General features: G+C 47.7%; 1 protein-coding gene and 1 non-coding gene across 2 annotated transcripts; one reads left to right on the top strand and one right to left on the bottom strand.

The window, feature by feature from the left end:
* Positions 1–7,848: 7,848 nt before the first annotated feature.
* Positions 7,849–7,921, bottom strand: TRNAA-AGC (transfer RNA alanine (anticodon AGC)). The gene has a single exon. It is a non-coding gene; the product is annotated as a tRNA-Ala (tRNA).
* Positions 7,922–29,552: 21,631 nt separating this feature from the next.
* Positions 29,553–107,306, top strand: LOC119170738 (uncharacterized). The gene is made up of 2 exons (XM_037421988.2): positions 29,553–30,044; positions 103,043–107,306. The coding sequence occupies exons 1-2, from the start codon at positions 29,606–29,608 to the stop codon at positions 103,393–103,395; spliced, it is 792 nt and encodes a 263-aa protein (XP_037277885.2). The 5' UTR covers positions 29,553–29,605; the 3' UTR covers positions 103,396–107,306.
* The last annotated feature ends 36,873 nt before the right edge of the window (positions 107,307–144,179 follow it).

The raw sequence follows: 144,179 nt of genomic DNA, 5'->3' as shown, positions 1-144,179 counted from the left end.
GGTATGAGAAGGAAGGCACTTTTGATTATATATAAAATGTATGTCGGACCTGTGTTAGAGTTTGGCTGCGTTCTTTTTTCTGGTGCGCCAGCCTACAAACTTCAGCCGCTTGTTCTATTGGAAAGAGAGGCTTTACGGCTCTGCTTAGGACTTCCAAAGTATATTGCAAATGCAGTGTTATACCTTGAAGCACGAATACCAACCTTATTATGTTCGCTTTAAAATTCTTACTTTGCAGACCTTTTTACGACTATATGAAGCACCGTTTAAAGCTGAACAAATTATTTTTATTTCCAATCCTGACCTATTCTTCTCCGTGCATTGGCCCAGATTTCACAAACCACAAATAGTATTTGTTAAATCGTTACTTGAGCCCCTAAATGTACAAGTTCGTGATCTCATTCCTTTATTTGAGCAACAAATTTCTCCAGAAATTGTTTACCAAGATATCTTCCCAACTCAGGCTAAACTATTACCTACAGGCATTTTAAATGGTTTATTGCAGGACCATTTAAGTACTCTGCCAACAAATGTCATTATAGCAGCGGACTATATATTATATATAATATATTACCCCGTACTTAATTGGTAATTTTCACTTCGCTTACCAGATTTTCTTCCTGTCTTTCTGGCTGAATTCATGGCAATAATATTAGCTTTGCGAAAGGTAAATATTTCCATTCCAGTCGTAGCAGTCACAACTGATTCATTATCAGTGTGCTCTTCTCTGTCCGCATCTGGTCACTTACCTATAGTGAAACTTTTTAAATCGTTGATCCCCTGTCATCTCCGAAGCATTCATTTAATCTGGACACCAGGGCACAAGGGTTTGTTGTTAAACGAAATAGCTGATTCTCTAGCGAAGGCATCGCTTTCGACACACATCATTCCTATTTTCCCTCATACAGTACACATTACGGTGGCGCGATTTCCCACACTTAAAATCGGGCAAAAATTATCAGACTGCACTGATGGCTTCTCCGGAGTACAACCACTTGTTACTTCCCTGGCGCAGTGAACTGTCTAATTCAAGAATGATGGAAGTTGTCATCACGAAATTTCGTTGCCGCGTTACCTCCCTCAATTTTACTTGCATAGATCAGGTATATTTAATTCCCCTATGTGCATTTACTGTAATCAAGAGGAAACGATCAGTCATTTTTTATTACATTGTCGCCGTTTCGATTCATCCAGGCAAAGCATACGAGCACCACCTTTCGAAAGACTGGGCTTGCAATTATCACAACCTGATCTTTTTTCATTTGGAGCCTCTAGACTGGGTTTCAGCCACAGGGATGTTTTTTTCGCCGTTCAGGCATACATCACTGCGACTAAACGATTTTCTTGCTAAATTACAGTCTCACTATTTTTCTTTATTTTTTCTGCAAACTTGATATCGGCATATCAAAAAATTAAATTACAAAACTTATGAAGGAATGACGACGTATTTCTGCACAAAGCGATACATTCCTCGCCAGTAACATCGTTGGCGCAGCCTTTCGTAGGTTTTCAGGACACCTGCGTGAACACTTTGGGAATTTGCATGGAAATTCATGCAGATGTCAGAGCGCATATGAGTTGGGACCGCAAGGAGCCACTTCCGACCACCAGGCATGTAGTTGCGGCGGTACAGAATGTTGTCTCGTAAGGAAAAGTGGGCTGCTTGCCGGCGTAGCGCTCTCGTGGAAGGGACAGCAGACGGATCAGTAAGGTAGTCGACTAACAAGGCAAGGTATGGGTCTTTACGCTGCTCCGAAAGCATGTCAGTGGTGTCGAGTGGTGACAAGGTGCTAAAAGGGGGTGACAGAGAAGCCACATCTGGTGTTAATGGCGATCGGGAAAGTGCATCGGCGTCCGCATGCTTGCGACCGGAACGATATACGACACGGATGTCGTATTCCTGCAATCCAAGTGCCCAACGCCCCAGACGTCCGGACGGGTTTTTCAAGGTGGACAGCCAACATAGAGCGTGGTGGACTGTGACCACGTCGAAAGGACGGCCGTAAAGGTACGGGCGAAACTTCGTAAGCGCCCAGATTATGGCCAAACACTCCTTCTCTGTCACGGAGTAATTCAATTCAACCTTCTTAAGAGCGCGACTTGCATAAGGGACTACGTATTCGGTTTGGGTGCCTTTCCGTTGTGCCAAAACTGCGCCAAGACCAACGCCACTTGCATCAGTGTGAACTTCTGTGGCAGCAGTGGGGTCGTAGTGGCGAAGAATAGGTGGCGAGGTCAGCAGGCGGCGCAGCTGGTGAAATGCGTCGTCACATGCAGGTGACCATGCAGATATACCTTTGCTGTTGGAAAGCAGACTAGTCAGAGGTACAATGATGGAGGCGAAGTTGCGCACGAAGCGACGAAAGTAAGAGCAAAGACCAACGAAACTTCTTAGGGCTTTCAGTGATGTGGGCATTGGGAAGTCAGCGACAGCTCGAAGCTTATCGGGGTCCGGAAGAACACCGTCTCTTGTGATGACGTGTCCCAAGATGGTTAGTTTTCGGGCTGCGAAGTGGCACTTCTTGGTGTTAAGTTGTAGGCCTGCAGAAGCTAGACACGTCAGAATCTCGTGGAGACGACGAAGATGTGTCGGGAAATCAGCTGAAAAGGCTACGATGTCATCTAGGTAACACAAGCAAGTTTTCCACTTGTGGGCCCGCAATATGGCATCTATCATGCGCTCAAACGTTGCAGGCGCGTTGCAGAGCCTAAATGGCATGACTTTGAACTCATATAGGCCATCCGGCGTTACAAATGCTGTTTTAGGGCGATCACATTCAGCCATTGGCACCTGCCAATACCCAGAACGCAGATCCAAGGATGTGAAGTACTCGGCGCCTTGTAAACAGTCAAGAGCATCGTCTATTCGTGGTAGCGGGTAGACGTCTTTCTTTGTAATCTTGTTTAAGCGGCGATAGTCCACGCAAAATCGAACGGTGCCATCTTTTTTCTTTACCAGAACCACGGGTGACGACCAAGCGCTTTGAGAAGGCTGTATTATTCCACGTTTAGGCATGTCATCTACTTGCTCCGTAATGACGCGGCGCTCTTCAGCAGAAACGCGGTAAGGACGCTGTCGCAGAGGTGAATGTGAGCCGGTGTCAATAGTATGAGTGACAGTCGTGGTGCGGCCCAAAGCAGGTTTCTGAAAGTCGAAAGAAGAGCGAAACTTGTTAAGGAGAGCAAAAAGTTGGCTGCGATGCGAGGGGGGAAGGTCTGCGTCAATAGCATCGTCGAAAGCTGGCGAGCTTGATGGCTCAGATGACTGAGTGATTGCGGCAATGTGACATGGCGTTTCGTCGGGAAGAATAATATCATTGATATGGTCGACAGGTTGCACATATCCTAACGTTTCACCACGAAGCAAGCCAATGGGGTAGTTGCAGTGGTTGGTAACCAGCATTACGGTTAAACCAGAGGCAATCGTAAGAACGGCATATGGGAGCACGATGCCCTTGCGTTCAGTAAAAACAGGGGATGGCGTAAACACCACCGTGGCGTCAGGTTGCGCCACACATAAAAGGCTAATAGGGACTGAAGCTTCCGGAGGCAAGGTGATGTCGTCGTCAGTGATGAGTTTGCAGAGCAGTGGTGAATGGTCGGGCGATGGAAATTCACAACGTGGCACTAGGGACACTTCCGCACGGCAACAATCGATGGTAGCTTCATGACCTGATAAGAAATCCCAACCCAGGATGAGGTCATGAAAGCAAGACGGTAGTACAACAAATTGGACGATGTACAAAACGTCTTGGATGACGACGCGCGCCGTACACACAGCCGAGGGCTGAATGCGTTGCGCGCTAGCCGTGGACAGCACGCGGCCACAGAGAGATGTGGTCACTTTCTTCAGTTTGCGACAAAATTTTGCGTTCATCACAGAAACGGCGGCCCCAGTATCAATTAACGCTTGTGTGGCGACTCCCTCAACATTGACATCAACAACATTTTGCGGCGAAAATGGAGGCCTTGATAATTGCGCAGAAGTTGCAGTTTTTGCCTCTGGAACTGCACTGATTAGTTTCCCTCCTCAGGAGGTGGTCTACGTCGCATAGGAGATGGCGATCGGCGACGAGGAGATGGGAAACGAGAAGTTGATGGGCGACGATCCGAGTCAGAGTGCCTCTGTTCGTATGCAGACGTGGTGGCCTGCTGCGACGCATAGGTAGGAGTTCCAAAGGAGGCGTACGTTGGCGAACGTTGGCGAACTTTCTTGGCGAACGTTGGCATTCGCGAGTGCGACAGCCGAGATCGAATCTGGTGGTGAGACACTCTGTCGGGCGATGGAACGCTGACGACGTAATTCATCGAAGCTCTGGCACAGGCTTACAAAAAATTGCCACCGAGGTCGGGCTTTTCGCTAGCAACATCTGGAATGCGCCATCCTCAATGCCCTTGAGAATCTGCCGAATTTTCTCTTCTTCGGGCATAGATGGGTTAACACGCCTGCGGAGGTCGAGCACATCCTCAATGTAACTCGTAAACGTTTCGCCAGGCTGCTCGGCTCTGTGGCGCAGACGCTGGTCAGCGCGGAGCTTGCGGACCTCTGGTCGGCCGAACGCTTCAGTTACGAGGGTCTTAAAGGAGGACCAGTTGGCGATGGTGGTTTCGCAGTTGGTAAACCAAAGCTTAGCTACGTCTGCCAAGTAAAAGATAACGTAGGCAAGTTTAGAGTCGTCGTCCTACTTGTTGCTGGCGCTTACGCGCTCGTACAAGGAGAACCAGTCTTCAACGTCTTGCTCACCACTTCCGCTAAAGACTGGTGGATCCCGCTGGCGAGTAGCGCCGGGGCAGGTAGACGGGGCAGCTGATGGTGCTGGCTGGGCTGGGACGGGCTGGTTGGTGACTGCATCAGTCATGTTTCGCGGTAGTCTTTCAGGCAACTTGCGAGAGCGGAGCTCCAGGTCTGCTTGGGGATCTCAGCAGCCTCCACCAAATGTGATGACGTTTATTCGAGCAGAGAAGTCGCAACGAGGTCGCAACGGAAAGTGGGCGTATGGCCAGTCTGGCAAATGCGGCACAAACTCTCGCGCAAGCAGAGCACGGGCTTTTTGTTGTCTTCCGAAGGCGCATACGCGTTGGTGCGTATGCTCCACTACAACAACAACAAGTAAATTTGCAATTGCTGGCTGACTTTCGCTACTGCGCAGGCACTAAAGGTTTTGATAAGCATTTACCATATCAAATGTTTTATCCACCTTAACAAAGATCCCACGTACAGAGGGAATCGATGATATATGAAGCACCAATGAGAAAGGTTGATATGTGGCGTTTAACGTCCCAAAACCACTACATGATTATGAGAGACGCCGTAGTGGAGGGCTCCGGAAATTTAGACCACCTGGGGTTCTTTAACGTGCACCCAAATCTGAGCACACGGGCCTACAACATTTCCGCCTCCATCGGCAATGAGAAAGGTTGATATGTCACTTTAAAATCACTACAACGTTACGAGGTGGAGGTAAATTATGTCGTACACGACTTCCGTGTCATGATAATTATGTTTGGACGTGTCGTTTACCTTCGTCTACTATCCACGTCACTTGATGCCAAATTTAGTATATATGAACCTAGCGAAACGGCCGCGAGCACTCTATGAACGTGGTATGTTGACATGTTCTTACCTGACACGCGGGGCATGATTATCATGTTTGCACAAGTCATATACCTTCGTCATCCATTGACGTCACGTAACACCAAATTTGGTACATGCGGAGCTAGCAAAACGGCCACGAGTGCATCATGAAGGGCCCAATATACTGCAACGTAACGTCGACGCGCGTGCACGCTGGGCACAGCAACGCTATACGTTAGCAAAACGTGAGAACTCTACAGTATGACGCCAGGTGCGACCAGCGCGACCAGACTTCCTCGGCGCGGCGTGACGCCAACCGGCACGAAATGCGACATGCTACATTTCACACCCATTACGTTAACCAGACAGCACTGCGTCGGCCTCTTTTTGCGACGGAGGGACGCCGGACGCGCTGAAACGCGCATGCGTGAAAGCAACGCAGCGCGGTGCGCGCCTGCGAGTATATATGGCAGGACCGGCGACTATATATGGCAACGCCGGCGTGACGTCACGAAACGAACGCTGGTGCGCACGCGCGCCGTGTAACGTCAAGGTGTATCGGCGCCTTTACTGTGGCATATAGTCATGTCGTCACATGACAAACAGCTCATGATTTTCATGTCTGCACCAGTCACATACCTTCGTCATCCATTGACGTCACGTAGTGCCAAATTTTGCATGTGTGAAGATAGCAAAACGGCTGCTATCGCGTCATGAGTGTGATGTGTAACCGTGTTGTTACATGACACGCAAGTCGTGACTATCACGTTTGAATGTGTCATTTACCTTCGTCATCCATTCACGTACCGCAAGACCAAATTTCGTATATGTGACGCTAACGAAATGGCCACGAGTGCATCATGAGCGTGGCATGTAGTCATGTTGTTACATGACACGCATGTCATTGTTTTCATGTTACGATCTGTCGCTTGTGTTCGCCATGCAATCATGTCATACCATACCAGTTTTGCAACATGTCATGTGAACGAAACCACTGCAAGAGCAGCAAGATCATGAAATGTAAATCATCACATTCATGACATATATGTCATGATTTTCATCTCATGACTACGAAATATGGTCGTCATACAGTCATGTTATGCCATACCAAGTTTGGTATCGATACCATTATCCAAACAGCCAGGAAAGCTCAAAGTCGTATGCCCCTAGATAGATAGATACACTCAAAGTAGCCGAAATTCGCCAAGAAATCCTTCGCATTAAAAAAAAAACATTGCGGTTGAAATGGTGTTCTTCTTGCAGGTCGTGGTTCGCCCTGCGTTGAAACGCTCAACTTCAGACCGTGAGGTCTTTGGTTCGAATATCATCACGGGCAGCGTTTTTCTTTATTAGCTTCTAAATTTGAACATGCTCCAGAAACTGACAGGAATCTTGTCCTGTACGTTACTTTCTTTTTGGGCTCATGTTTGAAACTTTCTGGACCCCTTCACAGCTAGTGTAAGCCGTCCTACGTCTCGTGAGAAGCGGCGAGGGGGTGGGGGGCTTTGTGTCTTTTGAAACAGGTCATTCGATTCATTCATGCGTAACAACTCTTGCGACCTTTTTGCATTATTCAAATAATAATAATAGTGTTTTTGCTTTTAAGTTAATAACAAATAAAAAATAAATTATTTTGGCCACATCAAACAGCGAAATGTATGAGAAGAACAAGCTCGCCGTATTTCGAGGAATGTCACCGTTCAGCTGCATGCCACGAATAACCACCGACAATGATATAACGTTAGACAGTTTTATGGTTGAATTCTTCTATTGCTTTCCTGAGTAAACCGAATCCACATGACTGGCTCCTAATCGTGGAGCAGGATAAGCTCATAGAACACTCGAGCAACACGGGACCGTTTACGTATGATAGCTCTTGCTGAGCAAGTATGCCAGTGTATTTCGGTGGTCCGGTTCGTGTTCAATGGTGAGGAGCCAAAGACCGTGCGACAGACGAAGGATGCATGCTCCCATTTTCACAATTACTCTGCATACGGTAGAGGCGCCATGATTCCCCGTGATAGGATCGGCCCCGTGAGCCTCATATTTGTGACATGAAAAGAAATCGTCCAACTCCGAATGTCACTAGAGTCAACGTTTCCTCAAGGAGATGCGCAACTATGTCGGCACTTTAGCCGAGTCTTTTTCAATTTTCTTTTAGAAATTTTGGAAATTCATTTGACAAGTTCTGATAGCACATTTTCTGTAATATGGGATCATGTTCTTTGTATGTTGAAAAGGTGAAATAAAAAATAAGGATTAAAACATTGTCTTGGAGGTGCTGGGTATCGATCCCAGTACCTCTCGCATGCTAAGCGAGCGCTCTACCATCTGAGCTACACCCCCGGACGTTGCCGTGCAGTAGTAAGAGTGGTCTCAAGCACGCACTACGTGCCCTCTGGCAGGCCGTCCTTTTCATCGACCTATTTAGGATCCGGTTGTGCGCCCGCGCGATGTTTCACAACATGCAGCAGCGAGCGGCGATTAATCTACTCAATGACCGAGGTCTGTCGTCTCTTGCAAATGCGTTTGTCTCAGATACTGTCTTATGTACGCTGGGCGTATGTTACATACGCCTAGTGTTATATATGATGTCGGATGACGTGGTAATGAAGATAACGTTAATGACCATGATAGTGATAAACATCTATGACATCGACAACAGTTGCACCTACTCATCTAGAAGTACAGCTAGTAATTCAATATACGTAGTTTTAAACAGCACTAATACAGTTGAACCCCTTAGTGCTGAAAGCCCCCTGGAAGGAAATCCTGGCGGCAGCGAAAAAATCTGGCGTCCCCTGCGAACGTCTAACGCATTTGCCCGCTCTCTACAGCGAAGATATGTAAAAAAGCCGATCGATCCCACTCATTGTGGGAAACAATTTAATACAAAGCAGTCAGCAAGAAAAAAAAATCATGCTGTTACCACCTGCTTATGTTACCCCCTGCTCTTTACGTTCGTCTTACATTGACATTACGCAACATCCATTTTCGGTGTGTATCAGGCTAGAAAAATGGATGCGAGCTCGTCATGAGTATAGCATGCAAGTCATGTAGCGCATGTTATGAATTTTATCTTACCACTTGTCATTCGCGTATGTCATACGGTAACGTCATGCAATACCGAACTTGTATATAAACCTAGCGAAACGGCCATGCGCCCACCATGACCTTGACATGTCAATCATCTTGCACCTGACATGTCATTATTTTCATACTACCATCTGCCGCTTATGTTTGCCATGCATTCACGACACGCAATATCAACCTAGCAAAACGTCCGCGAGCATGCCATGAAAGTCATGTTGCGCATGATGTCACGATTTCCATATTATCACTTGTCATTTATTTTTTTTCATATGGTCACATCACGCAATATCAAATTTGGTGTATATGAAGCTAGCGAAATAGTCGCGAGCTCACCGTGAGCATGACACGTAAATGACGTTGTACATGACATGCATGTCATGATTTTCATGTTGATTGATATGTGGCGTTTAACGTCCCAAAGCCACCATATGATGGTGAGAGACGTCATAGTGGTGGGATCCAAAAATTTCGACCACCTGGGGCTCATTAACGTGTGTCCGAATTGGAGCACACGGCCGTATACAGCATTTTCGCCTACATCGAGAATGCATCCGCCGCAGCCAGCATTCGATCCCGTGACCTGCGGGTCAGCAGCAGAGTACCTTAGCCACTAGACCACCACGGCAGGGCACCATTTTCATGTTACCACGTGTCACTTATGTTCTTGATACAGTCATATCACGCAATACCGATTTTGATGTAGATCAAGCTAACCAACCGGCGGCGAGCACGCCATGAGTGTAACATGCAAGTCATGGCGTTCATGACATGCCGCGACATTTATATTGCCACTTGTCATTTATTTTTCCTATACGGTCACGTCATGCAATGCCAAACTTTCTGCATATCAAGCTAGTGAAACGGCCGTGAGTGTACCATTAGCGTGGCATGTAAACTATGTTGTACATCATACGAAATTTCATGACTTTCTTTTGACGCTCTGTAATTTGTGTTCGCAATACAGACACGTCACGCAGTAACATTATTGTACATCAATTTGGCTAACTGCCGCAAGCAGGCCATGAGCGTGGCATGCAAGTCACACTGCATGTAACATGTGATGATTTCCATATTGCCATGCGTCATTTATGTTCACAACACAGACACGTCAAGCAATACCTAATTTGGTGTAAATCAACCTTGCGAAACGGCCGCGAGCGTGCCATGAGCGTTTCATGCAAGGCATGTTGTACATGACATAACGTCATGACTACCACCTACTATTTATGTCGTTCATGCAGAAGTGTCTCTTCCTACTAATTTTCGGATATATAAATTTATGGAAACGGACGCAGGTGATGGCATGTATACACCGTACCGTTCATGACAATTCAGTCATAATTTTCATGATAGGACCAATCATTGATGTTGGTAATACAGTAACGTTACGTCATATCTATTTTGGTATAAATCCAATTAGCGATACAGTCTGGAGAGCACAAAGGCGTAGCTGCCTTGATAGATAGATAGATAGATAGATAGATAGATAGATAGATAGATAGATAGATAGATAGATAGATAGATAGATAGATAGATAGATAGATAGATAGATAGATAGATAGATAGATAGATAGATAGATAGATAGATAGATAGATAGATAGATAGATAGATAGATAGATAGATAGATAGATAGATAGATAGATAGATAGATAGATAGATAGATAGATAGATAGATAGATAGATAGATAGATAGATAGATAGATAGATAGATAGATAGATAGATAGATAGATAGATAGATAGATAGATAGATAGATAGATAGATAGATAGATAGATAGATAGATAGATAGATAGATAGATAGATAGATAGATAGATAGATAGATAGATATGCTCTAACTCGCCCAACTTCACTATTTTCAAAGCACATCCTGTAATAACTGAAGTTCACGGTAATGATCTCCTTCGTATTTTTTTTCAACACATGAGCCAGTTCAACCCAGAAGCTCTGGCACATATATTTGAGCATACACGTTTCCGCTAAGAAGTATCGGAGCGACACATAGAATTTCACACAATAATACCTAGAGAGGAAGCTGGCACTTCGATCATGTACCCCATGGAAATTATGGGAAGTACAGACTTCGGATTGAATAGGGTTAGTTAGCAAACTGTCTACAGACTTTTTTTCTGCAGTTTCAGTTTCGTTTTTCACCCAGCGCGGGTAGTGGGGTTCATTTAAAAGCACGGAAGCAGTGCCTTTGTTGTCCAAAAAGGCTAAGTCCACTAAAACTGAAATGTGCTGTGACGTTGGAGCTTTACGAGTGGTATTGGACAGTTTAAACGAAGCGTGGTTCACTCACCGCTGCGCCTAGATGTAGCGTCTCATGCCAGTGCAGGATATTCCATCGGGTTGATGTTTTTTTACGAGTGCGTCTTGCCTAAACTAGTTTAAATCGACTGCAAAATGATGACCAAACTAAGCTAAATAGACGCACCATCACGTTCCGCTAACTCGACTTCACAACATACCAGAAGTGCGTTGGGGGCAGGCCACTTGGGCGGATGCAGCTAGCATCGCAGAAGACGGAATGTGTTTCTTACTTCATACTGCATTGTTATTTTCATATACAGATAATGCGTACTTTCGAGAGAGAAACGAGCATGTTTGTTTTCTAGTGTTGTAAAAAGTATATAATTAAATTTTGATGCCAATCTGGAACGTAATGGCAGAGCAATGCATACCCTGGTGGTTAAACTTGCCCAGCCTTTCACTTTTGCCGCCTCGTCACGTGAACGTCTTGCAATAAAGTTTGCGTAGAAATAAATGAAGCAAAGAAATAAATATAAGTTCATATCACTTTGTTTTACACTCGGAAAAAAAAAATGTCGTGAATCTCGAGAATGTAGTCCATCTGAAGTGGACCTGAAGCAGATCCGATGCCTGTACTTCCCATAATTCCCATGGGGGTACAAGCGCCACGGAAAGGGGTTCTGCAACACTTTTTTGAGCACGGTCAGAAAACCCTTCCGATTGGTATCAGGGGCCTGGAATTCATAATAAATTATCAAAGTCAGCCGAAATTGCTTTCTCTTCTCTCGACAAATGACGGAAGATGCTCAAACATCACTTGTAAAAGCCCAACTACCAGCCATTGGCTGATTTGAACATTGCGCGCTTAGTCGTTACAGAGATCACCGCGAGAGGCCGCTACTTGTCCACGCGTGCGCGCGCGAGCATTAAGAAAGCCGTGTATGCGAAGACCAGAAAAAGAAAAATGTGCTCATGGTCAGGAAGCACGCATGTCGTTGTTGTTTTTGTTGTTGTTGTTGTTGTTGTTGTTGTTGTTGTTGTTGTTGTTGTTGTTGTTGTTGTTGTTGTTGTTGTTGTTGTTGTTGTTGTTGTTGTTGTTGTTGTTGTTGTTGTTGTTGTTGTTTTCCCCTTCGATGCCCCTCTGCTGAGCTTCTAGCGCTTTCGAACGAAAGAAGAGAGAATGCGATTGCGGCGTCTGACAAATCTTTATAACTCCGCTCGTACTGAGCGGATTCTTATAATTTTGGCGGCGTTGAATATGTGAGGCAATAAGCTTTTCCAGTGAATTCATTCCATGGTCACTCAAAAAAAGCAACAAAAAAAAAACGCCAGGCCAGCACGGAAGGCACAGCACAGTGACAGCGAATGCTAGAAGAACGGCTTTTCGGAGCCTTCTGAAAACGCTCATTGTGTAACTACTGCAAGCACACTTGTTGATACTCACTATGACATTAATAATTCAAATTTTAGTGTAGTAGGCTGGCATTCGCTATGCTATTTTTCGTCATTCTGAGAAACGTGGGTATCCGCTAAACACTTACAAGAAATGTTGTCCCAATTGTTCATGCAGTGGCTGACGACGATGAGGAATTATGACTGAAGTGGGTGTGTGCCACAATTAATAGCTGAACAAGAACAAGCTTTTGTGATGGGTTGGAGCATTGGACGGCCCACTCGTTACGCTATTCATATTGTGCGACGACTGGCTGTTCTTTCGCTGTTTTAAAACCCGTTACGAGTTGGTGATACGTGTCCGTATTGTCCCACTCCTGCGATGCAAGCAGATACATACCACTTTTTATGGACATGTAAAGGGTTGCAGCCAGAACGCTCCCGTCACCTCGCTCAAGCCGGCCTTCGCTAGAGCGACACAACCAGTTACAACCACTGGATACATGAAAACAGATTCCACAAGACACTACTTCACTTCATACACAATACCGGCCTAACAGCACACATTTAACACGAAACATTATGCCTTAAAGGCAAGTCTTTGTCGCAGTAAAAGAATAAAATAAAACGCTTTATAAGTCGTATTAACGTGATTGCTTTCCTGACATCAAGCCTGCCTAAGGCAAGTGTGCCAGCAAATCACAAGCACCAGCATAGCTCAGTAATAGAAAACTGGGCTGACACCCAGCGGACCTGCGCTCGAGCCCCACTGTGTTATTGGCGCTAGGTTTCTTCTCTAATTTCGCGCGATCTGCTTATGCACCCCGGCGGCGGCAGCGTACAACTGCGCGTGACCCGAGTGGTGAGCTCATAACTGCCTTCGCTGTAAAATGTGTTTCAGGGCCGTTTGAAGAAGCCCACGTTGACACTAGCGTCAGATTCCCCTTTAGGTAGTATTGTATGAAACTGTATGGTGCGAGCATTGTTTGTTTGTTTGTTTGTTTGTTTGTTTGTTTGTTTGTTTGTCCCTTTTCATCCTGGCGCAACCCACCATGGGGGATCGGCTTGAAACAAACGGTGTCTTGTTATTTAAAAGGAAATGTTCATAACTTCGAAATGTTAACTTTTTAATGAATTTGCTTGATTTTGATATTTTTTAACGATGAACTTAGCATGCAATTCTTCTAGTCTCCCGAAGGAAATCGCAAACGGCTTGGCAAACGCCCCTGTGGCTAAAAGCCAGCACGGTAGCCCCAAAGGGAAGAAGAACCAAAAGGGATAAATTTAATCTCAATTTTCTAAGCGGTTCATCTAGAAGTCTTTTCCTCTGATTGGTCAATAATCTGCACGTTAGAAAGAAATGATCCAGAGATTCACACTGTTACTTAAGTTCAGTTAGGTGATGATGATAGCATGAAGAGTTTTCTTTTTTTACTGGCTGAGAACAGTTATTCGCTAACGACCCAATTGGCAACTAATTCAGCACAATACATTTCACGTGACGACACCCACGAAAGTGACGTCACGCAGACACGCTTCAGCATAAGTATAGGATCAACACCAAAACTGCGAAAGGCAGATAGAAGGCGGATATTGCAGAGGTCTCCACCACGCCGAGCAGCTCGGTTTTTATGATTCTCAAATAGAAAGACCGCATATATTAGCGGCAAACAGAGCATTACAAGCGACTTCTTTTCGTAACTTTTGGTTGGGCGAAGTAACTGGTGTGCGTGCATTCCAGTTTGCGCGATAAAAAAGACTCTCACGCGAACGAACAAAAATTGCTTCTTCGGTTATTTCGTAATTGGGGTGTTCGACTGTATTCGACATGGCTACATGGATATTTTGTTTTGAACAGCCATTTTGGTAAAACAATGAAACATTGTGGAATAGAAAGAAGAGAAAGTTGTTAGCGAGACCTCGAGTGTATGCATGGACGCCCTAACAGAAAACGTTTTAATTTAAAAAATGACTACGTTTAGGCGGTGCTTGAAAAGCTGTCTGAGCATTCGCCTTCGTGGTTCAACTGTGTTAACACGTGCATAATGAAAGATGGATCATGGGCCTGAATATTTTATTCCTAAAGGCTACCACGATCGGGTTATATGCAAGCATTGTGAGGATTTCCGGAATTCATATTGATCCCATATGCTTCCTTAATGTGCACAAACATCCCGTGTTCTCAGATTTGGGTGCACGTTAAAGAACCCCAGGTGGTCGAAATTTCCGGAGCCCTCCACTACGGCGTCTCTCATAATCAAATGGTGGTTTTGGGACGTTAAACCCCACATATCAATGTGCACAAACATGGATGAGCGTCCTTCACGTTCGAATTGAATCTAAATACGAGAGCCACAGTTTCAACTGATCCTAGACTTACCACCCATCAGAACTGCAACTGCAACATTGTGGAAATTCATTGAGCTGCTTAAAGCAATGGAACGTGGTAATTGTACTCGTACCTTGCATACTGATAAATAACTGTATACAAGAATATAGACAAGATCTGATCAAAATATATGTGAAATTTTTGAGCCAGATGACAAAAATCAGTGATATCGTCTTTGTTTGCGTCTTTTCTCGAGACGACTGATATTGGGATCACCAACGAGAGTGCGTTATTTAATTCTAAATAATCGGAAAAAGGCGCATAGAAATAGTGCCCACCGGGCAATTCAAGCACTTCTGGCCTAATTTTGTTAAAGAAGTTGTAGCGAGCAAGAAGTAAGAATTCATTCAGGAAATGCGTAGGCAATACAAACTCTCAGAAATTAACGACGTGTCTTAAAAATGTCGAGATAAACTTTAGTACAAAAAACAAAGAAACAAAGAATTCATAAACCCTTATCCTATTGGAGAAATGGGAGCAAGCGAAGCTTTGAGTATGCGTGCTTCTCTTTAAATATTTAGGTTAATATCATTTATTTCGGTAAATAATAAATAAATATTACTTTTATAGGAGGGATCATTGCATTGCGCAATGCTCCCTATTATAAGTATTTCGGAATCGGAGCTTCATGCGCGTGTTTAGCAACGCAACACTTCATTTTCAACAGGCAGTATTTGGAATTAAAAAAAAAAGTTGTAACAAGCAACAAAGACGTTCATGCGTTCATTTATAGACAAAAGGAAATGTGACAACCTGAAATTACAAGTGAAATCCGTAAAAATCGAACATTTCAAGTCCTTCTTGTCCATAAGAAAGATTCAAGTGGTGTTTACTGATTGATCATGTCTGTCTATCAGATCACCTTATAAGCATCTGCTGGCCTCTCGCTATATGATATAGCAGTTGTCAAACATTTCAAACCAACGCATCGAGAGCATTTGAGGAACCGCATTGCACTGTTAATACTTTTTTTTTCAATGTAACTTGTGCTCAGACAATCTCTAGGATCGTGGTAACTGCCCCTTTGTCCTGTGTAAACATTGCCGCAAAACGCAAGTGAGCAGCACGCAAATTTCACTGGGTACTGTGCAGACTGTGCCCATACGCATAGTTTTAGAGCCTTCTTGAAACCAGTGACCGCCCCAACTACAAAACTACAAAAAGTAATTCACAATTTTAATTGCAGGAACGCATTTACCCAGTGCACAATGAGTGGTGTGTATCATGTATGTTTGTCTTGCGGTAATATGTGAGGTTCATTCATTCTAGAGTGTCTGACACGAAGGGGTACAAACGAGGCAATTTGGCTCGTCACTGCCCTCGATACGGGTGCCCTTCGGATATTTCACAAATGCTTTGACGTCGCGAAGGGCGAGGAACTTATTATGAAAGAGAAGAATATGGAAGCCGAGTCGATAGACGGGCTTGATGATTAATGTATGGCGACCCCTTCAATCTATTGTGTTGAAGGTGAAGGAGTTTCCGCGCATTCTGCGAAGTGGGTGATTATTATTATTATTTTTTGTCACTGTTGCAGTGACACAAAGATGCGCCATCTGACGAATAGAGTAGAACCAGTTAGAAGTCAGCGCTTATGTATGTGTCAGCTAATTTCAACATCCATTGTATGTCTTCCGCTCTAGACAATTATTATTTTATTTACATTTATTTCTTTATTTGAACATGCACCTACTGCGCCCTATTAGGGGAATGTTTGGAGGGGGGGGGGGGGGAGGTTTTAAATAAAGTGGCTGGGAGGATAGCCGCTGCGATAGCTTAGTAGCAGAGCATCGAACGCGTTGTCCGAAGGCGTAGGTTCGAATCCTCCTCACGGCAAGTTATTTTTTCACCAACTTTTCTTTCTTCTTATTTACAATACATTGGTTGTAATAACTTCCCCTACACATTCCTTGGTATTATTGTCTGTTAGATCTCATGCATATATATATATATATATATATATATATATATATATATATATATATATATATATATATATATATATATATATATATATATATATATGTGTGTGTGTGTGTGTGTGTGTGTGTGTGTGTGTGTGTGTGTGTGTGTTCTCAAAATTTAAGACTGACCAGTGCGACACTCAACGGCTCGAACACAGACCTGAATTATTCAAGGTTGTAAACTCTGACCTCTATTATTTGTTCTAATAATTTACATGTGACGGTGATATGCGACTGAATTGTCGGCCAGTCTAAACTCAGTGTTCCTTTTCAATGTTCATTGTTCTGATAGGAGTGAAAACATTTTGCTCCTGTGCCCGTTTATGTGATAGAAACAAATGAATGATTGTCGACGTCAACGTTAAATTTCAGCCACTGAGCCACCTCGCAGAGCAGCGGCTTGCACTATGACTTTCCTTTCAGCCCCACGAAGCTACAGCGGCCACGGACCCGCGGGAATGTGGTAATGTACAGTCCTTTCTTCATGATGGCTTATTTTTTTATCTGTGGTTTGCTTGTCATAGAATATAATATACATGGGCTGTTTTTATTTGCACTTTCATCATTTTACTGTAGGGAAGCATCTACAAAAAAACGTGAAATAGACCAGAATATCTTCCGGCTCGTGCAGGCAGCCAGTGGGGCCAGATGGGCACACTGAGAAACCGTTTCCAGCTGGCACGCGAAGGGAGTTGAATTCTAAGCCGAAAGTGGAGGGCATGGAGGTGGCGGGGGTGTAGGGGATGCACAGCACGGGGGGGGGGGGGGGGGGGGCGTGCCGCTGGGTGAGGAGACTGCGTCTTTCGATCACCCTCTGATCAAGGGTGGAGTGCAGTTCTTTCTATGCAGTTCAGGAAGAAAGCGAGGAAGGCGGGGGGGGGAGTTGTTCAAGCTGGGTTTCCACCTCCGTTTCTTCGCGTTCCCGTAAAACGAGAGAAAACCCGCGTCCATGCACAATGCAGAGTTGGGGCCAATGCGTATCCCGTTTCTCTTCTATCGGGCCGGAAACCGCGATTTCCTGCAGGTCGGCTGACACGACGGCATTGCGCTCTGTCTATGCAAACGGAGTGGCAGTATGCGCGTCCCATCGCTGCTCCCTTCCGTTTGTCCCTTGTTTGGGTGCACGTTAAAGAACCCCAGGTGGTCGAAATTTCCGGAGCCCTCCACTATGGCGTCTCTCATAATAATATGGTGGTTTTGGGACGTTAAACCCCACATATCAATCAATCAATTCCGTTTGTCCGGCGGCACGTTTATCGTGTCATGAAAAATTATCGTAATACGATAAACGACTGCAGTTTCTAGCGCATTGTTGAGATAAAAACAAGTAGCACCGATGAATACACTTGTTTTCCTCTCGTGTATATTCTACTCCATATGCTACCTAAAGGTAGCATATACAGTATTTCTAGTATAACCTATAGAAACTCTAATGAAATACCAACATTAGTAGTACTCGTTGTTGGACTGGTTGCTGCATGTCTGAATTGAATAGTCAATTTCGCGTCAAGAACAGGGCCACACACAGAATTACACGACCACAAGTACTGTCTATGTGTTTTCTTTCTTTGCAGTGTGGTCGTGGTTTTGGCGGGAAGTTGAGTATTATTAATGCCTGGGATCATCATCATCATCATAATCATATTCATAATCATCATCATCATCATCAGTCTGACTACGTCCACTGCAGGACAAAGGCCTCTCCCATTTTCCGCCAGTCAACTCGGTCCTGTGCTTGCTGCTGCCAGGCCCACAAACTTCATAATCTCATCTGCCCACCTAACCTTCTGTCTCCCCCTAACCCGCTTGTCTTCTCTAGGAATCCAGTTAGTCACCCTTAATGACCAGCGATTATCCTGTCTACGTGCTACATGCCCGGGCCGCAGCCATTTGCTCTTCGTGATCTCAACTATGATATCCTTAACCACCGTTTGTTCCCTAATCCACTCTGCTATCTTCTTGTCTTTTAAGGTTACACCTACCACTTTTCTTTCCTTTGCTCACTGCGTCGTCCTCAATTTAAGCTAAACCCTTTTTGTAAATCTCCAGGTTTCTACTCCATAGCTAAGTATCGGCAAGATGCAGCTGTTATATACCTTCCTCTTGAGGGATCATTGGCAATCTACCTGTCATGATTTGAGAGTGCTTGCCAAATGTGGTCCACCCCATTCTTATTCTTCTAGTTACTTCAATCTCATGGTTAGGCTCCGCGGTTATTACCTGCCCTAAGTAGACATATTCTTTTACAATTTGAAGTGCACTATTATCTCGAAGCGCTGCTCTTTTCCGAGATTGATGTAACCTGCAGAAAACGAAAGTAATGTATACATTACTTTCGTTTTCTGCAGATTAATATCAAGACTCACCTTTCTGCTCTCCTTGTCTAACTCCGTAATTATGAGTTGCAATTCGTCCCCTGAGTTACTCAGCAATGCAATGTCATCGGCGAAGCGCAGGTTACTAAGGTACACTCCATTAACTCTTATCCCTAACTGGTCCCATTCTAGGCTTCTCAAAACCTCCTGTAAGTACGCGGTAAATAGCATTGGGGAGATTGTGTCCCCCTGCCTTACACCCTTCTTGATTGGTATTCTGTTGCTTTCTTTAAGAAGCACTATGCTAGCAGTTGATCCCCTGTAGATTTCTTCCAGGATGTTTATATATACTTCATCGATGCCCTGATTCCGCAGTGTCTGCATGACGGCTGATATTTCTACTGAATCAAACGCCTTCTCGTAATGTATGAAGGATATGTATAGTGGTTGGCTGTATTCTGAGCATTTCTTTAATACCTGATTGATGGTATGAATGTGGTAGATTGTTGAGTAGCCTGTTCGAAATCCTGATTGTTCCCTTGGTTGATTGAATTCTAGTGTTTTCTTAACTCTGTTAGCAATTACATTTGTAAATAGCTTGTATACTACGGAGAGCAAGCTGATCGGCCTGTTATTCTTCAAGTCCTTGTCATCTCGTTTCTTATGTCTTAAGATGATGTTAGCATTCTTCCAAGGCTCTGGTACTCTTTCCGTCAGGAGGCACCTCGTAAACAGGGTGGCTAGTTTTTCTAACACAATCTGTCCTCAATCTTCCAGCAGATCTGATGTTACCTGGTCCTCACCAGCAGCTTTACCTCTTTGCATGTTCTCCAAGACTTTTCTGACTTCGTCTATCATTACTGGTGCGGTGTCATCTGGGTTAGTGCTAGTTCTTATAGTATTAAGGTCGGGGTTGTCTCGGCTACTGTGCAGGTCCCTGTAAAACTCCTCGGCTTTTTTAACTATCCTATAGATATTGGTAGTTATTTTGCCTTCTTTGTGCCTTAGTGCATACATCCGACTTCTTCCTATTCCAAGTTTCCTCTTCACTGCTTTGGCGCTTCCTCTGTTTTTCAGAACGTGTTCAATTCTCTCCATCCTTCTTACATCGAATACCTTACGCTTATTAATCAACTTATGTAGAAAGCTCTGCCAGTTCAATTTTGTTGGTTTTACTTTGATACTGTGAAGCTTTTTAATGGGGTTCTTCTTCTGTTGGGACAGCTTGCCAGTATCCTGTCTAAGTACCGTACCTCCAACTTCTACTGCACACTCCGTAATAATACTCGCCAGATTATCATTCATTGCGTCAACGTTAAGGCTGGTTTCCTCGATAAGAGCCTAGTACATCTTCTGAAGTGAGACTCTTAATTCCTGTATTTTCCCTCTCAGTGCTAGCTCATTGATTCGCTTCGTGCGTATCAATTTCTGCCATTCCTTCTTCAAGTCTAGGCGAATTCGAGACCATACCATTCTATGGTCACTGTATTGTACCTTGCCAAGCGCTTCCACATCCTGCACGATGGCTGGGTGTGCACTCATTATAAAGTCTATTTCGTTCTTACTTTTGTCATTAGGGCTCATCTATGTCCACTTATAGATTCCTCGTTTTCGGTAGAAGGTATTCGAAATCCGTAAATTATTGCGTTCTGCAAATTCTACTAGTAGCTCTCCTCTGGCATTTCTAGTACCGATGCCATAATCTCCCACTGCCTGGTGTCCAGCCTGCTACTTCCCTACCTTTGCATTAAAGTCTCCCATTAGTATAGTATACTGTGTTTTTACTTTACTCATTGCCGATTCCACGTCCTCATAGAAGCTTTAAACTGAAGCGTCATCATGGCTGGATGTAGGCGCGTAAGCCTGTACCATCTTCATCTTGTATCTTTTATTGAGTTTAATTACGATACCTACCACCCTTTTATTATTGCTATAGTATTCCTCTATGTTGCCGGCTATGTTTCTGTAAATAAGGAACCCCACTCCCAGTTCTCTTCTGTCAGCCAAGCCGCGATAGCAAAGGACGTGCCCATTCTGTAGCACCGTATAGGCCTCATCTGTCCTGCACTGAGCCCTATTATATCTCATTTGACACCCTCTAGCTCCTCGAATAGTACAGCTAGATTTGCCTCGCTAGATAAGGTTCTAGTGTTGATCGTTGCCAAGTCAGAACCAGGATCGACATGAGGAGCCAGAATCGGATCGGAATGACGAGCGAGAATCGGCATGAGATGAACCTTCTTCACTTTAAACTGCCCCCATCAGAAGCGCGCAGGCAATGGCAACCATCACCTGTAGAAGTGTTTGTGCATTGCAACGAGGGCATGGCAATAACAACTATTTTTGTGATTTGTGGAGATCAAGTGATGAAATTTGGCATGCAATTGTCATTTGTTGCGCTGATACTATAACTGCATTCAGCTTCGAGCTAGTAATCTAGTTTTTGAGTTGTAACACTCGATAAGCCTGCCAAACTTTTTGCATAAGGATCTTCACAAGGGCTCATTCTTTGTGGTAATGTTATTCGTTTATTTTTTAATATACAAGTAATCACATAAAAAAGTTTTTTATGTATCCGGGGAGTAATGTCTTACTAATTACTTCTACTAAAAGCCAATAATAAAAATCTGCATCGTGCGCACACAAATATAGAAAACTTTTGCAGCACTCACAATTGTCTCAGAATATAAGTGCTGAAAACAAAATGTCTATATCTCCATTAGTTGTGAAATGGCGCTCGGATGACTGACAGCTACTTCTCGAAAACTAAATGTGAAAAATGGAGCTCCAAGAAATTGGAGCTAGAAGATAAGAAAATGTAACTCAGAGCTGGCTTATTTTTCCGTTGGATAAACGTAGCTTTGTAGCTATCTTTAGCTCCGACCGGTCCTGTTTACGATGGTGCCTATATGGTGGCACTGTGCCAAAGGAAAGCTGCAGATTTGCATTTTCTAAAGCCTAATTTTCTCATAGCTGTTGATGACAGCCCACCAGTAAAATGCTTTCTTCTCAATTCCTACTACTTATCTTGGTCTAATATTTCGCCGTGATGTTAAATGTGGTCCTCGGATTGAGAAATAAAGTTAATTGAAAAATTGAACAAATTTGCATTCTCATTAGGCAATGGGAATCGTAAATTTGTTGAATTCCCCCCCCCCCCTTAAAGCACGCCCTCCACGCCATTCGCGACACCTCACTAGTGATAACAAGAACATGATGATGCCATCGAGCTCTGAATACTGCCAATTTTAAATGGTGTATATAAATAGCTTGCGGTTATTAAGCTGAGCTGCCTGCACCCTGTGGCTGAGTCTATTTGTGCCACGCGCTGCGGAGCAAGGAGTCATAGGTTCGGCTCCCGACAACTCAGTTATTCAACTTTTTTCTGTGCAATTGGTTCATGTGTATTTTACTACATCAAATAATGATGTAATATTCCTTGAAAATGAATGAATGAACTTCTAAACTTCATAGCTTTTGTTGTAGGAAAACTAGAGCCATGAAACTGGCTTTTTGCACTGTTTGCTAATTGTAGAATGCAATGACATTTATGTCAGCAAGATCTGTGCAGCCAATTTACTGAAAAGGGGATCAAAAGAACTTTTGAATGATGACTAATTAAAAACAAAATGATAAAAGGTGCATAAAAACTGAGTTCATATTTGACATCTGCACATGTAAATGCCTGAGGTATAACGCCCCAAAACCGCCGTATGATTATTAGAGACGCCGTACTGAAGGGCTCCGAAAGTTTCAACCACCTGTGGTTCTTTAACGTGCACCCAAATCTGAACACGCGGGCCTACAGCATTTTCACTTGCCGCCGCCCCCGGGATTCGATCCCGCGACCTGCGGGACAGCAGTCGAGTACCTTAGCCATTAGAGCACCACGGTGCGGTCTGAAATCGCCTATTTAATTAAAAAACCGATAAGCCCAAACCTACCTGATATCACGATAAACGAGGTTGGCAGACAGGGCGGATCACAATTATGGCATTTATTGGCTTCCCACTGGAAACAGGGTGGATGGGCCAAAACTACGGTGTTAGTACGAGCGACACCATAGTGTGTGACTCCGCATTGATTGTGATTACGCGTTTTTATTTAACGTGCCCTTAAATCGAAGTGCATGGGCGTTTTTATACTTTATCGGTATGGAAATGTGGCACTGGGAGTCGAATACACGATATGGCACTTAGATGCCGGGCACAAAACCACCGTAGTAGGTGGGTGGTAATCAATAATCTCTTAGCCTGTTTTACCTTATAGTAAGATTCTGCTATGTTAATTTGAGTCCAGATTTTCAACTATTCGTTTGCAATCATTTCTTCTTAAGAGTGAGTCTTCCAAGCAACTCTTTCCTTGTGAGTAGATTGCAGAAAACTATGTCACAGAAATAGGGCGAATCTCGCTACTCAACGCTGGTTCACTCGAAATGAAGAAGTCAAGAGTGAGCCCAAGAACAAACAATGGCTGCGAAGCGACGAGCCGAAGACGCTGAGTAGGTACAATGAGAGAACAGGAGAGAAGGGCAACGGCGGTTGCGGGAAGACCCCTGAAGCGATGGAAGGCTTTCAACGACGACGTGGTCGTAGATCTATGAGGAGTGCGAACGCTTCTTTCAGCGTCAGTTCCCGTTTCAGGAGTTCGGAGAACCATGCCGTGCCTGCTAATGCCTACGGATTAACTCGAATCTTTCTGTACTGGATGAACGTTGAAACAACCTGACCAAGCATCCACTATTGCTTAAGCCTAGCAGTAACCAAGAACCTGCATTATTTATATTAGGCCCAGGAACTACATATCATTTATAGATACAAGTGGACTAGTCTTAGCCCCGCCACGGTGGTCTAGTGGCTAAGGTACTCGGCTGCTGACCCGCAGGTCGCGGGATCAAATCCCGGCTGTGGCGGCTGCATTTCCGATGGAGGCGGAAATGTTGTAGGCCCGTGTACTCAGATTTGGGTGCACGTTAAAGAACCCCAAGTGGTCCAATTTTCCGGAGCCCTCCCCTACGGCGTCTCTCATATTCAAATAGTGGTTTTGGGACGTCAAACCCCACAAATCAATCTATCATCGGACTAGTCTTAGGCCTAAAACAACATTTTATTTATAGGAGCAACCGGACTGGTCTTTATAGAATCATGCAGCATTACTACTTTAAGCGTCGCACAGCCCTTTTCGCCTATCTTTAGGAGTGAAGCTTCTTAGGCTCTCGCAATGTCCATTGACGCCTTCGTTGCCATAGCTTCCCGTCTGACCAAAAAAAACGGATGTTACATATACCGTACGTTGAGCCTTTAGGACGCGCATAAAGGTTTAAAGTAGACCGCACTCTGGCCGCACGTTCATCCAATTGACATCCATTAAAATGGCTGGACGACGCATCCCCGCTCTCCCATGCGGGCGCTTGTGAAGCCACAGGAAGGTCCCTTCAGTCAATTTTACATGACACAGGAAGGTCCCTTTAGTCAATTTTACATGAAACGATTGCCACACGAAGGGACCTGTGCCAGCTTCCCACCTGTGCCACCTTCCCGGAACCTGTGCCAGCTTCCCGGACGACGCCAGCTTCCCGGACGACGCCAGCTTCCGGGACACCTTCGGTGTCCCGGAAGCTGGCGTCTTCAGGTCGTTTTAGACACATTCAAATATTATCGAGTGGCAGTTGCTTTGTTTTTGCGTTTTCTTTTTATATTATAACATTCTCGTGGTGATTTAACGCTACACGCAAAATGACAGACACCGTAGCGACGCCGTCGGAATACGGCGGGCTGATGCAATCTACAATTAGTGTGTGCGATGAACCCTGCATACGATTAGACATCACTTGGAACACCGACTAACGCTACACAAAAATGACAGACGCCGTAGCAACGCCGTCCGAATGCGGCACAGTGCTGTTACGTACAACGTTTCAATCACTCCTTAGTCTGGCAAAAAGAAAAAAAAATAATGTCATGGCATGTTTTTTTTTCAAAAAAAAAAAAGAAATGAACGCAGTGTTAGCCAGGAACGATAAGGTTTCTCTTTTTTTCAGTGATTCGGTAAAGAAAACAACGTTGCGATGGCATCGTTTCGAACATGATTTTTCCGAACCAAGGGTGGTGCAGGACATGGCCCGGCCAAATGGTCATTGCAATGTTTGCTTTCTGGATATGGCGTTAAATTGTTCCTCTTGAAGTTACTGACCCATTTCTCGTATATTTGGTGCCACGAGCGTGAGAAACTGCATATTAACAAAAATTGACAGATCCCACATACAGTGGGAATCAATGATATGTGAAGCACGAATGGGGAATTTGATATGTCACTTTAAAATCAGCACAACGCTACGAGGCGGAGGTAAATTATGCCGTACATGACTTCCATGTTATAGATGATTATCATATTTGAACGTGTCATTTACCTTCGTCATCTATTCACGTCACTTTATACCGAATTTTGTATATGTAGTGCTAGCGAAACGGCCGCGAGTGGGCTATAAGCGTATCATGTAGTCAATTTTACATGACACGATTGCCATGATTATCATGTTAAGACATGTCATTTACCTCCGTCGTTCATTCACGTCACGTAATAACAAAATTGGTGCATGTGGAACTAGTGAAATGGCCGCGAGCACGCTGAGCGTAGCATGTAGTCGTGCTTGACATCACACTCATATCATGATTGTAATGTTTGGACGTCTCATTTACCTTCGTCGTGTCTTCAAGTCACGTGAAACCAAATTTGGTATATAAAAATTGGCAGATCCCACGTACAGTGGGAATCGACGATATGCGAAGCACGAATGCAGAAGGTTGATATTGTCACTTTAAAATCAGCATAACGTGGAGGCTGAAACGCTCTATAGGCCGTGTGCTCAGATTTGGGTGCACGTTTAAGAACCCCAGGTGGTCGAGATTTCCGGAGCCCTCCCCTACGGCGTCCCTCATAATCATATGGTGCTTTTGGGACGTTAAGCGTCCCATATCAATCAACTTACAGCCTCAACCGCCTGACTCATTTGTCCGTTGCTCTACACAGGTAATAAGGGAAGGGGGAAGGAAAGATAGATGAAGGATGATGATGGGGACACAACACAAAAGTGCCTCAGTGCTGCCGATTGCGACTCTGTTTACGCAGATACACCATCTGATAGTAACACAGTCTGCCGTGGTGGCATAGCCGTTACTGTGCTCTGCTGCTGACCCGCAGCTCACGGGCTCGATCGCGGCCAGATTTCGGTGAAGGCGAAGTGGTAGAGGCCCGTGCGATGTTAGTGCACGTCAAAGAACACCAGGTGGTCAAAACTTCCGGAGCCCACCAACTACGGCGTCTCTCGTAATTATATCGTGATTTTGAGACGTAAAAACCGCGATGTTTATTATTATTATTATTATTATTATTATTATTATTATTATTATTATTATTATTATTATTATTATTATTATTATTATTATTATTATTATTGATAATATTACAGTTGGTAGCTATACTGTAATGAAATATCCAGCATGGGGGCGATAAACTGCCGCGTGACAAAATGTGCACGCGTCGTTAGCCCGCGTGCTCGTAAACACGTAATTGTGAGAAGTATAAAGGTGTGTTCAATCGGCAGTGTGTTTCATTCAGTCATTCTCTATACCGTTGTTGTCTTCGCGGGGCCTTCATAACTCCCGGATTTCAGCGTCTTACGCGAATAACTGGGCGCGCCAGTGAGCTAACAAGAATGCGGTCCTCGAGTGTGCTTTGGTAACGTGCGTGTTTTGTGTGCACTGTTTTCCAACAATTGGTGCAGCCTTGATTCTGGGTGGCTTGTTGGTCGGTGATCAGCCGCTTCCGATATCGCGATCTGTTCTTTTATCGAGGTGACTAATCATTCCGCGTTACCACATTCCATTGCTTCCTGGATATGAGCGCGGACGTTCGTTAATGCCAGCAGCGAGTGGCGTGTGCTGCTAAGAGCGCTTAGCAGCACACGAGGAAGGAAAAAAATGAAGAAAAGAAAGAATGGAAGAAAGAAAGAAGGAGACAAAAGAAGGAAATGAAGAAATATACAAAGGAAGAAAAAAGGAAAGAAGGGAAGGGGAAGAAGCAAAGAAGGAAAGATGGAAGAAAGGAATAAGTAAACAAAGAAAGGAAGAAAAAAGGGGTCCTTTGGTTGATTGGTCCTTTGGTTGATTGAACTCTGATATCGCCTTAATTCTATTAGCTATTATTTTTCTAAATGGTTTGTAGAGAACGGACAGTAAACTGATCGGCCTGTGATTTTTCAAGTCCTTGACGTCTCCTTTCTAATAGATTAAGAAGATTTAGGCTTTCTTCCAAGATTCTGGTACCTTTACCGTCAAGAGACACTTCCTAGATAAAGTGGCAAATTTTTCTAACTCAATTTCTCCGCCATGTTTCAGGAGCTCCGTTGTTTCTTTATCCTCACTAGTGGCTTTGCCTATCTGCATTCCTTCTAGGGCTTTCCGTACTTCCCCTGTCACTACTGGTAGGATGTCAAATTCCTGTGGTCGTTGACAGTGTAGGAACTCTCAAACATCGAGAAAAAAACCTGACTAGCACACTCATAAGCTTTGTTTTAGGAATGAACAACTTTTCTTGAGTACATCGTGGTTTCCGAAAGAAGTATATGGATATGAAATACTTTGTCTGTTTTGGTATGAAGCAATAACGTATACTAAACTCAATACGAAATTCATATTTTCCTGAGAGTTCGCAGTAACTTCAGTTCCAAAATTACGCCTCTGAATCCACAGGTGCCTACTAATTGGCTTAGTTATCAGCTTAAACTCAGTGATGAATAAAATGGTCGCCAAAAGAACCCTAAACTGATGCGGAGGTCCACCATTGGATATTGCTTTGGAAGGATTGTGCTATACCGTAATACCATCCGCTTTTCTTCAAAGGCTAACTGTTTTCAACTCATGCAAAGCAAGCTTGATACATGTACTGAAAGACACGACATTAGAAGTCGACTGGAGAACCAAGACGCCTTTGCTTTTGATGTCGAGTGTGTGCGGAGTCTGAGAGAGCACATCAGCGGTATGAAACGATCCTTGCAATATGCAGTAGCATGACACGTGGATGCCTTCAGGGAAATAGCGTGACATTGCAGTAGACTGCTAAAAATAGTATAAAGATATGTAGAAACGTAAAGAACTTATCTAATACATTATCAGCCAAGGAACTCCACCTGCTCAAAAAAGTGGAATATTTCATGCAGTGATAGCCAATAGCTTATTTTTCTGTCCATGTCTGCTAACACTCATAGACGTCTTCCCTTCTCCCCACGCCCATTCTGCACTAGCATTTTTTTTTGTCTCTGTTTTGGCTAAAGCTGGCTCCAAGCTATGAGATGCAAGTCATTAGCAAAACAATCTTTCACTGATGATCATTCCTTCCCGCGTCTTTTCAGTGAAGTTGGTCTTTCCCCGTTAACTCTCCTGTTTTCCATCGTACTGATCGTCGGTGAGTTGACGAGGAGCTAGCCAATGGCAATGAACGCAAACTGAGCTTTTTAAAATCTGGTTGTGTAAAACAACGAGTCTCACCAACTTAAATTAGGGAGTTTAGAAGACTTATGCGCGTGCTCGGTGGGACTGCCACTCCAGTGCCACCGTTCCACTTCAAACTCCTGAAAGAAGCTGCTGAGTCATTGGTGCGCTTGGCTTCGAAGCACTTGGCTTGTGGGCTGTGACCCCCTGAGGGAAAAGACATGCCTTGGTGTAGCGAATGCCGTGGGGCTGGGGCGGGTGGTATGTCGGGGATGGGAGAGGGTGGAAACGTCTGTCTTGCCCGTTTCTATTGAGCCGTATTGGGGGAAGTAAGAAACAGGGTTGGGAGAGGCGACCGGCAGCGGACGCAGCTGTTCTCGGTTTCGGGAGAGGAGGGCGTGGGTCGCGGACCTGCTGGCCCGTCTCTGACTCCTTCCTAGGTGACGCACTCTTCTTTGAACCACGCTGCCAACACACGAGAGACATCAGCAGCGCAGTACTGCAGGGATCAACTGATCGCGCCTGCCGTCTTGTCTGCTGACGTATGGCGATTCGACGGTGCGCAAGGCATGGTAAGGCGTATTGTGCCTAAAGGATGCGAAAGTAGACTAACTTGTGTGATCGTTGAGTTGGGCGTCATAGCATTATTCCTCTCTTGTAATGCATTGTCTTCTTATCGCGCATTCTTAGGGCAACGATGTGTCACTCGATTTGTTATCGGGGTCGTGCTGCATTGTGATAGTGTAACTCCGCAAAATGTTTCACTCAGCCGACGGATGTCACGGAGAAGCGATGGTTGGTTGACTGCAAAGCGGAGGCAACACGCGGAGCAAGCGTTCAGCTTTACTGGGAATACAGCGACGCTTGGAATACAGTTGGATATTGTGAAAATCACTGTAATGATGGTATGAGAAGTCAATTCGTGCGGCTCTGGAAGGTGTTCTCTCACGGTCTCGCAGACAGGAATCGAAGCCTTCGTCCATCTCGGCGAGGCAACCATACAGTGTTCAATATGACTGCATGTACCTGAGATCAAGCGAGAACAACGACGGAACCAAATTATCGGACCACGAGCGTGCGTTCGCGAAGTTGTGGTCAAGCGAGATTCATCGCTGTGGACGGTGAAGAGGTCGAAACATGCCGCGATTCGTGCGGGCCACTCAGCGAACTCGACTGCTGCTCGTCGTCGTCGTGGCGTTCACCGTGCTCTTCATATGCGGGGTTGCCGAGGACAACGACCGACGCGCCGCGGTGCGGTCAACGCTGGCAACGGGTGGCGAAGCGAGCAGCGCGGGCGACGCACTCTCCGTCGCGACTGCCGCTGCGGAGGATTTGCGTTCCTCGGCGACTGGAGTGGTGCACGGCGGTGCTGCGTTGGTGCGCGGTGACTCCTCGGCTTCTGTGGCCGCTATTGGTATGGTGCACCAGCAGGAGAGTGTCGAACAGCGGCAGAGTGCCGCTGTCTGGCAGGGCCAGGCCGTCACCGTGGTCGGTTTACTGGGATTGACCGTCTTTGCGGTCATCGTGGCCGTAGTCGGACGGAAACTGTACCGATCTCGCAGGGACCGACACAATGGTGAGTGCACGGACATTTGCCCTACCTTTCCTACAGTTTAGTGTTTTGTAGATAACGGTGACTCGTCCACCTTTGTCGGAGTTGATAAGCTGACGTTTTATTGAATTTGCGGAAGGATTGTTTGCATTCCTCGAACTAGATAAACCCAGTTTCGGATGGTGCCAGGATTCTGTATTTTAAAGAAAAAAGAATATAAAAAGAAATAGGAAAACGACAAAACGTTCCATTTAGCGAAAGAATATCGCACCACTTGTGTCGATACCTAACATTGCTATAAAAAAGTAAACCGAGCGGGCAGTATTTATCGTGTCTGGTAATCGGCGCTCCACTGTATCGCGTATTTACCCACCCGAATAAATTTTCGCGTGAAAAATAAAATAACGTTTACCGACAAGAATCGGTGACGCCGTATGAAGAACGACATGCATGCCGTAATTAGGTGGCGCGTAAAATTCCGCCAGCTCTAGGTCACGTGCTTGGGCAATTAAAGATGACCCCCTCCTCCCCCTGCTTTCATTTCGCATATCGCTTCTTCGTTGGTAGGCAGTTTTGTAGCGTAGGAAACTCTTAAGTTTTGCGACTATTCCCACAGCGCACGCGCCAGATATTTAAACCTGTGGAGCACGCGCGCTGTTTTTCGAGAGAAACGTGCACAGCGTGATAATGCAAAGCCTACGTTCCGAGTTTCGAAACTGCCCGATGATCACGACGTTCTCAAAGTACCCAAACATGACTCCAGTTCTGTGCTGAACCGCGCAACGCACAGGTTTTCTCACAGTTCACTCAACTATTTCTGGTCGTTCCGTGAGGGTGGATAAACTCTTTCGAGCACCCCTCAATCGTTCGCCTCCATGCATTCTTATATGCGATTGCGATAACAATTATCGCATGTTTACGTGGCATAGTTTGCGTGTTTGTGTTATCAGTGAGTTCATACTTATCAACGCGGAAGTTCGTAGTTGTCTTGATGCACGCTTGTGGTCTATGACATCCTTTGTCCTCTGCGTATGCGCCGTCATAATGCTCACAAAACGAGCCTTCAGCAAGAGCGAGGTCAATATCAGAGTGAAATCGCCGCACAATATTCCAGCGGTTTCCTTTAGCCAAGCATCAGCCATATAAGCAGCAAAAAAAGAGACAACCCAGAAACAAGCTATCCTCGAAGGCCGTCTTTTTAGCAAGGCTGCGTAAATGGCAATAAACATTTCCTCTGCCGCAGCTTCCGTGTTGCATCGCTGTTTCGGCATTTTATGGACATCTTATTAAAAGAAGGTTAGAACCCTGTAAACCAAGGAACCACTCTAGCATACGTCACGACGCTCGAACTAATTCACTGCAATCCTAGTTTCTGGGAATCACATAACCGTTTTATTACATTTCGGTGAACCTCCGAGGAATTGAGTTCGTCCTGACGTCAATGTACTCCTCCTCGTTCCTTTCATGCGGTCGCCGCAGGACGGCACCACAGCGCTCTAGTTTCCTTTAATGAGCAAAGCCGTCATACCAAGCATTTTAAAATGCTAAATAACAAATGGCTTGCTCTCTGTCATGTCACGTGGACGCTCACTGTGGTACGCAGAGCTTCAGGTCGCCGGTGCGATTTCTCGTCGCCGAGGTGGTCTCGTTTCGATTAGGACAAAGTTCAAGAAAATCCGTGTTAGATTGACCTTTGATATTCCCAGGGAGTCAAAATTTATCCGGAGGCACCCCACTATGGCAAGTTTTATATATGATGGTTTGGTGGTTTCGATGCGTAAGAACCCAGAATTTAATTTTAGTAGTATCATGCTGGATGTTGATGACGCCCACGTCCAAAACTTTTCGAAACCAATAGTATCGGTTTTGACAGCGCCTCCAGTTGAACTAATCGTCAGACTTAGTTCAAGCGCAGTTAAACGCAACCACTTAGCGTATGGCAGTAATGTGGGCAACTTTCTGTAACTTGGAATAATGAACTGTTGCTCCGATTTGTAATACATAATCATTGAAAACAGCGCGATTAAGCCTGGGACAAGATGACGACAGCCGCAGGACAATCGAATACTAGTACACATTTTTTTTTTTCGCGCTCTTTTCATTCATCCACTTTTTGCGTTGGTTTTCGAGCACGTGTGAGTACTCCATCAACTTTGCTATTTGTTAAGCACCTGAACGCTTGGAGCCCTTTCGACCCGTGTAACTTCTACATTGCATACCTTGCCCCGCCTTTCTCCCTTTAAAGCTATCGTTATTTTCCTGGGAACCGCTCCGTGGTCTGGGCGCGCAATGCAAGCCGCTCCTTCGCGGGAAGGAGATCCGGTTTTTCTTCGCTTTGACGTCCTGCGTCGTTGCCCGCGGCGGCGCCTGCTGAGGCCGTGTGGCGGTGGGAACGGACCCGACTTCCAGCGCGTCGTGTTGCGTGCGTTTCGTTCGTCGAGGCGGGGGGGACCTTCCTCTAAATGGGACGGCTGCTGCACCCTCGCTCCCCTTGGAACAATAAACTCGCGTGTCGCGATAACGCCGTGCACGCCGCCGCAAAGGGCTGAATAATAATCGCGCGCTGGATAAAACGCACGAAGGAAGAACGCCCGACTAATCAGCGCACTCTGCGATTCTCTCCTCCGCTCCGGATCGCCCCGGCTTTTTCCACTGGCGTGCGGCTCGGTTAAAATCGCGCGCCGCTGAGCAAACTGTTAAACAACGCTTTTTTTTTTATTTTCCGGGTTCAGTCGTACATTATTCCCTCAGGTGTTCTATTCCCCCCTCGAAGCCTCGCGGACTTTCCCCAGTACGTACACTATACGTCTACCTGTCGCGTGTGCGTACGGCATACGAGTCACGTTCTACAAAGCGATATCGGGGCCGCTGTTCGTTTGTGTGTGTGCTATTTCAGATTGCGGACAGTCGTATATTGTCAAAACCTTCGGGTTATATAAATCCTGATGTGGAAGTCTTCGCAGATGGCCTGGTGTGCAGGCTTTGTGTCTTGTATGCCCTGTTGGGGGGAACGGCATGGTAGTATAGAATGCTGTGTATATCGGCATGTCAACAGCGGTTCGTTTAATTTTTCGTTTTTTTATTGTTTGCAAAACCATAGTTAACCAGCCTATCGCTGCTAATAAATGAACGCGATGGTGCAATGTATTCACGTGTTGATCGCGGGATGCCACCTTAATGTTATTAGGACATCACAAGAAGGTTACTTCGTTATTCATGCCCAGAGTACAATAAGCTTCCGGCCGCGTCGTTATCACATTGATGCTGGGCTGGCTAACCACAGTAGAATTACGTTGATTTGATTGATATGCGGAGTTTAACGTCCCAAAACCACCATATGATTATGAGAGACGCCGTAGTGGAGGGCTCCGGAAATTTAGACCACCTGGCGTTCTCTAACGTGCGCCCAAATCTGACCACACGGGCCTACAACATTACCGCCTCCATCGGAAATGAAATGCAGCCGTCGCAGCCGGGATTCATTCCCGCGACCTGTGGGTCAGCAGCTGAGTACCTTAGCCGCTAGACCACCGCGGCGGGGCAGTAGAATTACGTTGTGTGGGTATCATTATGATCATCATCATCATAATCATCATCATAGCAGACGCGTTAGAGGGCCAGTATTTTTAGATGTTGTGTTCGTAACGTCACCACTATCGACAGAGTGGCGGTGGCTATAGTGTGAATGTGTTCGCGACATGTCGGAGCTTTGTTTCGGACGCACCGCAGACAACGAACGTGAACTGTTCAAGATCCAGTAATCAGGTTCTTGTAGACGCGGTATCGCTTTCACGACAAAGCGCATGCCGATAAGGTCGAGTGAAGGATTGTGACGAATACAAGAGAATCATGAGATTCGAAAGTCCGTAAATCCACGCTGCGTCGTGCGGATCGTGATGTTTTTAGCGATACACGCATCTGCTGCATTCCGTCACTCATGGCGTAGGCTAGAGAGGGAGAATAAACTGCGGCTTGATCGTGGAGTGTCCGGCAGTGTCGTAGCTCCCATTCTTCCATGCCGCGGCGCGGCCCGTGCCAAGAACAACATCGTTCTAAGATCCTCGCCTTGGGCTCGTCAGAAAGAGGCGCGCCTCAGCTGTCAGTTGCGTCACGCTTCATGTGTATATGCCATGCATAGGCCGTCTCTGTGGAATGCGAGGACCACTGCTGGGAATCTCCGCACTTAGTTTATTTATCCAGGCACCTCGTTTGACCTACAGATGCATTAAAAAATGTGCGTGCGAGGGAAAGAGAGGGGAGTGACGGCCGTGGCTTTTCCCGCTGTGCCGACGGAAACGCTTATACTTAGCGCGCGCCAAATTACTGGCGAGCGCGATCTGGTAAACCAGCCACCGCGAGGCTCGGCAGTCACGTAGGCCCTGTTTAATAATCCCAACCAATACAAATAAAGTGGTTATGAACCCGGCGCTCTGTCTTCTTCACTCTGGATCTTAAGCATGAGGGAAATGTATGGACACGGTAGTAGTCTGTAAACTGTGTACGTCACAAGTGCGCAAGACACACGCAACCCAGCTTAACGCTTAGCAGGAATGAATATATGCCATTGCTGTAGAAAAAAAAAAGGAAGAAAAGAATTCTTTAGGTGCGTCAAATGCACAGGCAGCGTTAAACGTTCATGCAACGGAGGCCCCCCACGGAACCGATCGAGACAAGACTGTCCCTGACTAGTAATTCAGGGCCGACATTAATAAGGTCGTTCTTCATAGTATAAAGAGGAAAACAGTTTGCACGTGCGTGTTTCAGTCTCCTTAGTAGTCTGTTACCATTTCGAAAATTCCACGTAGTAGGATATATGTATGACCTCAGCTGCATGCGTTACCAACAAGCTTTAAACAGAGGCCCTCGAAACTCGTATATAGACAGGCACTTCGTATGGCATCATAGCAGAGAGCCCATACAGACATCGAAAAGCCAGCGTGGCGGTTATATCCTATAGATAATGCCGCTTCGTTTCAAGCGTGTTAGAGCATCGCTCTACGTCACCGTCACTCCGTTTTTGAAGAGAAAACGGGTCGGAAATCCTCTCCACTGACAAAAACCGGTGACGTCACAGTGACGGGATGGGTCGTTTGACGGCTGTGAGAACGAGCCCTTATGTGGTTGTGGTCGGACTGGGTGTCACCGACTCTTCGAAGACTTCGCGGCTGTGTCGTCGCTATACACAAAACAAAGCCACTCCCAGTGAGTCCCACGTTCTTCGAAGCCGTTGTCATACTTATCCCTGATGTCATACTCAACCCGCTGGTAATGCTGGCGTATACATACGAAATGGTTCCTCGAAACGGGTTCCGGCGGTGCGTCGTTCCTTCTTCAGCTTCTGCCTCATCCGCCGTCGTCGTCATCGGCGGATGTTGACACATGCGCACTCGGAAACAAGAGACGGCGCTCGCGTACGTCGTGCCGGGAAATGTCCCATCCTCGGTTACGTCCCGGGTGCCGTGACGACGTCATCAGGCGAGCCGGTAACCTATAGACACCTCAGCGTATCAGCCGCGAGGGAATGCATGGTTTCCGCGTTCGAAAATGAGTTTGCGACGTTCAGTTTGTGCCGTGCCAGCGTGTGTTTTGGAACAGTTTCCGTGTTTGCGCGCAAAGAGAGGGTATGTGCTATTGAAAGTTAACTTATACAGCATGCGTTATTCACAAAGGTTGAACGTGCGTGCCCATCGAAATTGCGAACGTGATACTGCGTTTGTACTGACTTGACAACAACCGCAGCCTTGAATGTTCGCATTCATCATGTACAACATCAGAAAAGTGCGTCAACGGGGAGGATATATAGAGACGCTTGAAATACGCCGAAGGAGTGGGTTTTACTATTTTTGTCAAGGAGAAGGTTAACAAGACGCACTACCCTTTTCCTGTACGAAGACCTTCTTGGCTGAATGTCCGCTCTTCGAACCCCAGAACACGAGGTCACGGCTTAGATTCTCGCCTGCGGCGATTACATTTTGATAGCGCTTAATTCAGTCAAGTCTGGTGTAAAAGCGCACTTCCAATGGACTAACAGTTAAAATATATACGTGGATGGGGAAAAACTATTCCGCGGTCTTTTCACTATAGCTGACGTCGCAAAAGTACTTTAATTGCTGTACTTGTTTTCCATTTCTTTCTTTCTTTCATTCTTTCTTTCTTTTTTTCTTTCTTTCTTTACTGGAATTATGCAACAAATTTAACGCGTTTGCAGTTCCCGGTCCTGCCATGCAGCCTCTTTTTATACGATTGTACACGTGTCCGCGGTTCGCTGCATTTTATCGCCAATGGGATTAGTTAGGAACGTCTCTGGGGGCGTTGAGTGTTCTTATTTTCCGCAAACGCGGTCTAGCGAAAGGCGGCGGCTTGTCGGAAAGAGACGTTGAACCAAGAAAAAGCACGAACTACAAAAGCGTCGCTCTCCATCCCGGCCGCTTCCCGCTCTTCAGTTTCCTCTTTCGTTCGACGGATCAGCGTCCATCGCGCGCTTTGCGCAGCTTTTCACGCCTCCGTTGTATGCATTTTAGTGGAGAAGCTCGCAACCATCTAGAAAAAAAAAAGAGCATAGCGGAGCGCCTCGTTGCTTCGCAAAATGGGAGCACGCAATCAGCTGCCCGACCGTCCACTGGCGAAAGAATAAGAACTCGTTCTCAAAGAGCGCGTGGCGCCCGCCGCGGAATCGTCGGCTTCCCGCTGCGTTCTGCTGGGGACGCCGAGGAACGGAGGCGGCGGCCGCCGCCAGTGAATGGGCGCAAGGCCACAATGTGGGCGAGCTGCTTTCGTCTCTCCGTTGCCCAAAGTGGCACATGCACGCCTCTTGTCCACGAAAACGGCGCTCTCTCTTTCGGGCGTCCATGGCACTGTTTGCCTCCGACCGCTTCTTGACGCCTATGAGTGAGCGCTGGACAACTTTTGTAATTTTGACGTAGGTATGGCGACGTTGTTCACACTAAGATTCCAAACTTTGTGCAACTCAGTTTTGCGATATCTGCGTGGCCAAACGTCACTGTGACGTGATGTCGCGTGGCAACACAAGAAAAACAAAAGTAAGAAAAGTTACGAGCAACCGAAGTTCTTTAACGTGGAAGAAAAGTGAAGCGGGCGCACGAGGGTGCCGGGTACTCGATCACAAGAGAAGGGAACCAGGCGATGACTGCAAACACGATTGCTGTTAACTGTTATGGCACACTAGAGGCAAGGGAAGTATACCGCTTGCCCAGATACATATGGTAGCGTTACTCGCAGTCCGACGTGCGTGTTCACGCTAAAGGTGATTGTTTAGGCATTCCGTTTCATCTTCGTATATCGTAATGGAAAGCTGGCCCACGCTTGCAGTCCTGCTACTAATTTTATTGATTAATTGATTGATTGATATGTGAGGTAACGTCCCAAAACCACCATATGATTATGAGAGATGCCGTTGTGGAGGGCTCCGGAAATTTCGACCTCCTGGAGTTTTTAACGTGCACCCAAATTTAAGCACACGGGCCTACAACATTTGCGCCTCCATCGGAAATGCAGCCGCTGCACCCGGTATTTGAACCGATGACCTGCGAGTCAGCAGCAGAGTGCCTTAGCCACTAGACCACCGCGGCGGGGCTCTGCTACTAATTTACATACTTGCCCCGCCGGGGTGGTTTAGTGGCTAATGTACTCGGCTGCTGACCCGCAGGTCGCAAGATCGAATCCCGGTTGCGGCGGCTGCGTTTTTGATGGAGGCGGAAATGCTGTAGGCCCCTGAGCTCAGATTTGGGTGCACGTGGTCGAAATTTCCGGAGCCCCTCACTACGGCACCTCTCATAACCATATCGTGGTTCTGGGACGTTAACCCTCACATATCAATCAATTTACGTACCAAGCCTCAACGATCAGATTCGCTTGTCTGTTCGTAATTATATCCGTACAACAGTGCGCCTTCATAGAATTTTGTTGTGCATTTAGCGTCTCAACACTGGAGCGAATTAGATTACGCGAGAAATTATTATTGCGATTATAACTGCGTAAATATCTCAAACGATTGCGAGTACCTCGCGAGCACAAAACCGATGATTATGTAGAAAAATACCTGCATTGCGACTCAGCCGCGTGCACTCGAGGTTGCGCGACTAATAGTTGTGTGTTCACTACTGAGAACGGAACCGAAACTATATTACTTTCTCGGCGATGAAACCGCAAAGCCTGTGGAAGCTTCTGAATTTCTATTTTTCAGTAGTTTTAGAATGTTTGCCGCGGTGGACCAGTGGTTACGTTTCTCGGCTGGCGACGCGAAGGCCACGGGGTCGATTCCAGCCGCGAAGGTCGCGTTACGTCGAAATGGTAGAGGTCCGTGTGTTATCTATGCGATGTCATTGCACGCTAAAAGAACTCGGCATGTTCTAAATTTCTGGAGCCGCCCATTATATATGCGGTGTGCCCTATACGCATGCGCAATGTCGTTGCGTGAAATTCCGGATTATATTAGTAATTTCAGATAAGGAAGCAGTGTCTACACTTTGTGTTATCATGTCCGCATTTATGCTTATTTATGGCTGTCCTCGGGTTTCGCTTCTCGTTATCCCTCCCTTAGCCAGGCCGCCTGCATATGTTGCCGCCAGCGTGCTTCTCTCGCCCATTCTGGGATGTTTTGTGCATGTTTACAGTGCGGGCAGGCTGTTTCTGCGCTGTTTAATCTTATCACCTCCCTCTCCTTATGTCGTAGTGCTGAGTCAGGTTGCGTTCGAGAAAAGGCGCGATCGGGCGAGTGACTCACTGAGCAAGTTGTGGTCGAGGTCAACCGCACATCTAGGTCCATAATATCGGCCACTGGTAATCATCACGCGCGATAATTCATTCAATTATGCTAGCTAATGATGCCTGCATACGTTGCCTTCAACAGTTCGCTGGTCACCTGAATTGCCCGTTAGTGACAAAGGCAGTGGAGGTATAGCCATGCTAGATATATTGCTTTTTTAATTTCTTTGTGCGCATATAGAACGTATGCATATGCCTGATTTCAAAGCTTTGTGTGTACAATGGTCTGGCCATCTATTGTATGTTGTGTATCTACATCCCATAGCAAAAATTCTGCACCCGAGAGGCGGGTTCAGGATTCTGCGGTAAACGGGACACGCAAAACGACTGTGACACCCTGTGGGGTCTCGGCGAGGCGAACGAGCGCATCGCCACGCCACGCTCTTGGAGTGAACGGGCAGAGCAGACGCGGTTGGTACAAAGCACACCACATACATAGATTTATTAACTAATTTAGACGACGATATCGTCCGCCGAATGATACACCAATTTCAATTAACACGCTACCATACAAACAACATAACGCATTGACACACTAAACACACAATAACATGATAAACACACACTAACACATACCGAAGGCGGCGTCGCCAACGCCTGACTTTTCACGTGGGACCCCGGCGCGAAGCCCGCGGTGCCGAGCACCGGGGACCCACGCTACAGACTACCGTTCGCGGCAGCCGCCACGCGCAGAAGAGGCTCGCTCAACCTCGCTCACCACCAAGGCCTGCCTTCCGCCAGGGGCCACCGCCGGCGCTACCACTCTACCAACAGTGGCACTCAAAGTGAACACAACGCCATCTATTGCCCGGCGGTGGTCACCACCGAAATAAACCCTTGGGGTGAGACACGTGCGCCACGCGGCGCAGACAACTTTACAGGGGGGGGGGGTGTCAGCACCCCCACAACCCCCATGCTTGTGTGTGCGAGCGTTTTCTTGTCTTTTTGAACCATTCCTTTTTTCTGTTCCCTCCTTACCTTTCTGTTCCCTCCTTACCTTTCTATTCCCCTTTTCTTTTCCCCGGCACAGGGTAGCAAACCAGAGGTTTTTTTTCTGTTTAACCTCCTTATAGCTGTTTTTCGCTCAACCGTATTTTCTCTCTCTCGCTCTCTCTTCAAGAGGCGGAACCATTCAACGAAGTGGTGTTCTCAGGTTGGATCGATAATAAAGACGCTGACAGAAGAGACCGTGCGCTACTGGAAAAAGGAGATTATGCTAATCGAATTTAAAACGTTCCCTTCTCGCGGGTGTACCGTGTTCATCGCTCAGTCTGTCCCAGCATCACTGCTCTGGCTTCGTGTAAGGCAGAGTAGCCAGAAAAGTGCTACAACATTAGGTGCCTAGTCGATTCCCCCCCCCCCCCATAGTACTGTTGCACTGTTTTAAACAACACGCATGTCAACTGGCAATGTACTTAAAAGGCATGTAGCGTGCGTACAGAAGCGGCTTATGCGCGTTTTCTGTCGTCGGCATTGGCCATCCTACTGAGTAAAATTTTCTGAAACACGCTTTGTACCTTTTGTCCACACACAGTGCGACATAGTTAACCTTTAGTGATGAAATACGTAGCATACGCCGCCAAATCTTTTTAATAAGGTCTGTTACGTGACCGTGAGTTGGGTCGGGAACATCAAGGCTGCGTCGCCACCTGCATTTTTCACGTAGGGGCGCTTGTCCGGCTTCCAGCGATGTCCCGGCGCCCGTACTCGTATCAGAATGCGCACCTGCTATACAGCTGTGAAAAACCACCTGCGTTGTCCGTCCGTCCGTTCACCACTTTGTCTGTGCCTGCGTCCGTCCGTCACACCAATCGGTGACTTCAACGTAGACAATATGCGCCTTAGGACCCAGCTTCGCCCACTTGTCATCCACTTCGTGAAGATGCGTATTTTTTTTTTGCCTGTTTTCTGGCTTTGAAGCGTTTTTACGTAATAGGAGTGGTGTATTTCGGCATGTTTTCAATCGGTAACTTCGGAAACAAGACGAGGTTTTTATCCTTTGAAGGGACCCATTACGACACGTTACAGTTATCCGTACCTTTGTATTTATCTGCATTTAAACAAAACCCGGCTTCACGCTGCTCTCCTTCGGCCTGTAGAGCCTAATTAGGCTATGCTGTTTTCTTACAATTCGACCAATATGACTGTCGGCCTTGTTTACGCCCACGCCAGTGCATCGTGACGCATCGGCCTTAGCAATCGCCTTCTCCTCCCGGGCTGAGTCGTTGCTTCCTCCGCACCCTCGGGAGTCGCGCCAACGCGCGCACTTGTCATACGCATTGCACCACTGTCACTTATCGTTCTTCTGCTGCCCCGCACGTATCTTTGGCCCGCGTTGTCTTTTTCGGTTCCGTTCGCCGCTTACAACGGAAACGGGATGCGCGCTCGTTGTTTCGCTTTGAGACGCAATGCGTCAGTGCTGTCCATGCGTGTGTGTAATGCGTGCGTTTGCTGGTCGTTTGTTGTGACAGCTTCAACAATCAGTGGACTATAGCGGTACTTTGCTGGCCAATAATTATGAGGAATTGCGCCATATTGTCCAGACAGCAGCTAGGGTCAATGGATATATCTATAGAGGTGGCTGCGTGTCGAGGGTCAAGAAAATAACTGGCTCTTCAATTAATGAATGTTTGTTTATCTGTTGAGTTCTTGTAATGACGGTATGTTAAGTCAATCAAAAGAGACCGTGGCAGCCGCCTGGATCAATGAGAGCGGCCGGGATGGCAGTAACAATGTATTTCTGTCGAGTTGAAATGTGCAGTTTCGCGTGCCAAAACAACCACATATATGACGGAGGCATGCCGTGGAGAAGACGTCGTGATCAATTTTGACAGCCTGCAGTTGTCTTAGCTTGCACCTAAATTAATGTACACGGATGCTCTTGCGTTTCGTTCCCATCGAAATGCGTGTGCCGTTCTCACGGTAATCGAACCCGCGTCCTCTAGCTGGGCAGTGCAACACCTATCTATGGGACTTTCGTTTTAGGGTTGCCCGTTAATGAATGGTTCCGACAGAGTAACAACGCCACACGTCGGCCTCTTCTCTGAGAATGCAATATGGAATATGCGCTGAGATGGTTTGGTGCGATCTCTCTGAGCACTGTTTAACTGATCGACGCTTTTCAATTCCGCATTGTTAACGTTTCGAACGAAACAGGCAAGTCGAAGCCACCAAGCATGAAGATGGAGGTCCAGAGAGAAGCGGCACATGAAAGATTTCACCCTCCCCCCCCCCCCTTTTTTTTTTTACGAACATAGTTTTAAATATGGCAATCGTAAGTACAACCTCGTCGCAGAATTGGCTGATGGTACCTCCTAGCCGGCGAACGCGCAGAGGTTACGGTAGAAGGGGGAGCGCCTGGCAAGGTATTCAAAGTATGCGAAAGCGCTAGTAAAGGAGCCATCGCTTGCCCACCGCTTGCTCGAATGATCAACCGATCATCGAGGATCTTCTCAAGCTTCAACTCACCCATGGAAGTATGGAAGTTTTTTTTTGCCGAGGCTAGCGATTGACTATGTTTATTTTTCGTTACACCATCCTGTCAGCCCTCAGAAGCCACTCAGGCTGGATTTATCCGGAATAGAATCCGCGGCTTTCTATTCTAGGCACTGTCATGTTCGGCGTCTTGACATGCCTGATTGGCTCTCGGGTGTTGTTCATTTGATGGGCTCAATACGGCCAGTGTGTCGCAGTTTGACGTTGTCAAAAATAACTTCTCTTAAAGAAGAAATGTGCTCCGCACGCAGGTCACGACCTTCGGAGCCTCGACTTTCGGAATGGCTGCACTGGCGTCGTTTCTGTCTATTGGTCGCCGTACGTTGAACCCTGGGTCCGATTAAGCGCACGCCAACCGAATGAAGCCGACATTCCGTTGTCCCAACCCTTGGCATCGCTTCTCTAATTTGTCACGCTGTGTGCCTACGTGATAAGGGAGAACTTCCCTGCGACAACGATGATGGGGTGGAGGGTTGCGAGGAGACGGGCTGTTCAGGCGCGGGTGAAAGTCGCCTAGTTGTGGGGGTTGGCTCGCCCTTCCTCTTCTTGCTCCTGCCGTCTCGCCTGGTCGGGGTGCTGGGAGCGTTGTTGATAGTCTTTCATCTTCACTTGTACGCTTGGAGGGGAGTAGAGAGACCGGTCCCGACGGCGAATTCTTCGCCCCTGTGCTCTTGAGAGCGCAGCTGTCGGGCATCGAGTCGGCGTGCCGGAGCAGAGCCAAGTGGTGAGGGATGGCGCGGCGGCTGCCTCCGCCCGTCTTCCTTCGTCGTGCTCGGCATTTCCGGTGGGCGTGTGATGGAGGGAGAGGAGGACAATGACCGAACACAATGAAGAGAGAGAGTGCTTCTTCACTTCGAAGTTTCGAAGTGCTTGCTCGTCCGGTGGTCATCACTCTCACTACTCCGGGATTACTCCTTCAACCCCGTTTCCCGCCTAGCGTAGAGGAGTGCCTCGTACAAGGCCATTGCCATGCCTGTTATGGATGTGCGACGCTTCGTAAGGGGGAGCATGAAAATTACTTGTGGGACGCTGTCGGGAGAATGAATTGGCGGTTAGTGCTCGGGGTTTTTGTTTTGTTTTGTTTTGCTCGCTGTGACGTATACTGTCCCCTTTGTCTTGCAACAGCCTCGCCAACACTTGTAAAGTAGACATAGGAGTTTTGCGGCACCACTTTTTTTTTTTTTGCGCTAGCAGAAATGAGCACAGTCTTTCTTTAAAGCTGCATGGTGTTGAGCGGTGTATAAGTTAGTGCAACCGATGCCGCTAATCAATACACTGTACCTGAGGTCACAGGTTCCGGTACACGCGAACTTTAAAATTAGTTACAGGGGAGTGAAACGCGCCAGGCTTGGCAACCTAATTGTATTCTCCCGAAAGCGTAATTTCGAACTCCAACGCGATATTTCGCGCTTTGCGAAATAGCCGGTTTATAGGCAGCATAGGTGGAGATAACGCTGGACTCAGTATATTGCGTGACTGCAAGGTTTTTCATGGTCATCATCATTACTTACCCAGCTTATAATATACGCATTCCCAGCCGATTATGTTCACATAAGTCAAATTTTGTTACACTTGTCTTTTAATAAAGGTGAATTGTTAGTACTAATTAGGCTGACTGACACAGGGTGTCAGTTGATGTCAGGCTCGCTGTCACGCGATTACCGGGACGGGATCGGCCGCTTTGCAGCCAGCGTAGGGCACGTCGACGACGCCCAAGGACCCGCGGGGGTTCCTGACCTAATTGAATTAGCGCGCGGCGGTAGCCAGTCCGGCCCGTCACGGTCTTTTGTCTATCATAGAGGGCTGGGCAGTTCCCCTGCTGTAATCCGCTGGCGATGACCGCAAGGCTGCGGATTAGGCAACCAGCGTGGCGTTGTGCCTCGCGTAGTCAGCAGAGCAACGCTCGGGCGAGTACGTAGTCGGGCGCCGGTCGGCCTTTGTTGTCGTTGCAACTAAGCAGCGGTTGCACGCTTGTCGATGTCGTGTGGCTGCAATAGAAAAACGCATTGTTTCTCTTTGACCATCTTTTTTTGTTTGTTCTTATTCGTTCGTTTTTTTTTGTTCTTGCTTTGCGGGAGGCAGGATTATTTACAGAAGATTGGGCGGGGTGTCCCTTGGCGCTCCGATAGTTTCCCTGCCCGGTCCGATTTCGTGATCTCCTAGAATTGAGAAATGGCTCTCAGTCGCGATAGCTACCCTAGCTCTTCGCAATACTGCATTTATGAGCCGTAATCGAAATATGAGAAAGCCTTGAACACGAGGCGTCACTGGAACAGGAGTTTCGATAAGTATACCCTTTTCTGCGGGGAAAACAAGAACGCTAATCGTAACGCCAAATGCAGTGACACCTCGTGTTCAGGATTTTTCAACTCTTAGCTTCTATCTTCCACCGAACTTCCACCACATTCGGAATCACAATGGAACGTGCTTGGGGCGAGATCTTCGGGACCTTCGAAAAAGCACTTTGTTGTGAAAGGGCGCGCACCCTAATTCTTCCGGCAAGTTATAAAAATTCCTGATTGCAGAAGGAATTTCGTTGTAAAGCAGTTTCAGTGTACCACTTTAATTTGGTAACTGTGCCGTTTCGCGGAAACTGCTCTCTGTTGTCATACTTCGTCACCAGGGCTCTTATTATTTTTTTATTTTTTGACGACCTTGCTATTTTTGCTACGACATGAGGTGATACAGCAGAGCAGATCTTCATGTATACAGGCTGGCCCTTTCGCTCATTATGCGGTAGTTCACTCAAGGCAGCCATCGTGCGTGCATCGCTAATCAAGTATTCAAGAAGATCTGGCTCTAGCTTCTGGGTAAAACAGTTGGCGACGAGGATGGGATCCGTGCCGTCTTTTTTTTTTTCTAATTTTTCTTCGTTTTGGTTACTTCCCGCATTTTCCATGCGTTGTCGGGCACGTCGAACAGCTATAGCGACGCGAACGCTGGCAGCACCAATTAGCCCCGTTTCTTCTTCCGCCGTGTAGCGTGCCGCCGATCTTTAAAAAGCAAAATGAAAAAAATCGAAGCCCCAGCCTCTACGTGCAGCCTCTACGGTCTGCTGCTGCAGGCTTGCCCTCCGGGGACGGAGCGTGAAGATTGGGACACGAATTGGGAAGTGTAATTGCTCTACCAACCGGCGTCATTTTCACCCCCACCCACTTGTATAGTGCCTCCCCCTCGCAACTGTGCCCCTCCTTCTTCTAACTGTCCTTCTCCTCCTCATCGTTTTGGCATCCGGGGAGCGTCCGGATGCTGTTCCTGTTGCGTGTTCACCGTCTGGCGTACCCGAGGGGATCGCTGACGCATGCTGGATCTGAACCGTGCGAAGAACAGGAGCCCAGGCCTCCTCCTCTGTACTCCTGAATGGCTGAAGCGGGTGAAGTCCTGCGCGCAGTCTATTTTCGGGGGTTCCCCCCGCCCGCACGCGATCCGCCGCTACCTGATGGTGACGCCGGGGGGTAGGCCTCGTTGGTGGCCGACAACAACGGCGGTTCTCTCGGGCGTGCTTGGAACTGAAACCCCGTGGGGGAGTATTGCACTTCCACAAAGACACTAGTTCGTTCTTAATTTACTCGGCCGTTTAACGGACCTTCTTTGCAGTGAGATGCGCAATAACGTTGCAACGGGTGCGGAAATAGATAAACTTTAAACAAGGGGGGTCTTGTTTTTTTGCGGAGTGGTTGATGAAATCTCGTTTTGATTGACCAAGACACCGATTGCGCGTATGTAATCCGAGCGACCGCGTTGGAAAGGGCGTGCCACATCTTTTACCTATATTTTAGTTGTGCCAGTGACCAAACGAGACTCGCATGGTCTAAGCCACGTGGCACCCTGGATTAAGTCTCACCTTTCAACCCGCATGTTGGGAAGAGGCAAACGTTGAGAGTGAGGGTGGAGGTGCTGCAATTGATGGAACTCGTTTTGAGAAAGTGAGCGCCATTGCTTATTCTTTGGTTTCCCTGTTCGGTGCTTGGTTCTGCGTGTTTCTTTGCCTTGATCGTTGTTTCTCGTGCTAATGAGATACGTATCGTGCCACGAATTCGTCCTATGGTCCAATTCTCATAATATGTAAAACTGGGGGTCAGTGTTTACATAATATGTAAACACTGACCCGCCGTGCGAACGGCGGGTCAGTGTTTAATGCAGGTACTTCGATCAAACTACCGTCTTGTCGCTCATTTGCAACTCCCAGCGGGACAGTTGACACCGGCTGCTGTGTATGCAGTCGCTGCCAGTATGAGTTGCAACATGTCCGAGCTCACAGTGGCGCTAACACTTCAAAGCGGCGCCGACATGGCAAAAATTAGTGAAATGAACGATGTTTCAGTTCCTGTTGTTTTATAAACAACACAGTTAAACATTTGCTCGTGTCACCGTTCAGGCTTGGAGTGCATGCCCCTTCAACTACGAAAACCGCGTCTTGCAACTCCTGCTCAGCCTGACGTTATATACGTTGAGATCTGTTGTCCACGAAAAATATATGGTCCTACAAATGTCCTAAAAAACACAAATAAACCAGCTAGGCTGCAGGGAGGACAACACAAGACTTGATAAGTACGCGGACAGGCGCTGAGGTTATCCACCCCTTCCACACCGGTGTTATACAATGTATGTCGACCAGCTCTCCCAATTTTGGATCCAGTCACAGTGCAGATGTTCCCACATACTCGTTGAACTGCGGCTTTCCTTCTTATTTGATTACAATATCACTATTAGAGGCGAATGCAGACATTATAAATGAGCAAAGGCTGAGTTGATAAGGCGCGACAGCCTGCTTGCTCGAGTTTCACACGCGGCGACCTCGTGTGCCCGAAACGAGGAAAAACAAACGTGTCGCGCTCTACGCGGAACACTCACCGGGCACGCGGCCGTGACACACGGCTTGCGTGCGTTCCGTGGTCCGCCCCACACGGCGTTCACTGCTCTGCTGGATCGGAGCCAGCGGGTCAGCGTGCGACGGTGCAAGGCTGGCTGCTGCTTCAGGCTCCGGCCGTGTCTCGCGTGCTTCGCGAGAGAGTCGGCGACCGCGCCGCCTGCTTTCGTCACTCGTCGCCAATGTTTTGCTTCGCGCGATGCACTTGGTGGCCCCCTGCAGTGGCAACAGCCGTTCTTCATAAAAAAAAAAAAATAGAAGGCGTTTACGCCTCTGATCATGCGTCACTCGCGTGGAGCTACCTTGGAATAGAACGCGTGCAACGTGAGTATGTGTCTGTGAGTAACGACTGTTGCTTGAAGCAAGTGCGATTAGTGTGGCGGACGGGTGATTTACTCCTATACAATGCTCTCAGCTTGCCAAGGCTGAGGTGCTTATGGGCGGGCGCAGCTTGAGAGAAAGCCCTCGCTTACGTCTTTGTCGGCTGGGCTCACGCAACTACATTACGTGGGCGCGGTGATGTTTTACGTATGGCTGATATCGCCCGCGTGGTCACTCACTCACTCACTCACTTTTATGTGCAACAGCACAGATGATGAGCCTATCAGTGGCCTTACCTCTAGCTACTGAGCTGTGGGGCAGCATGATTGACGCCACAGATGCGCTGCAGGGAGACAAAATTGAGATAGAAATTGCGCACTTTGCACTCGAATGCTGGTTTTAATAGCTCTCGGTGCTGAGGTGAAAAATGGTTACCTGCGCGTAGTTGACTTTTGAAACCTCCGCAACGCATCCTAGCCTCGATCGTTCACGCGCTTGAGAAGTCGATCGCCGATACAGGATGGTCCCACCACGGGTAACCTTTCTGACCTCGCTCATCCTCCCCGTGCCGAAGAAGGGCGACGCCCATGTTTTCCGGTGGAGAGGGTCAATGTGTCAGCGGGGTGCTGCAGCGTCGTCGACCGCGCAGTCGTTTAGCTCGGCCTCCCGTCGAGCCATCCATCTCCGAGGATGCCGTGGGGCGTTTTCTTCCTCCGAGCGACGACGACATCGATTTCGGAAACCTTTCAAGTGTCCAAGGGGGCAGGGAAGCCGCGTGTATATCCATCGCTTTGGAAACCCTCGCGAAACCTTTGAAGACCTGTCGTTTCCGCTCACCGCCACCTGCATTTCGCGGTCCCCTCGCGATGCTGAACCTCTGCTGCGCTGCGTTAATCACGTCGATGTATACACGACAGAGATGGAAGAAGCAGGGTCTGTACGTGGGCGGTTTATCTGTAGGGATTCACTGGCTTTTAGAATGACGTCATTCATGCCTTGAACTTTTTGGCCGGTTGGCGCTGCGCAGTTTCAGGTGACCGGCTTGATGACTCGAAAAAGAATGAAAGGAGCGAGCGAACGAGCGAAAGACAGAGAGAAAGAGAAAGAGAGAGAAAGTGGCTAGGAGTCTTCTGGAAGTCTACGGCTTATTATCATGATACCATAAAAATGGCTCATACCCACTCAGGGGATCGGTCAACAATTTAATATTAAGTCATTGAGGCGTATTGAGTATTGAATAATTATGACCAAGAGAAAATTAACGTACGTAAAGCGCAAAGAGTGCAATAATTGTTTTTCTGCCGTGCAGACCAGACATTTTAGTCGTTATTTTGAATGCGAGTGAAGGGGAATAAATAATAATAATAATAATAATAATAATAATAATAATAATAATAATAATAATAATAATAATAATAATAACTGCAGGAATTACATGTCTTCTTCCTTTCCTGAAATCACTCATACATGTGTACCAGCGTAAATTACAAGCTCTATTGCTCTCTGTACTTTGGTTTGCGGTACTGTGTCGTCAGAGTGCCAAACATGTTGGTTCATGCGGGATTGTTTGTTTTTAATTATGTCAATGCTTGTTCATTCAACGAAACAATCCGCGAGCAGCAACGATTGAGATTCATCACAGGCGGCGGCTCCGATTAAGAAAAAAATGACGATGTTTTGATTTTCCCAAAATGTGCGTTAGTAGACGCCTTCCTAATTCGAAATCGGTAAGAGGCGTACAAAAGCAGTCCTGGTTGCTCAGCAGGTAAAGTGTCGCACTTCTAAGCTCAATGGTGCGGGTTTGAATCCCGGCCACCTTGGCTGCATTCTCGTGGGGACGAAATGCAAAGAAACTCGTGTGTGCCTGTAGGTTTACGTGTACAATAAAGAAGCGTTTAGAGAACCGAAATTACCTCCGCCCTCCCCCCCCCCTGCGACGTGCTTCCTAGCCTCTGGTAACGTGAAACCACATAAATACAAGCGATGGAGAAATTGACCGAGCAGCTGATGGCTCGTAAATTATTCTGCATGAACTCACGCATATACGAAAGGCGTACATGTGCATAGCATTTGCGGTAATTTGTTTTGCGCGCAGTATTGGTAAGGGCATCTCTATATACTACCGCAACGCAAGCTGTGGCGTCGACATTGCATTATGCAACGCCTTGGCTCTGCAGCTAAGCAATACATGTCATATTATGCGTTCGTGCGAGTTAATGCGACGTCTGCATATGCGAGGACATCTCGCGCGGTCGAGGGAGGTCGCAGCTGGCGCAAGTGTAAAGAGTTGGCTCGACGCCAAGGCTTCGATACGATATGCGCATGCGATATAATTTCCGCATAGTTTAGTTTTATAAGTTTGGGGATTCAATCGGGTTCTCTGGAATTGATTTCAGTATAGAACTTTTCTGCGTGACAAAACGATATTGCTTTAGCGCAGCTCAGTTTGAGCGTGAAGGAAAGATACCATACAGTCAAGAAGGAAAAAAAAAAAACAGAAGATGGAAAAACAGACGATAGTGCTCACACTGCCGTCTGTTTTTTTTTCCCCTTCTTGACTGTATATAGTATCTTTCCTTTATTTTTAGTGCCGAATCACTGCGCTAAAGCCACATCATTTTATAATGCGCTAATTCGCCCAGTCAGCAGTACTTGTCGATTTCTGCGTGACGTTATGCTTTAGGAAGCCTCCTGTCCGTCTATGAATTAAGATATAGACATATCACTGTGGTCTATTGGTTATGGTTCTCGGCTGCTGACCCGCGCAGGTCGTGAGATCGAATCCCGGTCGCGGCGGCCGCATTTAGATTGAGGCTGACTGCTAGAGGCCGGTGTAATCACATCGAGAACATCGGATGGTCAAAGCATGGCCTCCGAAAATGTGGGCGCGGGGCAAGAACCACGCCGCGCTCTCGCAGTCTCGGAGGCCACGGTCGAAGTTTCTGGGGTGCTCCACGGTGCTTTTAAGTCGCAAGAAACACCAACAATTAGGAACTAACATTTAGAACCTTCAGTCTTTTGGCCAAAAAAAATTAAATATAAACGCAGTTGTAAAAATTATGGTGCACGAGCTAAGTACGTGCACAAATTACTGTCTCACGATTTCATTTGTAAAGATTTAAAAAAAATCAGGAATTGTTCCAGGAAATGAACAACGTCATTTCGGCAGAGTACATATACCGCTTACTACCTAACAGGAAAGCCCACATGTAGGGCACGTGAATGTCAGACTAGTTATGCCGACTGCTCTCCGGCAACGTATTGGGGAGTTGTATAATTGTGGAAAAGTGCGAAGCGAATACAACGCCGATTTTTCGTACTCTTCTCGCGATAAACGACGTTGATTTCGTGCTATAGTGACAAAGTCAAAACACACGGGTCGAATAGCGAAGCGTTTGCGAACATCACAACGTGCCTGGATGAAATATGTGCGAACGAAGGAGAATGCGATGCTTTGCCCTTGGCGCGTGCGCTATCGGCCGACGTGCATCGCGTGTGGCCGTATCGATGCCATCCTGTAACAGGCTTTGCGATTATGCTCAGGCACCGCGCTCCTGCAAGGTCACAGTCAGCCGCTCAATGTTTCTTTGGCGTGCCAGCATTGTTTTAACGGTGCACAGCAAGTCCTCTTTCTTCTTTTCTTTCTTTCTTTCTTTGTTTCTTTCTTTCTTTCTTTGGCTGTTTCCTCACTGCCCTCTCGTTTCAGAGGAAATTACTTTTTCGTCGAATTTCGGGTGTGTGCGAGTTGCAGAGGAAGGCTCGATCGTTAAGTGCACTCTCGCTCGATTGCGACTTCTCTGTGACAGCGCTCGGATGTATTGCAACTTTGCTTTTGCTGGGTAGTAATGCACTTGGCGTATAAGTGTGCGGCTTAGCGTCTGCCCGTACAACGTAGGCGTGTTTTCCTCGAAGCAAACGTGAAGCGGTACTCGACCTTCTTCCTCGAAAAGTCGTTTCTTCGAAACGGCTAATCGAGAACGATAAATTTAGTCTCCCTCTCCCTTGTTTTGCACGAGATATAGCTTTTGTGTCTTTTCGATACTGTTGCACTTTCATCCTCAGGCTCGCCTTTATCAAGTGAAGTCATCGTAGTTCTTTTGAAAGTTTCAAGCTGTTTTTGACGCGCCTGTGGCCTCATTTTATTCGGAAAGTGCACAGCTATAGAAAAAGTGAACCGAAGAAGTAAGTTCAAACAATGTGCTACAAGTAATAATTGTGGGGTTTTGCATGCCGGACCACGATATGATTAAGATACGTCGTGGTTGTGCACACCCAGTACTATAAGGTCGACCAGCTGTAGTTATATGCACTGACATCGCACGGTTTGTACAAGCCTCGCTTGCCACCTCCAGTAAAATTCGACCATCGCGTGTGGGATCAATTCCTCAACCTTCGGGTTCGCAACCGAGCACAATCTTTTATGTACCGCTCCAAGGGGCCAAACTATTACGAGCTCTTCTACGAGATTATGTCCGCCGTATAACGCAGAACAAGCCGACTTATCTGATGATTTTCTGCTGTTGTACACACGTGCTTCTGGTTTGATCTCTCTACCTAAAGTGGAACGGCATGCGAACCCGTTTTCAGGTCTGCATCCTGTCTTTTTTGCACTGTACCAATGCATGAATCAACAAATCGTCCAGGCTTATATATTTAGACACCGAAAGTCTGCCGATGGCGTGGATCGCCTAATTGAGCGTCAGGAACCATGATCTGTATGGACCCATATGCTCAAAAATCCCATCTGTCAATGAAACCGTGTCGAGAGAGTTACAAAGCTCTCACAGGGCCAAGTGCCCGACGAGGAGTTGGGAAGGTAACAACGCATTTACTGGCATTTTATTGAGTCGTAAAAATGTGCCTAACGATGGCGCGTCAAAAAACAAGGCGAGGCAGTGTTTCCGTATGGGGAGTTTGTCTTCGCCGCCCCCTGCATTGTCGTCATCTAGATCCCATGCTTCGTGTTTGACGAGAAACTCGCCACCAGCGTCGGTTCACGCTTGTCAGCGAATCCCTGGCTATCTTTTCCGTCTCGATTTTATACTTCTGTATGCTATCTGATTACTGTTTTTGAAGCTTCACCCGCCTCGGTCATCAACGAACGGGTCACTCGCTGAAAAGTCTCGCCAGCCCAGACATTCTTCTCGCACAGTTCGCTTAGTGCACAACGGACACGTTTTTGACGGAACCGCGTGTGAAAGCGGACTGGCGACGAGCCATTTCTGGATAGCTGGTGCACATCGCCATCGCTTGGGACAATTTTTTCCTTCTCAGTTCTGTTGCCGTTCCGGTGGTGAAAATGACTGCGTGTACGAAGACGAGTGAGGGGAGAGAGTACGATAATGCTTTCTTCCAAAAGTGGCTACTGTGACAATGTAGGATAACTGTACGGGCCCAGATACGGAACGCAATAAGAAAGCACGCGGAGAACGCGTATAGCCGCAACAAACGATCTAGTTGTGCGTCCACGAAGCACGTCCGTTAGCGAAGGGAGCCCCTCTGACTTCCACGTTCGCAGCGCTCTTTAGTAAGCGAGCAAAGAAAGGGGTTTCGACGTTGTAAAGAGCTCGTTCTTCGAACACAACGCGTCGTGACGCTCATAATCGCTGCCTCGGCTCTTTTTCTCGCGGAAGTCGTCCGCGCGTGCGTTCGACGCTCGTGTGGAAGATAGGTTATCTCTAAACACCTAAGACGCGTCTCGCATATCGTGAATGCGCCGGAAGACCCTATTTGCATGATGTGATTGTGTGCCAGAGAGAGACAGACAGAGAGAGAGAGAGAGCAGTGCTCGGAGAGTGCAGTGAGTGAAAGAGGCGTATTTACGACGCGCGCATGCGTAGTGGTGTGCCGTAGCACGTGAATGCGCGCATACATAATACGGGAGCATGCGGCGGCTTCCTTTGCAGGCGAGCGTGACTGACCCGAGGCTCGTCGCGACTTCCTGTTTCGTTCGGAAGGAAACACTTCCGCTCCCATTACGGCCTTCTCATTGCCGTCTTTGTTTTGGTCTCACTTACGTACGCCCATAACGGTCAGTAAGAGCTTCCGGTGCGCGGAAGAGTGGCACCTCGGGAAAAATATAAGGCGCGGCGAGCAGAAACCACGTTTGCGTGAAGTGAGACGTTCAAGGCATGCATGAGTGACCGTATGCAAAAAAAAAAAGGTATTGCTAGCAAAGAACTGGCGAAGCGAGGCTGGAGACATCACTGCAGCCACGATCATTGCAGCTGTGGTATTGCGGTGTGTCACAGGAGGGGGTTACAAGATGGAGTGGTTTGCGTCACAACTATAGGAGCTAGCAGCCGCGGTTTGACGCGACCGCGTCACACTTGACGCTATCCGGTCACGCGAGATGCCTGAAGAGCAAGAGCAGGATCGGGCCAAGCCGTATACTTTCGCAATCGCTCGCTGTCTAGACAGTGTGCGTTTCTGCGGTGCGTATACTGGGGAAGTCGCTGTCCGACCCTTCAGTTTTGTATGAGGCATTCGTTTTGCGAAATTCCACTCGAGTAAACGTGCCGCACATGAGCCGTTCCAGCGCACGTGACCGAAGCGAGAAAAAGCTTGCCTTAGCAGTGTGCGTCTGTGTGTATCTCGGAGCGACTGTTTCGCAGCTCTTTGCGTTGAGCATACTGATGAGTGCATGTTGTACGAGACAAAGTGGAAGTTATAGTACGGTATAGTGAAACTATGTTGATACAAACGTTCCTATGTTTCGTATGTCACGATGCTACAATTTTCGAGGTTTCCTCTGCTCCATTCCGTCTTGAGGGAATACTTTTTTTTTTCATTTGAATTTTGGGACTTCTGTGATTTACGTACTACTCAGCGCACCGGTTTATATCGTTGCTTGTACGAGATATTTTTATATGCTTCAATGGTAATAATGGGCTGAGTTGAATTGCGGGGGCAAAGCGCTGGATACTTCAAATAGTGGCTTGTTTGCTTTTGAAAGTATGGTTGTTCCACTTCCACGGCAGTGGCTATATGTAGGAGCGCTCATCGAGACGTTTCTAATTGCTCTCGCACGATATACGTACAAGCGGCCAGCGACGCGCCTGTGTCCTGCAGCTCTAGTCATCGTATATATTACGCGCGGTCGCTACCGTACGCCGGTGGAGAGCTGTCAGCAAAAATTAAGAATGAAGCTCCCAATGAAGGGTGGGAAAGAGAGAGTACTTGTGGAGGAGAGGGTGAAAGTGGAGAAAAAATATGGGGCAGTGGAAACAAAAGCGACTGGATGAATGAGTGAAGCCGGTGGGCAGCTTGGCAGGAAGCGGGTTCCGCATTTGCTTCGCAGCGGCCAGCAGACTGTGTATACGGCTCGGCAAACGCCCTGGCCGGCCTGAAAGCGAGAGATTCTCGTTTGTGCGCTCGTTTACTTATTTTTTTTTTCGATCCCACTGCCGCCAACTTGACGCGTATAAATTTGCGGGCGTGGCGTGCAGCGCGATCGGTGGGTTATGCGGAGCGAGGTCGTTCTCTCTAATCAGTTGACGCTGAATCATGAAAGCGTTGTCAGACGGGCGACGCGATGAATTATGCGCGCGACTGCTTGCAGCGACGAGTGCGTGGGCGATTCTGCAGCGGCTGGCGCAGTTGCTCTACATGTACTCTACATACGTACGTACCTCAAGACTGAAGAAGGTCGCCGGAGCTCGTCACTTTCAAAGAGGACATTGTGTACACTGGTGTACTGCGCCGCATGGTTTGCTGAATTTGAAAAAAAAATCACTTAGCAGCTCTTGTAAAGACTGTTAAGAGAGAGAGAGCGTGTGTATCTATGTGTGAGATAGAGAAAGTTGCAAGCATATGTAGAACACTATTAAGGACGGAACAAAAGTGAACAACGGATGCAGTGGCCAATAAAGAATTCGAAAATTGGTCGGGGTTGAACTTTTTAATACCTTAGGTGTCACGAGCAAAAACTTGTATATTCGCTTAGTTTTTTCAAAAGACTATGAACACAGGCTGCCGCCGCAGAAATTTTGATCCTGCCTCGTTTCCGTCGTTTCGTATTCCGTGGAAAAATAGCTGGCTTCCCTTTACCCCGGTGCGTGAACAGGTAACATTTGTCTCTGCTCGACATTTCGCAGCACCTTTCGTGCAGGCTCTTGTGTAGAGAAATGTAAGATAGTGGCGTCACGAGAGAGCACTGGTGTTGCATGCCTATGTCCGCCACGGTGGGACAGTGGCTAGGGTGTGGACCCGAAGGTTGTGGGTTCGATCCCAACCGTGGTGGTCACATTTCGATGGATGAGATAGGGTAGAGGTCCGTGTACTGTGCGAACGTTAAAAAAACACCCGGCGGTCGAAATTTCCGGAGCCCTCCACTACGGCGTCATATCGTGGTTTTGTGACGTTTCACCCATAGAGTTTCCTGAAATTAACTAGAGGGCACTCTGGCGCTGCGATCGTTCAGCGACCATGGGAATGATGGGTAGCACACACATTTGCCTAGTCTTCGTACTTGCGGGCGGTGAATCGTACTTGCTACTTCGTTTATTGCTGTGTTTTGGTTTTGTTTGGAAAGAAAGATTGAACCCTTTTGAACTTCGTGAGCCGATTCGGAAAGTAAATCTAAAAAATAAAATGTTGAAGCGCAAGTGCTGAACATTTGCTAATACTTGTTTCGTAAGAAAACGGCTCCAAGCCACACGAACACACACGGAGCCAAAAGCAGGCCAGAAGTACGAATATTAGACAAATGTGTGTACTACCCATCATTCTCATGCTCGCTGAAGCGCCGTGCGTTGCAGCTCCCATAAACACTAGCGCCAGAGTTCCCTCTAGTGTATATTAGAAAACTCTATGGTTTTACACCATATAGTTTTAATGTTGTTGCGTGTCTGCAATTTTTCTGTCGGTCATAAAAAAGGAGAGAGAAAAAAAAAACCTCGTCGTGGCACGCTTGTCGCATGCAAATCTGCAGCCTATAGGGTAATCGTAACGCCGGCCCCGTTGCGACCCGGAAGAACGCTGGCGGCCGGATTGCCGCGTGTCGTGTGACCCGCGGGATGCGCTAACCAGGGCCGCTGGTGGCGGCACGCTTGACGCGGCCACGGAACACCTACCAGACGCGGCCCCGCGCCGGGATGCAAGCGGAGCGTAAAACTGGGCGGCGCTGCAGCCGCGGTTGCTGTGGCTTCTAGAGGAGGCTGTTTTTACAGCGGCTCCAGTTGCGTCTGGTCGGTCGCCTCGATTCGCTCGCAGGATTTCAAGCTGGACGGTTGTGCCCTCGCGATCTCCGACTTCAGCGTAGCTCCCGCCGACTGGTTCGCCCTCCGCGGTCTCCTGACGCCGTGCAGCTCTCGCATTGTGGCACCCCGCCCTTGGACTGCTACGACCGGATCCCCACTTTCCTATCTCCTTCTTTTTTCCTCTCGTTGGCTGTCTTCTTCTCCGTCTATTTTCCTTCTATTCTTTTTATCCCTCCTTCCCCCCAACCCTATAAGGCACTGCGCCGTGTCGCCTGAAGGCAGACAGAAATTAGGTGCCTTTTTCCTCTTCATTCTAACCACTACCACCACCACCTCGCTAGAGCAGACGGAGAGTTCTAACGATGTCACCCTTAGAAGAGGAGACTGCAATGCTGGAGATGTTTAACCGCTTCTACATAGGCCAGTGGATGCCGCTTTATCTCGGGAGCCCAGTGCGTAAACATGTTAACTAGCCGACGCGACTGCTTCTTATATTTATTTAGCATTGCGAATTTATGAAGTCCATATGTTTGCGGAACACGGAATATAGGCAGTACGATACAGTATACTTTCACAAAAAAGCAATGCTGTCCAGTTTTAATTAAGTACGAGTATCCTTGCATGAAGTATATGTTAATAAATATGCCGGTCTAAATGTTATTTCAGACGGTAATTGTATTCCATTGTATAGAAGTATAAACAACACCCGCCGTGGTGCTCGACTGCTGAGCCGGAGGTTGCAGGATCCAATGCCATCCGCGACGACCGGCTTTGTGACGTAACATCACAACAATTTTTATATATCAGTGTCTTCCAACTGGTGGGAAAATATACGACGTGATCAGAAAGAGCGGGAAGCGGTGACGTTCGAGGGCGAATGACTGACAAGATTGTGATGCCTGTCAGAAGCTCTCGACGGTCGTTGCTGCGACACTCTTTTTTTTTTTATTTTCTGTGGTGTCGGTGTACTGATAAAAGCACGGGCTGGTTTGATTGAAGAATGCAGGATGTAGATACTTTGTGGGGGTGTTCTCGCTCGTATCGTCGGTCGAGATGAGGCGCCGTATCGCTGCTCGAAGCCCCCAGCACAAAGTCTTTGTTACTGCGTAGGGCACGACACGAGATATTTCACGTGCTCTGGCGTGAGTGTCAGTCAGGTTACCTGTTAGCCGGGGGCTATTTCGCGGTTCATTCATTCGACGCGTGCGTTGGTATAACAGAATGCAAATGCAAGAGAGAGAGAGAGAGAGAGAGAATATTTATTCGAAGGCAGAGAGGTCGGCCTAAGCTAGTTCGCTCTAGCCTACTACTCTACACAGGGGATAAGGGAAGGGGCAAGGAAAGGGGTATGAAGGATGATGATGAAGACAAGAAGAGGTGGTGCATATGTACAGGAGTCACTTAGCATAGCAGCCTACAGTGTATCTAGTCCAGTGCTTTTCATAAAGTCTAAAACAGCCTTTGTAGCAGTCTTTGACACTGTTTGGTTGTTCATTGTACACAAAAGTATGCTGAAGAAGAAGGGTGCTGTGAGAGGAAGAGACATAGACAGCACAAACCTTCGTGTTTTGTGTGCTACTCACTCGACGTCATGCATCTTTATTAACACGCTCAACTTGTCGCAATTGCCAGCATTACGGAGTCTCTCACTTGATGGTAATGAAGTTTACGCTATTCACACGCACGGATGGTTTATTCGAGGACGAAAACTCGTGAATATGCGAGCACACACTTCTTTTCTAGTTTTCTCTCTAAAAGAGACAACACACCTACTATTAGGTTCCCGTCAAGGGACGTATAGACACCCTCTTTCGTCGCGTGCAAGCTGCGGAGAATTGCGCCCCGCAAACAGGGTCTGGTCGCTAGCGAGCGAGACAACCCTGTCGTCACCTCTCTTCTTTCTCGGTCGCGCGCGCGCCGTCTCACGCAACAAACGCGGGGGTCACGTGCAGGGGTCAACGTGTCGTACAGACGGACAAGCCGCATCGCTCGTCTGCCACTTCAACCGTGACTACCTTACCAACTTCCAAGAAAAATAGAACCTAGTCACAGCGGTGAGTTAAGAAACAGTTCCGCCTAAATAGAGCTCGTTATCGCGTGCGCGACCAGTGTCATGCATGTAGAAGACGAGGGAGAAGAGAGTGCTAGAGAGTTAATAGCGGGCAAATAAAAACCACTGAAAGGCAGGATATTGGTGGAAAAAGGCACGGGACCTCCTCGTGTCTTCTTTAGCGTGTTATTTTATGGTTTCACGCTGTGGGCCTGAGGTCTTCTCTTCCTCAAACAGCGAATGTGTTGGGCGAGGGCTGGCTGGAGGCACCGCCTCAGCCTTCCCGATCTTTCTCGCGTGAACCCTGCGTGCGACCCGTGCGTTCTGAAAGCACGTGCCCGCGTGTGCGACGCTGTTTCTTTTGAGGACCGACCGCGGCGAAGGTCGGCGACCCTGAGTCGACCGCCTCGTTGTTGCCGCTGTCGCTTGCGGAACGTAGCGCAGCGCGGAGCGCTCACGCGCTGCTCGCTTCGTGCTCCTGCTTCGAGTCAACCTCTTCCTTCTCTATAGGACCTCCTCATCCTCTGCGTCAGCTGGTGTATTCACTGCACTCTCACGCGAGCACTGTCGTCGCTGTCTCCCTTCTTTTGTTCTCGCCAGAACAAAGGGATGCGGCAAAATTTCACTCGCCGGAGTTGCGAGACACTCGTGGCTTGCGCTTTGAGCGTCCCCTGGTGAAGTATACGTTACGTGGTTGTTGCTTTTTGACGGACGGAGAGGGGTCAGGGTGGTCCCTAGGCTGCTCAAAAACAAGGTTCGTTCGAAACAGCCAGCCTCGCGTTCGTTACAAGGCCCGGGCCCGGCGTTGTGAAGTGGCGATAACTTACTGCGTTCGGTATCGTTGGTAAGTAACCCTCGTAGCACTGTCAGCATACCTGTTGCAGATGAGGATGGTCGTGAACTGCGCATCTTCCGAACCGGCGCCCCCTGTTTGATTTGAGCAAGAATTGCAAATTGGTGGAGCTGAATGAAGGCTATGTACAAAGGAATGCGAACGGTGAAAGTGATGTGCCTTTAAGGGTCGTGATGTCATTTCAAGGCGGTGCACTCCTCCACGCGATACATATAACGTTAGAGACATCTTAAACCATCTGTGAAACTTCGCGTGTGAAGTTTGTATAAACACTGAGCCACACATGCATACCTACAAATAATGTATCTGTTATGCTTCCTCGCTTCTGTATAGATTATATATGAGGCCTGGGTACACCACAAAATTGAATTAATGTGCAAGCTGCATGCCTTCAGCGTGCGTTGACGTACGGGAGCAGTGCCTTAAGATTTTTTTTTTCCGGGAGGAGTTCTATGCTTTCATTGTTCGTAAGTTTTGCTCGCGAGTCTGCGATATCGAAAATAATTCGAGAGGAGTCCTGTATAGACTCTCACCAACCACCTTTCTTTGGTCCCGCTCCCCCACATAGGCCGCAGACTTGTCCAATCAGTTCTCGACAAATTTTCTGTGTCGAGAAAGGTCGTTTGCCTTACGTCTGGGGTGCACATTAAAGAACCCCAGGTGGTCGAAGTTTCCGGAGCCCACCACTACGGCGTCTCTTATAATCATACGGTGGTTTTGGGACGTCAAATCCTACATATCAATCAGTCTTACGTCTGCATGCATTCCCAGGATTAGGGGATATTAGAGGGAGCATATACATTTACTCTAGGGGACATGTTTGCGTGGCGCCACCTCTCGGCGGCAGCAGTGGTGTCCTGCCATAATAACTGAATGGAAAATAGGCAAGAAATAATATTTTTTAAACTAAGGTAGTTATTCGAAACGGCTCCGGGATCTACACTGCAGAGACCTACTGGAACATTTTGGTGAAATTTCAGTATCGCGCTACTAAGCGTCTGGCTCCCCAGGATAATTGAACAGCACTTATTGGAAATACATGGGACCCCATTGTAAGACATTAAACGCTCTGGGAAGCCATACGTTTTGTAGTGCGGTACTGAAACTTCACCACAATGTTGCAGTAGGGCTTCGCTATATAGATCTCGAAGTGGTTTTTTATAATTATATTAGTTCAAGGGATATGATTCTCTTTCGCCTATTTCCTTTTCAGTTACGGCAGGCTGCTGCTATCAAAAACACGGTGCTACACGTCCCCAAACCCTAGTCTTGAGGGCTGCAAAGACGTCGGTACAAACACATTTGATTTTATGCAACTAAAATACAGAAGATGTCGGTATACAGAAGAGAGTTTGTTAACTATATAGCCAGCCACCGCTCCAGCTTCGTGATAGCTTTTCCTTTCAATATGCGTGCATGGTTGTGCACCTTGCGCGTTTGACAACACCATTTTTGGTTGAGCCAGACGATATACTCGCTTTAACGAGTGCAATAAGCAGCACCGGGTCTTCAGAAGCCGCGTTCTGCATCGCCCGCAGACTGCAGTAAGTTCATCACCGTGCTGCGCTGCGGGGTGCGCGCCCTTTACTTTGGCAAGGTCGTAACCGCCCTCGCAACTTAGTGCAGCCGCAACGCGAGCACGTTGCTCTCGGCGCGTGAATGTGCGCTTCTGCGGGTTTACCTCGCAGCGCGGTATGGGCCAGCAGCGATCGGCCGGCCAGCTACATGGCTGGTCAACCGCGCGTGCGATGTGCTTTGGGGCCGCGCGTCCGCATGGCTGCCTGCGCGCAGCGACCAACTTCGTATACTTGAAGTTGGCGAGCCCCGCTCGCGGCGGGTGCCTACTTGTCCGCGGCAGTGGCCGCGAGGCCCCGATGCGAGGAGCGTGGTCAGCCTAGCGCATCCAGGCGTGCAAAGCTGCCTCCTCCCTTTTATTTCACCCTGCGCCGTATGCTGCAGTGAACGACGAAGTCCTTCATTTTTGTGCCTCATCATACCGCCTCTCTATCTCTCTCCGACGCCGTTGTTGCGGCTGTATGGACTTGTTTGTACATAAAGTGAGCCCCACTTCTTGCATGCCGTATACGGTGACCTTCAGGACACAGGGCCGAGCACCGGGTCACCCTGTACAGGTCGATAATGTAGCACACGAGACTAACCGTGCAGCCTAGTGAACTGCTGCTCAGTACCTCAGCCTCCGCACCGCTGCTACACATGTGTAGTGTAGTTGCAGGAAGTGGGTGCGTGCTGGTAAAAGGCGCGATATTTGGCGCGTCCAGAAGCTGAGCATCGTTTTTCGTGGCTGTGCCGGGATAATTGAGCACTAAACTTTCAGTGACTGAATAAAAGCTAATGACTCGAGGCACAGTGAGGGTCCTGTGAGCATCTCCAAGTTTAGAGCCTCCCGCGATACGCACCGATTATAGCATTGCTTCGCAGGACGGGAAGACATCGCGGTTGCGCAGTCGTATGTGCAGTGCACGGATGCGCCGCGTATGTCTGCAGCAGTCTTGAATGTGGCGTGATTCCTCAGCAATGAACCACTCCTGAGGCGCTTTCACGCTATTCGGTCTATCGTGAACATACAGCCTGAGGTGTAGACTCTTCCCACGTAGTATACATGAGCATATTCTTAGGTCAGCATAAGCGGACACGTTCTTTCACTGACGTGTTCATATATGTGTCTGTTCGAAGGAATCATCAGAGCCTATTCATTTTGCTTACGTCCCCGTTGAAAAAAATCCCGCACTCTTTATTTTAGTAGCGCCGTTTCTGGAATTCGGACATGCAGAAATAGCTCACTCTTCCCGCGAGCCTCCGTTATTTTCCCACGAGCCCCCATTCCGACGAAATGTTACAGCCGTACGTGGCCACCTTGCTTCCTCGCCAGGATCCTGGAAGTTCGCCGCGAGCAGGCAATCAGTCCTCAGCCCGACAACACTCGGCGGGGAGCATTCGTTAAAAAGGCAGGCCGAGTGAGAGTGGGGTGTAAGATTGAGCGGGAGATTGGTCCGGCGCTAAGCGAAGGCAATGGTGAATGTGGCACGGCCGAGGAGAGGGAGTCAGTCGCGTGTACGTATTACGGAGGCATAAGTGCCGGCGATGCAGGCCCCGCAGCTTTTATATGCGCGGGCGGATGTTTCGGCACGTATTCTGGCACGGAGAGCTTAAGTGGTCGCGCGCGCTTCCTGTTTCGAAATGGCCGCCTATGTTTAACTCTGTTCGCGCGTCGTGGGCGACCTTAATCCGTTCGTGACGAGTCGGACGCCAACTCTCTGGGAACCACCCTGAGACAGGAAGCTTCGTTTATGTTTTGCCTGCGCGGTTGCTTTTGCGGTTACATCAACAATGTTGCTATCGATCGAAGCAAGCTGTGGAGCGCCTTAAGATTTGGAGCGAGGATACAGTGTATGTACTGTAGTATGTGTGTAGACTTAAGTACATTTCTTTGTGTGAGAAAGGGGAACGTGGGTGCTTACGGGTGCCGAGAGTGTACACAAAATACATGAAACTTTGTAGTTTGTGTTATGTATTCATGAATTCCATGCAAACGCTCACGTGCAAAGTGATGAAGTTGCGTCTACTGGCTGCAGGCACGGTAAAAAAAAAAACATACAAGATAACGCCTCTCCTGTCTTTACCACCTTGGTTAGGTTAGTGAGCGCACCTTTAGATCTTCATGTTATCTGTGCAGATGAATTTTTGTCGAGCTCTTACAATTAGATAACGACGTAGCAAGATTGTGCCCCGTCCCACTTTACCTCTCCACGCAATAAATTTTGCTTGGCTTCCGCCATTATTATCCATATATGGATATAGCTACATCGGACGAAGCGCATGTTGAAGCAACGGGACAAGTCAGGAGGCATGGGGCGTGACACTTGTACCGATTTTCTGTGTTCGTCAGCTCAAACGAGCGTTCTCCAGCTGTTCCAGCTTCGTCAGCTCTCTCACGCGTCAAGTGGGGTTTCCTCGGCTAGCTGCATTGATAACAGCGGCTGAGCGCCTGGCTGACCCGGACGTAAAAACCGTGCTCCCGATTGTCGTCGTCGTCAGCTGTGCACGCGGGTGACCGGACGCTGCCGCCGATCGTAAACAAGGTGGGGGCGGAAGCAGAAGAGGAGGAGGGTCAGTACTAGAGGGAGAGGGTAAAAACACGCGGGAGACGGCAGCCATCAGTTGTCTGCGTATGCGGTGACGAAATCGTCGCGTCTCGCTCTGCGGGAGCATTGTTCTATCGGACAAAAGGCAGGCGTGCGGGCTGTGGCGACGATGTTTCCCACGATACGTGATGCAATGCGCGCTTCGCTTCTCTCACGCTGCGGTGGTCCGAAAAGCACGTGTTACGGGGGCGGATCGAATCCCGGCTGCGACGGTAGCGGTGCTTCGAATCCTGATATCCCCGGCGGTCCATTCTGAAGTCCCCTCCTTTATGGCGCTAGAAGACTCCTAAATGTGCGGAGGGCGCCTCCGCACGCCGTTATCCAAATGGTCAACGGTAATCCGATTTATTGCATAGCCCAATCTCGTCGTAGCCCAACCTCTGTGACATTAAAAGAAGTTTGAGAAAACGGTCCACGTTTTGTTGAACTGCTTTATTTTTCGTCACGCGGTCACGCATATATACATATATCTTGGCTGCTAGCCAGGGAAGGCTTGTATCCTGTCCACATTTAAATAATAAAGCAGACAGGCCAGGGGCAGAATTCAACAGTACGTCATTTACTCGTCATAATTTGCGTGAAACTGTTCATCGTGAGATACACTTGATTAGTCAATGTAGGTGCCTCATTTTAAGAAAAAAAAAAGTGTTTCGCATGCGCTGCTGGATAGTGCGCATGGTTTTATCTTATAGCGGTAAACTATTCCATATTTTTGTATATCTGAATTCAATCACTCATCTTGTACACATTATTTGTGATAACGTTTTGGCAAGTTCTGGTGGCATGTTTGCAACTGCGTGTTGGAAAAGAAAAAAAATGGCAGCATATCCACGGGGTGAATGATAAAGAGTGAGGCGAAGCATTCGTCCGTTCATTTGTTCTTGCTTCCGTCCGTCCAGGCATCTGTCTGTGTGGCCGTCCGTGCGTGCGTCTGTTCGTGCGTCCGCACGTCCATCCGTGCGTCCGTCCGTGCGTTCGTCTATGCATCCGCCCATGCGTCCGTCCATGCGTCCGTCCGTCCACGCATCTGTCTGTGTGTCCGTTCGTCCATGTAGTCAACACTCCAAGTACCACCATCTCGCATCTTTTCATCGTATATTCCGCATATAGAAGCACCGCCATCCAGCGGACATTCCAAGGACTAAACGAGAGGTGGCACACGCACACTTTCTTACGGCTTGCGCTTCGTGGCTACTTCCCACCTTTAACCACCTCGAGTTCATGGTATATACTATAGTTCACTGTATTCATGGCACTGCGGCCCAACGCTCGCTAAACCTTTCTAAAACCAAGAAGGTTGCGCTCAGTGAGTATAACGTAGCAACCCTTTCTTATCAGTTAGTGCTCAATGTACATGCCAATAGCTGCTAACGGGGAATGAGAGACAGGAGAATTCGGCTTTCAGTTAACGCGTACGCTTCGAATTTTTTATTGTTGACCTACGCACAGAAGAAATCTCCCACCGGCACCACCTTGCAGGTGAAAGCGTAAGACATGTTACTTACTGCGACGAGGGACGAAAGGGGTACCGCTTTAAGGAACTTCGCCCCTTAAAAAGAATAGAAAAGTTAGTTCACATAATGATGAGGGAAATTCATGCCTTCACTGGATATCTGAGCATGGTGCCCTGACGGGTCAGAGAGCATGTCGGTTCGGTTTCCTACATGCATTTTGCCTTTTTCATCCTAAAATTTCCAAATATGCAGCGGCTTTTATGTTCTTCCGCGAGCAGCAAACGTCCGATGCAAATGACAAACCCGGCCGAAGCTCTATATTATATTAAAGCCCCTTGATGTTGGAGATCAAGGGGCTTCAATGGTTATGATGCTCGACTGCTGCCCCGCACGCCTCCTCGGGATTAAGTCGCGGCCCTGACGGCCGCATTTTCGAAAGAGGTGAAAGGGCCGAGGTCACGCTCGCCCGTGTGCCTAAGTTTGTTTGCTCGTTACAGAAGCTCGAAATTTCCGGAGCCCTTCACATGGCGTCTCTCACAATCATATCCTGGTTTTCGGGACTTCGACCAAACCCCATGAACAATAGCCTATATATAGTTCTGGGAAGCCCCACGGTGCTGAATGTAGATAAAGATGGCGTCAAGAAACATCGTTGTCTCTCACTTCAATTGTCTCTCACGTTCACCGCGCAGAAGGAAGCGCGCTCGTGGCGTTGCGTGGAAGGCACGTATGTGGTGCTGTGTCGGACATGGAATTCCTTGCAGGCGATGCGTGGAGTAGCATGCATGCACGAATGCAAGACGAAAGAAGCGGAAACCGCCGCGTATCTAATGAAAGGAGAGGTCAGCCGCACGGCAGCGGCAGCAACGTCAAAAGGACGGTGTGCGCAGGCACGCGTGAAGGAACACTCGAAGTAAGATTGCGACGGACAAGGCATCGCGGGAACGTACGTTGTGAATGGTCGTAGCGACGGAACCTGTGAAGCCGAAGCTTTAAAAGCCTGAAAAACGTCATCCAGTGTATATTTGCGCAGTGTCTGTTCTCCACTTGTTTCTCGCAAGAGGTCACTTTCAGGGTTTCTATATATAACGACATTGCCGCGAATAGGGCGTTCGTTCTGCAGGACGATCAGGAGAAGCACGTGTGCTTCTGCTGATCCTCCTCGTTATTCAAGGGGAAGTTTTTATGACGCACAGAATTCGCTGGCGTCATACGAAAAAAAAAACTACCCTGCGCTGGCTCTATATTTACACAAAATTTGGCCCTCGAAGCCGGCCCCGGTCACACGCCTATTTGTATCGGCCGTTTTCCAGCAAGTGGTGCTCCTTCAATCGTGCGCTTGTCGGCAATCGGCCGTTTCTAGCATGGCATCTGATCTTCTACCGGCGTGAATTGTCTTTTCACGTCGCAACATATCATTGGTTCGTTGCTATGAAAGCATGACCGTAATTGTTGCGCTGCTAAACAAGTGGATGAAGGTCCAGTTCCCGGCGAGGAGGAAGAAAACAGTTAGGAGGGAGTATAAAACAATGGTATTAAAATAAATAAAAATAAATAAATCAATAAGTAAATAAATGCACACGCCAAGCTTCGCCTGCCCCTCTTTTTTAAGAAAAAGATGCTTGAGTTTTTTGTTTCTACTTTTTTATTAATATTTTTCAGCCGCACTGCCTACCTGTAAGCCTACCTGCCTACCTGTATTAGTGTCGAATGGCAAGCATGAGGGCAGCCGTGTTATGGCTCAGCTTGACCGGGCTATTCCATCTTCCTCAGTTTTTTCTTATGTGCAGGTCTCAAACAGCGGAAGTTAGGCGAGCGTCCTCTTGCCCGCACCTTCTTATTACGGATAACCAGTTCCTCGTCCTCCGGTGCTGTAATAGCCGAGGCGGCTGCTGCTAGGCCGCGCCAATGATCGATACCCTCGGTGCGGCAGCAGGCAGTCGGGGCGAAGGCTGCCGCCGCCACTAAGCTCTGTGCTGCCGGTACGTGTAATCGCGAGGTCGTAATATGCATATATATGCATCGGCAAACGCGGAAGAAAAGATCTGCTCTGGTGTATATATATAACGCGTCTGGAGTCACCCGTAGATGCTGTGGCCTCGGCCACGCTGCCGTCTGCCCAACAGGCAGAGGCCGAGCTAGTACTGGAGTAGACATGGCCGTCCCCGCGTGAGAGAATTCGTGGGTGGGGTCCTAAAAGAGTTCGCATTCGCTCTGAAGCGCCTGTAGCGAAACCGTGACATGTCTCTTCGCAAAGCCAATTTGGTCTTACATTCATTTGTGTAAGACCCAAGGACAGAGATATATGGGCCCGTCGTCCAGGCAAGAGGCGGCGACACACGTGACTACAAAAACAGGTGGCGATGCATGTGAACGCACATAAACAACCAACATACGCTTTTTTTAACGTTGCTTCGTACGCGTGTATATCTAGGCGTTTGTCTCACTCAAACATATTAATCTTTTCGGATGCCATGGAAGGTTCTCAGGGTCTGCTCGAACAAGAAGATCTTCTGATGCTCTGGTCGCCTCAGTGTGAGAGTCGCGATGGAAGGAGGTGCGCTGTGGTGGGCTTGTTCCTCGATTCAGAGACCTGGCTCTATACTCTCATGTGGGAGCATGTGGCGTTGGAGAATATATCGAGTGAACTGCGACTGTAAATCGGTTATATCAGCGTGACCTGCTGGTGCCTAAATCGTTTTCTCCACTGCCTAGTGAAGGCTTAGCACTGTTTAAAACCGTATCGAATCTCTACACGTCCAGATCCTAGCTTGTATGCATTGCGCTTTCCTGGCGTACACTGTAACATACCAGCCCCGCTGGGCTCTTAATAGGCTCGCCGCCATTTGGGGAAGGATGCATCGGTCGGATGCACTATGCGCATACCTATGCGCATCGTTCGGCGGCCGACTCTCCAGCGCTTACGCGGATGCTCGCCGGGAAGGATGCGCGTACCCTTAGACGCCAAATAGGATCGAGGACACTAGCGTACGAACCGATACTGGCATTCTACGCCGAGCGGCAGCGAGCCGATGAAACGCGGTCGCGTCACGCTGCCCCGTAGCCCCCACGGTCGATCGCGTCGCGCGGTCTCGGCTTCCGCGTTGAAGCCACACACGCGGCACGGTGAAGAAGGCGCTCTGCGCGCCGCTTGGCGTCGCTGCAGCATTGCGATAAGCTTAGCCGCGCTGAACCCACAACCTCTTCGATCCCGCGGAGGGAGCGCCCTATTCTTATCTTGTGTCATCCTTTCATGGAACGCATGTATCGCGGAACTGTCCTCGGGGCGGTGGCTCTTGGCGCGTAGGGCACGCGAGACAGTCCGTTTATCGCCGTCAGCAGTGCAGCTGTGGCCATATTTAGGTCTTTGTTGTCCCGCTTTTGCAGCTGCATCGTTTCTTGTGTATCGCGCGCAGCACTCGTTGTGTACGGCACCTACGAACAGCGCGCCTTGGTGAATTGGTGGTCACGGTGCTCCATTGCTGTGCCGGAGGTCGCGGGTTTGATCACGGCATGGCTATGGCCAGATTTAGGCATTCGTCGTCCCGCTTTGCAACCCCTTCGTTTCTTAGGTATCGCTCCGTAAGACTCGCTGTGTACGTGGACGCTGTAGCGATTCTTGTCGTCCTTTCTTGGCGGTGATTCGGCGGCCTTCGCCTTTCGAGCAGCTCGCGCAGTTAATAAACCGACGAAAAAGCAATGGCGCAGCTCCTCTCTCAACTAATTCCAGCTGACCTGGAACTCACTAAACGTGCCTGCTCACCTATGAAGGAGCTGCGGTATACACACGCGGCGGCGCTCTTGGCGGACGTAATCGTTGCTGCGAGCACAGTTGAATCGGTGCAAGGTGTGACGCGTTTACCACCAGATCGCAGCAATGTCGACTTAATGGAAATCAGTTATGTAAAGATGCACGTGATGCCTAGGACTTCACATCACCTTTATGTATTCGTTTAGCCGGGCTAACGTTTTGTAGACGAACAACCGCTAAGGCCTTACGTCTTCGTTCTGTATGTATACAACCAGATGTACAGCCGCGGCAACGTCTCTCTAGAGCGCTCGAGCAGCCGGTTTTTGCTCTGCGGGCCGAAACCTTGAGGCAGTTTCGGGCTCTTAAGTGGCGTGTCAAGAGCATGCACGGCCTAGTTGTCAGGCTGACCACGTCAGAGCCTGATACTGCCCCAAGGTTTAGCAGCGCAGAGCAAAAATCGGCAGTCCGCGTGCTCTACACAGACGTGGCCGTGCCTGTACAGTGCCGTCCACTCTTGGTACGAACACGGCGCAGCGTGGCCGCGTATGCCCGCGCTCCCCGTGGCGCCAGCGCACGCGGTGCGGCCGCGCATCGAAGCTAATCGGCGCTGGTGCACAGGCATTAAGTGAGCTTTTGTCACACGCTGGTGCGCCGTGCTGACTGCTATGTATGTTTCAATATCATTGCATATTATTTCGTAAAAGAGTAATAATGGTGTCGCAAGGTTGAAACAGCACGGGTGATCCAAATTCGTGTTACCGTATATGCTACTGCAGCATATGCAGGACGTTAGTCGAAATTATCCGGGCACATTTTCTATAACGTCTCTTATATGTGTCAAGTGGCTTTCCGATGTTAAATTCGTTGAAGCAAATGAATGCCGAGATGTTTTCAAAAGTGCACGAAAACAACAAAAGTTGTGTTAGTGAAAACAGAAACAGGTTAGGAGTCTTCGGGCTGCTAGCTGAGATGTGACTCGCTTCAGCTAGCAGCCCGAAGTCGCGAAATTAATTCGTCCCGCAAGGGTGGTGACAGTGAACAATAGGACGAAACAAAATGAAACCTAACACTACTACTTTACAGAACGCATTTGCCATAGCTCATATGCGGATCCTTTTTGAAATGAACTTGGCGCCAGGATTCGATAAACATACAGATCTGCGTAGTAACAGATTCGGGAAATAGATTCTAAAATACACTAGATTGTGTTGCGCGCTTACGTTCCAATGAATGATTACCGCACAGACTGCCTCACGAAACAATTGCTTGAAATCAGTCCCGTCTTTGTAGCTTACCCGAACAATGCGTTATTGATCACAATAAGCGGGTAAGTAATGCGAGCGCTATTTAGCCACGTCACAAACATTTTATTCTGGAGCAGGCTGCGGGCCGTCAGCGAAACGTCGCCGGGTCGCATTCGGCCCGTTCGCCGCATGTTTGGCACTCTTTCTTTACGCATAAAGCTGCAGTAAGCGCGCACTGCTGTAGACGACGCACATCACGTTGTGAGCGACTCACGTCAAGCTGCAGTGAACGAAATGCGCTTTCGCGCAACGGCTGGCGGCGTGCTCAAGCACTGCTCGCGTGCTCATCGTTAGCCGTGCTTCACGGCAAAGCAAACATGGCGCACCGGCGCGCCACAAGAGATGAGACAATGCCTGTGGGCCTGCGCCGATGAGCTTAGATGCGCGGCCGCACCGGGTGCACTGGCGCCCCGCGGAGCGCAGCCACGTGTCGCCGTGTTTGTACCAAGTGTGGACAGCACTGTACTTGAGGTCCATACGCTATAGCGAAGCGACTACTAACATGGAATGTAGGTGGGACTGGCATTGCGAACTACCGGGAAGTTCACTTCTGGTGAGTGACACCTGTCGGGGCTGGCACGCGTCATTTCTCCCTCCATGCCAGTGCCGCCACCTTTTGTGGCACAGTGTTCGAAATCAGCATAGTTTGCCTGTGCACTGCCTCGGAGATCGGCTCTGATTACTCAGCGAGAGGCAGAACGCGTGGCAGCCGCTCAAAAACCAGGGAAGTAGGGAAAGGAAGAAAAACCATAAACGGTAAACGCCAGGCTTGTAGATTCATTAACGTGAAAACTTTTTTTTTTTTGATGAGGACATCATCCTTCCATCGTCGTATCCAGGTTGTGCAGGCTTTTCTGTCACTCGCCATCTGGAGAGAGAGGGGGAGGGTCATGAGGCAAAGGCACCTTAACCAGGCTGAGCCCTGTTTGCCACTCTGCACTGGGAAAGAGGAGGTGAGGGCGAGGAAGCGTGTTCACACTTTGTAGGGATCCACATACGCACAGATGACCGATTGTTACAAACGGTCATGCAAGCTGCTGCACGCCATCCCGAGACTACATTCATGTCCTAGTATGCTCTATGCGTAGTTGTTTGTCGACATTCCGCTGTTAGATCCGGGGCTTCTTCGCGTCCCGTGCCATTCCAGGAGGATTTCGTCTCGCATTCTGCGTCGCACTGCGTACGTTTCGCAGAGCGTCGACCTTCAAAAGCTATAAACGCCTTTATACGTGCGCGCTGGCGCCATCAATCACGCGCTGTTACAAGCGCACAACGTGGTACAGAAAAAAAAAGAAGAAAAGCGATGGGAGTTTGGCAGCTCGTTCTGCTCCGTCGCGTCCATTCAGCCGCGGCACGGCGAAGCAGGCGGGGGCCGCTTGGCGGTAGGACTTACGCAGTGCGGACTTCTGTCTTTTGTTTTCCTTCGAAACGCACGGTTCCTACGAGACAGCCGGCATAGGTCATGTGGGTCAGAGATCGTCTTGCGCGCTGACCGGCGAGGCCATGGAGCGCGGGTCGCATCCTTGTCTCGATCTGACCTTCCCCGCCCCTGAAAGCAGAACAAACATGACAATTATTACACGCTTTGGCAATACATCTTCTGTTTGTTTGTTGTTTGTTAGCCCATCTGTGTTCAAGCGTACGGCTGCCTGTGCTGTAGCAGTGTTCGCTTTCTTGTTAGTTCGTGAGCGTTAGCGTATGTGTGATGGTTACGTAGTTGAGTGCACAGCCTCCTTCGCCTTGAGCTTCTCTGCCTTTTCTTTCTTCTGAAAGTTTTGTATTTGGGAACGTTCGAACTTCTTGTTGCGGCATAGTGCACACACCGCATTCTTTACAACTTGGCCTGGCCCGCTGCCACATGGCGCTTTGTTGTTCCAAGCACCGCGGCGTCGCGTTTTTCTGCATTCACCCGTTGGCTTCGTCCTCGTAATGCATGCTGCGGGAAAGATTGCACCACGTACAGCTGCTACTGTTTATTTTTGTTTTCACGCTTACAAATAAATTGTGCCATTTCGTTCGTCTAAGCGGAGGATATTGTGCAGACGTTGATGTTGTATGGTGTATGTAAAGGCTAGAAGTCTGAAGTCTGAATGGTGATGCGTTTTGAGTGCCAAGAAAAACCAAAATGATGAGAGAAAGGAAAAGACTACAGATGGAGAATGCGTGTATTTGCTGTGTTTGAATAATAATAATAATAATAATAATAATAATAATAATAATAATAATAATAATAATAATAATAATAATAATAATAATAATAATAGTATTATTATTATTATTATTATTATTATTATTATTATTATTATTATTATTATTATTATTATTATTATTAAGGGTGGAAGGATATACGCTAAGGAATATGCCTCAAACGTGCAATACTATCACCAATGTTGCATGAAGGATGAATCGGTTTTAAATTACTCTAAATAGTAACTGCATGGTACATGCCTACAAGGCAATAATGCTATAAACCATCGTCGTTCGGCTTAAGTGGACGGGGGTATGTTTCGCGTATAGGATAGTATACGTGTTACAAAAACAGAAAACAAGCGAGTAAATAGCAGAAATAAAAAGCTTTAAGTATATATTGTAGAAAATGTTCCCACCTCATTACTGAGGCTTCGTCTTCACTACATCTGACGAAACGCGGAGGGAGCCATGTCTTGACCAACCTTTACAAAATTTCTCATACGCTGTAATTGTGTTGTTACGCTGAAAGCGGTTATAGTTATGTAGCTTTGGCAGCGTCGCATATGTTACACGTGTAGCTCGGTCACTGGTGGTGTATAAATAACTGGTAACGTTGCCGCAGGCCCTGCATTATCTTGAGTCTCGCATTAGCGCTCTTTACACCGAATTATGACGTAAAGGAAGCCAATGCGATTAAATGAGAAAGTGATCGTTAGATACCGATAAGAAATAAAAAATATGTAAGCATGCCTAAGTTGTCAGAGTTTCCATTTTCGGAGGATGTATGCCGTCGCTGATAGCAAAGCCTATAACAGGGCACGTGACCCGTCATCGACAGGGTTTCGCATAGGAACTTTTGTAAAAAGAAGAGAGAAAAGAAAAAAAACGACTTTGACCATATAGTTAATCGTCACGAATTAGGAAACTCTGGTAGTTAATACACAGTACGTTGCACTTTCATGATAGTCTTTATTTGTCGAGTTCGTCACGCATGGAAAGGATCCTGCTCTGTCCTTCATGGCTTCTGCAGATTTGTATGGCAAGGGTTCCCGCACAAAGCCACACCAGCTGCCATCGGCGCGCGCACCGATGGCAGCTGGTCTGGAGCGCAAGAAGACTCTCTCCAGAGTGTGTCATTAACTCAACCACTTCAAGATGGGGCGCATTGCAGAGACCGAGCACTCTTTATAACGCGTGTGTGTAGCGGGGCGTGAATCGTTCTGCGGATGACGGAGTCCATTGCGCCGCCTTTGTTGTCTTTGAGCCCTGCGGCCGTCATTTGCGGTGATAGGTGGCGGTATAGGAAGGGCCTGTCTCTTTTAAAGAACTCTGCCGCGTTCTTTGCCCTTTCGTGCAGTTTGTTTCATGTGTGCTGTATATAGTATACGGTTTGCCAAAGGAAACCGTGGTGCACCGCCGTGGAATGAACTATGCAGTGCTCTCTCGAAGACGGCTCGTCGGTAATGAGCGATGCCAGTCGGCGGCGGCTTTGTTCGTATGTGGTCGGTCGGCTTACGATGCCTCGAGCTGCTTGTTACTAATGAAATAATCGAGTTGTTTATCAGAGGTGAGCGGGGAGTAAATGTGCTACATACAAGACGGTTCTCCATTAAAATAATTTCTAAGTTATTGATTCGAAGCATTTTGCAAGCAAGCAGTGGCATTGGATATCTTTATTTTGTAGGAAGAACCGACTATAAACCATTTAGTATGGTTCTGCTTTGCTTACATTAAGGTCGCGTGTGGCAGCCAAGTTAAGTTGCCCTTCCTGTAGACAAAACTTGAAGAGATATAGGAGTTATAGCGCTCTGAATACTGGAGCCTCCCTTGCACAGTGACCTTGCTCTTATATATATGACGTGAACAGAGTCCGCGCCTAACACGCAACTGACAAATTTCGTTGGATTCGAAAGAGAAATCGACGGCGCATTCCTGTATTTGTATTAACAACTGCAGGGGGCTGTAGGCCGACATCGATCCCACCGTTTCCGGGGCCCCGGGCCTGGCGATCCGAGCCCGAAGGGCGCTTGGCACATGGTTCGCGTGTATTATGTATGGCGATGTGAGTGTGGCTGGCAAGGAGTGCTGCCCAAGGAACCGGATCACCTTGGCTCGACGCCAGCCGGATAGCAGCAGCGGGGCAAGCCGCGCCGGCTTCTTCCATCTCGCGCTGCCTCCTTGACGCGCCCAGCTGCTCGGGGCGTGCGCCTCGCCGCAGTCGGCCTCGGGAATTGGTGCAGGGCGTCGGTGCTTTGTCTTCGCTCTCCAGTCGAGCTGACGGTGGCTTGTGTATGCCGAATGCTATACGCATGTATAGAAACATGCCGCCACTAGTGTTTGCTCTTGTTTGTATACGGGGGAGCGCAGCAGTCGTTGACCCTGACATTCTTGCGCGGGAGGGATTTGACCCTTGGGACCGCGTGGATCGATGATCGCGAGTTTGTTTTGATGAACAGAACTGTCGGTGCATGCGGATACGTGCAAGCTGGCCACGAACGTTTACGGTACGCGGGATATGCAAGTAAACAAAGCGAAACAGAGTGGATTCCAGGGAAGCCCAAGCGGGTACGCGGCGTCGAACGCCAATCTGTACGTATATGGCAGTACATTCTGGCGGATTGTGGCTTTGGGAGAGCGGAGTGAGTAAATTTTCCCGAGACCGTTTGTGGAGCCACGTTTAAGCAACCAAATTTTAGTAGTCACTAAGTGCTATAATTTTATTTATTTATTTATTGGTTGGATGATTTTAGTACACAAGAGATCGCGACAAGTTTCTGTAGCGAAGGTAAAGGGATAATTATTCTTCGCAAACAGCACACGCTGCAGAGTCATCGCGAAACAGATGGAGTAGCCAATCTGCACTGTCGCTGTTGAACACGCCAGTTTCATTGGCTGCGTCAGCGTTCAGACGTGGATAAAAAACAACCGGTGTGAAAGAACAGCTGTTGTGTGCAAATGCAATAGCCAGACCGATTTCAATCGAAGTGTTTTTTTAAGGGGAAGTATAATAAGAGGCTGAACAAGGGAATGCTTTATGCTATATGTATTTTGCCATCGGGCCAGCAAGGCACTGGTGGTGGGAGTGAAGCGCGGGGCCTACGTGAGAATTAGCGAAACGATCACAATATTAGCAGTACTAGCTTCAAGAAAATGAAACTTTGAACGATGTTAGGGAAGGTGGAAAAACTGGCTTCAAAGTGGTCTGCACAAAGGCATGGACTTGCAGCCACTTAAACAAAGCAGCGAAAAAATCATCACACTACGCTGTACTCATGTGTTGCTATTGGGCCGAGTGAGGAACAAATTGAGGCGAAAAGAAAAGAAGAAAAACATCAAGTTAACCCACAAAAAATGTAGCAAAAAATTGAAGCTTCCTGTTTTTTAGTCATTGCATCAGGGGGTCTTTAATCGCAGGGGAAATATAGGCGAGGGAAATGACCCATTACGCCTAATTGTGCCCATAAGCTTTTGTATTGCAACGGAAACTATTGTCTTATTGATCATGACGATAAGGCTGATGGACAAGGTCCTCGTGTTGAGCGCTGTAAACAGTCGCTGTCTCTCTTCCCATCTCGGTGATGAACGAGAGCAAAATGGGTATATAGTAATATGGAGGGGGTCCACTTATTGTGACGCTTGCTCGGCGCGATGGAAGGGAACAATGGGTGGTCGCTTCATACGTCATCGGTCTTGGCCTTAATACGCTCGCCTCGTAATTGCCTCATTCAGCGCTGCGTCGCATATACGCGAAGCTTCGATCGCGGTGGAACGACCTCGTCCGTGGGTGTCCCGCTGCAGCTGTTTGCATTTGCTTATAGACTTCATATTTGCTTCGTTCGTCTTGCTTGTGTCCTGTATATGAGCACGCCGCGGTGGGGGCGTTCAGGGAGAGAAATGTTGAGGCGCAATCGCGATGTCAGCTTGAATCCAGGCTACAACGATGTTTACGGGTGCACCGTCGAATGGTTTGTTTTTCTCGGCATTGCTGTTGCTTTAAGAATAAATCAGAAACCTAAATAAAAGAATGAAAAGCTTTACAAGTGTATGAATACCTGCGTTATTCCCCGATCAAAATTCTCGGAAGGTTGCCTTTCGGGAAGTCTTTACCTTTCGATATTCACCCGAAGTATTCGTCTTTCGCTTCTTTTTTTTTTTTTTTTGACGATGTATAAGCACCAGGCCGTGCTTTCGACTTTCGACACAGTAACTGGACGCAAAAGTGTTGCAAGACTAGCACACGAACACACCAATTAAACCTCAACCCTCAGTCTCCGGCGGCTACGAAGTAAATGACGAAGGTGGTGGTCAGACATGCGACGCAGCGCAGGGTGTTGAGAATCTCTGGGCCTGGTCAGGCCGTCATTGGAATCTCAACTTGGCTACGTTCAACGCTAGAGCGCTATCAAATAAGGCGAATCTCGCTGTGCTATTCGAGGAAATATAGGGTGTTAAATGGAATGTAATAGGGCTCAGTGAGGTTGAGAGGACACATATACAGTGCTCAAGAACGGACACGTCCTGTGCTATCGAGGATTAGTTGACAGAACTAGCGGTGGGGTTCCTTCTCCACAAAAGTATCACTGGCAACATAGACGAATACTATAGCATTAGTGAGAGTGGTAAGTTCAACAAAAGGCACAGGATGGAGGTTGTTCAGGCCGACGCCCCTACATCCAATATATAACGCGTCTGGAGTCACCCGTAGATGCCGTGGCCTCGGCCACGCTGCCGACTACCCAACAGGAAGGCCGAGCTAGTACTAGAGTCCTGCAGTCCTGTAGTACTGGAGTACTGCAGTCCTGTCATGATGATCATTTGATTGGACGCCTCTATGGAGACGTTGAGCAATTCATGAGGCAAAGACTCACTATACTATACTGATGGGCGACTCGGTGCCAAAGTAGGCAAGAAGCAGCCCGGAGACCATACACTGGGGAAGCATAATATGGCATCGGCTCTAGAAATTCTAGAGGGGAGTTATTAGCAGAGTTCTCAGAATGTGATAATAATGTACGGATTTTGAATACCTTTTGCAGAAAAGCGGGCTAACCGTAAGTGGATGTGGCGGAGTCCTAATGACGAAACTAAAGGTTAGATAGACTACATTCTGTGTGCTCACCCCGGCATTGTACAGGATGTGGAAATAGTTGGCAGGATTCGACACAGTGACCATATAGACTGGTAAGAGCTTGAATTCACCTATAGATTAAAAATCAACGGAGAAACTGATACGCAAGAAGCCAATTGATGTGCTAGTGTTGAGGGGGAGAGCACAGGAATTCAGAGTTTCCCTTCAGAATAGATTCGCGGTTTTAAACGAGATAACCGATGTTAACCCTGACACAGTTAACGATAATCTGACCATCATCTAAGAGTGTGTAATGAAAATCAGAGGTACAGCCATTAGACGGGACACTGGCAAACTATCCCAGAAGTCTAAATATCTCATTAAGAGATGACATACCATGAAAACCTTAAATGCAACGGCACTATAGGGCTAGTGGAGATTTCAAAGTTAATCAATAGGCGTAAGGTAGCCGACGTCAGAAAGCATAACATGGAGAGAATTGAGAAGGCTGTAAAAAGTGGCAGAAGCCTAAAAGCTGTGAATGCAGACTTGTGCTTAGGCAGAAATCGGAATTGTGCAATAAGGAATAAGGAAGGCAATGTAATAACCAATATGGATAGGATAGTCGAGGTGGCAGAGGAGTTCTACATAGAGCTGTACAGAAGCCAAAACAACCAGGATGATATCGTGAGAAACAATAATAGTACAGAGTAATCTTACATCATACCAGTAATGACAGGATAAGTAGAGAAAGCCTTTTAAGGAATGCAAGGAGGCAAATCAGCTGTAACAACACACCTGTTGAAAGATGGCGGAGTGATTATGTTAGAAAAACTAGCCACCTTGTTTACGAAGTGTCTTGACGGGAATAGTACCGGAAGCCTCGAAGAATGCCAACATCATCAAAATTTATAAGAAAGGGGACGTTAAGGACTTGAAAATGTATACAGGCTGATCAGCTTACGGTCCGTTCTCTACAAGCTAGTTACGAAAATAATAGCTAATAGAATGAGGACGACATTGAAGTTCAGTCAACCGAAGAACCAGGCAGAATTTTGTACAGGCTATTCCACAATAGACCATATTCATACTATCTGTAACGTGATAGAGAAGTGCGCGAAATCCAACCCCTATACATACATCGTGGTTAACAGCGCGAAACACCCGGACAGGAGCGATAGAAGGACACGGTACAGCGCTGACTTTCAACTGAAATTTTTATTGAAAACACGAGAATATATATATAGACAGAACAAAAGACCTCGTGACCAAACCAGCCCCCTCAATCGATAAAATTATACACGGCGACAAGGCTTTGTCATGTGCACGCAATCTTGCCACAAAAATAACACAAACTTCAAACTATAAGATTCCAATGTCGCCAAGAAAACCGGGCATGAGCAGACGAATGAACTTTAGCCACTATCTAACAAAGACAATTCATTACCAAGTAAGGCGATAGACGGCTGGCTAACGCATTGAGACCCTTTCTTATTTATAAAAAATGCCTCCATAATTTCTCTTGAAAGCTTGTCTGGGTGCTTGAAAAGTACTTTTGTTCTTTCAAAAAGTGGGTGGCATCCACATTCGCGGCAATGCAAAGACAAATGTGAATGCGCAAATCCTTTCAAGGAACTGTGGTGTTCCCTTAGCCGTATATTGACACAACGCCCGGTCTGACCAATGTACTCTCGCCCGCATGAAAATGGGGTTGAGTACACGACATTCTGCATGCACGGGAGAAACTTCATAGTATGTTTGATACTACACTGCTGATAAATTCCAGTCTTCCTGCCTTCTATGCGAGTGTTTACTGCCTGGCAAAGTCCCTTAAGCTTCGTTCTGCTTGAAAACCCAACGTTTAATCTGAACTTAGATGCTACTTTCTTTAATCTGTGCGAAAAAGAATGAACATATGGAATGTAGACAGAACGGCTAAAATCTTTTTCTTTCACTCGGGAGGACTGCCCCTTGACCTCACGCAGCAGCTTATCGCAAGTCGTAGAAATGATAGAGTGAGGAAAGCCTGCATCACGCAGCCTCGCCACCTGATAGTTAACGCTGTCAAGCATACGATGGGGACAACTCTTATTGAGGGCGGACCTTATAGCGGAAGTGGCTATACCTCGTTTAATCAATTTCGAGTGCCCTGATCTGAAATCAAGAAGAGACTTCTTTGACCTCGGTTGATAGGTCCAACACACATGTTCCGCTTTGAAAGACAGTCTAAGGTCTAAGAACTGCAACTCCTCCTTTTCAGGAACCTCAAAAGTAAACCTAAGACCTTGTCCCTGTTCATTAAACAACTTTACGACGTCCACAATCGATCTTTGGAAATTTAGCCTATTGACGAAAACCAAATAGTCATCCACAAAGCGGAAAATTCTCAAAGCTAATTCACCTAGGTTATCATTTATTTTGCGGTCAACGAAACTTAAAAAGATGCTGCTTAGTACTGGCGCTACGCAGGAACCTATGCACACTCCTGCCCTTTGGATAACTGTCCTTCCTTGCCACTGAACGATCGTGGACTTCAAGTAAAACTCCAAAAGCTCTAGGAAGCTAGCAACCGGTATTTTGCAACTTTCGACGAAGCCTAACTCATTCATTTGTCCCTCGATGGTCTGTTGCACGAATTTCAATAACTGTACATGAGGCAGGGAATAATAAAGATCTTCTATGTCTATGCTGAATCCAAAGCAACCGCCAGGGTTATTATTCTGCAGAACTTGAACTACGCAGTTAGAACTGGCGACTTCGAAAGGGTCCTCCAGCTTAAGCTGTGCGAGATTAGTCTGCAAGTACCCTGAAATAACATTTAACCATGACCTTCTTTCCGAGACGATGGTCCTGAAAGGATAGTTCTGCTTATGCGTCTTTACACTGAAGAAGGCCTGCAGAAGGAGCCCTTTTTCTCGCTTGACTTCGTTTGCTACTTTCGTTAATCCAACCTCATTCATCAAAGCCCAAGCACGTGATTTAATCTTAGAGGGATCAACGGAAACTTCGCGAAAATTCTTATCCATTGCTGTGGTTGCTTTTTCCAAATACAAGTTTTCCGGAATAATAACAAAATGTCCTTCTTTGTCAGACTCTAGAATGCGCAAATTACTATTCGCACAGAAATCAATCAGAGGTCCTAACCTTCTCGAACACCTAGAATCCTTCGACGGTTTCAACAACACATCGACGCACTCAGACACACACCTTAGTCTGTCCTCCTCCTCAGCTCGGTGAGCCACTGTCCTGGCTAAGACGACCTTATCCAGCTGTTTCAGACGCGGCTCGAGACAGAATTTGGGCCCTAGTTGAAGGACCTGTAGAAACTTGTCTGGTACTACTTGGTCCCCGATAATGGTCACATTCCCTGTTCCTTTCACTTCTTTCTTCTTAGGTAGCGAAGGTCGAACTTGACTCCATAAGAACTCCGTAGCGTGGTAGGACACTTTAGTCCACTCCTTCAGGAGAAGCCGTCTTCGCGCTTCGGAAGCCTCTTTCGCACAGGCTAAACGCAAAAGATCCTTGTACACCCTCACGTGTTGCCACCACTCCGCGCGTAAAATGCGGCACATCCTCCGAGCGTGTCCCTCAGACGGAGTCATCCACCCACACAAAGACTGCAGGTCGGGAGGGCATAGCGACTTCCTGGCATACCAAGACGCTACTCTTGCTTTGCACACGTAAACGGCTATCATCGACGTCAAAAAGCCGGGATTAGTCAAGAAGTCATTAGAACATGGAAAAGAGCCCTTTGTACTAGAAATAACGTTGAGCAAGATGGAAAACTGGGCTAGTTGGTGAGCATTCATCGTGGTTAACAGCGCGAAACACCCGGACAGGAGCGATAGAAGGACACGGTACAGCGCTGACTTTCAACTGAAATTTTTATTGAAAACACGAGAATATATATATAGACAGAACAAAAGACCTCGTGACCAAACCAGCCCCCTCAATCGATAAAATTATACACGGCGACAAGGCTTTGTCATGTGCACGCAATCTTGCCACAAAAATAACACAAACTTCAAACTATAAGATTCCAATGTCGCCAAGAAAACCGGGCATGAGCAGACGAATGAACTTTAGCCACTATCTAACAAAGACAATTCATTACCAAGTAAGGCGATAGACGGCTGGCTAACGCATTGAGACCCTTTCTTATTTATAAAAAATGCCTCCATAATTTCTCTTGAAAGCTTGTCTGGGTGCTTGAAAAGTACTTTTGTTCTTTCAAAAAGTGGGTGGCATCCACATTCGCGGCAATGCAAAGACAAATGTGAATGCGCAAATCCTTTCAAGGAACTGTGGTGTTCCCTTAGCCGTATATTGACACAACGCCCGGTCTGACCAATGTACTCTCGCCCGCATGAAAATGGGGTTGAGTACACGACATTCTGCATGCACGGGAGAAACTTCATAGTATGTTTGATACTACACTGCTGATAAATTCCAGTCTTCCTGCCTTCTATGCGAGTGTTTACTGCCTGGCAAAGTCCCTTAAGCTTCGTTCTGCTTGAAAACCCAACGTTTAATCTGAACTTAGATGCTACTTTCTTTAATCTGTGCGAAAAAGAATGAACATATGGAATGTAGACAGAACGGCTAAAATCTTTTTCTTTCACTCGGGAGGACTGCCCCTTGACCTCACGCAGCAGCTTATCGCAAGTCGTAGAAATGATAGAGTGAGGAAAGCCTGCATCACGCAGCCTCGCCACCTGATAGTTAACGCTGTCAAGCATACGATGGGGACAACTCTTATTGAGGGCGGACCTTATAGCGGAAGTGGCTATACCTCGTTTAATCAATTTCGAGTGCCCTGATCTGAAATCAAGAAGAGACTTCTTTGACCTCGGTTGATAGGTCCAACACACATGTTCCGCTTTGAAAGACAGTCTAAGGTCTAAGAACTGCAACTCCTCCTTTTCAGGAACCTCAAAAGTAAACCTAAGACCTTGTCCCTGTTCATTAAACAACTTTACGACGTCCACAATCGATCTTTGGAAATTTAGCCTATTGACGAAAACCAAATAGTCATCCACAAAGCGGAAAATTCTCAAAGCTAATTCACCTAGGTTATCATTTATTTTGCGGTCAACGAAACTTAAAAAGATGCTGCTTAGTACTGGCGCTACGCAGGAACCTATGCACACTCCTGCCCTTTGGATAACTGTCCTTCCTTGCCACTGAACGATCGTGGACTTCAAGTAAAACTCCAAAAGCTCTAGGAAGCTAGCAACCGGTATTTTGCAACTTTCGACGAAGCCTAACTCATTCATTTGTCCCTCGATGGTCTGTTGCACGAATTTCAATAACTGTACATGAGGCAGGGAATAATAAAGATCTTCTATGTCTATGCTGAATCCAAAGCAACCGCCAGGGTTATTATTCTGCAGAACTTGAACTACGCAGTTAGAACTGGCGACTTCGAAAGGGTCCTCCAGCTTAAGCTGTGCGAGATTAGTCTGCAAGTACCCTGAAATAACATTTAACCATGACCTTCTTTCCGAGACGATGGTCCTGAAAGGATAGTTCTGCTTATGCGTCTTTACACTGAAGAAGGCCTGCAGAAGGAGCCCTTTTTCTCGCTTGACTTCGTTTGCTACTTTCGTTAATCCAACCTCATTCATCAAAGCCCAAGCACGTGATTTAATCTTAGAGGGATCAACGGAAACTTCGCGAAAATTCTTATCCATTGCTGTGGTTGCTTTTTCCAAATACAAGTTTTCCGGAATAATAACAAAATGTCCTTCTTTGTCAGACTCTAGAATGCGCAAATTACTATTCGCACAGAAATCAATCAGAGGTCCTAACCTTCTCGAACACCTAGAATCCTTCGACGGTTTCAACAACACATCGACGCACTCAGACACACACCTTAGTCTGTCCTCCTCCTCAGCTCGGTGAGCCACTGTCCTGGCTAAGACGACCTTATCCAGCTGTTTCAGACGCGGCTCGAGACAGAATTTGGGCCCTAGTTGAAGGACCTGTAGAAACTTGTCTGGTACTACTTGGTCCCCGATAATGGTCACATTCCCTGTTCCTTTCACTTCTTTCTTCTTAGGTAGCGAAGGTCGAACTTGACTCCATAAGAACTCCGTAGCGTGGTAGGACACTTTAGTCCACTCCTTCAGGAGAAGCCGTCTTCGCGCTTCGGAAGCCTCTTTCGCACAGGCTAAACGCAAAAGATCCTTGTACACCCTCACGTGTTGCCACCACTCCGCGCGTAAAATGCGGCACATCCTCCGAGCGTGTCCCTCAGACGGAGTCATCCACCCACACAAAGACTGCAGGTCGGGAGGGCATAGCGACTTCCTGGCATACCAAGACGCTACTCTTGCTTTGCACACGTAAACGGCTATCATCGACGTCAAAAAGCCGGGATTAGTCAAGAAGTCATTAGAACATGGAAAAGAGCCCTTTGTACTAGAAATAACGTTGAGCAAGATGGAAAACTGGGCTAGTTGGTGAGCATTCATCGTGGTTAACAGCGCGAAACACCCGGACAGGAGCGATAGAAGGACACGGTACAGCGCTGACTTTCAACTGAAATTTTTATTGAAAACACGAGAATATATATATAGACAGAACAAAAGACCTCGTGACCAAACCAGCCCCCTCAATCGATAAAATTATACACGGCGACAAGGCTTTGTCATGTGCACGCAATCTTGCCACAAAAATAACACAAACTTCAAACTATAAGATTCCAATGTCGCCAAGAAAACCGGGCATGAGCAGACGAATGAACTTGTTACGGTTAAACCTTTAGGTTTACCTAAGGGTTTAACCGAACTAAAGGTTTAACCTAAGAAGAAAGAAGTGAAAGGAACAGGGAATGTGACCATTATCGGGGACCAAGTAGTACCAGACAAGTTTCTACAGGTCCTTCAACTAGGGCCCAAATTCTGTCTCGAGCCGCGTCTGAAACAGCTGGATAAGGTCGTCTTAGCCAGGACAGTGGCTCACCGAGCTGAGGAGGAGGACAGACTAAGGTGTGTGTCTGAGTGCGTCGATGTGTTGTTGAAACCGTCGAAGGATTCTAGGTGTTCGAGAAGGTTAGGACCTCTGATTGATTTCTGTGCGAATAGTAATTTGCGCATTCTAGAGTCTGACAAAGAAGGACATTTTGTTATTATTCCGGAAAACTTGTATTTGGAAAAAGCAACCACAGCAATGGATAAGAATTTTCGCGAAGTTTCCGTTGATCCCTCTAAGATTAAATCACGTGCTTGGGCTTTGATGAATGAGGTTGGATTAACGAAAGTAGCAAACGAAGTCAAGCGAGAAAAAGGGCTCCTTCTGCAGGCCTTCTTCAGTGTAAAGACGCATAAGCAGAACTATCCTTTCAGGACCATCGTCTCGGAAAGAAGGTCATGGTTAAATGTTATTTCAGGGTACTTGCAGACTAATCTCGCACAGCTTAAGCTGGAGGACCCTTTCGAAGTCGCCAGTTCTAACTGCGTAGTTCAAGTTCTGCAGAATAATAACCCTGGCGGTTGCTTTGGATTCAGCATAGACATAGAAGATCTTTATTATTCCCTGCCTCATGTACAGTTATTGAAATTCGTGCAACAGACCATCGAGGGACAAATGAATGAGTTAGGCTTCGTCGAAAGTTGCAAAATACCGGTTGCTAGCTTCCTAGAGCTTTTGGAGTTTTACTTGAAGTCCACGATCGTTCAGTGGCAAGGAAGGACAGTTATCCAAAGGGCAGGAGTGTGCATAGGTTCCTGCGTAGCGCCAGTACTAAGCAGCATCTTTTTAAGTTTCGTTGACCGCAAAATAAATGATAACCTAGGTGAATTAGCTTTGAGAATTTTCCGCTTTGTGGATGACTATTTGGTTTTCGTCAATAGGCTAAATTTCCAAAGATCGATTGTGGACGTCGTAAAGTTGTTTAATGAACAGGGACAAGGTCTTAGGTTTACTTTTGAGGTTCCTGAAAAGGAGGAGTTGCAGTTCTTAGACCTTAGACTGTCTTTCAAAGCGGAACATGTGTGTTGGACCTATCAACCGAGGTCAAAGAAGTCTCTTCTTGATTTCAGATCAGGGCACTCGAAATTGATTAAACGAGGTATAGCCACTTCCGCTATAAGGTCCGCCCTCAATAAGAGTTGTCCCCATCGTATGCTTGACAGCGTTAACTATCAGGTGGCGAGGCTGCGTGATGCAGGCTTTCCTCACTCTATCATTTCTACGACTTGCGATAAGCTGCTGCGTGAGGTCAAGGGGCAGTCCTCCCGAGTGAAAGAAAAAGATTTTAGCCGTTCTGTCTACATTCCATATGTTCATTCTTTTTCGCACAGATTAAAGAAAGTAGCATCTAAGTTCAGATTAAACGTTGGGTTTTCAAGCAGAACGAAGCTTAAGGGACTTTGCCAGGCAGTAAACACTCGCATAGAAGGCAGGAAGACTGGAATTTATCAGCAGTGTAGTATCAAACATACTATGAAGTTTCTCCCGTGCATGCAGAATGTCGTGTACTCAACCCCATTTTCATGCGGGCGAGAGTACATTGGTCAGACCGGGCGTTGTGTCAATATACGGCTAAGGGAACACCACAGTTCCTTGAAAGGATTTGCGCATTCACATTTGTCTTTGCATTGCCGCGAATGTGGATGCCACCCACTTTTTGAAAGAACAAAAGTACTTTTCAAGCACCCAGACAAGCTTTCAAGAGAAATTATGGAGGCATTTTTTATAAATAAGAAAGGGTCTCAATACGTTAGCCAGCCGTCTATCGCCTTACTTGGTAATGAATTGTCTTTGTTAGATAGTGGCTAAAGTTCATTCGTCTGCTCATGCCCGGTTTTCTTGGCGACATTGGAATCTTATAGTTTGAAGTTTGTGTTATTTTTGTGGCAAGATTGCGTGCACATGACAAAGCCTTGTCGCCGTGTATAATTTTATCGATTGAGGGGGCTGGTTTGGTCACGAGGTCTTTTGTTCTGTCTATATATATATTCTCGTGTTTTCAATAAAAATTTCAGTTGAAAGTCAGCGCTGTACCGTGTCCTTCTATCGCTCCTGTCCGGGTGTTTCGCGCTGTTAACCACGATGAATGCTCACCAACTAGCCCAGTTTTCCATCTTGCCCTATACATAACCTTAATTAATGGATTACGACATGGCGTTTGACTCAATCGAGACATCAGCAGTGAAGAAGCTACGCAGTCAGGACATCGACGTACTGGAATTAATCCACAGCGGCTCCATAATGAAAGCAATAGAATCCCAATAAAGAAGGTTGTAACACTGGGAGACACGATCTCTCCAATGCTATTGAAAGCGTGTTTACACAAGGTTTTCAGGTCCCTGATTGAGAAGAGTTGGGATAAGGGTTAATGGAGAGTATATTAGTAACCTGCGATTCAATGATGACATTGTCTTGATGAGTAACTCAGGAGACGAATTACAGCTCATTATTACTGGACTGCATAAGGAAAGCAGAAGAGTATACGTCATAATATTGATATGCACAAAACTAAAGTCATGTGCAACAGTCTCGGGAGAAAACAGCACTTCGCAATAATAAGTGGCGAGACGCTGAAAGTTGTAAAGGATTTTGTCTACTTAGGACAGATAGAAACCGCGTAGCCGAACCGTGAGAGTGAAGTTACTAAAGAAGAATAAGGATGGGGTCAAGCAAAGCAGGCAAGCATTCTGAAATCATGATTGGTAGTCTACCTTATCCCTCAAGACGAAGGCATATCACAGCTGCATCTTGCCGGTACTTACATGCGGAGCAGAAAGTTGGAGGCTTGCAAAGAGGGTTCAACCTAAATTAAGGACGATGCAGCGAGTCATGGAAAGGAAAAATATATAGGTGTAACCTTATGAGACAAGAAGAGAGCAGAGTGGGTCAGGTAACAAACCGGGGTTAAGGATATCATAGTCGAAATCAAGAAGAAACGAACATAAGGCAGGGAACGTAGCGCGTATGCAGGATAACCGCTGGTAATTAATGGTAACTGACCGGATTCCCAAAGAAGGCAAGCGCGCGAGGGGTAAACAGAAATTTAGGTTGACCGATGAGATTAAAAAGTTTACAGGTTAACGTGGCAGCAGAAAGCACAAGACCGGGTGATTCATTGGTGGAACACGGAAAAGGTCTTTGCCCTGCAGAGGGCGTAGTCAGACTGATGATATAATGTTGATGTCGGAAACAGCCTGTATAGACACCCTGTTGGCCAACGATAGTAAAAGTCTATACAGGAATTTGCGCATCATACAGCTGCAGCCAGTATAAAGCCTGATAGCGTGGTGCATAGTCATTAATTTGGTTGTTTGCGGAGCTGCCGCCCCGATTCACGCCGGATACCATCACCCGACTTTGATGTCAACGCCATTAACAGACTGGAAGGGAGCCAGCGGTCACCGCAAGACACTAACTGCGTGGCTCGTATTTCTTCGTCTCCGCGACGCCACTCAAGTGGTCGGGTTTCCCATAAGCACGACGCGCGTCATTTCCATGTTGTGCTGAGCGGAACGGCAGCTGCTTTGCATGGAACACCGCCAGGCCTCTCTGCCTCAGTCCCTTCGCCACAGACGCTCACACACTCACATGATCTAGGAGCGCTGCTGTCTTTTGGCATCTAGGGATTCGCTCGCAGGATTTCAAGCAGGACGGTTGTGCTCTCGCGATCTCCGACGCCAGCGTAGCTCCCGCCGACTGGTTCGCCCTCCGCGGTCTCCTGCCGCCGTGCAGCTCTCGCATTGTGGCGCCCCGTCCTTGGACTGCTTCGACCGGATCCCCACTTTCCTATCTACTTCTTTTTTCCGCTGCTTGCCTGTCTATTTCTTCATCTATTTTCCTTCTATTCTTTTTATCCCTCCTTCCCCCCACCCCTATAAGGCACTGCGCCGTGTCGCCTGAAGGCAGACAGAAATTAGGTGCCTTTTTCCTCTTCCTTACAACCACTACCACCCACCATCTATATGGCTGTGGGGTAGGTACGTACATGCGTAAGTTGCAGCAGATCGTCGTCCACGGTCGTCCTTCGGTGCCTGTGTTATTGCACACCGACGTGCATGCCAATTAACGCGAAGGCGAAGGCGGTGGCCGGACGTGCGAAGCGGGTGGGGTGGCGGCCTCCGCGTCGTGCACATATACACACTGGCCAAGGGCGTTGGCCGCCTCTGCATGGCGCCGAAGTGTTCCCAGACTGGCCGGGACTGGTCCGCCGTCTGGTGCCTCGAAAGGCGTCCAACGAGGAACTTTTGTCGCTTAACACTTTCATTGGGAAAGCTCCGGCTTGGACTGTCCGTCTTTGGTTAGCCTTGTATTGTTCTTTCGAAAGCGTTGAGCACTGCGATATGGGACGTGGCCATGGTGCTGGTTTAACATATTGAAATGAATTTTGGGATATTCTGTGCCACAAGCGTGGTGAGGTGCGCTGTAGAGGGGGCGGGGGCGGACTCAACCAGGCACGTATAATTTTGCTTTCCTAGGGTTTCCTTGACGTGCACCTATGTCTATAAAAATTCACGGATGCCTTTGCATATCGCCACGTGCCACAATTTGTCTAGTGCTTATGGTGCTTGATTCGAAGGTCGTGGGATTGAATCCTGGTGCGGTGGCAGCATTTTTGATAGAAGCGTAGTGGCACCAGCCCCTGCGCCTACTTTCGCCGAACGCGTCCGGTTGGCCTCGCTTCTTGTGTGGGAAACCATAAATGTTTTGGGGGATGTCGAGGAATTCCCTTGGGGTCAGTGAAAAACGGGTGCGCAATTTGCTGACATGTCTGTTGCTGGGACGCTGCGTAACGATGCTCAGGGAGACGTATTCGATTGCTGGCTACAGCGGCACCAGTTCGGTTGGGTCGCATGCAGTGCAAGAACGTTGATATACTTGGATTTCGGTTCACTTTAAGGAACCTCACGAGCTGTCAAGGTTTACATTCGTTTCTTTAGCTCTCAAATCTGCGCATGGTAGCGATCATCATCATCATCAGCCTGACTGCGTCCACTGCAGGACAAAGACCTCTCCCAGTTTCCGCCAGTCAACTCGATTCTGTGCTTGCTCATGCCAATTTATTCCCGCAAACGTCTTAATGTCATCTGCCCGCCTAACCTTCTGTCTCTTCCTAACCCGCGTGCCTTCTTTGGGAATCCAGTTAGTTATCCTAAATGACCAGCGGTTATCCTGTTGTCATGGTTAACGGACGTTCGTCACTATGTTTGTTGATAGCGGACGAGGAAGGATTAACATGAACTTTTTATTTCATGGCATGGGTGGAACGGCTGGCGGCGCACGGATACGCTACCGTGTGCAGCGCCGTTGAGTCGGACGTCGCGGCCAACTCAGCAGTCAGGGTCGCAACTCCGGAGGTCCAGGATCAGGCCACGGCTCACGACGACCACACCCGGTAGGCCTCGCCCACGAACCTGCTCGCGGCCACTGCACCCAGGCAGGAGCCGTTCAGCAGGTCTCGGCCTTGGACCTTGAACAGACATACCGGAGCTCGACCTGGCCGACACGTACGGGTCTCACGTCCGGCTCAGGAACGCTGCCAGGAACTCGTCCTCTCGAGCGGCGCACCGCTTCCTCTGCCTTCGTGGCCTCAACCCTCGAGCTCTCTTTTCCGCACGTTCCTTCTTCTTGGCCACGGCACCGCCAGGTACCATCGGGTGCACCCTGCAGCTCATGAGCTCGTAGCCCACGTCCGAGTCTGGCGCGTCGCTCGGCACCGCTCGGCGATCCTAGATTCAGCCAGCAACTTCCCTGGCACCTGGATCCTCGGCCACCCTGGACCTCGCCCGGTTCCGGGCTCCTCTGTGCGCACTCCCGCGTCTCGCCCGGCAGAACGTCTCGCTCGTCCCTTGCCGATGTGCGACGCTCTGGTGACACCGGCGCTTGATGGCATGGGTGCGGCCACGGAGCAGTCAACCCGCATCGGAGACGCGATGCTCCATGTGGGGCATGGCCAGCCCATCCAGCGAAGAGCGTGCGCCGAGACGCGATGCTCGACGCAACCGTGACCATTAGCCAGGCCACGTTCGTCGCTGTGTCGAACGGCTGACCGTGGAGACGCCTCGCCGAGATCCGCGATGCCCTCGGCAAGGAAGAGAACAGCAGGCCAGGCCTCGCCCCGAGATGCAGTACTCGTGCCGGCAACGCCGCCCCAGCTGGTAGTTGGACGGCAGTAGCGTGGACGGCCGCGTTCCCTGGCCGGAACCTGGATCGCCTGCGTCCGACGCTTCGGCCCGCTGTCTCCCGTCTGCCGCTGCTTCGGCTCGTCCCCAGCCACAAAGCCCACTGCCACGTGATGGTCGCCCGTGGCTCAATCGTGGCACGCCATCTCTATGGGCTACCACAGGTCATCAGCTGATTCGCTGACACTCACGCGCACATTACACGCGCCTTGCCCCGTACTTCCGTCGTTGTCGTTTTCTTCACTCATCACACCTGTCTACGTGCTACATGCCTAGCCCATGTTCATTTCCTCTTCTAGATTTCAACTATGATATCATTTACCCCGGTTTGTTCCCTAATCCACTCTGCTCTTCTTGTCTCTTAAGGTTACACCTACCATTTTCGTTTTCATTGCTTGCTGCGTGGTCCTCCGTTTAAGCTGAATCCTCTAAGTCTCCAGGTTTCTGCTCCGTAGCTAAGTATCGGCAAAATGCAGCTTCCTCTTGAGGGATAGCGGTAATCTACATGTCATGATTTGGCATTGCGCGTTCCATGTTCCTCCAATCAACCCGGTCCTGTGCTTTCTACTGCCACTTTATGGCTGCAAACTTCTTAATCTCATCCGCCCACCTAATTTTCAGCCTCCCTCGCACGCATTTATTTGTCTTTGGACTCGAGTCAGTCACCCTTGATGACCAGCGGTTATCCTGCCTACGCGCTATGTGCTCTGCCCATGTTCATTTCTTCTTGATTTCTCGCACATAGTTCTATATAATAGAAAGCACCTTTCGGGCTGTCGCAATTAGTTGATGCGTTTTGTTCTAATTCACGAGGTTGTCAAGCCCAAGTAAACAACACGCTACAAGACCGAGGATCGCTAGTGCAAAGAAAAAGAGAGAGAGAGATAGAAAAAAACTGACTCAATTTCTTGAAATAATTATTAAAAATACTCGCATGCGTTAACAGTCATCTTTTATGCGCCACACCGCGTCCAGCTGAGCGACGTGCTCTTGAGCTCACTGGCGCTCTTCGCGTGCGACCGTGACGTTCGAGCGTCGGCGCGCCTCAACGCAGGAGCCCTCGCCCCGCTCCGGAAAAACAATCTTGGTTATTTTCCTTCGACTAAATGAAGGACGCCGAGTGCGCCTGTCTGCGTGCCGAGCCACATCAACGATGGGCCTCAGCGAAGCAAGTGGAACGAATCTTTCTTTTATCTGCGAGAGTCGACATCGAGTGACGCGCGCGCGTCTGGTTTAGCGAGTGTCGCGGCGAAGACGAACGAAGGCTGTTCTGCAACAGCTATGGGGCTTCACCACGAACCAAGGCCATCTTCATTCCTGCTGACTTGTACGCGAGCGTTTAGTAGACAGCAGCGCGTGCTTGTATGGTTGGGACAACAATTTCTTTCGCGCAATGGTATGCCGCGTGCGCACTGGAATGAGCATATTACTAACGAGTCCTTGTTTACAGTGTGTATGAAGCAGTCCCTGCGGTCGGCGATCCCCCTTACTTTCCCAGATTTTGTCATTTTTAGAATGCGCGGATCTGTAATGGGTCTAGTGATAATAGCGTGGAGGCATTTTCTCGTCCGTCGAAGCGTGCTCGTGTGACAATTGATTTTGCGTTTCTCTTAATGTGAGCGTCGCTGATCACATCCATATCGATTTGCCGCGCGTTTACTAATCGAACACTGCGCTTACGGTAATGTGTGCCTGGTGATGTGTTCCGGTTGCGAAAACGGATGCTACACTCCCGTTTGAAAGAAACCCGACAGTAAAAAAATAATATAAAATAAATAAATAAATAAATGCTACTATCAGCTTGTTCCCTAGAGAAGTACCTTATCTGTCTTATTTTGGGCCCTGTAACATCATTTATTCGATCAATCAGTTGTCACTTACGAAACGTTTTCTCTTGGTCGCCTCTTCTTTGCGCAGTGTCTCTTGTCGAGGGTCTTGTTGTACTCGTTTTATCGGTAACTATAAATTCTTCGACAAGGTCTCGTGATGTGGGGTTCATCCTGATGTATTGTCACCTCTACTGCAAATAAGGACATGTTCTTCCTATGGCACCGTTGCCAGTTCGCGGCGCCTTGATAGCGTAGGCAGGCCAGCTGTAGCCTCTCGAAATACTGGACATGGTTCTCGTCAGCAACGTATGCACAAAGTTTGCCTACTTTCTATCATGTCGCATATCTGTTGCATTCAGGGCGCATAACTTGCAGACGCTGCTGTTGACTCAGTTATTTCGTTTGTGTCCTGTGGCAGCAGTCGGTTGACACGTGAAAATAAAAAACAACGAAGTAAGAAAAGAACAACAAATACAACTATGATATACTGGGTGTTGAAAGTTAACCTTTATGGTTTTCCTAAAATTCACCACTGTGAAGAACAGACAAACCACTTTTGTAGATAACATCTATACAGCGGACACATAGTGCGACAATAGATATGGCTGTCAGTCACCCAATCAAGTATGACTTAAAACAGACACCCGCTCACGCCTTCGCGGAGGACAGCAACGACGGGGCTGTTACATGACGCAGCTCGAAGGCTTACCGACAGAGCTGCATTCTCCGGTGATGACGGCGTGGTACACTAGTGGGAGTGAGAAAACAGAATGACCCAGATACAATGACATTACACAAAACATTGCAGAGGAACATATTCCGGTCGTCTCACCCAAAATTAACAAAACCGCAGTCTGTCAAATCGCGGTGGTTACAAACTAGGACGTATCCGCATCCCGCACTCTCGTACATCCCCATATCTACGCAACCGACAAGTGCGAGCGTTGTGACTCCTATAGAGCCACTTTGGAGCATATGCCAGTGGAATGCCGAGGGATTAGTGCCCATAACGAGTAGGTGGCCTCTAGTGAAAGCCTTCGCGCGCGCTGGGAAGCCGCCCTGCTCAGTCCCGCCCTCGAAGGTCAGATGTGGGTCGCCTAGTCGTTCGAGATAGCCGCCAGGATCCAAGGACTCTCGGCCGTAACCTAGGCGGGGTCATTGGCGGGCCCCACCTACTCGCCGGACTTTGAATGCAATTCTTCCCTCCTCCTAAGTGACTGCAGCAAGCGGGTACTGATTTGCATTGAAAAGTTGGAGGCAGCCGCGTTCCTACACAGTCATGCTTGGAAGAATTCTTCTAGCATGTCTGCGCTGTGAGATATTCTGCTGCGAAGTTTAATTCTGGTTTGCATGATTTCGAATGCAAGACGGTCAGCACGCAAGACGGTTTTCCGATTTGTGAAAGGTGAACCCTTCAGACTCGCCTTGTCCATGCCTCTCAGTATAAGTATATTAATAAATGTTTTCCACCGCCATTACCTCCCTGATGGGCAGTTGCGTGCGTAGTTTATTCTGACGACGTGTCGAAGACATAGACAGAGATGATAACGGTTACCCCTTTACTACCGGCTGGCGATAGCAAGCAAGCTATGACTGTTTGTCACATCGGAGAAGAACATTGCACTGATCTTCACCGCCTTGCATGCATAACTATGCAAACCACAATTAGACTTTGCGGTGGGATATCTCGGAAGAATTATTCCAAGTGTAACTGAGAAGAAACGCGACTCTCTCTAACTTTTCAATACAAATTTGCCCGCTTGCTGCAGTCTCTGCAAAGTCAATTATTAACATTTTGTTAGTTGGGCTACTGACAGCCGTAATTATCGTCGCACTTTGTGTGCCCCTGGATACATAAGTTGTTGACATAGGATGTTTTTTATAGGTCCATATCTGTACTGCGCAAAAAAAAAAAAAAACGGACGGCAACACGAAGTAGAGAAAAAGGACAGACAAGCGCAGTACACTTTGTGTTTCCGTCCGTTTTTTGCGCAGTACACTTATGGATCACTACTAACTTGCCCAACTAGCCATTTTTCTGGGTTTTTTTTACGCTTTTCCCAGTGCTGAATGAAGAAAACCAAAAGCTTAACTTTGAACACCCGGTTTGTGTGGTTGGCGGGACCTGCTTGTTTGCGAGTTCTTTATAGATCTGGCTCCACCTTCTCTGGGGTACTGGAAGACGCCGGCGGTTAACGTATATCGAAACACCGAGACAAAGGCAGGAACTTGCATAGAAATGCCGGACCACTTAGTTTTTTGCGGATCTCACGTCTGTGTTTCTTGTGAGATATCGGCTTTACGCGTCTGGGGAAGGCTGATCGTTGTACGAGAACGGCCGCCAAAGAGGTCGGAGCCGATTTTTGCCACACCTGGCAGTGTCCCTTCTCCCCCCCCCCCCCCCCCCCCGTAGCGTGGCGCAGCTGTTTCCGCCTCCCAAAGCTTAGCCTCAACCTTCTTTTTTGCTATTCACTCGTGAATGCATTCTGTCTTTCTACTCTCTCCGCGGATGCCCGTGACCCGAGTGTTCGTCCTCAATACCGGCCCAATGTCAGAACCTTGGTCGTGCTTGGCCTCCGTGATAACAGCGCACGGGTCATCACGGGGGCCCTATTTCGGCCCGTATACGCGCTGCCGCGCGTGAAGCTCCGGCTCCCCCCCTCCCCCCCGAGTTGTGTGGGAACCATTGCGGCGGAGAATATTCACGAAGCCGTGCCGAGTAGATTCAATCCGTCTCAGCGTGCCGCTTATACGAGGACCCATGCTGCTATACATTTGGTGTTTTCGTAAAGCTATTCAAGTCGTATCCCAGTTTTTCTGTCGTAACGTTGACTGCTGTGAGGGGAAGTGCACAATTAAGGGCTCGTTTTTTTTTTGTTAGACACAATATTAATGATATCCAACATACATTCATGTCAAGGACAGTGTATACGTGATGTTATTAGAAGTAATTATCATTTAAACGTGAAGAAAGAAAAGTGAACCAAAAAAGTGAACCAAAACCAACACGCGACCTTCGAAGAACGCGTCCGATGCTCATTACAAATGCTTCTAATAACGTCTTATACGCTTTCGTTGGCATGAGTGTCTGTTAGATCTAGTTGCGGTTATGTCATCTCTACTGCTACGACCGGTTCCCGTCTTTTTAAGAGTGTTGTATACAGTAGTATTTAGAATTGTTGCGCGAGGACGTCTTCTTTTTAAGCCTCCTCAATATTAAGTACTCTAAGCCAGTAATTAAGAGTTGTATGACTGCAGATACGCACGCATGCCGCTCTCAACTTTTCTTGACCTCCCATCGAGCGGGGGGATCGACAATTTAGTTCTGACCTTTTTTCGAGCTCGTAGAACGCGAGCAAACAAAAAGAACGTGTTATTTATTTGCGCTGGAGATACTTGGATAAACCCGTATTAACATCTGATGGACCGGGGCAATGATATATGCCTCCCGGATTGCACTGAAAAGAATCGTAGACAGGCAGCTGTAACATTTTCAGTACTTGTGTCAAGTAAGCACAGCAGGCAAACCTTCCTATAAGCAGAATATCTACATAAGGTCCCTGAACTTGTGATGTAACCACACTAACTCCACGTAGGAGTTTGATTAACTGCATGTGTAAGTTTCGAACGTGGTAAGCTTTTACCCTTTTCCTACATGCGCTTAGCACAACGTCTACATCCTCAATCTGCATTCCTAGCTGTTATTTTTATTCGTTCTTTTTTCTTACAAAAATTGCATGGTGCCGGGCTATTCTATCTCTCTCTGTTCAGCTGACCGTTGTTTCCCCATACCTATCTTTCGTACGGCCGTTCGAAGATGAGCCGATAACCTCGATCGAGCGTCTCAAGCAGCTATAATCTTCGGTTTCTATATATGTAGGTACCAGACTTTATGGGCACCTTGTGCGCTGCTTCCTCAATATTGAAACGCATTTGCTTGCGTATTGTGTTTGTTTGTTCGTTTGCGCTTGAACGCCTTCGCTGCATCCCCGAATGCGGTCAGCCAATAGTGTCGTGGATAAACGCCGAGCGATCGACAGATCGGAGATATCCCCGATTCTCGCTTCCTCCCGTTTCACTCGCTTCGACACGAATAATCGCTTCGACTGGCGACCCATGTTCGCGGAGTGTATTCCGAACCTTCCCGTGTACTCGAAACACGGTAACTGTATACTTTGCGTGACCACGTCCGTGGGAAGAGAGAGCCGCGGGCAAATGCCGATCCGGTTATAGGTGTGATCGCTCAGGTGCGTATTATCATAACTTCCTTTCCCGTCGCATTACGTCGTCTTACACCGCGATATCTTTTCTGCCGCGGTCGCACGAAGGGTGCCGTGTCTGACGGGCTCCCTTCCGTTCTAATTACTCCCGTTTTACGCGGCTTGTGTAAGTGCATATACTGACGCAACCGGACGAGCCTGCCGCGCTGCTGATTAAGAAATTAGGTTATGCAAGCCGTTATATTGCGTGCACAAGCGCCGGCCTACTGACCCGTCTCTGACACCGTGTTATAGCTGAAACGAGGTGGCGAGGATGGCGAGTTGTACTAATCATCAACTATATAGGCGACGCATCTATAGATGGATGTAGGGTTTGAAATGGCAGCTCGCCGTGGTGTAGCTTAGAGGTCATAGTGTGGTTGCTGCTGTAGGGTTGAAGACGTGGGCTCGATTCCTGGCAGCAGCCGCCACATTTCGGTTGGGTGGGGCGAACCGTAAAAATAAAGAGACAGTCGAATATTTGCGTAGTGCGTAAGCTTTCACGCAATGAAAGTAAGAATACAGGAAAAAGGCACATCTCTCCTATATTTTTACTTTCTTGACGTTGTTACTTGGCGCTGCAATCACTTGCATGATTTGTGTGGATTATTTGTCGAACCCACGATATGTTTAGGGGGGGGGGGGGCTGTATTGGAGGGTTCCGGAAATTTTGTCCATCCAGTCATATCTTAAAACGAAAGAAGAAAGATATGACGATGACAAGAGGAAACAAGGACTGCATTGAACAACCGAGTGTTATTGCGTTTAGAAGCTGATATAACGCTTGAGGTATAAACAGTACGACGTAACAAATATAAGTGAGATATATGATTGTAAACAGTGTTGCGTAACGTCATTGAACAAGTATTCAGTACAGAGGCGTAACGATAGGCTTCCACTTTTTTGCCAGTTTTACGGACGGTTAGACTGCAAATAAGAAAATCTTGCTGACATTGTGGTCATACATCTCGTCTCCGGTGTTTGTTTCGTATTGCAATACTTCTACTTCCGTCGTTATATCGACGTCTAAACGCAATAGAACCTTGTTTCGTTATTGTGCGCCTTGTCTGTCCCGTCAGTGCCTCGTCCCGCCCAAGGAGGATAACCTCCTTGGTTCCGCCGCGTCACCGCCTCCCCCCCCCCTTTTTTTTTGTTTCTTAGAGTTTTGTGTTCGCGGAAAAACAGTTTGATTATCTAAAAGATACTTGAGAGAACTCGTCTCGAAAAGTATGTTTAAGAGTAACAAAGTTACGGTCAGTGACGTAGTTACGATGCATTTGTCCCACGGGTAGCGTGCGAGCTGTCACTTCATTTTTTTTTAATTCGGGGACTTGTTATTTATTTTCTGGTAATCGACCATTTTAAATTTTTGTTTAAAAGGAAGAAGTTTTCGAAGAATGCAAGTCTAAACTTATCATGTAACTCTGACGAATGGCAACATTCGCACGAGTACACAATGAAATCAAGAGTTCAAGAAATAATAATACAAAGAATGACTAATAATGATGTTTTAGCACCGGCTGCACATTTACGAAAAGCAATCAAGGCGCGACGCCTGTGATTACGCGCAGCTGAATCTTTTCCAGCAGACAGATTCATGCGTGCGTTGCCGAAATGAACGACCGGGGCTAACAACAGGAAAGTAGTTCCGTCCACTTATATAGGACGGCACGTTCCGGTGTGGGGGAGGGTGGGTTGCTAAAGAAAAAAAAAATGAAACTAAATGAAGTACTACAAAACCTGAATCGCTACCGCTCGTACACTTCATCGCGTCGCTCTGAAGCAGTAGCCTCGGGACAGGTTGAGGAAGGAAAATGAATCTCCTGAGAACATCATTAAAGTTCTTTGTCTGTCTGTCTCTCGATGTTTCTCTCGTTTATTTGTGCTGAAGCAAACAACGGCGCCACGATGCGATGAAGCAACGCGATGTGAGAAGCTCTATATGAATTGCGGCAAAGCGTACGTGCTAGTGGGCCCAATCTCTGCTTCTATAAGTGAACGGAAAAGATGAAAATCAGAAGTGTGGCGAATATGGGGAAAAGCCCAGACAGCGCGGTGGGGACCGATTAAGGAAAATCGCGGCTTGTAAGAGGCACGCGAAAATGGCTGTGCGTGGTGAACTGTCTCGGAGAGGAATGTTACGTAGCTGCTTTGATTTTTTTTTTTTAATGCTACTCGTGCTGCTGAGATGCCGCTGGGGAGAATTTCGACTGAAAAGAAAGAAAAAAAGAAAGAAAGAAAGAAAGAAAGAAAGCATTTGTCGTGAACAGGAATACTGCAGAAAAGCCATATCTGTATGCGTTTGTTTGCCGAGTCGATGTCACAATCAGAAGCCCGGAATCGTGCGCGCAGATTGAGGACCTGATGCAGGTCCACTTGGCCTGTATGCCCGTTGCTGAGTGACAGCGTCGCGAGGGTTTTATTGACTGCGGACCGCTGTTCTGGTTTTATTCACTGCCGCCTCAAGTTCCGAAAGCAACTGCACGATGAAAAAAAAAGGCGATGTAGAGAAGAGGTGGGGAAGTAATACTCAGGTAATGCATTTATGAGTTGTGCAAGAAGTAAGACCCGGAAGTATGTACCGCGCATCTCTGACCGCCTTTATCTTCTTAAGCTATTTCATAGCCCTCGCCGACGCCTCGTCCTTATAACGCAACTCACTTCCGCGGAGACGACGAAGAATTATGCGCATTCTCTTTCTTCCGAGCGCAGTGCAAACAACAGTAACGCATACCTGTGCATCGTCGTTTCTTTGCGTCTTGTAGAGCCACCTTCTCCTGCGGTATCGAGGCCAGTGCTGATAAGCGGTGTACGTGCAGTATACACCGTCATAAACCACGTGCGCCGAGTGGTCTCGCGAGCGCCGCGCCGGAAGCGGCGTGCCGCATTACCTGCTCGTTTATGCGTGGGGTGCATGCGCTCGCTATTGTGCGTGCTTGCGTGCCAAGCTCAAAAAAAAAATATATATATGTGGATGTGCCTTGTCCAGGCGGAAGACGCCCCGTCTTGAGATCGTCTTATCAGGGAGTGCACTTTGGAAAAGTGGTGTTGGGCGTTGGCACTGCGCTATGGTACAGTGTCTCTCTCTTTGCCCTTTCTCTATTTTCATGTATAATAATATATATAGAGAGAGAGTGAAAGACATAAGTGTGCAAGGAGAGCTAAAAATCCACTGAAGCTAAGCATGCGTCCACCAGGGGTGTGTGGAATTTTATTGTGCGGGAGCAAGAATGAAATATGTTTACAGTGAAGAGCTTATCGCAAATTTTCGAGGTCATTCGCAGAACGGGCTCAGATGAAGAACAGTGGTGTTGCCGGTGTACTCCGCTTGAGCGCACTGTGTTATTAAAGCGAATATGGTAATTGGGCCCACCGAATGTGCTAAGCCGTCTTACTTAGACGTAACAACTGCTCTGAATTCGAACATGCCGGTTGAACGTGCCTTGCGAGCGGATAAGCACCACGTTTTGTCTAGGTCTAGCAGACCAAGAAGAGAAAGAAGTGTCTTCCGGTCTACATTGCTGTTGTGGCTCCGCTTGCTGGCGTAGTGTAACATACAGTCTAAGTTAACCTCTTGTTTCAATATCTCCCCGTAGAAACTTGACGGAGATGCTCGTCTGATACAACGCGAGCTTTTATGGTTCGCCTGGTTTTGATTTGGTTAGCTATTGTAGTACTAGCTATCACAGCAAGCGAAAATGTCTGCACGATTTCTATGCTGAAAGGCTTCCGCCATATCCCGCTGAGAGTCACATGCGATCTCCGACAGATCAGCGGAAAAGAGGCCGCCTGACTGGTTAGCGAAAATATAGGGTGAAAAAAAAAAGGAGAAAGACTCTCAGGTTCCGGGTACCTCGATAACTCGCTTCTTATTTATTTACACACTACTTCGAGCGCATTTCTATTAAAGTATTAAATTATACTTTATTTGGTTTTGCCTTCGCCGAGCTACCATACTTTGCAAGCCCTTCTGTATGGCATGGAGAAACGCCCGGCATTAGCGTCAGCGTCACGTTTGAAAAGTGCCGACCTCTGTGCTATCGTGGGGGTCCTTCGTGGAATTCGCGTGGTTTCCTGAGCACGCAGGCGTGATCTTATACCATGTTGCGGTATCGCGATGAACAAGATCGAAAATTCAGGAAGTGAACGCGTTTTTTTTTTTTCTCTATAAGAGGAATCATCTAAAGGAGCCGCGCTTGAGTGTGTCTGTGCGTGTGTGCGAGGGACGGGGGAGGTTAAGTGCGAGGGAGGCTGTACACAGGCGGTGAACTCCTTTCCTGGTGGCACAAATACATTCCCTACCCAGAGCTGCGTCGGCGGCCCGTTGACTGTTCCTTATCTCCAGCGCGTTCTTTTTTTATCCGTTCCCAGATTCTTCCCGTGAAAATGCAAAGCGGCATTGGCGAGGCATGTGCATCCCTTCTTTACTTCTGCTTAGCTCCGTTTTCCGAACCGCGGAGAGGACCTGATCGGCCAGGCGTGTCCGACGAAAACGCGTGCGCGCCGCACTTGCGGGGGATGCTCGCGCTTTCAGCCTGTGGAAAAATGCGCATGCCGTAGATGCACAGGCAAGGTGATTCTGTCGGTCAGTGCAGCGCATTCTCGTGGTGCTCTCGGCCGCGAATATGTGCAGGTGGTTCGCGCAGTCGACCGAAGACGAGCCGAGTCTATATACTCCTGGTTGCCTGTGACCGCAGTTTCTTGCCTCGGCCGCCCAACCAGCGTGACGACACGGCGCGCTCTACGTATACCTGCGCCGACGCTGTAGCTGCTAGAGAAGTCCTACATAAACACACGCCAACCGCCTAGCAGTGGCGCAGTGCGGAGGAGCCGGCACTCGGGGAAGACAGAAGCCTAAAAATATAGCGTGGAAGACGTCGGGGGCGCCTTTTGTTCCGAGCAAATTTCGGTGGCGTCGCTTCAGGACACGCCGCGTACCTTCCCGTACTTCGCTATTTACTTACTTTTTTTTTCTCTTCTCGCTGTTTTTTTTTTTTTTTTTTTACTGCTTCGCGGTCTCGCGGTCACGAGACGCACGGAGATTTCACTGGTGCGTGAAAACCTTGTCGTTTAGTTTGGTTCCTGGTTCGTCGGTGTTTAAAAGCGGCCTTAGTTTTGAGTTTCAGTTTGCAGTTGCGATACGAGACAATGATTTAGAGCGTGCTGCAGTATGCTTTAGAAAATAGATTTTCTGTGGTTCCGGGATGAGCCCTTCGTGGTGTGCATTTCGATAACGCGTCTCAACCACTATATCCTTCGGGTAACACAGCTACCCATATAGACTGTCGTTTTAGTTCCTGTAAGTTTGGGGGGTGTAGAAGTACGACTGAAGGCCCACCGCAAGCGGAACGAAGAAGCAGATGCTTTGTCAGGGCTGTGTGAACATGTGTATGAATATCCTATTGTTTGAGCGCGTATAAAGAGTGCGTCGAGGAGTGAAATGCCTATGCAAGTGCGGTTGACGCGAAGCTTCATGGCCATTTGTAATATATAGAAACGTACTATATATCCGAATGTGATTTCGTGACGTTTATTAGCGAGAGGTGCGTGACAGTTGAGAAGTAAAAGTTTCCTTTCATTGTTTCTGCTCTCGGTTTCCCTCCGCTGTGGGCGTCGTTTTGTTTGCGCTACCGTCGAGGGTCAAACGAGAGAGATGGCGATTGCGTGATGATTGATGCTGTTTCTGGTGAGCGCATCAATATATACATTTAGTATACACCTCATCGAAGAATGACAAACCAATGCGCCCCTTCTGTGGACTCAGAAAACTTGAATTTTGGCGAGATGGTGCATAGCTAATGGGAATATTTTGAGCGCAAAAGCAACGAGATAGACAAGCCGGGCTTCATTGTTTTTTGTTTTCTTAGTAACCAAGTGGTTTCTCCGCGCAACTGTCCCAGAATCTACACAACTGCTGGTCAACGCGTAACACGTTCTACATGAGTTAGTTGCAACATTGGTCATTCGAGCTTGCACATTGGAAGTGGGAAGCCACTAGTTTTAAACACCCTGTCAAATCATCGTATTTATTCCAATGTTTCGTAAACACAAGATTATTTTGGCGTATATCGAAATACGTGCCTCTTGTGCCAAAGAAAAAGGAAAGAAACGTGTTATCTGTGTTATATAGATTGATTATTAAGAATATTATCGACGATATCTTATTGTTGTTGATGTTGCTGTCGTCGTCGCTGTTTTTGTTTTTGTCTTTATATCTTTTGTGCTTCGAGCATACATGACAACGTTTTCGTTTCTATTTTTTGTCTCGCTGACCCAGGCGGGAGCATCGCCCAGCAGGCGTCGTCGTCGTCGGCCCTGGCGCTGAACGGCGCTGCCCGGTCCCGCCTCTTCTCGCGCGACCGGCTCAACACGACCGACTACATGCACACCCTGGCGACGCTGGACCGGCGGCTGGCCATGGACGAGATCCTGGAGAAGCGGCGACGCGCCGTCTTCCTGCAGCACATCCGCTGCCACGCGCCGGGAGACGAGGACGACGTCTTCCTCGAGGAAGGACTCTTCTGCCCCGAACCGGCGACCTCGACCGGCGGCAGCAGGCACACGCCGAACAACGTGGACGACACCGCGTCCACCAGTCGTATGCAGCACGGCGCCTCCTCACTGCTCTAGGAGGGCGGGGCCGCTGCGACCGCAACTCCGCGCGCCGACGTTCCATGTTTTTGTTTGTTTCGAACCGTTTTTTTTTATCCTTTTGTAAGAAACCGTTGTCGACTTTTCACAACCGCATGTGCTGTGCAGTGAATGTACATTGAAAACCATGTGCTCGAGCCTGTTGGTAATCTGTAGCAACATTTAGGCGCACCAAAGACGTTGTACGCCGTCCTGTGCACGGACCACGAGTAATGACATTGAAACACAACGCTGTTGCGGTATCGCTGCTTCTAGTGCGTCCTTTGCGCGCTAAACTGTTGCTGTGGATGCCCGCCGAATCAAGTCCCCACCCTTAACGTGAACGGAGCTCTCGGAGAGGCAGGCTTCGCGAAGCGAGCCGTCCATCCAAGACCCACGGGTGGGGGCCTGTCGTTCTTATGCGAGTAACGCGACCGACGGTCCCACCTGTAAGCATCGTTCGTCGTAGCACGGAAAGTATATAGAGTGGTACGTGCCCGCGTAAGACGGCGCCTCGTTCGGGTCAAGGCCGAGGTCGATTGTTGCCCAAGTCCAGAGCACAACTACGCGCTGATTATTTACTGAGAGGCACTTCCAACGACACGTTGGGCAAGTGCTATGCCGAACTGGACTAAACTTAGCACTCTCGTTTTCATCATACCTCCGGAATGCTATATTTCTCAATAATGCAGCCGCAAGGCGATGCAACCGCCTTGTTTCTCGCGGACTTATGTTGACCACGTTGAAGGAATCCGTGCTTCGTGCCTTTGACCGGCCCAGAACGGCATCGGCTGCTTGATGAGAGTTCAGTCGCAACTGAATGCTGAAAACGAATCTATACGAGATCAATTTGATCACTGCCGCAACCTTGTCAGCCTAAGTGTCAACCCGCTTGCATCCTCTCGACTAGCGTAGCAGTTGTGTTCTGGATAAGCGTCGTACATAGGATAAGCACGAAAACAGTCCGAGGTTGGTCTCTTCGACGTCTGGCGAATGGCGTGAGCTGTTGCATGCTCCCTCAAGGGGAGAGGAGTGCGCAAGGTGTGTAGCCATGAACTGGTGCGGAGATGCGTGTTTGTGGCAATGTCTTGTTATCGAGCGCTGGTTAACGGATCGCGCGAAAGCGTAAGAAGGTCGTGACGTGCTTTTCTATGAAGCGTTTGGTATTAAGCGGTCAGCAGTCGCACCGTGTGATGACGTCGTACGCTAACGCTACAAACTTCGACGACCCATGCACACGATGACCGTAGAGTCGAAGGGACCGGTAAGAAGCGCTGTAGCTATCAAAGCAGATTCATTGGAAGACGTATTATCGGTACGTAGGTGAGTTCGGAATGGTCACGTGACCAAGTATGGAGTGTCTGTTGGGAGTTCGCAGAGTGTTCCGAGCCGATCGTCGTACCTAAATACACGTCTTATCCCATGTTCTCTGCGCATTTTTTTCCCCACGTTGACATTTACAAACGACTAAACTGTACAAAACTTGGTGTAAGGATGCTGAAGTCGCCGAATCTCTCGCGTAACGCTGCGAGCTTTTTTGTTATAAATGTCAACCTACAGACGCTATTGACCAATTAGAATGCCATCATCGATCTTTAATACGGGATGCGCGGGGTGACCGGGCACCTCAGCATCTACCGAAAGCATTGAGCGCCGTCTAAGCTCACCGTTCTCACAAAATACATACACAGCTAACGAAGTTAACGCTACGATTGCGTTACAAGAAACGAAACTTTGCTGAAAACGGTAAAATACCGACAATGAGAAACGTATGTCCGTGCATTGTAAGTGCTTCGTCCGACAGCGTTATTTTTTTTTTCGCCCTCTTGAAATGACAGCAAATGATAAATGCCGGTGGACAGGGTAGGAATGATTTCTTGACATGCGTTAGTCAACGCGAGAACTCTACATTTTTGGGCTTAAATTTATGAAATTTTATTATGAAAGAGTGACGTTGTAAAATTTCTGTCTGGCCTGCCGAACGGAAAGGCAGTCTTACCACGCACTGTGTATGCCTCCCGCCCCAAACACACACAAAGTGACGTGAACACATGCTGTACAAACATTTCTTTGCTGGCGCTCAAAAAGTTAAACAAATTTTGATACCGTTCTGTCCTGTTCATCGTAGTTCACGTCTAGCGCTGACCCAGTAAGATGAAGTCATGCACCAATCCTTTAAATGACGCGCCGCTCACGATTAGGCTCGTCAGGCTGCGCCATCTAGTGAGGCGAAGTCGAATAACGGTCGCCTTGGCGCAAGTTTCAGTTTCAGTTTCCGGCCGTTTGACGAGATAACTCGAACGCTGTTAGTCGCTGAAAAGCTACTGTTCTTTAGGTCGATGTCTCATACTTGCACTTCTCTTCTGTAGCGTATTTGCTTAGGTTTGTGTTTCGTCTCTAAAGGTAGTGGTAGTCTTGAAGAGCTATCTATCAGTCTGTGCGAAATGCTACGCCACAGATGATTTTGCGTTTCTTCGCTCGCTATGTATGGACCCTCGAACAACGGTTACACTAGGATTCATACCCCTTTGTTCGGTGATCCTCACATACTTGCTGTACACTGATTTACCACCCATGCCGTCCGAATTTTTCGCAAATCCTGGGGGACTCTTTTACGTAGAGCGCCTTGCGCAGTGAAACTTGATTCGCCTCGCTGTCTGAGCGGAGCCATGCGAATCGCTTCCTTCCCATGGTCACACGCACAGCACATTGTACCATGTTCGTCGGTTTTGCGAGTAAAACCGTACACTGATATGCTCATTTGGGCTCCGTGCCAAAATTGTCACCGGCGTGGCAGTAACCTGTAAACACCGGCCTGCTTGCGTGGGCCAAGGTAGGTTGGGGGTTTAGACAACTCGAAAGTGCCTGATCGTTGTCACGGTTCTTTCAAGATGGAGTGAAAGTTGAAATGGATCGCGTGTTCACTACTGACATTCGCCCGTGAGGTCAACATTGTCGCCGACCCGACTGCGTAGGCAGTCGGCGGCTCTTACTTTTGTAAAGTGAGAAAGCGCCATTTTCTTCTTCTTTTTGCTTCTTGAAGGTGGCATAAAAATGTAAATCATACAATTTTCACGGTGAATGGGCTTGTTGTCTGGGAGTATCCTGTAGTTTTGGTAGGCGCAATAAGCGCTTTAGGTGCTGTTTTGGCACGTAACGAGTTTAGTTTGAAGCACACACCTTTGAAAGCGCGTACTTTTTTATGCTTGAAATGTAACTACGACTCGGCGATGTCGTTATGTCTGGTTTTGACGCACCCACGTGTTGTAACGCTAATCACTTGTATGATGCACCATAAGCAAATGTTAACAACTGACTCGGAAGTCGGCTGTTTTCTTTTTTTTTTTACGGCAGCTACAAGAATTCAATGTCGAGCATTGCTTATTGTTAGTACTTTTACCACTCTTATGATTCTGTACTTGACTGCCCCTGTTGTTTCTGCGGCTGGCAGGCTTGGCAAGTTTTGAAAAAGTGTGCATTCTTTCAATCTTCCTCGAATGAACACACATATGTGACGCGTGAAAACGTGAAGAAAAGAGAATGTGGCGAAAATGTGTCTACTTATTGTTCGTCGAAGTAAACTTGCAAATGTGTTCGCGTGTGTCTCGCTCATGAGCACGCGCGTCTGGCGCACACGTTCGGTCAAATTTTTTCAATTGTTTTTCTACATTTCAATAATTGACTCGGAGACCCCGCAGTGACGCCAATGCGAATAAATGGTGAAAAAAAAAAGAAAGAACTTAAATCGTTGTTGTCACTGTCGTGGTCAAAACGTAAAATGTGTGGGAGACTCTGACGAGTGCTGTGTACGAAGAAATGGCGCTGCGCTCAGCATTGTCCATACACGGTCTGCCAATCAGATGGAATCTATTTTTGGTAAATAAAATGTGAGAAAAACTACTACAAGGAAATTCACTGACTCTTGTCTTTCTTTCTCGTTCTTTGTAAGTTGGCTGTCGATTTCTGTGCTTTCGTAGGAACGCTTGTTGTATCTGCCGCAAGGGACGCCAGTTTCTGGGAAATATTGCTGCAGTTCAATACCAACTGTCACCAAAACTTCGATTTGACTAAGTCCCTCTCTTGCAGCATTTTCGGCGATGTCGTATAGCTGGTGATGGTGTGGTTTCTCGTTTGGCAAGCTTTAAATCTCGGTGTACACGGGGCAGAGTAGATGGTGGCCGTTGCTGTGACGTAAGCGCAGACAAAAAGCTGCCACAGAAACCAATAAACAATAGATAATAATGAACAATAAATTAAATCGTTAAAGTAACTAAAAATTAAGAGATTAAGAGTCCCGTTATCTCGGATGTTATGGTGAGGAGAATTTATTCTAAGCCATGGATCTGTTATGCGTCATTTTTTGCCAGAATAAATGCGTCGTTCAGCCTATTGGATTTCAAATTGTCAAATTGGTATTTTAGGAGTTGTTTGTCCCCTTATGGACCTATTCCATGTTCCCTCACAGTGGTAGGCGCCACCAAAATACTGAGACATTGTTATATATATAAATATATATATATATATATATATATATATATATAATTTCTTAATGCGCAGAACGTTTCGGAAAGAAGCAGAGTGTACACTTAGCAGCAATTTATTGCTCAGATGGCGGAAATATACATACAATCAAGGGAGCGAGGATATGACACACCACATAGGGAGAGGGAGAATGATTGCGCATGCGCAAAATGTCTTTTTGGGAACTTGATAACACATTTTAACTGAAAAGACACTTGTACTCATTGAAGTTAACAGATGGGGCACTTACACGCTCAATCACTGCCTTGTGAATCAAAAACGCTTCATGTCTTTCCCATGCCCTCTTGTTCCTATATCTTGCCATTTCTTGATGTTCATCATACATCGAGTTGCACCCACAATTGGCACAGTGAGTTGCCAAGCGGCTGCCAGCTGATCCGCGGATGCGATTTGCGTGCTCCTTATATAAGGTGATCATTGAGACAACGCCCCGTCTGACCGATGTAGTATCGAAAACATGATAAAGAAATGTGATACACGATGCCTAATTACATTGTACGAAAATTTTTACAAGCTTCTTATTACACCCAACACTTGAAGGTGTCTCGGAGTTGGGTATTTTGCATAGGGACCCTAGCTTGTTTCTTGCCGTGAAAACAGCCTTCAGACCTATTCATTCAACAATTATTTTTAAGCAGTGCGAGAAATTGTGCACATAAGGTTTGTCAGAAATTTTAGGCTTTGGCTCTCCCTGAGTTGCGTGCTTTATATTTTTTTCCCTGCTTCAGTTCATTCAGAAGCGACTCTGCTATGTCCGAGAGCAATTGATCAGGGAAGCCTGCTTTAATTGTTAAGCGTGTTAACTTGGTTGCCAAAACTCCTCTGAACCTGGTGGTGGCACGACCTTGGCAATGATGCCATCATACATGCTTTCGCAATGCCTCGCTTAACAAGCTTGGAGTGTACACCAAGCTGCAAGGTAGCAGGGCTCTCTGAGAGGGTACTGGCAGCACACATATGCTCCGGATCTATAAGTATAAGATGGTTATTCTCAGAGAATTCCGTCGTCAGCTGTCGATTAGTCATGTTCTTAGAAAAAAATTGCTAAAAATCTCATCGGCATTCTACCGTGTGTTACACTTTTTTGCTCTATGAACGAGTGAAAAAAAATTACCAAGCTAGCGGAACACTTTAATGGTATTTGTCTCTGCAAGCCTCGCTTGTATGCGCTTGTCATAACGAGCTCATAAAACATCTCTGAGGACTGGAGCTAAACATGACCCAATGCACACGCCCTTTTTTTGAATGTACCACTTGTCGTTTGGACTACTGAAACGGCGCCAAAAGGTAAGACGAAAGCACGAGAAAGGGACACGAAGTGCATTCAGCGTCCTTTTCAGTGGTATGAATTCATACCAGCTTGCCCAGTTGTCAGCACTTGTCGTATTTCGCGATGAACGTCGACTGCAAATAAAAGTTCGAGAAAGCCATCTACGTCAGTTCTAGCAAGTTTACAACAATCATTCTCACAATAGCGTTGGATGCGGGCTCCGCCCAGCCTTGCAGGTAGCTTTGCAGCTGCTCTACCACTCGTCACGTGATCATAGAAGGCAGTGGGGAGCTTGAGTGCCGCGACATCGCTACGAACACGTCAGTATGTCGACGGCGCCTACCGCTGTGAACAAATACGGAATAGGTATATCATGGACAAACACGGAACGTTCGTATTTAAATGGTCAAGGTATTGCTCTACGCTGTTCGAAAATCAGCGTTTTATGTATTTTTAAATTTCGTCGTTTTTTTTCTTCATGCAAGAACAATACTGAATTGAGAAGGCTGATTGTAATGACAACATAAGTTTTGAAGAAGAGAAACATAGAGTATATATGCCGTGAAAGTGCCCGAACATGGCAGGACACGGAACAAATTAAAAGGACAACAAGAATCATTCACTTCTAAAGAAGTCATTACATATCTGTAGACGAATAAAGAATCATGCTTTTTAGTGTCGCCACAATAAAGCAACCTTCTCCCTAATTATACGCTCACGAGGTTCGAGAGAAGTTCAGGATTAGCAGGTAAGCCGGCATCAAGAAACACTCCGTCCGTGGTGGACCATTTCTCGTGAGTCAAGAGCAGATCTAAGTGGTGTCATGAGCCGAAGACAGCCTTCACCTACAGCGAAGCTTGCACCATCCATGCGCTGAGTAAGGAGAGACAGTCGCACTTTCTCTTCGGATGCCATCTTGGGACCTATTTGAAAGGTAAGCCGTGGCAGCCAGACGTGGACGCTTCAAACCTTTGGCGATGTTATTCACAGTGTAAAACGTACTGGGAGACGCGCTAAAGGATGGTATAAGAAAACACATGCGTTTACACTAACAATCGTCAATCATATTTACGTGGAAGAACATGCATACTAAAATGGTGGTGAATCGTTCTCTACGGATGCTTGTAATTGTCATGACACATTACTTCATTCCAACGCTTGTAGGCTAGGCGGCACCGCACCACCTCGCCTATCCCGGCCAACTTGGAGCACCGCGCGTCAGACAAAGCGGGTGTGTATGTGTGCGTGTGTGTGTGCGCGCGCGCGTGTGTGTGTGCGCGTGTGCGTGTGAGTGCGTGTGTGCGTGCGTGCGTGTGTGTGTGCGCGTCTGTCTGCGTGTGTGTGTGTGTACGTGTGTGTGCGTGTGTTGTGTGCGTGTGCGTGTGTGTGTGTGTCTGTCTGTCTGCGTGTGTGTGTGCGTGTGTATCTCTGCGTGTGTGTGTGTGCGTGCGTGTGCATGCGCGTGTGTGCATGTGTGTGTGTGTGTGTGCGTGCGTGCGCGCGCGCGCGTGTGTGTGCATGTGTGTGTGTGTGCGTGCGTGCGCGCGCGCGCGTGTGTGTGTGCATGTGTGTGTGCGTGTGTGTGTGTGTGTTTAACAAAACATATTAATAAGTATGCCCTTAGCGGTTGAAGGGTGCACTAGGGGCCGAATTACGCTATCTCGTTCAAATCTTGAAGGCGAAGCTTAAGCGTCCCCCAATTTTTAGCAAAGCACTATTTATCACGTCCCTCGTTTTCGCTATCACGTCTTCACGTGTACTATTACCAATGCTCCCTTCTTTGAGGGTCCCCCTGAGAAATCTGAAAGGGTCCACAAGGGAAAGGTTATAGAACCAGTATGCGCAAACACTATGGGCACTTATACGCTATTTACAGGCTGCTTGTACACAAACACCAGACGTAATTTCGCTCACACTAAGAAATTGCAGAACAATAAACATGATATTTTTCGAAGATATACGTTTAGAGAAAGTATAGTTAACAATTTAGAGTACTTGGTACTCCACTATGGGAAAGCACGAAGCCGTTCCTTGGGCCTCACAATTGAAGAGGCCTCGTTGACAAAAATTACGCCGCGAACGAGTTCGTGATGGTGCTTTGCTCGCGAAACGACGGCAGGAGCGCTGTAGAGAACATGCACAGGACGTACTGTTTCGAAAAAAATTCTTCCATCGTAGGACGTACAAACACATGGAAACAGTGTCTATGCAACAAGCCCAATTACATAAACAAATGAATTGGCACAATATACATGGCACTTTAAAAAAAAAGGTCCAAGTCCGCAGGGTGTCCCTAACAAAGGCTACTAATGTCTAACATGCACACGCTTATCACAGTATACACAATGTACATGTTACATACTTAGAATATACAAGACTTGGTGAAAATGTCGGCAAATATGTGCAAGAGATGTCATAATGTGCGTTATTAAAATAACGAATAGTGTTAGAATGGAGCGCATATATACAAGAACTCAAATGCATACGGGGCATAGATGAACTGTGTTCACAAAAATTTTTCTATCGTGGGATGCCACAAACCCATGGAACCAGTGTTTATGCAACATAAAAATTAGAGAGTTTGAAAAATGGGAGGCGCAAGACACTGGGTCCCTTCCAAGCTTTGTTACGTAGGTTGCTCTTGCGTTCACCGGATCAGAAGAGTTTGAGAACTGGGTCAAAACAAGGAGGTTTAAAAAAGATTGCTGGAGTTTAAATTGTTGCCCACGAGTGAAGCCGTGCCAACCGTAAGATGGCGGCTGTGGCAGCCTTCTTACTAGGGACATGATGAGCTGTTGGCGCGATTGAGGAGGAGCGTTTTCTTCGCACGCCCAAGAAGTTTAACGTGGCAACTTTTTAGGGTTAGATAGTGCTCAAAGTGCGTCCTTGTGTTACTAGATTTTTAGGAAGCCTCGAATTCAAGGCAAATTACATTGTAGATTAAGTCACCGAGACTAGTCTCTGTGGATTATTTCTTCGGAAACAACTACCTTTTATTGTATGAATAACGTAGCCTTTAAACAAACAAATCAATATCACTTGATGTACAAGTTGGCACCACCAGAAAATAGCACACTTCTGAGATCTTTGGAGGGCGAAAGCTGGCTTCACTACTGCTGGCAAAGCATTGAGGGAGCTTCCACTCCAGCATTTTTGGGGGGCGCTGCGAGCGCTCGATGGTGACGGACGCACTCCACATCGCCTCCGTAGATTTCCTGCTATTTCTGCGGACATCCACCTTGGTACCCCTGAAACTTGGATTTATCGTCACCGCCAAGTTCTCCGCTTCGCCTAGACAACACCTTCGTCCAGGTGGGTCCAGTTTTGACAACTTGAGGGACGTCCTTCACTCCCGGCTACAACGCCGCCTCGCTAAGGGCTCTCAGCCCGGCGATGGCGGCCGCTAACGTGGTTACGGGCTATGATCCTACCTCAAGCCAAATGCTGTCCATGGAGATTTCATCCTCCGAAAACACTATGCCATCAGAAGATGAATACCTTGACGACATGGTGAGACTGTGGCAACGCAAGCAAGCGAAATCGAAGCCTGCGTCTCAACAACAACGAGACGCCACAGCGGGCCACCATTCCCCAGCCTTGCAAGGAACGCCGGCGCGCCATCCCTCCGGTGGTGTGCCTACCTCTGCTCCGTCCTCGCAGCCAGCGAAGCAACGCAAGTGGCGTCCGTGTCAAACTCCTCGCCTCTCTCGCGACGACTACATCGTGGTAGTGAAACCTCGCGTTCCCTGCGAGTTACGCACATTTGTCCCGGCCGATCGCGCGGGCGACGCCATCCGCAGCTACCTTGGCGACCGGACTACCACGCAAATTCAAGTGTGGCCAATCTGGGAACAGAACATCTTAGTCTGCAGCACCACCATTTTGCCTATGGCACAGCGACTCCTCGGGGACTTTCAGCTGCAAGTGGGGGACCAGCAGCTACCCGTTCGAGGCCACGCCAAGGCACCAGGGGATACATGCAGGGGCGTCATCAACGTAAACCCTGCTGAAAGCCCGGAAAAGATAAAGTCTGAACTGTATTGGCCTCGAGGTACTATCCTTGCGGTCCGCAAACTCGGAGATTCCGCGGCGGCGGTGGTGACTTTCGAGGGCACGAAGTTACCCCGCTTCCTCTTCTACCACTGCGTGGCGACGTACATCCGCGCCTACAAGAAAACGGTCCCGGTTTGCACCAAGTGCGGTACCATCGGCCATCGACCACCTCAGTGTCCTCACCCCGCTCCAACGCAGTGTGCCAAATGTGGAACCCCCGCACCTGCAGGTCTCAATGCCCACGACTGCCACCCCAAGTGCCTCCTCTGCCACGGCGCCCATGAGACTGGGACCAGTGGCTGCACGGCAAAATATCGAAAATATCGGAAACGCAAGCAGCCCTCAACATCTCCTCGAGGGACCACCTCACGTTCGTCACAGCCAGACAGCGGCATCAACCTGCATCAGTCGGCTCCACCACTCCACGCCGACACTCAGGCATTCCCACCGCTCGAAGCACCAGCGGCGGTACCTCAGGTGAGCAGTTGGGCAGGGAAAGCTGCTTCTAAGCCTCTCTCACCCCCTTCTGTCGATCCTCCTTCTCCCGAACTTGCGGCCCTTCGCCAGCAAGTTGCGGCACTTCAAAAGCAAAATTCTCTTTTAACTAAACAACTCGAACTCTTAAATAAGCGACTTCAACCCCAACAACAGTGTACTGCAAGGCCATCCGGTATTGCCTCCTCTGTCCAGGCGGCTACGCCAGCTACGTCCAAGCTTAGTCCTCGCGCTAAGTCCACTCCCATTAAACCGCCGGTTCAAGCAACCATTTGTACTCCAGCACTCGGAACCGGTGCCACATCTACTCCAGAAGCTCTTGAGGCTCCTGGGGCACCTCAGGTTATCTTGCCCGCTAACCAAACTCTCCCTAGCGAAGAGCGCACCCCGCGCGTAGAGGAACGCCTCACGCGCGTCGAAGCTTCGATTAATCACCTCCTCACCAGCTTCTCGGTCCAACGCATAGTAGTAGAGGTTACCCAGGCTATTCAAGCCTGGGCAATCACCCAGTTTCAACCCAAGGCATCGCGTTCCCGCTCCTGCTCGGTGAGCAGTGAGGGTACAGCTCCACGGCGTCGTCGTAAGGTGGCTACCACCACCCCGCCGTCGGACAATCCGGCCTCCGTGCCCCTCCCTGCCTCTGAGGAATCCGAGCGGGACATGGAGGACCAAATATAAAACCTAAGACAGTCACGATGGCTACCAATCGTACGTCCCGTTCAAATATTGCGTCTAAATTCGAGATCATACAGTGGAACCCTGGAGGCTTCGGGAACAGGCGAAAGCGTTCACATCTTTCCCTTTTCCTCAGCTCACTTGGCTCTCAGCCGGCCGTCTTGGCGCTCCAAGAATCTGGCCCTGCTCCATCCCTTTCTGGATACTGCTCCTATGTAGGCGGCACCACCACATGCCTCCTCGTGCATAAAGCTTACACGGCGGTACAGATTGACCTCGATCTGGATCTTCCTTACGACTACTGCATGATATCAGTGCTGTCTCAGCGGAGGGGCCAACCATCAATACATATCTTAAACGTGTACTGCCCCCCTCGCCTTGCAAGGGCTTCGTTTGCGCATCTCTTCCATCGGGCGCTGCGTATAGCGGCCCGACAACCACTGGTGATTGTCGGGGACTTTAATGCCCCCAGCCCTCACTGGGGTTACCACTACGAGAAGGCCCGGGGCAGAGAGCTCAAGGAGCTCATTTCCTCGCTGAGCCTGACGCTTCTTACCGATCCGGCACAACCCACACGTTCCGGCAACTCGGTCACGCGAGACACATGCCCCGACCTCTCCCTCACCCGTCACATCCGCGATGCTACATGGGAGAATTTAGGCGAAAACCTAGGCAGCGATCACTTTTTACTCCGCATTTCGTTCACACCGCGGCAGAAAATGCGCCAACACTGGGGCCAAGCCCGTCTCACCGATTGGACTCAGTTCAGAATGCAACCATTCCCCGCCAGCCTCTCCTCGACCGAATATGCAGCGTGGGCATCATACGCTCTCCATATGAAACAAGCGAACACTCGCACCCTTGCAACCTCTAATTTGACTCCTGCAATCGATCCACACCTCCTACATCTTTGGCACGCTCGCCGCGGGCTCATAAGGCGCTGGAAACGCAACAAACCTAATCGGAAACTTCGCGCTCGCATTGAGGCGCTCACTGCAGAGGCGGCCGCATACTCCGCACAACTTTCCGATGCTAACTGGGCAGACACCTGTTCGAAGGCTGCAAACCAGATGAGCTCTAAGAGTGCGTGGCGACTCTTTAGAAGCCTTCTCGATCCCTCCACCACCAGGGGAGAAACGCAACGCCAGCTCCACCGTGTTCTGCATGCCTTTCAGGGCACTACGGATGAACTCGCGCGAGAACTTTGTGACCGCTACATCTGCTGCACAAATGATCCCGCAGGCCCAGCGTATACGTATTCCGGCGCCCCTAACACCGACCTCGACGCCCCATACACGCTTTCTGATTTACGATTTGCACTCACGAAAATGCGACGGGGCACGGCCCCTGGACGCGACGGAATCACAGTATCGCTCCTGGCAAATCTTCCCGACCAAGCACACCTCTTACTACTCCACCTTATAAATTCGATATGGGACGGCTCTCCGCTTCCAACGGAATGGACCACATCGGTCGTGACATTCATTCCCAAATCGGCAAAGTCCGTTAGTATTGAGGCACTGAGGCCCATCTCACTTACGTCTTGCGCAGGCAAACTCATGGAAACCATGGTTCGCGAACGCCTTTCCACCTACTTGGAGGCCAGGAGGACCTTTGCCGACACGATGTTTGGCTTTCGCCCCCATCTGTCGGCGCAGGACGTCCTGCTCCAGCTTCAACACGATATCATAGAGCCGACTACTATGCGCCATAACGATAAAGCCGTGCTCGCTCTCGATCTCCGCGGGGCGTTCGACAACGTTAAACACAGCACTATACTCACTAACCTGTCTACCACAAACTGCGGGCAGAAGACTTTCAACTACATTCGCGCCTTTCTATCACATCGCACCGCCTACATTCGCCTTAATTCTACCGAACACGGCCCGTACTTATTAGGCACGCGGGGTACACCTCAAGGGGCAGTCCTGTCTCCTCTGCTTTTTAACCTGGCGATGATGAACCTCCCCTCTCTTCTAAGCGAGGTCGAGGGAATACAACACGCACTATATGCGGACGATATCACAATCTGGACCAACACCGGCTCCTTAGCGCAAATCGAAGAACGCCTGCAAAAGGCTGCCCTTCTGGTGAACACCTACGCAGGTTCATGCGGCCTGGAGTGCTCTCCAGCTAAATCGGCTCTTCTTTCAGTCTCTCCGCTACCGCCGCCTCAAATTTTTCTTCCGTCCGGGCCCGTCCCGTCAGTGCAAAACATTCGGGTTCTTGGCCTTCACATCACATCGTCCTTGGATCCAAAGGGCACAATAGCAGGCCTCAGACGCACCAGCGAACAGGTGAGCCGCATGATACGGCGAGTTTCTACCAAGCGCGGCGGCCTCCGCGGGTCTCAGTCCCTCCGATTGGCCCACGCGTTTGTGACCAGTCGCGTCCTCTACGCCTTGCCTTACCTTCGCCTGCGTCGTCGACACGAGCACCAGCTGGACGTCCTTCTTCGTTCAGTATACAAACGCGCTCTGGACCTACCTATTGCAACTTCCAACAGCCGATTCGTGGCTCTGGGGGTACACAACACCTTTGCAGAGATGCGCGAAGCTCATCGCGTTAACCAAATCAATCGACTGTCGCAGACGCCTTCAGGGCGCCGTCTTCTACACAGACTTGGCCTTAACCCGATATCTGACCAAGACCCTCTGCAGCCTGTACCAGAGCTCTGGCGTCAAAAGCTATGGGTGGAACCTCTACCCCGTAATATGAACCCCGACCTCCATCCTGGCCGTAGACTAGCACGCGCCGCGGCCCTTCATACGCGACACTCCGATCGTCCTGGTGTTTTCTACGTGGACGTCTCGGGTCCCTCCCCCTCGGGTCACTTCACGGCTGCCGTGATTACAGAGGGCAAACACGTAGATGGCCTCTCCTTTCGAGCAGACACAGTAACGCACGCTGAAGAGGTTGCCATAGCTTTGGCCGCCTCTCACCCTGCCTCACGCACCATCCTGACGGACTCGCGCTCGGCCTGTTCTCAGTACCTTCAGGGTTCCATTGCCCCGCTGGCGGCTAGCCTGCTACAGGCAGCCTCTTGGCGCTTTAACCCTCATCCCATTCGTATAGTCTGGACCCCAGGCCACTCGGGCCTGCCCGGCAACGAGGCGGCAAATGCCGCTGCCCGCGCTTCTCCTGTCCGGGCCGTTGCCCCTCCATGTCCCGAGACGGAATCTGGCAATACCAACCTGACGCGCTTTCGCGAAATTTTGGCTTATTACCGGGCTTCGCGCCGCCTCTACCCGGACCCCGCACGCGGTTTGGAGAAAGCGGACGAACGACTGCTACGCCGCCTGCAGACAAACACCTTTATCAGTCCGGCGGTCGCCAGGCACTTTTTGCCGGAAATCAATGGCACCTGCTCGACCTGTCATGTCCTCGCCGACACATATCACGTCGTAGCATCGTGCCCAGTTAATCCCGTCCCTTTCTCACCCCCTTTTCCTATCCCAACTAGAGAGGCTTGGGAGGAGCACCTGCTCGGCTGCTCTACCTTGGCTGCACAACGCTCCTTGGTGGAGCGCGCACGGGCAGCTTCCAGCTCCACTGGCGTCCCGGAATAGGGTCTTGCCACTCTAGCACGCCGATGGGCCACGTCGGCACTCTCTAGTATACTTTTTCCGAAATAAATGTTTTTTACCACCACCACCATCCAGCATTTTAGGGGCCAAGCTCTTTATAGCGGCACCCGTTTGTCCCTCGTAGCCGTTGTAGTATGTAACAAGTATAACGTTTTGACCTCCGAGGTGGTGACGGTGAAATATTTCTTCTCTGCGTTGTTGAACAATAAAAAATAATGTTCAATGTACATGTCAATGGCTGCTGATGGGGAATGAGAGACAGGAGCATTCGGCTTTTAGTTAACGCGCACGCTGTGATCCCCATTAGCAGCCATTGGCATGTACATTGAGCACCATCTGACAAGAAAGGGTTCCTACGTTATACCCGCTGGGTGTAACCCGCTTAGTTTTAGAAAGGTTTTGCGAGCGTTGAGCCGCAGTGCCATGAATACAATGAGCTAGTATATATCATGAACTTGAGGTGGTTAAAGGTGGGAAGTAGACCCGAAGAGTAAGCTGTAAGAAAGTGTGCGTGTGCCACCTCTCGTTTAGTCCTTGGAATGTCCGCTGGATGGCGGTGCTTCTATATGGGGAATATATGATGAAAAGATGCGAGATGGTGGTACTTGGAGTGTTGAATAGATGGACGAACGGACACACAGACAGATGCATGGATGGACGCATGGATGGACGCAGGAGCGGATGCATGGACGAAAGCAGGGACGGACGCACATATGAACTTGCGGACGCACGAACAGACGTACGCACGGACGGGCGGATGGACGAACGGGCGGCCACACAGACGCACGCATTGATGGACGGAAGCAAGAACGAATGGATGGATAGATGCTTCGCCCCACTATTCATCATTCACTCCGTGGATATGCTGCCATTTTTTTTCATTTCCATCGAAGAAGGACCCAACGCGTACGAAACGCTGTGCCATGTTGCATGTCCGACGTTTGAAGATGCAGCGTTCTTAGTCTGGCAACGCACTCCAAGCCCTTCCTCGGTGCGTTAGTCTTAGCACGTGCGGCTAAGCAAGCAGCATATTGCCACCCTCACGAAGTGGGTCGACTGCAAGAGCGGCTCTTAATCTGTAGGGAAAAAAAAAGAAGATCCCGTGCTTCTTCTCAACTCGAGAGCCAGCCACGACTGACACATCGTTCCAGAGCTAGCTACTTGGTGGTTTAATAAACCCCCAGTACTTGTGATTAATCGTGACAAATTGGTGGAAGTTGCTGGGTAGTCTCACGGATGCCGCAGACCCCCCAGGAAGCCATAATACGAGTCCAGTGCCAGTCGATACACCCGTGCATCGGACTAGCCGCCGAATCAGGGGATTGCCTTCGGAAGTCGACGATACTGCTCCTACTAAGTCAACAAACATGACCAGCACTTCGGTGCAAACCTCGCCATCCGGCACGGGAAGCACGACGTCTAACCGCTATACGTTGGAAAGCCCACGGGCACCGGCGACGTTCCATGGTACAGGGGGCGAGGACGTTGAGGACTGGTTGGCGCACTTCGAGCGCGTAGCCACCTTGAATCAGTGGGACGACGCGGCGAAACTGGGTCGTGTCTACTTTTATCTCGAAGACGGGGCACGTACGTGGTATCAAAATCGAGAGGAGCAGCTGATGACGTGGCCCGAATTCCCTCGTAGACTTCTGCAGACATATGCCAGCGCTGATCGCCAAGAAAGAGCTGAACGAGCTATTCTGGCCCGCGTCCAGTCGCCAAACTAAACTGTGACCACGTGCGTCGAAGACATGACGCGCCTCTTCCGGCGGGCCGATTCAAGAATGACGGAAGACAAGAAGTTGCGTCACTTGATGTGCGGTGTCAAGAACCAGCTTTTTGCTGGCCTCGTGCGAAGCCCTCCGAAGACGGTCACGGAGTTCTTGTCCGAAGCCGTGACAATGGAAAAAATGCCGCAGCAGCGTTACAACCAATACGACAGGAAAGTCAGTGGCATGTCCACTGCTGACATTTTCACCGCCGCTGGGACCAGCAATGACTCCCTACGTGAACTCATCCATAATATTGTACGTGAAGAGTTGCAAAAGGCTGGTGTAACACCTCATTCTACGGTTAGCTTTATTGCAACTGTGATCAAGGATGAGCTGCACCAGGCCCTCCGGGACACCTTGCCTCCTGATACAGCTGCGCCAGCTCCAGCTGAATACCGCCATAGGACAACCTACGCGGAAACCTTGAAACGCCCTGCTGCATCGCCGCCATTGTTCGTTCATCCTGTCCCTGCTGTTTCACTCGAGTCAGCGCAGCGCATACCATACTACGAAGGCACGTACACGCCACCACCCCTGCCCTTTGTCCGTGGCGCTTCTGTCGCCCAACGTTCGGTGCAACCGGTCCAGTACTTTGACGATCGGCCCACGTCTCCTGCGAAGTCTGATGCGCACACCCGATCACCGACCTCTATGCTTTCACTGCGGAGAAGCTGATGACTTGTACCGCCAGTGCCCATATCACTGTCTTAGGCTTCGCGGCTTCTCTGCGTACTCGCCACCACCCCGTTACGGCCAGAGACCACGCCACATCGAAAACTACCTCTCCCAGCAGCATGCACCTCCGTCTGCTGGGCGCCAGTCGCGCTCGCCATCACCGAGGCGATTTTCATCAACGCCCCAGCGGTATTCTACCGCACGATCTCCCAGCCCCCACCAGGAAAACTAGCCGAAGCGACCTCTGGGGGCGGGGTCGCTGAACGTCGTAGCGCTGAAGACCTCCTATTGACGCAGAACCGTACAGAAACTGGTCCGACATCACCTGCTGCTGCAAAGGATAGCCGGCTTTCACTCGACATAGCAGTGACAATTGATGGTTGTGTAGTTAATGCGTTAGTGGACACCGGCGCAGACTATTCCATGCTGAGCGGGAAACTGACAACGCAGCTGAAGAAAGTAATCACGCCGTGGCATAACTCGCAGATTCGGACAGCTGGTGGCCATGTCATTACTCCACTGGGCGCCTGCACAACTGGAGTACAGATTCAAGGGTATACATTTGTAGCAAGCTGCCTTGTTCTACGTGAATTCTCCCATGACGTCATTCTGGAAGTTGACTTTCTACAGGGAAATGGAGCTATCATTGATCTACAAGAGCGCCGCGTCACGTTCTCAGCCCCGCGAGCAATCAACGTGCAGGATGACGGAAGGCTTGTCGACGTACTCCGTATTTCTGAACAGAGCGTGACGCTTCCTCCCCGAGCAAGTGTTCTATTCGACGTAACATGCTGTGGTTTGAGCGATGGCGATGTGGTGGCCGAAACAAATTAAGAACGCCTCCTGCAGCAATGCATCTGTGTAGCTATAAATGTAATACACGTTCGTAAGGGCCGATCTGAATTGCTCATTACCAACTTTAGCAACGAGCATCGACACCTTTTCCGTGGCACTTCGATAGCGTTAGCCCACGAAGTAGCAAACGTAACCAACTGTCTCACGTCAGAACTAGTGAATAACGCAGACACGTCAATGAGCAATGTTCACATAAATCCTGATCTGTCCACCGATAACCAGACTGTGCTGCGAGCGCTCTTGTTCGAGTTCAGGTCTTGCTTCGCAAGTTTCTCAAAGATCCGCCAGACGTCCATCACTCAACACAGGATCATCACGTACGAGGACGCACGCCTAATGCACCAGCACCCCTACCGCGTGTCGGCTAAAGAACGTGAAGCGATACGTACGCAAGTCCGCGAGATGCTTGACGATGGCGTTATCGAACCATCCAACAGCCCGTGGTCATCTCCAGTCATGCTTGTCAAAAAGAAGGACGGGTCGCTACGCTTCTGCGTCGACTACCGAAAGCTTAACAAGGTGACCAAGAAGGATCTGTAACCGCTGCCGCGTATCGACTATCCGCTGGATAGGCTTCGTGGTGCCCATTATTTTGCTTCTCTCAATCTCAAAAGCGGGTACTGGCAAATCGAGGTAGATCAGCGAGACCGCGAGAAGACAGCCTTCGTGACTCCAGACGGCCTATACCAATTTCGAGTACTCCCTTTCGTCTTGTGTTCAGCGCCGGCAACTTTCCAGCGAATGATGTACACTGTCCTCACAGGGCTCAAGTGGCAGACTTGTCTACCTTGATGATGTGGTGGTCTTCTCTGCCACGTTCGAGCAGCGCCTTCACCGCCTGCGCAGCGTGCTGGAGGCTATCCAATCGGCGGACCTCACACTAAAGCCACAGAAGTGCCACTTCGGTTATGAAGAACTAAAATTTTTTGGACATGTAGTTAGCGCCGAAGGAGTCCGGCCCGATCCAGACAAGCTTGCCGCTGTTGCCGAATTACCAGCTCCTGTCGATAAGAAAGCCGCCCTGCGCTTCCTTGGTTTGTGCGCCTATTATCGCTGGTTCATTCATGGCTTTTCACAGATATCAGTACCTCTGACTCGTCTCACAAGGGACAACACGCCGTTTGTCGGGGAAAATGAGCAACAGGCAGCTTTTGATGAACTGAGACAGCGCATGCAATCAGCGCCCGTTCTCGCTCATTCCGACGATGATGCTGACACGGAGGTAGATACTGACACTAGTAACGTTGGGCTCGGTGCAGTGCTCGTTCAGCGTCAAGAGGACATAGAAAGAGTGATAGCCTACGCCAGCCGCTCTCTATCCCGTGCCGAGGCAAATTATTCCACTACGGAGAAAGAGTGCCTCGCAGTCGTGTGGGCAATCACCAAGTTTCGCCCGTACCTTTATGGTCGTCCCTTCAAGATAGTGACGGACCACCACGCCCTCTGTTAGTTGGCAAGCCTGCGCGACCCTTTAGGACGGCTAGCACGGTGGAGCTTGCGGCTGCAGGAATTTGACGTCACTGTCATCCATAAGTGCGGCCATAAGCATGAAGACGCTGATCCACTGTCACGCGCACCCCTTCACGTAGTCAGTCAGGAAGCAGAGGAAGACGAAGGCTTCCTGTGCGCCATTAGCTCATAAGACTTGAGCGAACCGCAGCGAGATGACGAAGAGATTCGTCCGATCATCGATCATTTAGTAGGCCAGGGCACAATCATACCACGTCATTTATTCCGCTCGTTGACGTCGTTCTGCCTTCGAGACAGTGTGCTGTACAAGAAGAACGCTTGTTCGAACAACCGTGCCTACCTCCTGGTGGTTCCTCGAGATATGCGAGACAACGTCCTCATCGCTTGCCATGACGAACCCACATCCGGTCATCTGGGCTACTCACAGACACTTGCCAGAGTGAGCGAGAGGTACTATTGGCCAGTACTTGCGGCAAGCGTCAAGAAGTACGTCAAGAGCTGTCGGGAATGTCAGCGTCGGAAGCAACCATGTATTAAGCCAGCTAGTTTGCCTCAGCCCGTTGAAGCACCTTAACGCCGTTCGACCAAGTTGGCATGGACATTCTCGGGCCATTTCCCCTGTCTGCGGACAGCAACAAATGGGTGATCGTCGCGACCGACTGTTTGACACGCTACGCTGAGACGCAGGCGATACCACGAGACACAGCTTCTGAGGTAGCACAATTTTTCATGCGCTACATCGTGTTACGACACGGTGCTCCTTCCAGTATAATAACGGACAAAGGGACGGCATTCACGGCGCAGCTTACGGACGAAGTTTTCAAACTGAGCAACACCAGACACTGAAGGACAACTGCGTACCACCCGCAAACCAATGGACTTACCGAGTGACTGAATAAGACCATCGCAGACATGATCTCAATGTACATCGACGTACAGCACAAAACATGGGACCGGATCTTACCTTACGTGACCTTCGCGTATAATAGCGCCATGCAAGAGACCACGCGATTCACGCCATTCCGGCTTCTCTACGGCCGCGAAGTGCAGACCATGCTGGACTCTATGCTACCGTGTCAAGACGAAGACGAGTTGGAAACTGACGCCGAAGAATTCGCAGAGCGTGCTGAGGAAGCCCGGCAGCTCGCGCGACTACACATCGGCCAGCAGGCAGACGCACGGCGCTATAACACCCGCCACAGAGAAGTGTTTTACAACCCCGGAGACCAAGTTTGGGTGTGAACGCCCGTCCGCCGCCGTGGCTTTAGTGAAAAGTTACTGAGCCGGTACTTTGGCTCATATAAAGTGTTACGCCGCGTCAGTGACGTGAACTACGAAGTGGTTCCGGACTCAACATCGCAGGCACGGAGCAGGACACGACCGAGGGCGAACGTCGTTCATGTGTTGCGCATGAAACCATTTATTGCGCGTTGTTCATAACTTTTTCCTTGCCGTACACTGTTCTTTGTGTTATTTATTTATTTTTGTGAACTTGCTTCTTCGTTCATTTATTTTTTCTATATTGACACGCTCTTTAATTTCTACTTTTACTTTATCCGAATTTCCAATTCCTTTTTTTCACGTGCCTATGTCGTAACATCGGAGTGGTGCTACGGGCTTTTCTTTCCCTCTTTTGGGACTTTTTTTTTTCTTTTCGAAAGGGGGGATAATGCCACCCACACGAAGTCGGTCGACTGCAAGAGCGGCTCTCAATCTGGAGGGAAAAAATGAAGATCGCGTGCTTCTTCTCTACTCGAGAGCCAGCCACGACTGACGCATCGTCCCAGAGCTAGCTACTCGGTGGTTTAATAAACCCCCAGTACTTGTGATTCATCGTGACAATATCTCGCTAATAACGACAGCACGTACATGATGTTTTATCCTGAGAGTAATATGAAACAAATCGATGGTGGATTTCAGCATTCATTTGTTGTTGTCAGCGCAGTGGGCTTGTAGCAAGAGCAAATTCGGATCGAAGCGGGCGGTCGCTTCTGCATGGATGCTGCCATGTTGATTTGCAAACGCAGTTACCGGAGGTAAGATGGATGGATGAAAAACTTTATTGGGGTGCTGAAGGATTCCACCCCCGTTTTATAGGGGTACGTTCGCGGGCCGCTCCCACGTAGGGACGGGGAGGCCTAGCCTCACCGCCACATTGCGGGCCTTCTGGACAGCCTTGAGTTGTTGTATGAGGACCGGACTCGTGAGCATTAAATGAAATGCATTTTCAGAAAATTCTTGATTTTTTCTTTGTAAAGAGGGTCACCTCCAGATCATGTGGTTAAAATCACTGCGATTGTGGAAGTCCGGACAATGCTCTGAAATGTCGGAGTAATAACCATAGGTTACGAGGCTAGGGTGTGTTCCCGTCTGATGCATGCGAGGAGAGATCGCCTGTGGCCTAGACAACTTTTCCTGTGGCAACGGAAAGGACCTACGGCCTAATTGATAGTGCTTTGGGATCTCGTTGTTCATGCATGTGAACTAAATGCGAACAGTAATTGTATCACACAATGATGTGGCACAACACACACCAAACACCAATTTCAGTCAACCTGGTCAATTTTAGGGCATCTAATATATCTGGGACTATGTTTTTCTGCCCAACTGTGTGGATTTCTTATAACCCGTAGCTTTGGTAGTAATGGACTAAAAAGTTTTGGGCTTTGGTTCAGCACCAACGCAAGAGCTCAAGATTGGTTTGTGTTCTGCGCATGCTCCCTGGCGTGTCGCAAGCTTTTTGGGTCCCCTAATTACAAACTCTCTAATAACAAACAAATGACTAAGCACAACACACATGACACTTCTAAGCGAAAGTGTCCAAGTCCGTAGCGTGCCCCTAACACATGTTAATAATGACTAACATAGATACAATAATCACAATATGCAAAATCTATACGATGATATAAGTACGGAATTCACAAGACTTGGTGAAAACGTTAGTAAAGGTGTGCAACAGTTATCAAGATGCGTGTACATTGTTAGAATAGAGTGCATATGTGCAAGAGCAACAGGATAGAAAGGTGGGCTAGTTGGTAATTCATAATTCTTCAGCGAACTGGGAGCGCGGGAGCAACACACACGAAGCAAAGAGGAGGCACACATCACGACCGCTCGTGCTGTGTGCCTCCTCTTTGCTTCGTGTGTGTGTTTTTCCCGCGCTCCCCGTTCGTTGAACAATCATGTACAAGCGTCCACCCGCAGACGGGGAATACACAAACACATAGATATTAAAACACATGCAGACTACCTGGCTACCGTAACCAGGCCAGGTTGAAAACTAACCGAGCACGTCCATCGACTACCCATAGGAAGTGTGTTTAGAAAAAAAGTTGTTAACGATTTGGAGTTCTTGGTACTATACTACGGGAGAGCATAAAGCCGGCCCATGGGCCTCACACTTGATGAGGCCCCCTAAGATTTTTTACGCAGAAGAGAGGCATGACAACAGCCACTAATACAACCGAAATATCTGTGTCACACCTAGCTTTATTAATTCTGTAAAGCCAACGTACTCGATCTGGTTGTCTTGAAGGGTGGCGCTGCCCATCTTTATAGCTTTACGCATAACCCCACGAATAACAAGTAGAGGAAGAACGCAGTTATGTTCCCATTACTTTGTTTAACCAAACGCCTGCATGATTATGAAAATGCCCCGAATGATGTTGTTCTTAAGCCTGCTACGATCTCAAGCAAGGAAGCCAAGAATAAATAAACAACACATGGAAATGACCGCATGCAAGAAAGTCCCCTATAATTCCTTTTCGGGGTTGCGATGTTGGATACATTTGAAGGACTTCAGTACTTCTTGGAACTAATTAAATTTTGAATTACGGTAGGGCAAGTAGGCTTATTACGAGAAAGTCTTTCGTAATGAAGCTACGTTCAACGATGACTATCAATGATCAATGATGACGATCAATGATGAGTATAACGGTCGAGCAGCGCGCTGGATCGAGCCATGTCCACTGTCGTTCGTTGATTACGATGACAATTACACTGATGACGACGAAGAACAAGCACGTTCCAGACCACGCATTCTCCTCCGATTACCTCGGCTGGTCATACTCAGTGAGGCTGCCGGACTTCACTCCTGATTTTGAAGCTGAGCTTATACTATTATTTTGATGCTTCGAAAACTGCCTTCAAACAAGGCCAATGCAATCATCAATACAGATTCTCCTTGTGTGTGCCCAGCTCTCACACCTTCGGAACAATCAAGAGTTCTATTGACTTCGCGCGCATTAGTTCCGCTTCAACTGAAACCCCTGAAGTTAGTGTGGGTCCCAGGCCACTGTCACATAGAGTTAAACGAACTGGCTGACTCTTTCGCCCGAGCTTCGCTTGATATGAATTCGGTAGTCCAAGAAATAGAATACCCAGTATCGATTGGATGTAGAAAATTACCTGTTTGTACAGATGTGATGGAGAGTATTACTAAGTGGACAGATTATCACCACCTCATATGTCCCTGAAAACCTCAGTAGAGTGAATCTAGAAAGTTATAAATTATTTTGGCCAAATTTTCATGCCGTGTTCCCCATCGAACTTTTATTTACACGGAGATGGTCTGGCAATCTCTTTTCTGTGCCCATTCTGCGAAGAAACAGTAGCCATTGAGCATTACTTTATATCATGCTGGAACTACTAATTAGAAAAAAAAAACACTTCTAGTTATTCCGGTTTCTGCAGTAGAGTAGGTTTCAATTCAACTACTGGTAATGTTGTCTGTTTCGGTGCCTCCGGTTTGGCACAGTTCCACAGAAACGCATTTGATGCAGTAATATATATATATATATATATATATATATATATATATATATATATATATATATATATATATATATATATATATATATATATATAGACGCCTTTGGTTTTCCACGTGACCGGGTCGAATGCTTGATATATGTGCGTGTGTCTTCCAATAAAGTTTAGTTGCGAGTCAGCGCGGTGTCTCTTCCTCTGTCGTTGTCTATATTGTTGCGCTGTTTTTACTTCACAAGTATGAACCACCAACTAGCCCAACTTTCGCTATTATTGCCTTGGATGTTCACCCGTTGTAAGAGAACCGGGCACGGGCTTCAGGCCACGGAAAGCGTGCGCGACGTTCTCAGATGAGAGCAGCCCACAGTGCGCATTCTTAGATGAAGGTGGTAGCCTGTCGTTTGTCAAGTGGTACCCTGGAACCACCGAGGAGGCATGGACGCCGTCCGCGGTTCATTCGGTGGCTAGGTGCAGCCAACACCACGTAAATTAGTTTAAGTGGTCTTCGTGCAGCAGCCATTGGGTCGTGAACACCATGTTCAAAGAAGCGTGAACCGCGTTCCTAGGATGAGAGAACCATGCTGCCGATGACCTACAAGGGTATGGACAGGTGGCTTGATCCGCAGGGTTCTCTTTTCGACCTGTGCTAACGGCAGAATCTATGGCCAAGGACGCGTGGACGGCGTCCCTTGTTGTGAAATGGTACCGGTTACGTGTACTGGAGCCGCCGAGGAGGTCTTGACGCCGTCCCCGAACGGTGGTGGCAGTCGTAGTGCACGTTGGCTGCTGTCCTGGATGACGAAGCCGGGACGTAAGACTTCTTCATCGACATCGCCATTGTGAAGGATGAGACCCCTTGCCTTGCTTTGCTTTGCTATCCTAGATAAATTGCACGTACTCACTTTGGGAGATCGGCCAAGAATCCAACGTAGATACTGTTAAATGTTATTTTAACTAAGCTATGTAATTTAAAACCAAAAATAAAGAAATTATATGGCAATAATGCGTAAAATATTAAATTTAACTATACCTGTAATATGCTTTTGAGCCTGTATTCCAGACTGCGGTAATACCCCGACGGAAATAATTTTGAAAACTTATGTTTTAACTTAACGGAACGGCTAAGAATTTTAAAATGATCAAGGAGTACCAGAATAAAATGGTATTCCTTGAGTAGTTATAATGAAATTACACACGGCATCAAATGCATCCTTGTGACAGTATTTCAAACCTGAGGCACCGAAGCTTAAAACATTTTCCTCCGATAAGGTCAAGCCTATTTTTGTAAAAGGAGTAATTAGAAGTCGAGTTCTGATACGAGAATATCTTGCAAATGACAAAAACATATTGTGCAATATTCTCCAGTTCTCCGCGAAATTGGAAGAGGGGTGATATCGTATGACCAGCCTTGTACCAGCCTTGTAGCAGTTAATAGGGAAGACACAACATCGAAATTTGGTGATCATCACTTCTGATTGTCGCGAATGACTCCACTGTGATTTCCATGGATATTTTAGGTGATTATATTCCGTCCAAGTTGTTATTGCTTCCATCCTATCTGTGTGGATAGCTGATATTCTAAACCTGATTGCGGTGAAGTATTCTACCACCGGGAGAACCCGAACTATTGGGATATGTAGCGATGAGCGGGCTAAGGCGTCGGCCATTTCATTTAATGTTAACGCACAGTGACCTGGTACCCATTCTAATTTCAGGTGCTTCAACTGAGACGGAACTAAAGATCGTAACGTCGTGATGGCACGAGAGGTATGAGAATTTGTAAGAGTTGTGCATAGCGAGAGCGAATCAGTAATTTTTATTGCTCTGTTCTCATTCCTCGGAAGTTTTCGCAGTGCCATGTTGACTGCCATTAGCTCCGCCTCAAAAACAGGAGTGAAATCGGGTAGCCTCACAGCAAATGACCAGCCAAGTGATTGTGAGAGTATTCTTACGCCTGCCTTTTCGTCATTGACGGAAGCATCTGTGGCTATTATGTTACAGGTCTGTGTATGCTGTAGGAAATCTGCTAGCCTGCAGTGTTCTCTAAGAATTTGCGGGATTGAAATTTAGATTGTGGAGTAAAGATATCATCATATTCTATGTGAATATGGTTTGAGATATCAGACGCAGTTACGTCACTAATGTGTACATTTACACTTGTCAGTTTCTTTTGTACATAGATTATCTGCCGTGTATGAAAACGAGGCCAATGAGCGAGAAAGAGCGAATCTGGGTCACTGATGAAAACGTATTCAGCTCTTCTCACTGGTAAGCTGTAAAATCTTTAAAATGTCTGTACTGTTAACAAGCGTAATCGACAGAGCAATGTAGGAAGACGTGCTTTCTGATAAATAACATCAATTGCTGTAAACCTAGGGAGCCCCCGACACAAGCGCAGAGCGTCCCGCTCCAAGAGAACCAGCGGCTTAGTTTTGTATACAGGTCCTCCTGAAAACAATACACACCCGAATTCTAATATTGGGCGCATATACATTTTGTATACCATTAACATGGTGTCTCTACGTACGCCAAATTTGCGATTACTCATTCTTTGCGGTAAGCCTAAAGCCCATTGAGCCTTAGCCGCAATGTACTTTATATGTGGACTCCAGTTTAGTTTTTTATTGTACAACCCACCCAAATATTTAAGAGAGTCTACTTGCGAAATGGGTTCCTGATTATATACAATGTCGATTGACATGGAATCGGCTATGGGAAACGCCACGAGAGCACTCTTTTTTTACGTTTAGAGCCATTGAAATTGACTGTTCAAGTATATCTGTAAGCAAGTATAAGCATGTTCAAGTATATCTGTAAGTTTCGCTGTAGAGCATAAATATCATTGTTAGCAGGAAAGGAGGCTATATCATCAGCATATACATATACATAGATATCCTGGCAGTTCGGTATGGAACTCATCAGTATATTAAATAGAAGAGGTGAAAGAACTGCTCCTTGGGGAACTTCGCGATTCTGTTTGTATCTAGACGACGAGCATCCATCTTTGACACAATAAAATTCCCGTGAGGTCAAACTGCCCACAGTACGCCGTCATGTACTGTGGGAAGTTTAAAGTCATCAGTTTATTCAGCAAAATCGAATGTTCAACGCTATCATAGGCTTTTGCAATGTCAAGAGTCACTAGTGTCGCGTATCGTCTTCTTTCTTTAACAAGCTGTATGCGGCTCTCTAAGTCTTCATGAGCACACTAGATTGAACAATCGAATCTAAAGCCAATTTGTTGAGGTTTTAGTATCGGCTTGCCTTCTGTCCAACTGGTGATTCTGCCGTGCAGAACCCTCTCTATGAGTTTGACCATGTTAGAAGTTAAGGATATAGGTCTTACATTTACTGTGTTGAATCCTGATGCCTGTTTCTTAGGTGTTCGAATTACCTTCGCTATTTTTCAATCATAAGGAATCCGTGCATGCTTTAGAGAATAATTTATAGCATTAATAATTTCACAGGAAGATGTTTAAATAATATTTGGAGCATAGGTACTGAAATTCTATCCGGGCATGGGGCTCTGAAAAGGGTAACTGCATTATCACGTAGGATAGTTCCGACATTGAAACTTCCTCAAAATCAGCCTGGTTTGTACGAATCGACCACCTGGTAGGTACAGTTGATGTAAATATACCCTCTAAGCCTTTAGCGATTGAATCTAGTGCTTTAGTCATTTGCTGGGATGATAAAAGTTCATATTCCGAATTTACTGGTGATGGCAGGATCTCCCTTCTTTTCATGCTTCGAAACAGTGCTTTCTTATTTTTAGGTTTTGAGAGGAAGTCGTAATGTATACGATCATATTCCTCTTTTGCTTTATCGACGGTGCGTTCGAAATTAGCTGCTATAAATTTATAATCAGACCAGTTTTTAGGGGATTGATTGTGAATAAGCTGCTTCCAAGCTGCCTGGTGACGGCGGTGATCTCGTGTGCAATCTTCATTCCACCAAGGACTAGAGGGCGCCCTTTCGGCCGACTCAACCGTAAATTCAGCTCGTTTAATAATTGCGTTCAACTTCATCGCTTTACAATCTATACTCTCGTCGGAGGAAGTCTATAAAGATGATGTTAGGTTATCTCTAATTTTTGGTAGTTCACAAAGACTCTTACTTGAGAGCGAGGAAGGGTTCTCGGGCAAGAAATTTCAAAACCTATACAAAAATTATGACTACTTGTGGCACAGTCCAGCGCTGCCCAGGACGAGCTTGAAATACTCGAACTTACGAAACTTAAATCTAAGGCTGATCGATATCGATCACAAATAAATGTGGAGGTTCTGGTGTTTAAGCACGATAGATTATTATCTGTTGCCCACTCCCAGGGACTTTTACCACACTGATCTGTTTTAAAACCCCAACACGTGTGATAATAGTTAAAATCGCCGACTACAATTTTATCCTTACACCATGATCCGATTGCCATATCCAATCGTCTATTGTCTTGTACACCGTCCGGAAAGTACACATTAACTACGGAGAAAGGTTGGCCACCGGGTAATGTGACGACTAACGCAAAAAGTTCACATTCTGGGGACATATACGAGATTTTCGCCTTTAAACTGATTCTGTAAAAGATGAAAAATGCTAGATTTCTGGACGTGAGGTCTAGCCTAAACGAATGGTAACTGATTAGATGAAATCGTTTATCTACGGAGAGCCATGTCTCCTGCAATGCAATAAAATTTGGGATGTATTTTGAAGACAAATATACTAGATCAGTTGTTGAAGAGTGAATTGATCTGCAATTCCAATGTAGAATCTTAATTGACCCTATTTTTTTGAAAGAATTACCTCCACGACTGCCTGATTCAGAGTGGTTTCTTTTAAGAAATCTATCTTTGAGAGGCTTATCTTGTCCTTCAGGCATTTTTTGTTTTTCGCATGCTTTGGTGAGGATTTTTTTGATAGAGGAGATGCAGAATCCAGCTCCATATCATCAGACTCCTCAGTTTCATCATTTACATCATTCCTTTGGTTCTGGTTGTCATCTAGAGAGGGTCCTGCGTGGACAAGGTCAGACGGCGTGGTTGCGGTTTCTACTTCATTAATCGGTCGTAGAAGCTCTGCAGTCTGAGAGATTAAATGAGTCACTGGCGTTCCAAATATGTGAGCCATTTGGTTGGTCAAATTTCGAGATAGAGTCTCACAAATGTTTGCAGCAAGGCACTGCATACTCTTTACCATTGTTCTTTCGATCACTTCCGCTATGGATTGAGACAAAGATGCATCCAATAACGTTGGATGACCGGCTGCTACCCTTGCGTAACCCTGACTTCTAGCCTGAATTTCAGCTAAGGCCTCTTTTCGAGAGCAGCGTCTGCGATCTACGATTTCGAGAATTGGAATTTCTTGAGCCTTGCCAGAGCGATTTGAATTATCCGCACTGTGCGCTTCATTGCAAAGACAACATTTTTTTTCTTTGCTCAGACATTCATTTGCGTTGTGAGGCTCCCCGCACATCTGGCATCTAAGAGCAGACCTACAGTCTATCACCATGTCGCCATAACGCCAGCATTTTACGCACTGCATTGGTCGAGGTGAGAGCGGTTCAACCCGATAGATAAGAAGCCACGCCTTTATTTCCATTGGTCGGCTAGATCCAGCGAATGTCACAATCACAGACTTCGTAGGAACTTCGTTCATATCAACAACACGGCTACACCTATGAACGGACATCGCATCAGCTGCTGCAAACATCTCCAATACCTCCGATGGAGTCAAACTAATGTCTAAGCATCGCACAAACCCTTTCACGCATGCTAAGTGATAAGGGATGAATGCGCTCACCGGGTTGGAGGCAAACACAGAACACTTCAGGAGGTCTTGGACACAAATCTGGTCTGACGAGAAACAGAGGATACCACCCTTGCCGAACTGTCGGACCTCCGAGATACTCTGGAAATGAGCTGTGGCTGCTTGCAGCTGAGCTTGAATTACTTTCGGATTCTTCATCCTTATGGTACCCTCATTTGTTGGGACCAGGGCCACAAGAACTGCAGAGATACCATTACGCAAGAACAGGTCCACGGGTGTATCTTGCGTTGAAAGCAAAGAGGACCAGAAAAAAGTCTCTGGTCCGGGTAAGGAAAACGGCATGCCTGAACTTACAAGCACTTATCGACAATAGCGCTATAAAAACACAATAAAAGAATAAAATTTGGCGGCAAACACGCAAACTATGGCCACAGCCCCCAAAACAAGTACGGCTGGTACGAACGCCTCTGAACCCTAGCAGCGAAGACAGGCGTCGGTTACTTAAAGAAATGACGCGAGCTAGCCACACCAACGCACACGGAGCCAGAAGCAGGCCAGTAGTACAAAGACTAGACAAATCTGTGTACTACCCATCATTGCCATGCCCACTGAAGCGCCATGCGTTGCAGCTCCCGTAGACACTAGCGCCAGACTTCCCTCTAGTGTATATTATGGAAACTCCATAATTAAAAAGACTAACAACTGCCCAGAACATGAAATGAGGTGGCTGCGCGGATGCGAGAAAATTGTGCCTCATGATTACTCAAACCAACCCTGTTTTTGTCTTGAGAATTGCAGTTATATTTTTATGTCTTCATTGAAAATCGTGAAAGATGGCCTCTGGATCCTCTCGTGGAAAAAAAAAATTAACATATTAGATGTACCCTGTCACGTGACTGTAAATCAGTGTACGCTACCAAAAATGTTTGTTAATATTGAAATATTGTTCGCAGCTGCCTAGTAAGACATATTACTCCTTAAAATGTACAAGTAGGCCTGCGTTAGTAGTACGCATTAAAGTGGCGCTGCCTTCGCGTGATGTAATGATCCCATGCTCGTCAGCGCGTTTCTAGCAACTTTTCTGCGTTATCATAAAACCATGCACATAGTTTTCAGGTTGCTAAGATTTTGTAGCGACGTGGTTTTCCTGCCTACGCTTTGCTTCATAAATGACGTGTACTGCTACTCGGCACGGCCGTGCATATACGCAGTGATGTTTTCGGGTCCCCTCGCTTGGCCTGTGTGTCGAGAGAGTGACGACGACGGTACAAGCCTGTCATGACCCATGCGTAACAAGCTTTAACGCAGACGCACGCAACGAGTTCCAAATACAGGCAAGCTGTATAAAACCACGTCGTCGCAATGTAACGGCTTGTTATTTAAAAAAAATAGTTGTAAAATCCGAATAAACGTGGTTAAGCATATTTACAGGAACTCCCGCGAAAGCAGGACAATGACAGCATACACAAGTCATTAAAAGTACTACCGGCATCGCTATCGATTCTCAGCGTTGCTGGACGAAAAGGGATAACCACGGATCCAAGCCTTTTAGATCGAAAAATACCGCCTATATTATAAGTTAAGTTCTTTTGCGATTAACTAATGCAGCTACGAACACTACACGAAGGCTAAGATTACTGTCGCACCGGCAAAAAACTGGTTCGAAAAAAATCACTTGTCTGTCCCTTTGTTCATTGCATAAGTTTTATTGCTCCTGTTCTCATTGATCTTGTATTCCAAGCATCATACAATGACTCAGTTTATGACAAATCCATCAAAGATTCTACCGTATGCGCACTATTTTACCACTGATACTCGTATACTTAACAATGAATTGGACGGTGAACATTACGTTCAAACCAGCGTAACCTCGATTGGCACAAAAATAGGTCCCAATTATGTGACCATCTTTATGGGCATGATAGAAATTAACTTCCTCGCAACTCGTGACCTTAAACCACTTTATTACAAACGCTTCATTGCCGGCCTTTTCTTAATTTGCCACCATGATGAAGCCGCATTACTTTTTTTCATTGTTGACTTCAACAATGCAGAACCATCCATCTCATCTTCCCACTCTTATTCACCAGTCAGCATAGACTTCCCTGACGTCACTGTACCTTTGAGCAATGGTAACTAATCACGAAGCTTTACAGGAAGCCCACTCACCGACAAAGATATCTCCATTTCAAAATCAGCCATGTTAAACGTTGCAAAACGAGTATCCCCTTAAGCCAAGCTATCCGTTTTAAACGAATTTGCTCAGACAGCAGGGAATTCACTCGCAATTGTGACCATCTCCGTAAAACATTAACCGAACAACAATATCCTTCACAAATAATTGACGACGCTCTCCAGTGGGCCAATTGTGTCGACTGTGAAGAGCTCATTAGTAATGGTTAGCGCCACCTTCACGCACCAACCTCGTTCAAACACACCCTGCACCTATTCCTAACGTGTCGCATCTTCTCAGAAAGCTTTGCAGCCTATTGACACAGAGCTATTGGCTTAAAAGCATTTTCACTGAATCACTGTGAGTTGTTTATCGTATATCAAGAAACCTGCGCGATATTCTAAGTTCTTCCAAGACTAAATAATTGCTTCTGCTAATTGTCATCCCTGTAATAAACCCAGATGTAAAGCTTGCGCACACATGACCACTGTGACTACTGCTAAAAGCACGGCATACAACTTTTCAATTTGGATTAATGAGGACTTGAAATGCGATACCAACAACATCATTCACCTACTTCAATGCTCAATCTGCCCCATACAATACATCGGTCAAACGGAAACATCCTTTTGTATCCTTTTCAGCAACCACAAATCACACGTCAATAACTTGCCACATCCCCCATTGTCCGAGCATGTTCATCTATCTAGCAGGTCATTGGTCTGACAAGATTATGGTGATGCTATCAAAATCAGGCTTCAAATCGCACCGTGTTCACGAAATTTGAGAATCCTTCTTTGATTCATAAAATCAATAGTGTGTCATCCGGCATGAACGAATGCGTAGGCAAGGTGTCATGCCTTTCTACGATGCCCTCACGTCCGCATTTTTGCGAAATCTTTCAAGAAGCATCTATGACGTATTCTGTACTTCCTAAATGTTATCACATTTCCCCCCTTCATGCGTAATTACCATTGTCAATGGTCAGTGTAACAAATGCATTTTTTTTATGTCCATGATCTTGTCTACTGTATTACATTTTTAAAATTTTTTCTAATGTTTTTCCAGTGCTGTAACGGTTGTTTTGAAAATTTCGGAACACTCATAGGTTGATCACATGTCTTTTGTCCATGCCTGCCCATAAAAGCAGACACAGCCACACACTCGTAATTCTGTTCATTCTGGCGAAGGCCGTGCCATGGCCGAAACGTGAATGAGTAAAGAAGTATCCAAGCTTCCTAAGTGTGCTCCTTCATATATATATATATATATATATATATATATATATATATATATATATATATATATATATATATATATATATATATATATATATATATATATATAATCTAACAGACAATATTGCAAAGTAAAGGAGAATTGTAATGTAAATATGAAGAAAAAAAAGTGCATCAAAAGATAACTTGCCGTGGGCAGGAACCGAGCCTGCGACCTTCGAATAACGCGTTCAATGCCCTACGAAATGAGCTACCATGGCGTCTATCCCCTATCCATTTTATTGGGTGTATATGTGAATTAAACGTAAAAGTGTCAATCAGTGCCACCAGCCACCATGGCTGCTGGTGGCGCTAACTCTTTGTGACTGGTTCGTACCAGCCTAGTTGTATGACTCACTCAACGGGTGGCGGTAGTGTGAGTGACAGACAGACAGACGTCGAGACACACAGACAGACGGATGGACAGACAAACAGACCGACAGAGGCACGATGAACTGATGGACGCGTGGACAGATGCACGGACGCACTAATGAATGGAAGCATGGACGGACAGACAGGCGGATGAGCACGCGGATGGATGTAAGCACGGACGGGTAGACAGGCGAAAAGACAGATGCATGGATGAACAGACGAATGGGTGAAAGCGTGCGCGGACAGACAGAGGGATGGACGCATGGACGTACGGATGGAAGCACGGATGGACGGGCGAATGGACGAACTCAATGACGGATGGACAGAAGCACATACGGGCAGATACAGTGACGGATGGACGGAAGCATGCGCGGACAGACCGATGCATGGACATAAGCACGGACAGATACAGGTACGGTTGGATGGAAGCATGCGCGGACAGATGGACGCATGGACGGATGCATGGACAGCTGGACACACGGACGTATGGACGCTTCGCCCCACTCATCATCATTTGCTCTGTGGATATGCTGTGTTTTATTTTAGGGACGAAGCTCCTTAACGCGTGGGTCGTGTACGTGTCTCCTGTATGTAGTAGCCACCTCTCGCTTCAGTCCTTAGAATGTCCGCTGGATGGCGGCCCTTGTATATGATGAAGAGGGTTGACAGGAGGGTATATGACATGAGGGTTGCAGTAGGGATGTTCCCAGGACGCAAGCTGGAAGCCGTCTTGAGTCAAGCGAGCGCAAAACTCAAAACTACAGCTGATGGACGAAACCTTGTGATCATTTTAGGCGGTTTAAACGATGTCTTAAATGAAGATGCGGAAGGACTAGCGACCACACTGGCGAAAGGGGTCGATTATATGCGCGCCACTTCTCCTCAGGTACAGGTAGTGATATGCACTATACCGGAGGTACCGGTGCGTGACGGCAACCTGCAAAGGGCGGTTGTCAACGCAAACCAAGATATATGGCGGATGAGTCGAGAGAAAGCCATTGAGGTGGCGAAAATAAACAGAGAGGTGCATAGGTGGGGTGGTTTTCAACGAGACGGAATGCACTTCGATGGGCGGCAAGGTCATGTGGTGGTTGGCGACTTGCAGGACGCGCAGCAGCTTTTTGGGAGGGCACGCGGGCCCTTCAGGGTGCAGGATAGCTATTAATGAGGAAAAACACCAGGGAGAATTTTCGACATGTGGTATGGACAGATACGATTCCAAAGTGGCACAAGTATCTAAGATAGGTAGAGTCCGGGGCAGAAATAGACGTAGCCACGAGCGCCGAGGCAATTTAGGCATATGGTATATTAATATGCAGGGTGGCAGGAACAAGCTGAAGTGGGAAGAGATAGAAGAACAGCTAAGGGAGGAGAGGCCGATGGTATACGGTTTTATAGAAACACATCTTAGAGACATGGAACAACCTCCAAAGAATTCTGACTACGCGTGGGAATATTGTAATAGAACAGAAGGCAGCAGAAAGGGGGGTGGTATTGGGGCGTTCATTCATAAAAGTTCAGACTGGCAAAGGTCAAGCAGAAGTGCAAGGGACATTTATGGCTAAAAGGGGAAGTGGCAGGGCAAATGACATTCCTTGGTTTGGTGTACTTGTGGACGGGAGAAAAGGCCAGAGAGTAAAAACAGGCAATGGTGGAGTGTATATCAAAGGACATTGAGAAATGAGGAGGAGAGTGAGAGATAATTATACTAGGAGATATGAATGCACACATCGAAGATATAGATGGGTATACCGACCCGACAGGCAAAATGATTATGGATATGTGTGAAAGGCATGATTTGGTTATTTGCAACAGTACTGAAAAGTGTGAAGGGCAAATAACATAAATAACATGGGAGATAGGAAGCCTGCAGTCGACGATAGATTATGCACTGATGTCACATATGATGCATGATAGGCTCAGGGGAATGCACATAGATGAAGGTGGCTCCAGAAGTCTGGGTAGTGATGACAAAAGTATTAAGCTAAGTTGTGGAAGAGCAGTGAAAGTGGGAAGGAGACAAAATGAGCAACGACAGGAAAATTTCATTCAGAAAGTCAAATAGGAATAGCTACTAAACAAATTGTGAAAGTAATCAAAGAGGATAATGAAACAGCGTGGACATACAGGAATCTAATTTGACTGTTTGAGCTAGAGCTTGCTAAGGCACGTGGCAAGTCACCCCGGAAAAGAAGACCACAAACCCAAGAGTTGGTAGGATAAGGAAGTTAAGAGAGCCATAGCAAAACGTCAGGAAGCCACTAGGCAACACATACATGCTAAGCAGCGGGGTGAACCAACAGATGATGTTGAAAGAAAATGGGACATCTTTCTAAGCTGTAGACGGGAAGCATCCCTTCTGATCAATGAAAAAATTAAAAGAAAGGGGCTCAGTGGCTGGCAGAAGTACATAAAAAGGATAGAAAAGCAGCTGCGAAATTCTAGAACCATCCAAACTCCCTAAAAAATGAGACGAGCTTAGAACAGAGGCTTATAACTACAGCTCAAGGTGCTAGGCTAGAATGGGACGAAGCTATTGAATATATAAGAACAAGGGTGACAGAAAAATTTCAACTGAAAAGTGCTTTATGCACCACAATAGACAATGATGAATGAAGTGGAACATTGGCTCCATTTTCACAACGAGAGTGGGAAAGGGCTGAGAAATGGGTGCCAAGTAGTACATCAACAGGCCCAGATGGCATTCTAATTATGCCGATAAAGACATTAGGTCCGAAGTCTAAACAGACTTTGAGAGAGGCGGTGAGCAAAATAATAATCGATTGTGAATGCCCAGATGGATGGAAACTTCGCAGGATGAGCATGATATATAAAGTAAAGGGGGACAAAGCTGGCATAAACAACTACCGTCCTATAACAGTGACATCAGTGGTGTACAAGCTGACGATGCAGATTATAAAGGAAAGACTGCAGGCGTGAATAGAAGATGAGGGGGTGCTGGGGGAACTGCACAATGGGCTTCAAAAACACAGTAGGTTGGAAGACAATCTGTTCTCACTGACGCAGTGCATCGAAACAGCAGAAAAGGAACACAGGCCCCTGTGACTAGCATTTTTGGATATCAAGGGAGCGTACGATAGCGTAGTTCAAGGGGACTTGTGGAGAATAATGGACACACTAGGCATGGAAGATGAAGTCCCTAATCTTTTAACGGATATCTATAAAGATAACAAGGTAGTTATAAAGTGGGGAAAACTGGTATCCATGCCAACAGAGGTAAAACGGGTATTAGGCAGGGGGTGTCCTCTGTCCCCCTTGTTATTCGTGATGTACCTACAAGGATTACAGGCCAAATTGGAAGAGAGTGGACTTGGCTTCAACGTCTCTTTCGTCAAACAAAGAAAACTCATTGAACAGGCTGTCACAGGTCCCGTTAATTAGGGAGGCAATCGCCGGGCTAAATCCAAGGGCCAAAGTATCGGCCCCCCAAACCGCACCACGAAAGTGTGGACAATTTAGAAGTGGTCCTTTTTGGCGCGCCAGCGGACGCCGGCTGTGGCCCAAAGAACACGTCAGAGCCGAGAGTTGATAAACAAAACAAAAATTATATTCTCAAAAATGGCAGATCAAAAACAATACACAAGTATGCACACTCCACAATAGTTGAGTACAATATGTCACCAATCAAACAACGTACTACACAGTACAATCAGCCTCACTCGAAACAACGGACACAGACAACAATACGCACTACAATGCAGTCGCATGCATTGAACAACCAAGACACTTAAAGACTAAAGAGATAGAAAACCTATTCAGTCCAAAGTTCTTGTAACCAAAGTCTGGATGATACTCTTCCGAGAATCACTCACTCAAAGTCCAGCGTTGTTGTCGTTCCGCTGCCCCGAAGTTTCTCTTCCAGGAAACCTCGCGTCTTCAATTGGCCACTCTCCAAGCTTCAAACTTCTTCGCCGGAAACACGTCGGCTTCACAAACGCAGCTGTTGCCACGCGTCTTCGCTCGATAGTGGTAAACACACACTCTTGCCTGTAGCTCGAGTCGTGACCCCTCAGGTGGAAATCATCTTCTTCTCCTGCTTTGTCTCTACGGACAAAACCGTCGCCGACTACACGGCGGAATCCCTTTGCGCTGTGGCGCTAACTTCCGTCTTCTCCTGATCTCTCGTCTCGGCTGCTCGATTAAATACCTTCCGCGCGAGATTCCAGAAAGTTCTCATCATTTCGTCGGCGCGATGCGCAGCGAAGGCTGGGGGAAAGGTCGAGACGATACGAGGGCCGTCCGCGACGGATGACTCAACCCGGCATCACCACGCCCCTTTCCATCTTGAAATTTCGAGCGCTTGCTCGGCCGCCGATGTGGGGTGAGGAGGTTCGTCGGCGAACCTACACTTCCGAGGGGAGAGGGAGCGTTCCCGGGGAGCTTGTTTTCTTTTTTCTTTTTCTTTTATCATTGACCTCGCGGCGTCACTCCGGCGTTTCGTCGCGGGAATTCGGCGGCACGCCCTTTTTTCGCGCTCGTTCTGTGACACTGCCCCTCACTTTAAGAATATTATCTCATAATATTCAAAACCACACAAACGAGCGCGAACCGTCCCCATACTCTAAAGGACTGTAACCTAGTCCGTCGCTCATGACACGTCACATTCACAATAGATCCCTCAATACAATTGTACATTGCAATTCAATCTCACAACACATATAATATAGCCACAGGTACATGAGTACAACACTCCATCACATATTCCAGACAATACAAATATACAAAGTTCTGTCATTACAACAATTGCACAATCACATCACCGTAACAAACATTTTGACTCGCTCGACATACAGTTGTGACACAGGATAACAAGAACATTAACACAACACATGGCACTCAGCCCTGCCAAACACATTCCGATTCTACCTCAGCACCTATCCTAAATACTTCAAGCGGCGCTTGCGTCCTTTCTTGCGGTGCCCTTTTGATCTCTTCGTATTGTTTTTCCTCGTTTTGTTCCGGCGAGCCCCTTCCAACGACGGTATCTGAGGCGGCGTCTCAGCCATCGTTGTCACTTCCGACACTGCTAACGGGTCATGACGCTCAACCGATCCTGTCCGGTTATTCACCCCCTTGTTCATGTCACGACATTGGGCCTGGCTGGCCGACTCCGTCACCTTTAAGTGCCAACCACTGGCACGCGTATGCATGCGCCTACGCGTCAGAAGCGTCTAGTCGCGCCTGCGGAGGAAAAGGGCGCGCAACTACTGGCACGCGTCGACCACGTTGACGCCCACGCGTCCAAGGCCGATGCACAATGTTGCTTGATCTTTTGGCTTAAAACTGTCCAAGTTCAGCACAGAACGGCACGTTATCAACTGGAGCGGGAATGTATGTTTTGGAGGATATGAGAACACGTTAACAAGTTGATAGTGCTTCAACCACCACAGTTTAGACTATTTTAGAAGTAATTGACATTTCAGTGCCCAAAGTAACTACAGCGGTATGCACCACAGAATCAACATCGGTGCGTGCGCCGCTCCCGCGAATGAACATTCGCGTCTAGCATACTGTACGTCAATCATAGGCGTGTGCAGGGTTCTCCTTAAGGAGGGTGGGGGGGGGGGCAAAAGTTTGTCCCAGTGCCCGTCCCAAGGGCTGACTTAGCACCCCCTCCCTATTATGTTAATATATAGAGTTGACATTGAGCTCTCCCCCCCCCCTACTCTCTGCGGTGAAAGAGGCGTGGCATATGCTGGTACCTTCAGTATATTTACACAACATATTTTATATCAGTCAACTTAATAATCACGCCTGCAACTTCATGATCTGACAGATGTAAGCCACTCATAAGACTACAATTGAGGCCAGAGTAGCAGGCTTTCGGCTGATGTGTGTGTTCGAAATATCCTTTAATGCAACAAAGCACACCTGGTTCTTATTGATAGAACTGATATTGGCCATAAAATAGGAACCAAATACTGCGTAGAATGCCTTCGGGCATTTTCCATAGTCTAAATGTGCTCTAATGCAACTAACTGTGCCTGACACTTCATGATGTGACAGATATCGGTCATTATATTTGAACTGAAGCCTGTATGCGAGACTTCTGGACGTTGTCTTTAGTCAAAGTATTCTCTAAAACGACAAATGACGCCCTACTCTTCATAAAGTCACCGATATCGGTCATAATACTGGAACTGAACCCTTCATAGAAGGCAGCCAAAATGTTCTCCAATGCAATAAAACACACCCGACGCATCATAATGCAACAGATATTAGTGACCAGATTGGAACCGAGCACAGCATGGAACACTTTCGGATGGTATAGTTATTTATTTTCAAATACGGCTGTTCACTGTGAGGCTACTGCAAAAGTGGCGTACATATATACAAAATGAAAGGATTTAAACAGTAATATCACATTAGGTGTGCCAAGGTAAACAAATATCACTACCCTTGAGTGCACCCCTGTAATAAATGAGAGAAATAGGACATTATTATAATACAAGTGCCTCCAAAAAGTCAGACACACTGGTATTAGGAATCAAACCAAGTAGATCAATCCAGTGTTTGATAACTTTATTTGAACGTGTTAGAGAGCTCTACAAATGACTTCTGAGCTGGGTGGTGATTGCGGATCAGTGCTGTGTTGAAGACTTCAGAACTTTGCTGGTAGTTTAAATATCCTTTAACATCTACGAAATGCATCTGACACTTCTTGATGAGACAGACATTGGTTTTGAGATTACAGTCAAGCACTGTGGCTTTCACATGTCATCAATTGTCAAAATACCCTATAATGCAATAAAGCATGCCAAAAATTTTTGATGGGACAGATACAAATCAAAGGATTGCACCAGAGCACCGTACAGAAGTTTTGGCAAGTTTTTCAACAGAACTAAACTGAATATGCTTAAGTGCATGCGTATATATAATCCAAGTTAATGCATATACTAAAAAACTGAACAGAAATGAAGGACTCCTTGGAAACACATACAAATATTCAATGTTCGGAACCAACGAATAGCTTCAGCTGATTACAGTCTGGAGGAACAGATAAATACATGCACAGCTCTG

This window comes from Rhipicephalus microplus, chromosome 2 (assembly GCF_043290135.1).
Source record: "Rhipicephalus microplus isolate Deutch F79 chromosome 2, USDA_Rmic, whole genome shotgun sequence".
In the NCBI taxonomy this organism is placed as follows: Eukaryota; Metazoa; Arthropoda; class Arachnida; order Ixodida; family Ixodidae; genus Rhipicephalus; species Rhipicephalus microplus.
This window is presented reverse-complemented; position numbering and strand designations above follow the sequence as displayed.

Bases quoted from the DNA above. Each gene is read 5' to 3' on its own strand.
- LOC119170738 (XM_037421988.2), top strand. From the start codon at position 29,606: ATGCCGCGATTCGTGCGGGCCACTCAGCGAACTCGACTGCTGCTCGTC. The intron at 30,045-103,042 runs GTGAGTGCACGG...TCGCTGACCCAG, and splicing joins TCGCAGGGACCGACACAATG to GCGGGAGCATCGCCCAGCAG.